This window comes from Hyperoodon ampullatus (genome assembly GCF_949752795.1).
Source record: "Hyperoodon ampullatus genome assembly, chromosome: 11".
In the NCBI taxonomy this organism is placed as follows: Eukaryota; Metazoa; Chordata; class Mammalia; order Artiodactyla; family Ziphiidae; genus Hyperoodon; species Hyperoodon ampullatus.
In genome coordinates, this window is record NC_136924.1 from 90,947,173 (window position 1) to 91,091,351 (window position 144,179).

At 37.9% G+C, this 144,179-nt stretch overlaps 1 protein-coding gene across 1 annotated transcript; it reads left to right on the plus strand.

Moving 5' to 3' along the window:
* Positions 1-324: 324 nt before the first annotated feature.
* On the plus strand, positions 325-105,786 carry RERG (RAS like estrogen regulated growth inhibitor). Its single transcript, XM_079714876.1, has 5 exons — positions 325-357; positions 4,063-4,226; positions 95,218-95,274; positions 103,678-103,751; positions 105,291-105,786. The coding sequence occupies exons 2-5, from the start codon at positions 4,166-4,168 to the stop codon at positions 105,696-105,698; spliced, it is 600 nt and encodes a 199-aa protein (XP_079571002.1). The 5' UTR covers positions 325-357; positions 4,063-4,165; the 3' UTR covers positions 105,699-105,786.
* Positions 105,787-144,179: the final 38,393 nt, after the last annotated feature.

The following is a 144,179-nucleotide window of genomic DNA, read 5'->3' on the forward strand; positions in this document are numbered from 1 at the left end:
TTTGGATGCTCGTACTCACCAGCCGGGGGCGGCCTCGCGGGAAAAGCCGGGCGCTGGCCCCGGTAGGGGGCGCCCGAGCGCCGCACTGCAGCATCCTGGCGGCCTCTCGGGCTGAGCTCGCGTCCTGCCGCAGTCCCTCGGCGGCTAGTCTGAGCGAGTGGCGGCGAGGAGATCCTGGCCGCTCCGCCAGCACTTGCCGCAGCTGCCGCCGCTCCCACCCGCGACCGCAGCCCAGCAGCTGGGAAACGGCCCCCCGCAGACTGGGCTGCGCAGCGTGGGAGGGTTAGCGGTCCCGGAGGACCGATTCCGAACTTGCAAGGGGACCGCGGCTCTCCCGGGCCTGGAGAGTATGAACAGGTGAGTGTCACGCACGTGCCCAGGTGGCTCTTTCGGGATTGCTTCCTGCAGACCCTTTCGAGCCCCCGAACGCTCGGCCTCTGGGGCGGTCCTCCTGGTCACTGGGTCCTCCCAGGCGGGGGTTGTGGGTCACCGAGAGGGAGATGTGAGCGCCGGCGCCCAGAGCGTGACAGCGCCCTCCGTCCGAGCTGAGACCGAGAATGCCCTTTTGACTTAGGCTGCATTTGCTCCCTAGGTCGAGAGCAAGTGACCTGCAGTCCACGATGCGCTTGTTTATCATTCCAGGATACCTGTTGCTTTCCGAGCAACGGTATAGCCAGGGGTCTCGTACAATCATCCTCATTCCTGTGCGTGCTGCGTTGTGATAAGATAAGGGAGAATTTCTGACAATGAGACCAGGAAAACTTGATTTCAGAGCTAGAGAAGGAGCGGCCCAAAGAGAATCTCATTCCCACGATCAGACTAGTTTCTTTGCTTCCCTAAACACCTGCACTTTATTTTGATGAGACCATAAATATAGAAGTTACAAAACTATTACCGTATAAAGATGCTTCCTTTTTTTTTTTTTCCAAAAGGAACTAGAAAGCATGGACCTTGATAAGTATAATAGTCTTGGGATTGATCTATTACGGATAAATCATTATTTTTAAATAAATATGAAAATCGGGTTATTAGTGAACTAGATGTCATAGGCCTATTGAATTGTAAGCTCCTTGAAGGTGGCCATTTAGCATAAATGTGGGATGAATCAATGCATGCATTAATGTGACACAGAATTTGGAGTCTTGCTTTTTTTCTTTTCTTCTTCTTTCTAAGCTTTCTTTTGGTACCTTTATGTTTAGGAAAAACCTTTAATCTCTTAAATACCTAAGTGTGATTTTAGCTTTAGGGGTGATTAGAACTGAGAAGTTTTTGTCCTAATAAAGCACTGTCCATGTAAAAAGTGAACGGCAGCTTCAAGACCCAGCCAGAATATTTCTGCACAACAACATGAAAAAAAATGTTTTGTTCGATCCGTGTTATGGAAGGTCTTGGATCATGAATTATTTTGAACATCAGAGACTTGACAACAGGTCCCTTATTAAAACAATTTACACATTTATCTTTGTTTTCTATTTTTATCAAATGTAACTTTTCACATTTTCATGGGAGAAAATGTTGAAGGATATATGTCAGTTTTGTGTCTTCCTTTAAGGGATTTTTCTAAACACAACCTAAGATTTACAATAACTAGCTGCATCTTTATTAGGTTATGTATGAAAATTTTAACCTACACAATTTTTCTTTCTTATGTGACATTCCTATGCCTCTGAGGCCATTTGGGAGTTACTGAAAATTTTAACTTAACAAATGTTTTGTTTTTTTCTTTTTAAACCACATTTGATGGCTACTTTCTTGAGGCATAAATCAGATAGTAAATTATTTGGATTTTTATGTGCATGGGAATGAACCGTTCTGTATGAAATAACAAATTGTTGTTTATACAAGCTCCAGACACATGCATGTTCTATATTTCAAAGAAATGCTTGCCATTCTTATTCGGAATTTATTTAGTTAATACATCTCGATACATTATGCTTCTGTGATGCTTCTGTGCTGAACCACTGAGCCTTAAGCACAGAGGCCTTTTCTTTTTTTTTTTTTTCTTTTTGATCTTCAAATTTTTTTAGATTGTATCTTTTTCTTTTTTTAACATCTTTATTGCACTGTAATTGCTGTACAATGGTGTGTTAGTTTCTGCTTTATAACAAAGTGAATCAGCTATACACATACATATATCTGCATATCTCCTCCCTCTTGCGTCTCCCTCCCACCCTCCCTATCCCACCCCTCTAGGTGGTCACAAAGCACTGAGCTGATCTCCCTGTGCTATGCAGCTGCTTCTCACTAGCTATCTATTTTACATTTGGTAGTGTATGTATGTCAATGCCACTCTCTCACTTCATCCCAGCTTACCCGAGGCCTTTTCGTAATGAATGCATATAAAATGACAAATAATGAAATTCTTTTTATCTTTACCCAAAAGTGTGGGACTGGACAAATTACAGATGTAAAAGCTTCTGGTTTTTGTACTATTAATGACCACTAGGGAGTTTGTTCATTATTGGGATGAAGTAAACAACAGCCAATGTTATTGTTGACCTTTCTGTCCTTCGGAGGAAGCTCTGGACTGTGGAAATCAGCAAATACAAAATTTGTGAGGTACAGGTCCATAGTTTAGATGTGTAATGAAGGAGACGATTACACGTTAACGTCTTTGCAGAAACACGTTTTCAGAAGGACTTTTACTTTTTTCTTTCTCTGGAAAAGCTCTTTTTGAAAATTTGTAGATGCCAAAACTCTGGCAGGAACAGTTCATGTGTTTAGATAACAGACTTGAAAGTGAAGTCTTGTATTTAGGTTGAAAACATCGATAGCAGAAGTTCAGAATAGGGGAGCCTGCAATTCACGTGAAAAATGGGAGCCTTAATATGAGTGTGCTGAAATATAACTACAGTGCCAGATGAAGAAGAGGAAGACTCGTATGAAACTTTTGCTGGGTCATTTGTCAGGTCATATCTCAAGGGGCGAATGCAGAGGATGCCACATTTTTAGAGTGATTAAAATGGCAAATACCAGAGAAGAAAGCTGCACATGGTGAGGAGGGAAGGTGAGGGTCAAAAAAACATAAACAAGAACAGATGTCCCATGAAGAACCAGGAAAGATGACTGGGTCTCATTTTCCTAGAAAGTAGACATCTAGAATGGGGCAAAGGTTCCTAATAGCTGCTTGGCTACTTGAAGGGCTCTCAGTGAAAGAAAAGAAAAAGTTGATATAATGCTTCTCTCCTCCCCCCATACCTGGAAGTGATAAATTAGACCCAGAATGGTTGTTAGATGGTTGTCTGATCATAAAGGAAGGCTGGATGGATTTTTCTGTTGACTCCAAGGCTATTTCCAATTTTACATTTTCATGGTACCAAGGACCTAAGTGTCTCTCCTAAAGCATCCAACTATATAAAATGTGCTTACATTGTATATCATGTCATTTCCCAAGTGTCAGGACAGTACCATAAACTAATTTACTTGAGGTTGTCATAGAAAAGGAATCAGAAGCCAGCACATGGCATTTATCCTTTGTGTACCAGGGCATTGTGCCCAGAAAAATATAAAAATATTATCTAGATGTTATATATCAATTTTGGATCATGGGTATCTGTCACATGACTCAACCATGTGATCTAGTGTGAACGGAGATAAAATTTAAACCTTGGAATGCAAATTCAATCATATTACAATGGGATACACTAATATGAATGTGTATTATTCAGCCCAAAGGGAAATAACAGTTCTAAATGTGACTCTCCCCATGTGTGTATGTATATTGGATGTTTACAGACATATGGTAAATACATGTATTCACAGGCAAGTATTTGTTATCAATTACTGACAAAAAACATTCTTTGAGAAAGTACTTTTGAAAATGCTATCTTGTGTAAAAATGCATTTTTTAGAACCAAACAGATCTATGAGCAAGTCCTGGATCTATCACTTTTTAGTTGAAGGGTTTACAGTATATTGTTAGAACCCTCTCGCAGGATTGTGGTGAAGATCAACAGGGAAGACGCTGATCGAGTGAATGGTGCTGGCACATAGGAGATGCTTTAATAAATATGAGTTTCTTTCTCCAGTCAGTTATGAATTCCCAAATCTCTTTTGTTGAAGGATTGCTGATTTACAATGATATGGTGAAACCAAGGGCTGGAACGAAAAAGATCTTCTCAGCTCTTTAGTTTGAACCACAGTGAATTGTCTACCAGCAGCCGGCATGGCTAAAAGTTCAGAGGTCAAACTGGCAATATTTGGGAGAGCAGGCGTGGGCAAGTCAGGTAAGATTTTTGTGGTGGCTGTTTGTGTGTGTGTTTGTGTGTGTGTGTGTGTCTCTCTCCTGTTCTCCTGTGTTGCTCTTTTAGATGAAGCCTCTTTCTCTTTATCTGAAATTTTCATTTTGCATAACCAGGTTTTAACGTCCTCTTTTGCTTCTTTATGGTAAAGAAGCTCCGCTGGTAATACACAAGGCAGTGGATACATCACAGGTCTTGGTATTCTGAGGAAGGATGTTCAACTTCCAAAGAAATCAGACTGTAGAAATTAAAAAATACATTGGCTCTTTTTTTCTCTATATGAGATCTTGAGGGGCCAATGTAATATCTCATCAGTCTTGATATTTTCAGCAACTGGCTCAGTGTCAAGCATGTGTTGGGTGCTGAATACACGCTTGCCGAGGGAATATATCTTTACAAGAAACAGAATTGTATTATCACCCAACACGTCTAAAATTGGGGAGGACTGGTGTAAGCTGGGGCGTGTGTGACCTCAAGTAAGATAGCTATTGCCGGAACCTCTGGGGTGAATTCAAATGATCCAGTTGTGGCCCACATTGGTAATCCAGAGGCTTTTGTATTTCACACCTCAGTAAAGGTTTGCAGACCTTTAAGATGAAGGGTGAAATGGTGGAAGTGAAAATGTATCTAATCCAATTTGAGAAATGGATCTCAGATTTTATAATTAAATGTTAAGTACATGTTGCTGAAATATCAGGGCAACGTGGTTTTTCAGATAACGTTGCTTTGATCTCTCACTGGAGGAAAGACTCATAATTGACTTTGCCCATTGAGCTCTTGGTTCTCAGGAAAGGACTCAAACAGACACCTAGTAGGTGTGTGTTTGTAGAGGGAAACCCATTCGGATCATCCAGTACAACAAGTCATCCACATAATCTTAAACAAACACGCATGAGCAGCTTTTAATTCTGTGACCAGCCTCTCTTTCCAAACCGGCTCTGTGGTATAATTTCAGCAGTAAATCTTCCCTATTCTAAGTTCTAAGTCTTCCTCTCTCTCTCTCTCTCTCTCTTTTTTCTTTTTATTTTCTCAAGAGGGCTCTTTTCTCAAGAGGGCTCTTTTCTGCAGACACCCTTTTCTCCTGCTTGCCACTTGCTCTGGCCTCTGGCAGAAACCAAGCAAAAAAAATAGATAGTTGACAAGGCTAAGAAACTGCCAGCCTTCAGGAGATCGAAGATGGTTAAACTCCTCCCTATTAATCTCCTCAGTGTTTCCTGATGGCGTGAGAACAAACAATTTCTGTAGCTGGTGGAAGGCTCTGGAGAATGAGGAAACTGTCCCAGTGAGTGGAGGATCAAGGCGATGCCTTGTGTGGGAAGACGTGTTCTGACAAGAGCTGGTCTAAATTTTTCATGACCGAGGGATCTAGACTTAGAGCTCAGTGTTTAACATTCATGCATGCAACATTTAACACAGGCAATAAGGGAAGGGGAATTTTTAACCTTATATCATTTACCAAAATAAACTCTGCCTCATTTGAAAAGTGAAACATAAAAATAAAAATCCAGTGGAGAGAACCACTTAACTCTATGTACCGTATACCCGCTCTTTTTCATCTGTATTATCTCAGAGCAAACTGGGTGTCTCTTCCTGTCAAGGCTGATCCATCAGTTAGACCTCAGTTTCCTTTGTCTTCCCCCAAGTTGTGTCAATTATTTCTTCAAGGATTCTTCTCATTCTCTACTGACCTTTTCCCCTTGAGCATTTCTTTGTCCACTACTCCATCTTTTTCTTTTCTCCAAGGTTATTGAACTTGGGCTCTGCCCTCAATGTCTTAACTTTTTGGGACTTCCCATTCATTGCTTAAGCATGGCAATCTTCCACTGTGATCATGCTGCTGAAACTGCTTTTGTGAGGGTCACCACAGCTCAATAACCGATCTAATGAATCTTTCTCAGTTCTGGTCTTCTTAGAACTCTTGTTACTGTTTAACATAACCACTTACGCTTTCCTAAAATTCCTTCCTTCCCAGGCTCCAATGACGTCACACTTCTTGGCTTTCCCGCCACCTCTCCATTGACCCTAAGCAGCCATCTTCATGCGCTGCTTTTTATTGGCCTACTTCTCTCAAAGATTGGGGCTCTCAGGTTCTACATATCATCCTCTTGTCCTCTCACTGCAGACCCTCTCCCTAGGGGAAAGCCCTCATGCCCAGAGCTGAAGATGACACCTGCACACAGAGTCCACATTCTGTTGACCTTGGTTTTAATTTATGGAAAGTGCAGAAGTTGAACTTGTTCATTTAGGTCCTTTCCAGCTCGAAAATGTGATGACTCTTGATTAATGACTCTTCTTTGGACTGGTTTTCCTGTCCACCTTATATACATTCTACCATGCGTGTTTATTTTCATTTAGGTGAAAATGACAGTGATAGACCACATGCCTTTAAACAATTGCCTTTTTGTCTGTCATCTATAAACAGACAGTGTTTTCCTATTTCAACATGAGACTGTTTTCCTGAGACCTTGTAACCACACCTCCCGTTTATAAAGTAGACTGGTTTGACTTATGCATGGGAGACAGTTCTGAGACCTTTTCCCATAATTCAGTGAAAACAACCATAGAGTACTTCATATCTTATCTCTCAATTTTGAAACCAAACTGTGAATTCACGTTTATACTAGTTCTTAATTAATATGGATACCTCTGCCTAATCATTGTATCCCACCTTCGCCTTCCTATTGTACAGATTCAATTTGTCTTATAAGTAATTTTTGTTTTTTTAAGTCTGCAAGAAATTATACCTGCTGGAATGTAACTACAGCTCCTCACTTACTCAAATGCCTCCCCCAAATGGTCATGATCCACCCGTGGGCTCAAACAATCCATTTCTCACCAAACATTCCTGAGAAGGGGCGGCAGCTTGTGATCTTGGAGTGGTAGAAACTGAGCACCTCTGATTTGAACCTGGGTCTGTGTGAATTGCTTCAGAGGCTTCAAGCCTTACCTGGCCCATCTGCTTTCCTGCACACTCAATACCAATTTGGAATTTGGGGTAAATAAGACCATATTGGCCATTTGCTAATGGAGTCAAGAACAGGAGTCCTGGAGTCACACTATTAGGTCTGGCTCCCAGTTCTACACTTTATTAGCTGTGTGAATTTAGCAACTTTAACAAGGTACTTAAATTTTCAATTTCTGCAATTATATGAAGGATGTAATAGTGCCTATTTCAAAGAGTTGTCGTTAGGACTGGCTGAGTTATTACATGCAAATCTCTTAGAACAGTACCTGGCACATATTAAGTGCTCAAGTATATTCGTTTATATTATTACAATTTTTCAAAGTATGCTCTTCTTCACTTGTAAGTTGTCTAGTGAAACCATACAATCAAAGATATATCTACATTCAAGTGGATATTTGGGTTTTCAGTAAAAGTCAGAAAGCCTATAAGAAAAAATTTTGTATTGCTGCTCAGCACACCCTAAACACACACACACACACACACACAGACACACACACTTTCTCAGTCTCTCTCTTTCTATTAAATCCAGAGTCTGGTTTATGTCAATTACAGCTTGACCGCTGCTGATCATAACAATACTTCTCCTGGCTAATATCTTGGAAATCTTGGAAAAGCAGCCAGAAGTATTATGGTGTCATCAATAAATTAACACCGTTAAATTTGCAAGTGCTTCTGGTATGTGGTAGATGGTTTCCTAAGCCCAGGTAACAGATAAGCCTTCCATGTTTAAAACAGAATTTAACGTTAACCAGAAGTCTTTGGTTGACAGGTTGACATTAAAAGCGTCAGCACAGGCGAAATTTAATAATGTGTTCATTACAAAACATGTCGGGTATGTGTACATGTGTATGTATATTGCAGTATTTACAGGGTCTTTTGTATCAGGAGGATTCTTCTTCCTTCTGTCTAGTTTTGGCAGTTCTTGCAGTTCTGTCTTCAAGTTAGCTTCCTGGCTTGGCGAGCTTGCTGGTTCAGCACGGGGAACACTGTGTGGAATCTTTAAAGTGGAGATCCAAGTTTTCCCAGCCCTTTGCTTCTTCTCTTGCCCCAGCAGGGTAAACGTTTCCCTTCTCTGGCTAAGGGTAAGGCAGCCAGTAATAACACGGCATGTAGGGCATAGATTTCCTTACTCGTGTGTGCCAGCCTGTAATGTGGCAGGCTCCAAGTAATGAAAGCAGAAAGACCTGCCATAAAACCTAGAATGCACACCATATTTATGTAAATGCTTCCTGGATTCACATTATTCGAATGTGTAGTAAGTAGGAGGAGTCGAGAGAAAAACAACTGAAATTTTCAGTTGCATTTCACAGTTGACATTCTCATTTTAGGACTGAAATATTGTGTGCCATAGCTAAATATATTTCTTGAAAGGGATAGTCTCAAAGTTAATGGAGTAATGCTATTCTCTGATTCAAAAGCCAATTGACGCACTCGTCCGTGAAGGCTTAAGTTCATAGACTCAGATGGCTGGGCTATGAATTGGGTGCCAAACACAAACAAGCATGTGATACAGTTTCCCTTGGCACAGAGAGATTTCGTTTTTCTTCCTTTTTCTTATTCTTGTTTGCTTTTCCCCCTCTCTCTCAATTATGAAAAGTTTTTAAAAGCCTTTTTCATTTTATTTTCAAGTGGGACAGGCAGGGACAATTCTGATTTTAAATGTGACTTTTCCAATGAGCACCAGATACTGCTTTAACATATATGTTTCTTTATGGCTGAGTTATGTTTATGAGATCTCATATATATTAAATAAAGACAATATCAATAGCAACTTAGGTAGGTCAATTTCCTTATGCTCTAGAGCTCAGCTTTGTGTTTTAGAACTTTTTCTTTACCCAAGTAGCTATACCAGTTCGTTCCCTTCATTTATACTTCATGGTGTAGTATGATGCTTCTTAAACATTGTCTTCAAAATACTTCTAAAAGAAGGAGGAGAAAGATCTAGGGGATTGGGTCATGCAAGCATCTCATTACAATCATGTAATTATTTTGCATGTTTTATTACTTATAGAAATATAGGCAAATTTTAATATTGATCCACAATATGTCTATGTTTGTTTGAACATAAAAACAATGTTATCCCCAAATCAGTGACTAAAATGGACTCTTCAGGAAGATATAGCGAATTGATCTGTGGCTTCAATAATGCCTGGGCTTTGGGTCCAGTTTCAGGACCACAAGCAGAGGAAATAGCCTCAGCTGTGTGCATCACATGAATGTGAGCACTGGCAATGGTCCTGTACCTCACTTTTTACCTACTTAATTTGCCAAGCAGCTCTTCAAGTTCTCGTTTATTCTTGTTCTAAGATTATACAGTATAATATTAATGGTAATTTTTCTTTAAATATTTGTTTAGGTAAAAAGAGGGGCAGGCTGTGTTTCAGGTGGGTACAGAAGTTCCACAGCTCCTGGAAACGTGTGTGTGTGTGTGTGTGTGTGTGTGTGTGTGTGTGTGTGTGTGAAGAAGGCTTTCCTAAGTGGTTGTTGAAATTTAAAGATTACCGGAAATCAGGTCCATTGGTTCCTGTGTAGATGGTGGTTAGAGAAGTAATTGTTTTTTAATAGACTGGGCCAAAGGGAGGAAGGTGGCATTGAGACAAGTTTGGATAATGCTGGAAAGATAGCTGTTCTCTTGTCATAAAATACGGTGATGTGGTTACCTGTGGCTTTCAAGCATTTATACCTTCCTTTACCTGCAAAGATAGAAAAGCAAAAAGAGACAAACAGCCGAAATGAGTTTATTTTCATTTGATTCTTCCACCCCAAGAGGAATAAAAGGGTCTTTTCAAAGTGCAGGTGTATACCTATGGATATGTACAAAAAGTCAGACTTCTGTGCTAGGTTTAAGTCATGCAGACTTTTCTTGCATGCCCAGGAATCTAAACAAAGATGAGGAATCGTGCTTATAAGTACTTAGAAAAAGAAAGGGAAAGGAAAGAAAGAAGAGGAAAGAAAAATTAAAAGAATCAAAATCAGTAGTTTATTGGTGGGTAAACATTTTTGTAGGCTGGCAGTGGCCAATTTTTAAGCTTTTCTCCCAAGAAAAATATAATTAGGAAAGAAACAATACTGGAAAACAAAACAAAATCAAGAGCTGTTTTTCAAAGTCAGAAGGACATATCTCTGTCTCTGCTTTTTTTCTGCTGGGATGTATTATCAAAATTCAATTGTCCTTAATTTTTATCTGATGGCTAATTTATTTATTGAAATATTTTGCTGTAGTTTAATTATCAGTTACCAATTGGTTCCATTTTGATCTTGACTTATTTTCTTGGCAACGGACAAAGACTAAATTTGAGGGAGGGAGTGAAGAAAATTGTAAATCATCCTTGTAATTCCCCTTTTTATTACTGGTATTTCTCCAACTCATGGGTTTGGGGAAATCAGCCAAATTTTCAAGGTGGTACTGGCCTTGAAGCCAAAATTCCAGTGCAAACGCATCCCTATTGCTCCAGCTGCCTTTAAAAATTGATGTGGTTTCAGAAAAACAGCCATAATTTCTTCCATCCCATTAAAAATGAAAGTAGTTATATTATGAAGACAAGGCAGCCTGAAATAGGTAATTTCAGCCTGGAATAAGCAAATAGGTAAGGCTCCTATACATACACATGAGAGAGATTCTTACCTAGATCACCCAACTTATTGGAGCCGCAGCCAAGTCTAGAATCCCAGTTTATGACTGTGCAAGGCTTTTGCAACTTTGCTACTAAGGGTTTTCATTTTGTATCACCCTGTTCCTTTCAAACACCTTTTATTGGGAAATGAAATAATCATTAGAATTTTGTAATATGAATTTTGTAACAAAAAAATCTAAAGAGTTTTATTTTTGTAAGAAATTTCCAGTAATCAGTGAATTACCAATGCATGGCAAAGCCCCCTGGGAGTATGGGGTAAGTTGCCAATCAATACAACCAAGATTCTCAGCAACCTGTATATGTAGGAAATTTCCCCTGTAATGCAGTATTCCATTTGTTATAGCTTTAGATCAAGAGTAAGAAGACTGATGAATCATCTTCTACTAAAGGGTACATTTTCCATTGTTATCAAAAAAGAATATGATGCGCCATGTTCTGTCAGTATGATCTAATGAAAAAAACAAGTACCCAACCGAACCGAGTGAAAGGATTGGGGTTTAAACTTCACCTTCATCCCATCCATGACTCTCTCTTTTTATTCATCCATCAAATGATACTTTTATTTGCTTTTTTTTTACAGTGATGCAGGTTGGATAGGCTGTGAAGGTACTTTGAAAAGTTACAAGTGTGATATAAATATTGTCCTAATACTATCATGCTTTTATTATTGAAATCCGTGCAGTTCTTCCCCTGCGTTCCTTAACATTCATGTTTGGAAAAGCAGTATGGTCGGTTTCCTGGCTGTCCGTCACTGGAGGCTGGATGAACACGCTCAGGTCAGTAGTTGGCTATGAGTGTTCCTCCACTGAGTGTATAACGTTACAGACTATCCAGAGGTTGTAGATTCTATGCTGAAGGAATTTGCACTTTCAAATGTGTGAAATGAATAGACATTAAGTCAGGGTGTTTTTTTAGGCTCCATATGTAAGGGGGTCAAAAAAGGAGAAGAGTTAAGGAAAATAATTTGGACTTATGCCTTACTGGAGAAGGAAATATGGCATGTTATAGAACTTTTTGATAATCAAATCTTATCCTTATTAAAAAATTAAAGCTTTAAAACATTTACATATTTTTGATAGAAACATTTCTCAAAAAATATATAGATATATGTATCTATATGTTTCCCTATAATCTTAAACTATGTTTTTATTCATTCATTCAATTATTCATTCAACAAGTATCTATTGAGTGCCAACTCTGTGTTCTAGTATAGCTTGCACATAGTACAGGATTCATGTACATTCTAAAAAAGCAGAGTAGTAACTATTTCTGCTCATTATTATATTCCCAGAGCAGATGAAGACTGGTTCCTCAATAAAGTGAATAAACTGAGTTAGAGTCTGTGGTCTATACATGCTATATAATTTCATCAAGAATCATATCTTCTAAATGGTCTCTTTATTGTTGCCAAAGTGGTTTCCTCTCCTGCACTTGAATATCTCTGGTAACAGGAACTCAGCATGAGAAGAAATAGACCTTTCTATCCTTGGGCAGCTGTATCAGTTACAGTCTTCCAGAGAAACAGAACCGGTAGGACACACACACACACACACACACACACACATTACGTCTTTCTATATTTATTTGGGCTGGCAAGACTGAAATCTGTAGAGAAAGGTGGCAGGCTGGAAAGTCAGGGAGGAGTGAATGCTGCAAGCTAAAGGAAGAATTTCTTTCGCTCTGGGAAAGCTCAATTTTTGCACTAAAGGCCTTCCAGTAATCAGATAAGGTCCACCCACATCATTCAGGCTAATCTCTTTTGCTTAAGGTCAACTGATTGTAGATGTTAACCATATCTACAAAATACCTCCACAGCAACTCCTACAGTAATATTTGATTGAATAACTGGGTCCTAGAGCCCAGACAAACTGGCACATAAAACTATCACAAGTCTTCCTGTCTGTTACTTTACCTTCTTTGCAACCAAAGGCTGTTCATCAGTTTCTACTCACTGACTTTAACCCCTTCAAGTTCCACAGAGCACTTTAAATTCTTCTGCCTTATGACAGCCCTTAACGTATTTGAAGATAAACCAGCATGCCTCCACCCATGCCTGAGTTTTCTTTTCCATTGTCTGGTTCCTCACAGTGATTTCATTTGCTCTGCAGAGATCACGGTTTCTGGTCACAGCATCATCCTTGCTGTTCCACTCCAGCTGTGCACTCCACGAAGTGTAGGGCTTGGAAATGAATGCAGGCATTTCAGGTGTGGGATGCCCAGACCAGATCAGAGCACAGCTGTGGTTTTGATACTAGATACTTTGCTTCTGCTAAGACATTCTAAGGTCACTGTTGCTTTCAGGGTGACAGTGGGTACAGTGTTGGCTCATGGGGTGTATACTGCAAATGAAGTCTTTTTCTTTAAATATATGCTGTTCCTGAGTCAAATCATCCCAAACTTGTACCTGAGTATGTGTATGTTTCATTCAGGTATAGAAGTTAATTTTTATCCTCTAAAATACTGTTTTGTTAAATTTAATTTATTCTTCTGGCTTGTCAGGAGCTTTTTGGATACAGCATGTGTATCATCCTTCTCTTCTTTCTGTCATCTAGAAATATGTTGGTTTTGGAACATTTTAGGCCCTGGATGCTCTTACTGAATCCTAGAATTTTCCACTTTGGTATTATTTAGCTCACTGAAACGATGAGGAATCCCAGTGAGTTTTTTGGATAATTTTCAGCTAGTAAAGAAAAACAAAGGTCGTTGACTCTTGGTGTGGGGACATTAACACCATATCACGTTACTTCCATGTTCATTAAATAAGTTCTGTTTAAATTTGCCATAAAATAGTTTGTCTGGGAGGAAGGCTTACACACATTCTTGTCTTACGATTCAAGGTATCTTGCTATATAAAGTGCATAACAGGGATCAACTTTTATTGGCCCACATATCTAGTCTTTACAGAAAGTCATTTTCCAGAGAATCATTCCAGGATATGTATGTTTCTGTGCTGAAATAGCTGAGTTTATGTGATGCAAATCAGAGCTAAATTTGGGAAAGAGTTTTCTTCCTTAGATTATACCGGTAGATATCAAACTTTAGCATGCCTCAGAATCACCTGGAGGACTTGTTAAAATATATATTTCAGGTCACCACCCCTGAGGTTCTGATTCAGCAGGTCTGTAGTAAGGCCAGAGAATTTGTATTTTTTAACAAATTCCCAGAGGATGCTGATGCTGCTAGTCTGAGGACCACATTTTGGAAACCACTGTTTAAGTTTTCTAAGTACTCAGTTTCCATTTGAAATAGGTGTTTTCGGCTTTGGAAAAGCATATAGCTTTTTGTGAGCTACATGTAATAAACACTGAGTGCCAGGCACTGTCATGGGTACCAATGATACAAGGGTAAATAAAACAGACAGGGTCTCTGCACTCATGAAATTAACATTCTAGCAGGAGTAGACTAGGCCAAAAATTACTCTACTGGGGCAGAGCAAATGTGAGCTTTTTCTGTGGTTCCTTAAGACTAGAATTTTTCATTCGCTTCATAGTAAGATAAGTTTTGTTTGAAAAAAATAAACTGTAAGCCTCAACAACTGTGACATGCTGAGCTTTGATTTTAAGATGATACTTTGAGCTATTTGGCAACAGTAGGGGTGTGTTGGGCTAAACTACAGTGTTAAGAGTCTGGGAGTTAAACATGGTCGAAGACCATGGTACCAAATATTCTACCGAGAGAAGTTAAGTAGACCACATAGGAATTGAACCTAATAAACTTGAGCTTATTAATACAATGCTCCATCAGTCAATTAAAGCCAATGTAGATTAGCTTTAATTAATATAAGATAGTTGTTCTTCCTCCAACATTTGGAAAAAAACAATTTTCAATTGCTTGCTGACAATGGCATTTATAAAACTTACACAATGGTTGTGTAGACAGAACTACAATATTGAGAAAAGTTCATAAGTTTCCACTGTTTTGGATAGAAAGATAACATCTTTTTCTCAGTGATGCATTTCCAGGTTTTTTTAAAAAATGTTTTTTAAAGTTCTCTTTTGCTTTATGCCGTTGGACAGTAACTTAAGTGGTGAAGCCAAAAATTAAAAAGTAAGAATAAAAATTGTGAATATTTGTCTGTCTGAAATGCATTTGACTTCTTTTTGCATTAAGGATCTTGTAAATTACAACTGAACCTAATAACTGAGCCAGCTTCCTAGTCATTTGGCAACATGTGTTGAGTTAGATGTTTTAAAGGAAGACTCAACCACACTTAGTAGTGTGAGTAATGGTTATCTGTTCCAATGCCTGGGACTATTTTTCCATTCACATATTTTATAATTGGAAACTATTTTTCTAGCAGTTTCCAAAAGAGGTGAAACCAAGAGCACAGTAACCATACATTTAAATCCTTGAGTCCCAAAATTTAACCCATGATTTCTTAATGTCTCCTACTTATCAATTTACAAATATTTATGAAATTCCTCCTATGTTCCCAATTCTTCCCCTCTCTTCATCCTCCCACCATATGCCTAATAACATGCCAATATTTGGGGGGAAGTCCAGAGAATTATATGATTATCCTTGTCTCAGGGACCTTAGTGTTTTGTTGAGCCTTATGACTTGCAACTAGAAATCAGCTGGTGATGGTTTCCAGCACAATGATTGATTTTGACAAATTTGCATCTTGAAATATTTTTAGAAAATTGTCAGAGTTGCAAAAACAAACAGAGAGCTCTTGTGTACCCTTCACCTAGCTTCCCCCAATGATTAACACCTCACATAACCACAATACATTATCAAAACCAGGAAACTGACATAGACCCTGTATCAATTGTATGACATGGTTACAACTAAGCTGTAAATATTAGAGTGATTGATTTTTGACTCAGTTCAGGCTCAGGACCCTTTTGAAAAGACAACAGCGATACAGAAGGAGAGACTTCAATTGTTTTAAAATTAGTCATTATTTATTTTACAGTCTGTTTGAAACAGGCTTTTAATAAAGACTATGGACTGTAATTTTGTTTGATATGTGTCTTACATATGGAATTTATGGAATTGATGAGGTTTAAGTTTCCTCCTCCATCAATTTTTGGGGGTATTATTTTTGTTAAGAAAAGTGCATCATTTGTTCCAAGCAGTGTCCCGCAAACTGGAATTTGCCATCTGGATCCCCAGAGTGTTCTGTAACACAGTCCTCTGTCCCCTGTATTTCCTGTAAATACAGGAAATTGGTGGTTAGACCCAGAGGCTTCATTTTATTCAGGTTTTTTAGTGTTGTTTTTTTGTTTTTTTGCAAGGTGTTATTGTGTACTTCTGTCACTCAATGTCTGGTAGCAATTGAAGCTCATTGTCTAGAGTAGACTTTCTAGAACAGCACTGTCCCACAGAAATTTCTGTGGTGATGGAAGTGTTCCATATCAGTCTTTACTTATTAGCGGGAATATTTTTATAAGGAGAAACTTCCTCTTAACAACTGTGTTGCTACTGTGAGGTTCAGTTTATATAGAAAAGACAGAAAAATTGTTTAATTCTTACTCTCTATTATCAGCTGTCAAAATAATAAGTTGGTTCCTTAGCATTCTCCAAAAGTGATGCACCCTCATCCTCATGTTTTTTGTTGTTGTACGTCGTCATAATTTACATTTTAATTTATTGTAGTTATTCTTGTTGAGACTCAAATTGGTCAATCCTTGGCCAGAGGGGGTTTATTCAAATGAATCTCATCATGGGTTTTCAAAAGGTGAAATTCAATAAGCTATTTACTATCAGAAATTTATTTTTTGAGATCTGTGCAAGTTAGTATCTTAAACTGTACACAAGACACTGTTCTAGCAGTTGAGTTCAGGCCATAAATGCTATAAGAGTCAACAAGAGGGAGAGAAATCAGTGGGAAATACTTGGGGAAGCTTTGAGGGAGGCGGTGGGAGACTGAAATACCATACGTTCAGTGAGATTTTAATGGTTCCCTTTCATTTCTTATCTTTCAAAATTATGATGTTTTCTTCATACCAATGCACATATGTCATTAATATTGGAATTAGGAGGTGAAAAAGGACAACCAAGCAATAAATGAAAGGGATAGGAGCTAATTGATGCTTAGGGAGGGTGAAGAGCTTTGGGCATCCTGCTGATTCAGTTGCATGAAAAGCCCCTTTAAATCTCCCCAGAGCCAGCTTTTCAGTCCTCATTTCCCTTCAGTGGCAGGAACACAGGTTTGGAGCCTGACAGGCCATATATTAACTGTGTGTGTGGTCAGCTTACTTAACTTCAGTGCACCCCAGTTTCATCTTCAATAAAATGCAGAAGATAATAACCATCTTCTATGAGGGCTGTTGCATGCCAAACCCATATGAGATCTGATGATAACCAGCAATTGCAATAATTAACTAATGTTTATAGCATTGACTATAAGCCAACCGCTGTTATAAGACTTGACACATATGAACTTACATAATCATAACCACTCCTCTATGAATTGACCCTGTTATTATCCCTTCTTTACAGATGAGGAGCTTGAGGAGGGCGTAAATAACTTGCCCAGGGCCTTACAGGTAGAGACGGGACTCTAGCAGAATTAGGATTCAAACCCAGGCGGTTTGCCTCTGGTGTCTGTGCTTTTATCCACCGTACTCGGAAAATTTCCAACAAAATGCAGAGTTGTAGATGCTCAGCGATTGCCTTCTTCCCTTCTCCCTCTCTTGTCTTCTCTTCCTGTTACTTGGGAACATTCATTTCGGTTAATCAGTATCCATGAAAAGTACTTTACTTCACTAGAACCATTACTAGGGAAAAGGAGGAACCAGAACAGAGGAAACGGTGCTTAAACTACCAAGAGATCTTCTAGCTTTATATTACACTTTTCTTCAGCTCAGTTTTTAAAATAATATTTCTATTCCAAATTCTGCCTATGATTTCATGCTGAAACCACTTATTGGGCTTTCGAGGCACAGCTGTATGCGAAGGAGGTGTTACGGGAGAAAGGCGGAAGTTGTACAGAAAGATGGGCGAGCTTAGCACTGAATATGTGAAAAATGCGAAGCGTGTTAAACATCTTCAGTGGGAAGGGAGGACACATTAATAATTTGACCTGGAAGAGCCCCAAAACCAAAACTCAGAAGCTATTTAAAAATGTGAAAGTCCTAGGATGTCAACATTGAGGAAAATATATAGTCAAGTCAAAAATTTTAAATGATGGGGTGTGTTAAAAATATTGGATTGCAGAGAGTTGCTTCATTATTTATCACAATAAGAGGGTGTTTTTTTTCTCCACTGAAATGCAAGATGTTCTTGTGAACCAAATACCTGGAAGAATTGGGCTCCTACCCAGGGCAAAATGCCAGAAGGCTTCAAACATTTTATGAGGGCAGATTGGATCCCATCAGATAACTGGAAATCTTTTATCTGCTATGAATAATTCATGATTAATTATTGCTGGAGACTTCTAGGTCAATAAATATTATTGAAGAATACGATGCTTCTTATAAAGGCAAAGGACCACTGTCATCATTATTGATGATTGTTTTTGACTCCGTAATTCATTATGCAAAATGACATTATGGTGGTGCTATTTTGGGTGTATAATTGGTGTAAACAGCCTTGATGGCAAAGCAGAAACTCTACATATCGTTTTCTTAGGTCATTTTTTCAGAGTCAGTCAAAAGGAGATTCTGTTCAGTACAAATTAAGAAACTCCTCAAGCCAACCATCATGAGAAAACATGAGCTTTTGTAAATGTGTTTTATTTAAGGCATAATGGAAGAAGATTTTTTTGTATTATCTTTTATTTATTCAATGTAGCATTGCCATAGTTAGTAAGTGAACACTTTTATCTTATTTGGTCACCTTCAGGATATTCATTGTAATTCCCCAAATGCCTTTGTCTGTGTGCTCAGCCAAGACTATTGTTTAGTCCTGTGTACCTTGTGCCCAGTTCCAATAGCATTCACAATATCAATAGGTTTTATTTCTAACATGTTCTGGTTTGAATGGCTTAAAAATTACTGTAGAGTAATTTTATTACAGTGAAAGGGTTTCATTTTATTGAGGGACACATGTAAACAGAAAGAAAGAACTTGCCAAGAAATATCAAGTTCATTTTAATCTTGAAATGCTCTTTCTATAAAGATGTATCGATAAAGTTGGAAACAAAACTGAATTCTTCATGCTCCACATTTTGAAGATACTGGACTAGCCATTAGATCAAATTAGATAATTGAAAAATCTCCACTGTTATTTGATGAGTGTGTGTATGTGAGTGTGGTGTGTGTGTGTGTGTGTGTGTGTGTGTGTGTGTGTGTTGGCTAAGAGTGCTAGTCCAGAAAATCAGAACCTCAACCAATTATAAATGGCAGTGGTTTCTACATTTGAAACATGTGAAAAATTTTGAGATACGAATGGGCTTAATACTTAGTCTCTATTTAGTCTCATGTTTAGCTTTTTCCTCCATATGTGGCAAATCTAGAATATAGGAATATAAGAAAAACATATAGCTAGCTCTACCCTGGGAGTAGAGAGTTGCAATCAGAATGGGAAGATTGTAATGGCATACAGTAGACATAGTGGGACATGCAGGACAAAAAAAAAAAGAACACTCATGGTCTTTTCAATAAACGCCTCAGAATGCCATCAGGAGTGGAAACCTTTGACAAAATGTGTAAACTATAGAAATAAAAACAATTGAATTATTTCAAAACATTCACATTAGAAAAAGGCTACCTTATGTTGCCACCTAGAGCCTCAGCCATGCCTGGTTTATCTGAAGTAGATAATGAGATTTGGGACTTTTGAGCTGATGAGATTTTGATGAGGTTTTTGGTCTTTGAGTAGATGCTGTAATGGATTGAGAATATGGAGGACCTTAGGATGCCATGACTATATTTGCATGTGGAATTCCCTTGGGGGGTCAGAGAGAGGAGTGAGATGGACAGAATAATGACTACAAAGATGTCCATGTCCTAATCTCCAGAACCTGTGAATATGTTACCTTACAGGGCAAAAGGGACTTTACAGATGTGGTTGAAGTTGCGAACCTTGACATGGGGAGACTATCCTAGATTCTCCAGGTGAGTCCAGCTTAATCACATGATTCCCTGACATTGAAGAACCTTTCCAGGCTGAGGTCAAGGGGAAGTGTGACTAAGATGGGATGGTCACAGAGATGTAATGGTGCTGGTTTTGAGGATAGAAGAAGGGAACCTTTAGCCAAAGATTATGGATAGACTCTGGAAGGTGGAGGAGGAAGGGAAATGGATTCTCCCTAAGAGCCTCCAGAGAGGCACTGATGACCTGTGTCAGACTTCTAACCTACGGAAGTGTAAGATGGCAAATTTGTGTTTTTTTCAGGGCACTAAACTTGTGATCAGTTGGATTATTATTCATGAAAATGGAGCGTGGCTCCCAGAAGCTTTGATTTCATACACTAAGAGCCTGCTGAGAATCAATATGCATTTCACAGAATGAGGTCTCTGAGTCTGTGCGTACATTTGCCCCCTTACCCTGACGTTCAGAATCCTCTGTGGAAACTAAGGAATGGAGCTCAAATCAGCCCTGAGGCCGACCAAATGGATGGGGATGATCCATATCCTGAAGAATCATAACTGGTCAATTTCCAAGTTTAGAGAATTGCATTGAGCGATCACTTGAGTGGGCGTGACCCAAGGGGATTTCAGTCCTGCACCCCTCTTGGTAAAGAAGGAGGGTGCCTTTGAGAACTACACCCAAAGGAGGCTGCTAACAGGTCAGACTGTATGGACTGATCAATAGAAGCCTCCTCACTAAGAGAGAGGACAGGAAGATAGAGAGCAAAGGAAGTAGATCCAGGGGTTGTAAAGGAAAGAGAACTGAGGCGCCAGGGATGGAGCAGCCAGACCAAGAGACATCCCTGTGGACAAAGCGGTTTGTGACCTTTAGGCATCTCTGCTTTCCATGAGCCCTGGGTGACCTGGTCATATTGAGGACAGAGACCTAAAGCAACCAAAGCTGGTGACACAGGATAAAAGACACAGGCTCCTTGATACAGGGAGCTCTGTTCTGGTGCCCCTGGATAACACAGGATGCTGTGCCTTCTTTCTCTCCGCACTGCCTATAGCCGTGAACACACACACTGAAGACAGATGGGCTAGAGACCTCTTCTCTGCCTCAGTCCATGCAGTCAGGCATGTATACAGTGCAGGGCTGACATTACAAGGTGACTTCAATCAGCTTCTGATATTTTATTGTCTGGGTTAGCGGGTCCATAAGAAATAAGAAGAATAGTTTATTTTCTACAATGCCAGGCACTTTGCAAAGTATTTTATTTCTCTTATCTCATTTAATAGCTCACCACAACACAAAGAATGTAGGTCTTGTTATAATTTCTCTCTTCTAACAACTTGCCCCAAGCATCCGTGGAATATATAGCAGAGCCAGATCTTGAACCTGGGTCTGCTGAATCCAAACGCCAGCTTTTTTCAGTTTCAGGCCCCGCTCCTTCTATCCCCATCGAGAAGAGCAAACCAGCTACATCAGTCCCAGAAAGCACATCTCTCCCAGGTGTTTCACATTTAACTCTTTGTGATCTAAGAGATTCTCATTGGTCTCCAAAAGAGACTGCATTTTGTGACACCTACTAATAACTATGATGGTTTTACAGCCCAGTAACCAGACTTCTGAGATTCAAATCCTGGCTGCGCTAGGATGTAAGTTACAGAATGCAGGAATTTGTGTGTGTTTTGATCAGTGCAATAGCCCCAGCCCCCAGACTAGCGTTTGACACATGATAGGTGCTAAATAGATATTTGGAGAATAAAAGCCTGCTTCAGTTGTCACTGTAAGTATTAAGTGGAAGAATCCATGAACATACTTAGAACAGCACCTGACAACGAATAAGTGCTCAGCCAATGTGAGCGATTGTTATTGTACATGAGATTGACACCCTTGGTCTGTGGTCCAGTAGGCCTGTGATCCCTCAAGATGCCAGCCATGAGGAGGTTTGGTTATTTTACGATTAGAACCTTTCTCCCTCATTCCTGACCTTTCTTATTTCTCCTCTCCTTCTCACCTAGGACTGTTCTGTTTCAGCGGCAACAATTAAAGATTACACAGTATTTCTAAAATATAAACTGTGCTATGAATGCTGAAGAATAACCTCTCCTCTGCAGTATAGTTATGTACAAAATACCTCTCTCTGAATGAATTACTGACAGTACTTGGAGAGTTGCCATTTCTAACGGTCTTTAGAAACCATTTCTCAGCCCAGAGAAGTGGCATGGGTTTTGTTTTTAGTGTAAACCAAATGCTCACAAATCATCAAAAGCTTTCCCTTCAATGTGTTTACTTGAATTGATTCTTAGTATATTTTTGGTGCAAGGTCCACAGTCTTGGTAGCAGAGGAGACATGATTGACCTTTCCACCAGGGTTTTAAACTTGAGCAGTGTTGCTAATATGTCTCCACTAAAAGGAACCAGAATTCCTTTGAGAAGGGGTTCCAGGGCTGGGGTAGGCAAGTGAAAGATGAACGTGGAACATCTTGTGGCACCAGAAAGTAAGAAAGTGCTGGAAAACGTGAGAGGAGGGAAACATATCCAGCCCAAGTATTGATTATGTGGGGTTGCATCTGTTTGAGAAATACTTGCTCAGGGGAAAAGAATGATTAAGACAAGGTGTCATTTTCTAGCATGTTTGTGCCAACCTTGTAACAAGCTGACAATGTTAGCTATCTCCATCCAAGGAGCCAGGGTCAACTCTTCAGTCAGAAAAGCTCTGCCTGGGCAGAACGAAATGTTCTTTTTTTCCCCCAGAAATAAATGAAAGCTCTGCCTCTACACCATTTCACTGGGATGGGCTCTGTGCTCCTTCTTCTCCTGGGCTTCTTTCTCATTTGCCTTAAGATGAATCCTGTTCACCAAATCGTTAACTAGAGAGGTCTCACTTATGTAAACTTGTGGAGGAACAGCCCCCCTTTCTCGGATTTTAAGTGTCCTGAAAGGAGGCGGGAAGTGATGGGATTGTATTCCTCAAGTAGTCAGGGCTCACACACTCAGCTTTGGATGGGGCACGTTTACAGCCCGCTGAGCTTCATGGGTGGATGGCTGCATCCCTTCCATGTGCTTGTCCATTTAGCTTGTAATGTGGCTCACAATACACAAAACCCAAAACTATCCGACTGAGTGGCTCTTCGCCTTACGTTGTCCAATTTAAGCCATGATCTGGGGACAAGAACGTAGGATGGAACTGAAGCTGTGAACCTTCTGGGGAGGAGGATGGCGTATGAGCAGTGTATTCGTCATCAGTGATGCAACTTCTGGGTAGCTGCGTGCCTCAGTTTGGTGCCACGTGGCAGCCGACGCTGTTTCCTCCCACCTTCCTGAACTGATTTTCTTTTGACCTCAGTTCAATCTGAGACAAAAAAAATGCTGATAGATTTGGGTAATTAACTAAACCAACAGGAGAAAAAATGAATAAATAACCCACAGCCAACGTTGCTGTGCATTAACAAGGTAAGTGGAGATTTTCCCATGGGTGGCTACAGAACCAGGATATACAGTCATTCGTAGGGCAGGGTGAAAGCCACCTACTTAGCAGGAAAAAAAAATGAGTGGGCAAAAACTATTCAGAGATTACCAATGACCTCTGTCAATCCAACTCTTTGTTTCCTAATTAGGCACCCTTGGCATTCAGGGCATCGCCACTTAGGTTTGAGGTGGGAAGGGGAGGGGAGATGATCCTGCAGTGTTGGCACTTCATGCCTTTTCTGACACCTTAGGCTCATCCTCAGCCATCCTGGACCTTATCCAAAGCAACACACCTGAAGGCAGTGTGGGAATCTCCTCAATTCTGCCACCATCTCCAGGTGGCTAATTAGAATTTTTCCATTTCATCCCTTATTTGTTCATTAGCCAGGACGATAATGATGTGCAGAAGGGCTAGACCCATGTCACTTGGCAAGCATTCATTTGAGAGGCTCTCTAGCTTTCTGGGCCGTGCATTAAACTTTTCCACAAAGTGTATTCTGCAAGATAATATAGGTAGATGTTTCAAAGACCAAACCAAACCAAAAACTCTCTCCATTTCTGATGGATGTAAAGGGGTGACTCCTTGACATACGTTACCACATGCCATCTGGCAACCGGAAATTGGTCTTGCAGAGGTAGTGGATTTCGAGTTGGTGGCGAAATCATAACATCATCGGTACGATTTTCTCTGTGGATTTCATCAAGTTCTCAGTGGTCAGACAAGCAACCCAGGATCCTGCAGCAACCAGAGTGTGAAAAACGGACATAGCAAGAGATCCTGCTGTCAACAGAATTGCTTTAACAAATAAAGCGAAGTAGAACTTCCTTCTTGGCAACTGCCTAGAGAACATCATGTGAAGCATTCCTGGAAAAGATGGGCTCCAGGCTTTTAAACGACACCAAGACTGTATATACTGTGCATGAATCTGAGCTAGTGAAATACTAGTAAAAGAGTAAAGCATTCTTCATACAGATTTCACTTGAACACCATTTTTTTTTCAGGAGATCAGAAAACTTTTTTTTTCTCTCTTATTAAAAACACTCAGTCTAATAAAACCTATTTTCAAAAGTATACGTTCTGAGGGGAGAATGTATAGATTTGGGGAAATGAGGAGCAGCAGACCATATGTGAGGGGGGTAGGAAAAAAGGTGTTTCAAGAGATCTGTTTCTAGTGACTTCGAAAGGATCATTTACAATCCTGCTGAAATGTCTTCTGCCTTTCCTTCCTTCACAGCAGGCCTGGAATGTGCCATTGAAGGAAGTCAGGGTTTGTTGTTTAGAGCCCAGCCTGGATCCTGTAAGTGTGTGTCAGGCAAGCTGTGGAAGTCCAGCTGCACTCTCTCTTTTTCACCCTTCAGCGTATAATTTAGCATAATCCTCTGAAGCTTTTCAAAACAGGGAAATAATCTTAAATCCTTGAACCGAGTTTGTGAGTCATTGTTTTGATTGTTCTTGTAAAGGTACGTACCTTTCTTCCTGTTGGCAAAGCAAAAATCTCAGATTCAAATTATCTTGGAGGAGGGGTGGGAAAGTTGAGAATAAAAAGAAGCAAGCCTCTGTTCCCCGATTCATGCCTTTTTATAGAATAATAACCTGAGCCGTTTGCCTACCTCTGAAATTCAGGAACAGGAGAATGAATGCAGGGGAAATAATAGCCAAGTGTTCGTAGGCAGATTTCTCTCGCTTGCAAAGGTATTTATAGTTTCCCGTACTTACAGTACTTTTCTCTCCAAACCAGACCCAGAGTCAAAATGCCAGATGATCAGAAACATCTCCCAGCTCTAGGTTCAGCGCTCTTTCTGCTACACTGTATTGCTGTGTCTCCATTATTATGTCCTGGACCCACAGAGTTTCTAAAACTGTCATTTTAAGTGTGTCTTTCTTTGAGGGAAATAAAAGAGGGGACTTCAGTGTGGGGAGCATGAGAATGAGTGCACAGATAAGACTGTCACGGTGGCAGAGAGGCAGGTATAATTCTCCACTAAAAGGAACCAGAATTCCTTGGAGAAGGGGTTCCATGGCTGGGGTAGGCAAGTGAAAGATGAACGTGGAACATCTTGTGGCACCAGAAAGTAATCAAGTGCTGGAAAACGAGAGAGGAGGGAAACATATCCACCAACCTGAAAGGGCTCCCAATGGCCAGAGTTGGAATAATTTGAGCAAAGTAAATAACAACATAAATCCAATAATAGTATTGATTATAATCCAATGGATAACATGGCTCTCCTTGAGCCCACACTGATATAAACAAACAACCAGCTAAACAAAGAGGAAGAAATAACAAGTCTTCTTTACAAAACAATTCCAGTTAATAAATATAGAATGAATGAGAGGAATAGAACATTATAACATCACAGAAGTAATTTATGCAGGCAACCATGGATGGATTTCGTGGGTGAAAGTTTTAAGCAGAAATGGGACACTTGCATAGTTTCAAAAGATCTCCCCTAAAATAAACATTTACTAATTGCAAAGGAAAAAATAGTAACATTACAATGAAGCAACCTGGCAGGCACCACCTTAACCAAGTACTAAAGGGGAAATTAAATAAGAAAACAACTAAATAAAATAATAATCACTAGGTACATATCGACATAGTATGATTCACTGAGAAGGGTACCTCATATCTGTGGCATTCTTTCCAATAATGTATAACCTCAATCTAACTGTGGATTAACACCAGACAAACCCAAATTGAAGGGCATTTTGCAAAGAGCTGGCCAGTACTCTTTAAAAAAGTGTCAAGGCTGTGAAAAGGAAAGTCTGAAGAACTGTCACAAAGTGTAGGGAGACTAAAGAGACATGATAACCGAATGCAATGTGACATTCTAGATTGTATCCTGGAAGAGAAAAAAAAGGACATTATTGCAAAAACTGGCGAAATACAAATAAAATCTGTAGTTTGGTTAATAGTATGGTATCAATGTTAATTTCTTAGTTTTGATAATTGCACCATGGTTACATGAGATAGTATCATTACATGAATGTGGGTGAAGGGTGTATGGAACTCTCTATTTTTATAACTCTCCTGTAAGTCCAAATGTATCTCAAAATGAAAAGTTATTGCATCGGTGATATTTAGTTATCTCTCTATATTTTTCAACACTGGAAAATAAATGAGTGTAAGGCATCCGGGACAGTGGCAAGAGAGCTGCTTATAAGAAAACTTGGCATTTGTTCATTCAACAGTTATTCAGAAGCCACTAGGTTGAATCACTGTGTTAGTCTCAGGGATTTAGCAGCTAACAGGCAAGACAGTTCCTGACAAATCAGTAAGTGCCAACATAAAAAGTATATGGTTCTATGTGAAAACACAGAAGCAACACTTAACTTAGCCTTGGGGGATCAGAGATCACAGAGCTGAAGATGAGTACAAACAAGCCAAACTGGTTGGGTAAAGATGGAGTGTAGGGTTGGGGGAAAGTAACAGGCAGTAGAAACAGTGTGTCAAGAGTAGAAGCAAGAGAAAATGTGAAACTTTGGAAAAACAAAGAAAGGGTGAACTTGGCTGGATCCTGAAGCTCAAGGGGAGTTAGAAAGGTAAGAATACACCTGCCAATGCAGGGGACCCAGGTTCGAGCCCTAGTCCGGGAAGATCCAACATGCCATGGAGCAACTCAGCCCATGCATCACAACTACTGAGCCTGCACTCTAGAGCCCGTGAGCCACAACTACTGAAACCCGTGCACCTAGAGCCTGTGCTCCGCAACAAGAGAAGCCACCACAGTGAGAAGCCTGTGCACCACAACGAAAAGTAGCCCCCGCTTGCCGCAACTAGAAGAAGCCCACGCACAGCAACAAAGACCCAACACAACCAAAAATAAATAAAATAAATTTATTTTTTTAAAAAAAGGTAAGCAGAAACCAGATGATGTTAAGAAGCTTGTAACTTAACCAAAATGTGAAGGGCAATGAGTAAAGAGCTCTAATCAGGGAGTGATGTTATCAAATTTATATTTTAGAAAAAGTACTCTGTCTTCCTTGTGAGGACCAGATTATACAGGGAGGTGGGGCAGAGGTGGAGGGGTAGGGACACCAACCAGGAGGCTACTACAACAGTCCCAGCAAGGGATGGTGACAGCCTTGACACCACAGTGAGGGCTTTAAAGAGAAAGTGGACAGATTTAAGAGGTTTCAGGAAGGCATAATCAACAGAGGTTAATGCTTGATTGTATGAGGGTGGTGAGGGAGAGGGAAGATTTACTGTGGAGAATGTTCAGTTCCACATCTAGACTCCATACGTCATTTCTTAGGCTACACATAGATTGATGCTATCATGTGTGGCAGTGGCCTGTGACTCAAATATGATTATCTGGAGATCTATGACGATGCTTGTGTGAGTGTGACAGACACACCTTAAGATGACCCCTAATGAGTCATGTCCCTTCCCCTTGAATTCAGGTAGAACCTGTGACTTGCTTCTAAACAATAGAAAATGGCAAAGGTGATGGGGTGTCACTTCTGTGATTAAGTTACATTACATAAGACTCTGTCTTAGCAGACTGGAGTGAGAGAGACACCCTCCCCTTGCTGGCTTTGAATAAGTAAGATACCTTGTTGTGAGACAGCTGTGTGGCAAGAAACTATGGTTAACTCCTAGGTGCTCAGAGTCCTCTAACACATACCCTCCTCCCACCAACAGTCAGCAAAAAAATAAATCTTAGTCCCCAACCATGAGGAATTGAATTGTGCCAACAACCCGAGGAGGCTTGAAAATGGATCTTTCCCAAGTCAAGCCTCTGATGAGACCACAGTCCCCAGCTGACCCCTTGGTGGCACCCCGGTGAGCCCCTGAGCAGTGAGGTGGGACAAGAAGCTATGAGATACTAAAGGGTGTTTGAGCCACTACGGTTGTGGCAATTTGTTATGCAGTCACAGAAAATGAAAACACTTGCTCCAGATGCCTTTATTCCCTCTTTTGTATTTCCTATCTTTAGCTCTGTCCATTATCAGGGTCTTCAACCAGGGATCTTGGTCTTGTTTTTACCTATCCTTATATTTTTCAGCTATTTAACCTGGATGTTCCGAATATCAAAAACTCTCTTTGGCTCTAGTACCAGAACCTGGTTTAACTTAAAAATTAAGGAACATCTTACCACCTTTGGACAACCCTGGACTATGATGTGTACATAACCCATGACCAGTGACATTTGCTTTCAGGTTTTGGAGCAACCTAAAGCTCTTCCCACTGTTTAACCTCTGAGGACCCATTGTAGACCCAAGTTGCCTTTTCGTGCTCTCCTATGTACCTTACCGTAGGCCCTGTGGATCAAAGGTCTTTCAGGCTTTACTTAAGGTGTCAACAGCTGCTTTAATTCTTGCAGTTCTTTGAACCCCCTAATCTAATCCCTAAACCAGACTCTATATAATGCACCTCCAGCTCCTCCCTGTCTTTCTATTACTAAGAATAGTAACATTTAAAGTTAATATTAAGAAGTAGATAGATGATTATGAAAAGAGCATATGTGGAGATGTATGGAGTCTAAGAAATCATATGGATTTTTTAATGTCAAGATCTCTGGTCTGTATCCTTGATGAAATAGGTGATAACTAGGAAACTGTGGCTTTCTGCCTTATAAATTTTTGAGGATGGAATTTACTGAACTCTTCACTTCATAACCCTCACTTATTGTGAAGGTTGTGTAAATTCCTCTCCCAGAAGCCCTTTCTTCCTAACAGTCTAGCTGTAGAATCATTTACTCAATCAATATTTATATACTAGTCACTGTCTGAGGCTCTGGGAATATGGCAATAAACAAAATAGTTAAGAACAATAGAATTTGCATTATAAAGGGTCAGAGATATGATAAGAAAGTGAATATTTGCAAAGTACATTATGTCAGAGTATGATAGCTGTGATGGGAAAAAATAAAGATGGGAATAGAAACAGAGTGTTGAGGATTGCAATTCTAAATAGACGGATCAGAGAAGATGTCAGGAAGAAGACTGTTTAAACAAAGATCTGAAGGAAGTGAGTCATATGGTCATCTGAATAAAGAACATTCCTGGCAAAGGGAAGAGCAAGTGCAAAGATCTGGTGTCTGAAAAGACACCAAAAAGGAAGCCCAGTTTAGCTGGAGAGAGAGGAGTGGAGGAAGAGAAATAGGTCAAGGAGATTCTTGAGTATGGTGAAACCACATAGGGTCTTAGGTCACTGTAAAGACTTTAACTCTTACTGGCATGACATAAAAAACCATTGGAATTTTTTAAGCAGAGGAATGACATGATATGGCTTATGTTTTAATAACACTACTCTAATTTCTACACTAAGAATACAATACAATGTGCACTGGGGGAGAGAGATTGAAAACAAACGTAGGAACAGAGACCCCAGTTAGGAGACTATTTCAGTAATCCTGGTAGCACAGTGCAAATACAGAACATCTCCATCAACAAAGAAAGTTCTGTTTGACTTATCGGGAAGAGGGACAGTGTGGGATACCCTGGCTTCTTCTGGTGACTGATGTCAAGAGATCCCTTGATCTCTTTACTCTGAAAGGACGTGTGGGGTTGGGGTGTTCTCTTAACTCCTGCCAGTGGAGAGCGGAGAGCTATGGAAGGGATAATAGATTCCTCCTTCTCTCAAGTAGAACATTTAGTTCTCTCTAAGAACTGTAATTGGGGCTGGAAAAGCCCTTTGAAGGAAAAGCAAATAACATCTTACTATTGATCACCCATTACATGCTAAATACAATTTTAATATGACATTGGTATAAGCACACATTATGTGTACCCATTCTGTGCTAAATACAGTTTAAATGGTATCTCATTTTTATCTCTACACTAAGTGTGTAAAGGATATCTTCATTTCTTGGTAAAGCTGCAGTTCAGAAAAAAATTAATGACACGTTCAGAGTAGGAGCTATAGTGCTGGAGCAAGACTTGATCCCAAAGACCGTTCCCTTTTCAGTGATGTACTTGTACTGCCTCCTTTCTGAGCATCTCTTCATGCATGATGATCAAAGAAGAATGGTAATAGATTCAAAACCTTTGTCTACGTGTTTGTGTAACTTCCTCAATATATCTCTAGAGACACTGTGACCTTCTCCAAGTAGCAGTGGTTACCCAACCTTGGATATTTGAGCAGAATATGCTTTCTTATCCTTTGTCAAAAGCCTATTCTGTTAGAGTGTGATAGATAGATATCTCTTCAGAGAAGGCATTAACTCTGGCCATGTGAGAAAAAGAAAACACTGGTGGAAGTACATGAACGTTGGATTGGGTGAAGGAGGGGCAGAAGTTGTGGTCTTGACTTTGCTGCTAATTAGCCTTGTGACCTTGAGCAAGTAAGTTACCAGCTCTTTGGATATCTAGTTCTCATCCTTATAATAATACTACTGCGTGTCCAAGAACCCATTCTAGCTCTGTGACTCTAGAACCCAGCTTGGTGTTCTTTATCCTTATTTACTCTGGTGGGAAGAAAGTTTCTAGGTTCCTGTATCTTTGGCATTTATCTCCTGATAACGCAGAGGAAAACAATATGCAGTCTTATAAAATTATGATAAAATCTTACTTCAATGTAGTTCCCCTAGTACAATGCAAAACAAGGTCTCGGGGCTTCCCTGGTGGCGCAGTGGTTGAGAGTCCGCCTGCCGATGCAGGGGACGTGGGTTCGTGCCCCGGTCCGGGAAGATCCCACACGCTGTGGAGCGGCTGGGCCCATGAGCCATGGCCGCTGAGCCTGCGCATCCGGAGCCTGTGCTCCACAATGGGAGAGGCCACAGCAGTGAGAGGCCCGCGTACCACAAAAAAAAAAAAAAAAAAAAAAAGCAGAAAAAAAACAAGATCTCAGAGTATTTCATTTTGCTGCTAAAAATAGCCAAAAGACCAAGAAAAAGCAGTATATGTGTATGACCTTAATTCCCATCTGTACCTAACATTGTCAAACTTAAGAGCTAACAGTGTTATGGCTGGTCATATATGCTAATATATGCTAATATATTCATATTTAGCATTTGGTTGTGCTAAATACTACATTTACTCTCAGGTTCGTTGTAAGCTTTGCTCTCCAAAAAGAGTAGTGCGTTTTACTTAGGATTCATCATGGTGCCTTAATCCTACTTGTTGACTGGAATGCGGGTTCTATCACCTCTTGAAATCCGAATTTTCATAAAGTCTATTGTTACTTCTTTCCCACCTTCTCAAAAATTATCCTGGTCATAACTCCCAATTTAGCCTGGGGTAGTGGGAACGTTTTACCTATAGTTAAGAGACTTGAAGAGTGAGAGAGGAGATAGGCAGTCTAATGATCTCTGTAGGAATCTTAATTGAAACCAAATTGTCCCCGTGTTAATGTTTTTTAATAGGAAGAAAAAGAAGAAAGCAAAAGCAAGCACCCAAGTCCTCCTCCATTTTCTGCTTCATAGCGAAGTTAACAAGAGGCTTTTCCTGGGTATTATTCCTTGACTGGCATCATTTTGGCTGTCCCCAGGGCCATCGACTCTTCCCAGCTGCTCCATTAATCTCTGGGAAATCCCCAGAGCTGCAACTGTCACTGTAAAATTAAATGCTTTGTTATTTTCTGCACGGTCCTGTATGTCGGCAGCTTATTTTCATTAATCGCAGGGGCTGTTCTTTGTCACTTATCCCTTGTGGCTGTGACAAAGTCGCCTCTGATCTTTCCTCTTTTCTGCTTCTTCCTCTTCTCCTTCTGAATCGAGCAGTTTCCCCCTGTTCTTTCTCCCCCCACCCTTCGTCCTCCTCCATCCCCTCCCCTCCTTCTTCTCCATCTCTCCCCCCTCCCCCTTCCCTCCCCCTTCCCCCTCCCTCCCTTCCTCCTCCTCTTCTCCTCCTCTCCACCCTCTTCTCTTCTCCCTCATCTCTTTGACTCCAAGACAGATTCTCTAAATAATATAACAGATTGATATCACGATTTTTAATTTTCCTTCTAACCTTTTCCTCCTCAGACGAAGATTTAAAACTTTAGAATTTAATGTGCATTGCTTTTTTATGTTTCCCGCACAGGGGTTAATCTTTGGCTTGAGTGCACAGCTCAGCAGACATCCAGACACTATGGATGGCTGTCAAAGCTGAACAGGAAAAAAATCAATCACTTCACTTCTCGATGTTGTCATCATGCTGGTAATTTCTTAATTGTGGTAACAGAGACCACACTTTGATAATAATACAGGAAGATCTTTTAAAATCATTATTTTCCCCAGAGAGTCCAACCTCAGGATTTTCCCCTAAGGTACCTTATTATTGCTCAAAAGTGATGCCATCGCTTTCATACACACTTAAGAGGTTTCCTGACACTAAATGAAGTGTCTTCCCCCAGCGGAAGGTAGTGGCATCTGAGGAGATCTAGGGGAATGAGGGGTTCCCAGGGTGGATGGTCACTGAATTGAATTGAAAGCTCCTTAAGGAACTTCCCTGCCCATTTTCATGTCCTCTGTCAATTGATTCTCAGCCTTTGGGTGCACATTAGAATTAGGCAGGGGAGCTTTACAGATCTTGATGTCTAGGTCACAGCCAAGACCAATGTGAGAGGGGATTGTTAAGGGGAGAGATTATTAGTTTCTTAACTCCAAAGGAGAAATTGATGAGAAATGACTAAGAGCTCTCACTGGAGGCCAAGTATTACACAGTTATAAATTGGGTACCTGCCTAGCCGTCTCACTTTCTCCTTACGTGGAGCAGGTGATGCTTAGGCTCTGGAGTAAGACCTGGATAAGAACTAGCACTGATGCCTGAAACCTGGAGCAATGCTCTTGACCTTTCTGGGCCTCAGTTCTTTCATCTGTAAATGAGAATAATTATACCTAGTGTATATATGTCTCATGAAATTTCAATAAGAATGTACTTTAAAAGTGCACACACATAATGTGTGACACTTCCCAAGAACCTAATAAATAATTAAGGCCTTGTTTAGCATGATGACGCTGGTCGACACCTTGCTTCTGTTCCATGTGCCCTCTGTTCTCACAAACTCACAGCAGATGATCCAGTCTTCACAATTCTTGTTCATGCCTCTATAATTTTATTTACATGTTTCATTCTAACCACAAGAAGATATCCTCTTTGACTGTTTACTTGGCAAAGTAATATGTATCCTTCCAGGCTTAGCTTGGTGTCTACCTGTGAAACATTCTTCAACTTCCATAATCAGACTTAAGTTCTCCTTTGGTAACTTTCCTCCTGCACTTTGTACCTACCTTGAAAAGGGTAAAAAGTCTGCTGATGGTTGAAAGGCCCATCTGTCTTCCCACTAGATTCTAGTTATTAAGGCCAGAACTAACTGGTTTTGTTTTATATTGTTTTATATCCTGGTGCCAAGCACAATTCCCAGAACAGAGTAGCTGTTCAATAATTTTTTTTTTTTTTTTTGCAGTATGCGGGCCTCTCACTGTTGTGGCCTCTCGCGTTGCGGAGCACAGGCTCCGGACGCGCAGGCTCAGCGGTCATGGCTCATGGGCCCAGCCGTTCCGCGGCATGTGGGATCTTCCCAGACTGGAGCACGAACCCGTGTCCCCTGCATCAGCAGGCGGACTCTCAACCACTGCACTACCAGGGAAGCCCAATAAATATTTTTTGAATGAATGGGAACAAATGAGTTCTTTTAATGCATTTTTCACAAAAAAAATGTTGGAGTTGCTTCTGACAGAATGCTGTCAGAAGTCAGAAAGGAGAGGAAGACATGGAGAGCTAGGCCTCCGAAGGTGGAGATTACCTGGTAGTCAGAGAAAAGAAACTTGGAAGATGAAAAGAGGGTGTCAAATGCCTTTAGCCTCTCAAGGAAAAGTGTTGTGTTTTTAGTTTTGGTTTTTTTTGCCACGTGGCATGTGGGATCTTAGTTCGCAACCAGGGATCAAACCCATACGCCCTACAGTGGAAGCACAAGTCCTAACCACTGGACCACCAGGGAAGTCCAAGGAAAAGTGTTTTGATTGTTTATTGAGGGTTCAAATTTTAATTCATTAAATTGAATTGAATTGCAAGCTTCCTGGGGAGCTTCATACTCACTTTTCTCTCCTTTCCCACTGACTCTCAAGCTGTCAGTGCATATTGAAATTACGTGGGAGCTTTAAAAAAAATCTTCGGGACTTCCCTGGTGGCACAGTGGTTGAGAGTCCGCCTGCCGATGCAGGGGACACGGGTTCATGCCCCGGTCCGGGAAGATCCCACATACCGCGGAGCGGCTGGGCCCGTGAGCCATGGCCACTGAGCCTGCGCATCCGGAGCCTGTGCTCCGCAACGGGAGAGGCCACAACAGTGAGAGGCCTGCGTACCGCAAAAAAAAAAAATGTTCGGCCACATCCTAGACCCAGGCATCAGCATTTTTTAAAGTTCCCCTTCCTACTTCGGTGAGAAGCCAATGTTGAGGGCCATCGCCCAGCACAGAACCCAGCTCAGTTCGTTGCCCACAGTGAAGGTTCTAAGTCTGTTTTCCAATTGCATCACTGAACCTCTCACTCATTACGTAACTCCCTCCTAGCTTATCATAGCTGAGAATGAGAGCACATAGCAGTGTTTTCCAAATACTGAATTAATCAGACCTACACGTCTTCAAAACAGACAGGAGCAACTAATTTGTAGCTTCAGGGAATGAATGCTTGTTTTTACTACTTTTTCATGTGTGCTCATCTTTGCTGTCAAATTAATATATGATGCTCTTAGAGTAGTAAGACAACTCTAAAACTATTGTGGCAGGAAATGGTGATTCAGGGAGGGAAATAGCGTGAAGCGGGCCTCTGTTTCTGACAATTGATCGTTCAGGAATGTTGTCACCCTTATCGAAGCAAACAGAAGATTCTCCCATGACGACACTGGCCGTTCAGCACATAAAGGCCTGTAGGCATTCCCCAAAACTGCTGCACTGGACTTAATTGCTAGTGTCAATGTAGAATTTCACAGCATCATATGGTAAAGGGAAGAATCCACGAGGATCAAGGTGACAATCACTCCCAGAAGTGAGAGCACATTTATTGCACATTTGAAGACAGGAAGTGAAGGAAGAGAGATTAAGAAGGGGTACCACTTTTAACTCTGAGTTACCTTACCATCTTGGAAATCAAGGAATTCTGACTTCCAAACCAAACCTCAGAGCCTATGGATTCGTGTTGAAACACGCAATGCCAATATGCTGCTGATGGCTTCTGCAACTCTTGCATGCCATAGAGAGAAACTTTTAAAAGCTCATGTTTCATCAGCATTCCTTGAGGGGGTGGATGGGATGTGCCTTACAGATTGGTACAGATGAATATCATTAAGGAGACTGACTTTGCTTCCTTCAGAAGTGCATTACCATAGAAGAAGCCGTTTAACTCTTTAAACTTCACAGGGGTTTAATGTAGTACCTTGTGTGCCTGAGGCCCCATGTATTGTGAAGACAGATGATATTTGTACTAGTTTTCTATTGCTGTATAACCAATTTCTGCACGTTTAGTGACTTCACACAATACCTACTTATGATCTCAGTTTTCATGGGTCAGGAGTCTGGGATCATCTTAGATGGGTTCTCTGCTAAGGGTCTCAATCAAAGAGTATGCTGGCATGCATTCTCATCGAGAGGCTTGACTAGGGATAAAATCTGCTTCGAAGCTCATTTAGGATTTTCATGGAATGTACTTCTTTGTAGCTATGTATGTCTGAGATCCCAGTTTCCTTGCTGTCAGCCAGGGTCCTCTTTCAGCTCTAGAGGTGCCCACACTTCCTCACCACATGGCCTTCTCACAACATGGCAGCTTACTTCTTCAAATCAAGCAAGGAACTCTCTCATCCCGATCTTTTTTTTTTTTTAATATGTTATGTATGTATGTATGTATTTATTTATTTTGGCTGCACCAGGTCTTCGTTGCAGCACGTGGGGACTTCCTTGCGACATGTGGGGTCTTCCTTGCGACATGCGGGGTCTTTTGTTGTGGCATGCTGAGTCTTAGTTGTGGCATGCATGCGGGATCTAGTCCCCGACCAGGGGTTGAACTGGGCCCCCTGCATTGGGAGTGCAGAGTCTTACCCACTGGACCACCAGGGAAGTCCCTCTCATCCCAGTCTTATATAACATCATAATTATGGGACAGACGTCCCATCACCTTTGCCATATTCCATTGGTTCAAAGCCAGTCACAGTTTCTACATTCAAGAAGATGTGTGGGGCAGGGGTTTACACAGGTTGGGACTCATTGCTGTGACTATATTGTGTTTATTGACCACAGTATTCTGAACAGGCATTTTACTGAAGTTGTTGATTTATTAGAACCAACTCAGTAAAGGTGGCATAGTGTGAAGTAGAAGAGAGAGCCCTGGGATTAATGTGCTTTGCAATCATGTAGCTCCATGACCTTAGACTAGTTACTTAAACTCTGAGACTCAGTTTTATCTCCAGTAAGATGGGAACAACTAACATCTACTCTATAGAACTGTAAATATAATATTACATGTGTATTTGAAAGTTCCTGTATGTTGTTCAATCAGTCTTAGTTTCCATTAAAAAGAGTGATCGGCAGAGATTATTTTAGTATGTCTGAGTCCTTTAAACCCAAGATCAAGTCACCAAGATTAAATTCTTTTTCATTTAACTCAATTTCTGGAATTTCAGCAACCTATCTGGAAACAATACAACTTCTTTTCTCTAGTACGTATGAACTCCTCTAATAAGCATGCAGGGGAAACCTCCAGTTGAATCCTCCAGGGCCAGATTATATAGACGGAAAAATAATCAGACAAACTGAGGTAATTTAATTACTCAAGACTTTTCCCCTCCCTATGAAAAGGAAGAAAGAGGCACAGTTTTTAACATGGAGATTATAATGAAGGTCTTAGAATATCAAGCTATAGCTCACAGAATTCTCTCTCGGTTCATACTATTCCTTTTTAAGGAATGCATTTGAGGTTTAGGTTGTTAACGGACACTATTTTAGGAATATAGAACATACCCCTGGACCAAAGAAATTAAATATTTTGTGTTCTATATTCTACTTGTTGAAACATTGCATGATTTGGATTCAATTTGTGTGTAGTCTAGCAATTGTGGCAATCAACATAAGATCTAAATGTTTTGGGGGAAATGAATATTATATAAACATAGCCACCAGGAAAAAAAATATCAGGGGTGTGCACCCTTCCCTAAGACTTTGCCTGCTTAAGAATAAAGTAAGTGTTGGGGGAATTATATGGAGGCTCTTTGTGCAGTGTTTGGTCTGTGTTTGACAAATTACTGGAGCTGCTTTTCTGTCACTTTCCATCAGAGTGTTATATTAGGTTATGAGAAAATAAAATTACATCTAAAGCAGAATATCATTTTATGCCTGCCTCCATTCTTCCTTGTGGTATTTCAAATCATGTCTCAAGGGAGACATTTTAAGTACCTCGGTTCATATTCTGAAAGAACTCCTGAGGGTGGCCCCACTTCAGAAGTAAGAAGTACAGTCACCCCCAAACTGACTTGGTAATATGCATTTTTCATAATTCGCCTCTGACTGCTTTTGTGACACACCCTCTGTCATTATGATTTGCTGTCATTGGATGCTATTAAATTCATCAGTTCAAACACACTCTCTTCCAGGTTTACAGCTTGTAATAATGATCTGGATCTCTGTGCATTCCTGATAAATTTAGGCCCGTATGATCACGTAGCACGCGTAGGTAAAGTTTACTGGATTAAAAAGTTTCAGACATTCTGGCTTATTGTATCTTCTCTAGGAAAATAGTGTCGCAGGTCATACTTCTTTTTTGAAGAAGAAGCAAGCCACTAGTTTAGAAAGGCAAACAACTTCCGTTTGAGGATAAATAACACCTGCTTTCCTGCAAAACTAGTCTTATATACAAAGGAACATCTTTCCCTTTTATTTGGACTGGGCCCGTTTGGTTTAACCACCTGTCACTATGGTACTGATATATTGTTTGCCTTATAAAAAAATATAAAATGTAGACATTTATAAAAGATGAGATTAAAATGAATAGAAACAGAAGTTTGAATATTTTCTCCCTGCATCCCTTTGGAGACTATTGGTGTGGGTGAGGAAATGGGATAAAAGGTGTCATGATTCACTCCTTTCTTCCCTTCACTGATTTGTGCTCAGCATCATATTCTGACTGCTAAGTGTCACTGGGTTTGATTTGAGTGTCTTGGTTACAGGAGTTGGGGGGTGACAGCGGTATAGAGTGGATTTCCATAAATTCACATCACACATTTTACTTTTGGAAAAGTTACTTGGCTTCCTACAAAAATCTGATAGGAGGACAGAGATATTAAGTGTTTGCTTACAGGCTCCTCATTAGGCTCTGCAGAGTAGATGAAGAGATACATAGTTGAAATAAAACTGGGCATTATTCCCAGCTGGGTTCATGGCAGGCTAATCCTGAAATGTGTGAGTTTAAGGGTTAATCAGGATGAGCTTTTTCTTTCTACGCTATTCATGGGCCTGTGTAAGAACTGTGCTTTTTATGGATTTAGGATAGACTGTAATAAAATAATTTTTCTAAAATGATATATGCAGGTCAGTTATTTAAAGAAAAGAAAACATCTTAATAGCTTTCTAATTTTTTGAAATCTCAGAATGACAGATTGTAAAATAAACAAGCTGTAAGGCATAAAACTTTACATAACATCAGGGAAAATATTCTTCCTAGGTTAGAAATTGTACACCTGAACCAGAAATTTGGATCGAATACCATATTTCATGCCTTCATTGGCTTTCTTTCACTAACAATTGAGATAGATGCTTATACTTTTTTGGCTGCTAAAAAGAAAGGCTTTTCTTTATCAGCATATATTTCAGGAAGAGGACACAAATTTTTGAGTTGCAAACGAAGTGGGGAATGAGTATACAACTACACGTTTAAATTTATAAACAAAATTATTTTTATTTAGCATTTACTTTTTAAAATTCTAAACTAAGTTGATTAGTCAATTTGAATGCTCTAGTGCTTTCTTGATCACAGATTATTATGTTCTCCCACTTGTCTCACAGGTTTCTGTTAAAATTTAAATGACATCATGACTGAAAAGGCATTTTTTAAACCATTAAAGATGATATGATATGTTATTATTACATTATATATTATTACATGTTATTATATTATTATATTTCAAGTTATTATTATTACATTCATTGAAATTTATGTCTTCCAACACACATAGCTTCCATCCCACTTTTTCATAATGTTTGGACACAAATCTCCCTTTATTACTTTCTTAATGAGATAATGTCTGTAAAATATTTTGAGGTCATCAGGAAGTGAAAGATCATTATTGTTAAGTCAGAAAGTCAAGACGAACAGTTTATATCACTCAACATTGATGTTGTTCTGGAATCAACGTGTATATGTAGAAAGTACGTGTTTTGCAATTTAGCAATTGACTCACTTTTCCTGGAATTATATATCATTTAATGGCTCTAGATGAGGAGAGAAGAACTAAGCCATGTACCTTATGATGTGATCGTACATCTTGGAGTCAGTATTTGATTAATTTTTACCTCTGAAATTCTTACTACGCAACAGCTATTCTTTGATTTCATTATGGTTAACCCTTGGGACTTTGTGTGGATGGATAGTTCTTTTAGCAAGAAGCCAGAACTTTTTCAAGATTAATCTGCCTGTTGTTTTCTTCTTCTGAGATAAAATTATCTCATGAACTGAAATTTAATTCTTCCGAGTATAAAAGAGAAAATGATTGAATTTCCTGGTGGCCATAAAGACATTCTTCCGGAATTGACTGTGTGAATAGCAGAGCCATTTGGCCGCACCTTTGCAACGACCTCCCAAGGGCATTTTCCACCTGGCTGTACGTGTGACCTCACTTCTCCCCTTCTTTTTTCCATTCTCTACTCTCTCCTCATTGAAGTAAGCTTAGAGGGCGACCCCAGCAGGCTTGTATCATTTCCTTTCTTCCTATGTGGGATGAAGAGTAGGCTCACCCAGACATAATAATAAAATCTAACATTTATTGAGCTCTTCTGATGTTCCAGGAATTGTTCTAAACATTTTATGTTTATTAATTAAGTCCATAACAACCCTATGAAATAGTTAACAGTATCCCTGCTTCTATATGGGGAAACTGAGGACAGAAGGTTAAGTAAGTGGCACAACCAGGATTCGAGACCTAGCAGCCCTGGCTCCCAACACCCTACACTGTGTCCCTACAATTACTTAGTGCTCTGTCTTTAAGTCTGCAAAGCCCAGCTATTAGCCATCTCGATAAATGGCATACCTGTGGACACGAGCAAGGAAACAAACCCCATGCCCGCTTTTGAATCGGATGTGACATTTCATAAAAGGGTTCTAGCTTAATATTTCACATATTGTTCAGATCATTAAGATTCTTCAGGATGTAGAAGACTCCCTTACTGGAGGGTGGGTTCCTGAGTTAAATTCTCATGACTCAGTCCTTATGGGAATCGCTCTGGGCCTCCACTGCCTTGCGAGCATTGAAGGCTTTCTTTGGCCTGCTCTGTATGTGCTGGTTCTAAATGAAACCAGAGTCTTAGATGCAGAAGGTGAACCAAAAACAAATTTTCAAAGCTATTGATATCTGTGTTTGGTTTCTTCCCAAGGGAAAAAGAATAAGTGGAAAAAATGAATGCCTGGATGCAGTAGAATTGTCACTCTTAGTCATTTTGTACATGTTAGAAGAATTGAGGCTGGGAATTTATGAAATATCCTTATAATCCATGGTCTGCCTAACGACGAGGAGCAACCTGGCTGTGTGGTCTTAGTCCCCAGTTTTGGTAAAGAATACTGACAAATTCTGCCTTCCACTTGGAAAGCTAGGGGCCTCCACTTCCGTCCCTTACCACATCCGAGGGGGAAGATATGTCCCCATAGAGGATTTTTTTTTTTTTTTGCGGTACGCGGGACTCTCACTGCTGTGGCCTCTCCCGTTGAGGATCACAGGCTCCGGACGCGCAGGCTCAGTGGCCATGGCTCACGGGCCCAGCCGCTCCGCGGCATGCGGGATCTTCCCGGACCGGGGCACGAACCCGTGTCCCCTGCATCGGCAGGCGGACTCCCAACCACTGCGCCACCAGGGAAGCCCCCCCCCCATGGAGTCTTGAGTGAGGCTTTTACCTATGAGTGAGGCAGACAGCCACCTCGGATATTTATGAGTAGTGCAAGGAACGGCTGGCGGTTCAGTCACCTAGTTCTTAGAAGACAGGAGGGCTCCACCTACTTCCTATCACCTTCAGCCAGTGTGACTTCAGTCTCAAAGCCTGTGCCTCCAGTTACAGGGTGTTGGGGATGATCTACTGGATTTGCCTTAAGGGCGTGTAGTTTTTCATTTGAACATTCTTGGCCACAGTCTGTGGAGCTACTACTTACAGGAAGCTGGGCTGTCAGGACTGTGCAGAGAGGCAGGTTTCCTCTTCCTGCCAGAGTCCCAGCCAGGGACTCAGGCCTCCCCACTCAGGGCCCCAGCTCTCCCACCTCTCACTCCAGGACAGGAAGGAGTCATTTGAAGAAGGCTCCTGAGGGACCGAATGGCTCAAGGCAGGGGCTCTCAGGATCCACAGTGGATATGCCTTGTGGATTCATTTCACACTGAAAATAGGGCTGCACCTTTATCTTTTTTTCTGTTTTTTTTTTTTTTTTTTGGAAGTATATTTGATTTACAGTGCTGTGTTAGTTCCAGGTGAACAGCATGGTGATTCAGTTATACATGTATAGGTATATATAGCTCTTCTTTTTCCGATTCTTTTCCCTTATAGGTTATTACAGCATACTGAGTATAGTTCCCTGTGCTATACAGTAGGTGCTTGTTGTTTATGTATTTTATATATAGCAGTGTGTTTATGTTAATCCCAAACTCCTAATTTATCACTCCTAATCCATCTTTATTTATAATTCTATAATTCAGACCTTTGTTCACTTCCTATATCAGCCCTTTGCAGTAAAATTCCAAGGTTTCATGTGGAATGACATTCCTCTCTGTTGGAAAGGACAGTATTCCATGATATTTTTTGACTTTGCAGTTTAGAAAAAGTTAAACCCTAGCTAAGAAATACTGTTATTTTTTCTTTAATTTTCTTGCACTGGAAATCTCCCCAGATAGGTTCATATGGGTGAATTTCATGTCACTTCTTTCTTCTTCCCCAAACTACTAAACTCAACCCATCTGCTTTGCATTACATTACAACTTTGGCCTGGCCACTGACCCTCAAGATCTGTGGCCAAGCTTGTGAAGTGCTGTTCTAGGCGCTTCATGCAAAGTCCAGAAACGATCTTTTGAAGCTCCCGCTGTGCAGTGGAGAAGCTGTGATAAAGTGTGACTATAACTGGAACTGCCCACCTTGGATCCCTCAGTGCCTCATTTTGCTTTCTCTGTTCATTGGTACTTTTCTTCACAAAAAGCCATGAATCACTCTGTTGTGGCTTTCAGAGATGGCAATTGGAATAAGAAAACCCGTAGGCATTTTCTCACACTTCCCTTAATACCTTGATATTTTTGGATGTTACGTGGCAGCAAGCAAATGTTTCCTAACAATTTTTTGGAGAACGAAGCAAACCTAAATATGGAAGATAATGCATTCAGTGGAATAAGCCAGACACTTCAGAATTTTTTTGATGGAAATTCAGAAAATCTCTACATTTAACTGTAGCATGGTGGGCAGAAGATTGCATTTGAGCAGGTACAGAGCTCTCATCCTGGACTTGAACAGAGATTGATGGCAGAGTCCTTAATGTAGTTCAATTTAGTTAGGTAAAAGCAGTGCCAAGCCCTAGCTTTTAGCCCTTCTGAACTACATTGGTTTTGGAGATCCTTTTCTTCCAAACTGCCTTTGAGATTGCAAAATGTTATGGCCGAGCGGTAAGGAGAAAATTGCTGTTGTCTTTAGAAGCAGTTGTATTTAATTAATATAATACAAATTTAACTAGGACAGTGGTGGGGTTTACCTTGGTCCCAGGATAGCTAAGTAGTAGCCACCATCAGCAGCCACCGGCCAACACACATACACACTCATTCCTACCGCCCGCTCTTCCTCACCACCTCCCCCAACATAATCACACATTCTCTCTTGCTCTCTGCCTTCCCTTCTCTTCTTTCTTTCTCTCCATTTTTAATTAATTAATTAATTAATTAATTAATTAATTTACTTTTTGGCTGCACCGCGTGGCTTGCAGGATCTTATTTCCCTGACTGGGGATTGAACCCGGGCCCCAGCAGTGAAAGCCCAGAGTCCTAACCACTGGGCTGCCAGGGAATTCCCTTCCCTTCTGTCTTTTCCTTTCACATTTCTGGTGTCCAAAATCTTCATTTAACAAGGGCATGGGGAAATAATTGTGTTTTAGGCAACACACTAACTAGAGAAAGCAGAGTTATAATTTCAACACAAACTTTTAGTAATTAATTAAGAAACTTTTACTGTAGGCATTCACCTCTTCTGAGATAAAAGAGTTGACCTGATTTTTAACACAACTGTAATTCCAGAAAAGAAAACAGTTATTTACCAATAAATAACTTTTCTTCAGGAAAGCATAGTTTTTTCACATCTCTAATAGGTTGGTCCCTTTACCAAATCTCCATGTAAATTGAGGAACTTGGAGAATGTTGCTATGCACATGTCCTAGATGAATGCCTTGGAGGTTTGCAGGAGTCAAATTTTCGTTTCAATGCAGTCATTTAATTTATGTTTATGATTTGGCCCTCACATCAGGTTTCATTATACATATTTTACAGATGAGAAAATTGAGGCTCAAATATAATATGTAACTTGCATAAGATCACACAGTAAGAGATGAACTTGGAACTCAAGTCCAGGACTTCATGAATCCAAAGCATATTCTGTCCCCAAATAAAACAACAGTTTATAAAATTAATGAGAAAAAAAAGAAAAGAAATAGATGGATATTGTCTTGTGTACCTTCCTTGATATTGTATTGGTCATTTCTCGTACTTTAACTTTGCAGAGTATAGATCAAGTCTATTCATTACTGCCAAGCTCCCAGTCTTCATATTTTTACTACAGTCTCCCCAAATACATAACAGTAAATATTGCAGAAAACCCAATGGTGTGATTTTAAGTGGAGTGGGAAAATACAATGTTTCAGTCAGAAGAATGGTTGAAATGAATAAGAAGAGTGTAGTTAGTGAGCATCTAAAGAGCTTAAAGCTACTCTTGAACTTATTTCATTATAGAATCAAGTTCTTAACACACAGTCAAAATGAGAGAATTGCAGTGTATCCCTCCATTATACAATTTAGCTTTCCCCTTTCCTGCTCCAATATAGCAGTAAAAGTGTGAAATCTGTTCCCTCAGTCATCCAGGGAAGGGTTTCAAACTATTTGGGAAAAAAAGCTGAAAAGGGCAGATCTGGGGATGATAGCATGTAAATGTCTAAATATATGCTTCCAGCTCCCTTTGTTCTGTGTGCTCTGGGTTTCTGGTTAATACAGCAAAACAGTAAAGTGTAATATCATGCTTTTAAGCAGTAAAAATAATAGATGATACAAGTAGAAAAGAAAGAGATGGAATCAAGAGAGATCACAATTTTAGTCTCTCATTTTGTCTCTTGATTCTTTATTCCTCATGTCCTTTATAGGTTCTGTCTTTCAATATATATATTGTGTATATATATATATATATATATGTATATGTATATATTTGGTCTCTACTCTAGATTTTCAGCTGTAGCCAATGTGTTTATAGGCTAGGAGACTGATAACAAATGTTCCTTTAAGCTGACAGCTTAGGTGTCTTTAATTTTAAAATACTGTGATTATTTTTGCTGCCTTTCATGATCAAACATGGAGCCATTGGACTTATCAGAAAGAAATACAATGTGAGGTGCTCTATTAAGCAGTGGTATGAATTTCAGAAGAAATTCATAAACAAGTCAGCTAAATTACAGAGGGAGAATTTTTCTGTATGAGTTTAAAAATTTTTAAGAAATTAGAACTTATCATGCCAAAATATATTCTTAAATTTACTTGAAAGTAAACAAAAGGATTATGCACACCTGTATATCATTTAGATGTAAAAAACTTAAGTGATGACGTTTTCAAAAAAATCAATCATTTTCACACATTATGGTAACATTTTAATAAGATATCAGAAAGGTGTAGCCACCCTCAAATAAATGTGTTTACAAATAAATGTGTTTACCCTTTTTGTTTGTATTATTGGTACTTAAGGGGTGTGAGGGGTAGTTAGTTAATGGGAGTGTATTCTTTTATTGAAAGATCAATTATTAGAAAAGTTCTCTAAGGCAATTCATTACCCAGAAGAAGAAACTAGATTAATGTAGGTTTTTTTTAATTAAAATATCTTTAAAGAATACAAAAGAAAGTACCAAGTAAAATTTTGTGTGTGCTGGTATTTTAAGTTATATCCTTATAATCATGAAAGATGAGTGGACTCCTTTTCTTTCCATTATTTCCTAAAGTATTTATTCATCATGGTAGGCAGTTTGAAAGATGTCAGCTGACTAACCTTCTGACTATTTTCAAATTGCAGTATACCTAAGTACCTGACCTCCAACAGAGAAAAACTAACTTTTTCAGCATCTATTTTACAATTTTCATTGTTCAGTGTCCTATTTCAAGCTGATATGGATCTGTGCATGTTCACATACTCAAGCAAGTGTGTACACTGAAAAACAACTGCAATATAAGCATAATACCTATTATGGGGAGATGGAAAAGACCTCCTATGTTCTGCAAATGTCTGATAGCATAGGAATATTGTGTTCTGTTCTGGGTACCAATGATAAGAAACACAATCAAAATAAGGGGAAAGAAAGGAGGATCACCTAGGAGATTTAATATTATTTAAAATATGAGGAACTATGTGATATAAAGAAGGGACTGGAAAAAAGTAGGAAAATTTAGGTTTCTACCACATGTCATAAATTCATGAACTTTGAACTAAAATGTGTAATCACCTAAATAAATTAGATGAAAACAAAGATCAAGAATCACTTATAATGTATGAAAAGTTTCAATCAAATTACATTTCTCTTTAAGAATAAATAATGGTAGGAGACTTCTGGAACGGCTGAATGAGGATCTCTGTAAATTCACCCTCCCATAAAAGCAATGAAAACATTAGCAAAGCCATCAAAATCAACTTTTTAGACCACAGGAAATTAACTGAAGTCTTGTAACAATCTGATAATAGTTTATTTGGGAAAAACTGCTGAACCTCATTAAGAACTACAGGGTTTGTGACATTTTTACTTGATCTGCTATTGTTACTCTCTTCCCAACTCTGCACAGTAACCTTGAAAACCAGCCTCACCGCCACGTAACTGTGAAAAATGGCAGCCTTGGAGTCAATGGAGGGGCAGTCAGGTTGGGTTTGGACCTCCACAAAAAGTTCTACCTATGGAGCTTTGTCACCATTTGATTTATCTCACAGCCTGGGGAAAAGCCCATTCAGGGTGTTGTTGTTATTTGATCTGACTCAGAACACCTGCTGGAGGTAAAACCCTATCCCCAGGGAATTTGTCAAAAAAAATCAGTAGTGATTGTTTAATATTACAGACAAGCAACTAGAGACTTAAAAGGAAGATAAGGGAAATGTGACGTCCATAGGGGGTTTTGAAAAGCTCTAACATGTTCCTGGGGATCTAGAAGGTTGTATTCATGTACAAAGCTATATGCATGCCCACAAAAGATGTGAGAGGGCCTCAATCTCTCATGTCTATCCAATCTTGAAGCTCTGTGCAAGTAGAAAATGAAGTCTAAGGCAGAGTTATAAACTGACTGCCTGGGCATTGAAATCATGTCCCAACACACAGGGAAAGTCTGACAAAAAAGGTTGGAAGACTTATTTTTTCAAGACTTTTAAAGAAGTCTCGGACCAATCACTAGCTGATTAGTAAGTTAACTGAACAGATACTTCAGCTGTTATATGCTATGGAGAATACAACTTTACAAGATTAGTCTGGGAAACTTATAAAACAAACAAACAGCAGCAACAGCAATGACACAAAAATAATAACAACAATGACAACAAAAATACTCTTTTGGGAAGGAGTGATCTAACTTCAGAGTTTCCACATTATATTATTTTAAAAGTCTAGTTTTCAACAAAAAATTATGAGACACACAAAGGAATAAGACAGTATCATCCAGACACAGGAAAAAGCAGTCAATAGAAACTGTCCCTGAGTGTTCCCAGATCATGGGTTTAATAGACCAAGACTTTAAATCAGCTTTTACAAATATGTTCAAATAACTAAAGGAAATATGTCAAAAGAATTAAAGGAAAGTATGAAAATGATATCTCACCAAATAGAGAACATCAATAAAGAGAGAGACATTACAAATAAAGAGCCAAATAGAAATTCTGGTTTTAAAGTTATAAGAACTAAAATGAGAAAAAATCACTAGCAGGACTCAACAGCAGATTTTAGCTGGCAGAAGAAACAATCAGTGAACTTGAATATAGGTCAGTTGAGATTATCCAGTGTAAGGAACAGGAAGGAAAAAGAAAGAAGAAATATAAATAGAGTCTCAGGGACCTGTGGGACACAGTTAAGAATACTAACATACATATAATGGGAATCCCAGAGTAGAAGAGAGAAAGAAGCAGAAATATTATTTAAAGAAATAATGACCCCCAAACCCCACAAATTTGATTAAAAAAAAATTAGTCTCCACATCCAGGTAGGATACAAACTCCAAGCAGGATAAACTCAAGGAGATCCACTCCTATACATATCACAGTCAACATTTCAAAAGGCAAAGACAAAGAGAGAATTCTGAAAGAAGCAAGAGAAAAATTATCCATTGTATATAATGAATCCTCAATAAGAGTAATAACTAACTTTTACTCCAAAGCTGTGGAGGCCAAAAGGCAGTGGAAAGACAACCAAAGTGCTGAAAGAAAAAGGCTGTCAATGGAGAAGTCAATATCCAGCAAAACTATGCTTCATAGAGATTAAGACACTTCCCCAAAAAAAAGAAGCTGAGGGAGAATTTGTCTCTAATATATCTGCCTTACAAAACATACTAAAGGAAATCCCTCAGGAAGAATTGAAAAGACACAAGGGAGTACTTGATACCACGTGAAGAAACAAAGAGCATCAGTAGAGGTAACTGCATAGATAAATATAAAAGGCAACTTACAGGTATTTTTTAGTAAAAGGATCCAGATTAGAAAGGAAGAAATAAAACAATATCTGTTTGCATATGGCATGATCCTGTATACAGAAAATCCTAAGGAATTCACACACACACAAAAATCTACTAGAAGTATTAAATGAGTATATTAAGATCTCAGAATACAAAATCAAGTTACAAAAATGTTATATTTCTATACACTGACAATTAACAGTTCAAAAATGAGATAAAGAAAACAATTCTATTTAAAATAGCATAAAATGAATAAAACACCTAGGTATAACTTTCACAAAATAAGTGCCATACTTGTACACTGAAAACTATAAAATATTGCTGAAAGAAATTAAAGAATACTGAAGTGGAAAGATAACCCATGTTTGTATATTGAGAGAATTTCTATTGCTAAGATGGCAAGATGGCAGTACCCCCCCAAACTGTTCTCCAGACTCACTGCAGTCCCTATTGAAATTTCATCTGACATTTTTGCTGAAATTCATAAGTTGATCCTAAAATTCACATGGAATTTCAATGGATCCAGAATAGCTAAACGATCTTGGTAAAGAAGAACAAAATTGGAGATGCACATTCCCTAACTACAAAGCTACAGTAATCAAGAAATTGTGCTACTGGCATAAGGATAGAAATATAGATCAATGGAACAGAATTGACAGCACAGAAATAAACTCATATTTATGACCAATTGATTTTTGACAGAAGTATCAAGAACAATTTAATGGAGAAAGGATAGTCTTTCCAGCAAATGGCTTTGAGACAACTGAACATCCACATGTAGAAGAATGAATTTGGACATGTACCACACCATATAAAATTTCTAACTCAAAATGGATCATAAATCTAAATATAAGAGCTAAAAACATAAAGTTTTAGAAGAAAAAAGAAAAATGGAGTATTTGTGACTTGAGGTTAAGGAGTAGTTTGTTAGATATTACATGTAAATGCAAGCTACAAAAGGAAAAATAGATACATTTGACATCACCAAAATTAAAAACGTTTCATGCATCAAAGGATGTTATCAAGAAAGTGATAAAAATGACTCAGAGCATGAGAAAGTACATTCAAATAAGTTATCTGATAAGGGGCTTATATCTAGAATTTTATAAAGAAACTTTACACTAAATGATAAAAAAGATGAATAACCCACTTTAAAAATGGACAGAGGGTTTGAATAGACATTTCTCCCTGGAAGACATACAATAATCAATAAGCACATGAAGAGATGTTCAACATCCTTAGCCATTAAGGAAATGCAAATCAAAAGCATAATAAGATATCACTTTGCACCCATTAGCATGACTATAATGAAAAACACAGATAGTGATAAATATTGGCAAGGATGTAAAAAAAAATGGGACTCTCAAACAATGCTGATAGGTATGTAAAATGGTGTAGCCCTTTGGAAAAACAATAGCAGTTCCTCAAAATGTTAAACATAGAGTTACTATATGACCAAGCAATTCTTCTAGCTGTATACCCACCCAATAGAAAGAAAACATATGTCTATGTAGAATCGTGTACATGGATGTTTACAGCAGTATTATTCATAGTAACCCCAAAATGAAAACAACCCAAATATCCTTAAACTGATGAGTGAATAAACAAAATGGTATATCTACATAATGGAATAGTTTCCGCAATAAAAAGTAATGGGTACTAATACATGTTATAACATGGATAAGCCTTGAAAGCATTATGTTAAGTGAAAGAAGCCAGGCACAAATGATCACATATTGTATGATATCATTTATATGAAATTTTCACAATAGGCAAATCTGTAGATACAGAATGATTAATGGTTGCATAGGGCTGGGGGCGGGTGAGGTGGGGTGGAGAGTGACTGCTAATGGGCATGGGTTTTCTTTTCTGGTGATTAAAATATTCTAAAATTAGACTGTGTTGATGGTTGTACAACTCTGTGAATACACTAAAATACATTGAATTGTACACTTTAGACTGGTGAATTTTGTGGTGTGATAATTATAATCTTCTAATAAAGCTATTTTTAAAAAGCTATTATGACAATCTCTAGGTTCATCCATGTCACTGCAAATGACATTATTTTGTTCTTTTTTATGGTTGAGTAATATTCCACTATATATATGTACCACATCTTCTTTATCCATTCCTCTGTTGATGGACATTTAAGTCCTGGCTATATATATAAAATAGATAATAATAAGAATCTACTGTATAGCACAGGGAACTCTACTCAATACTCTGTAATGACCTATATGGGAATAGAATCTAAAAACGAGTGGATATAAGCATATGTATAACTGATTCACTTTGCTGTACAGCAGAAACTAACACAACATTGTAAATCAACTATACTCCAATAAAAATTAATTTTAAAATGTTATTATATAGCTTAAAAAAGTAAACCAAAAGCGTTAGGTCTTATACATGTTAAAATACTTCATGAAAACTACAGTGCTACAAATCATTATTTTATTAATTACTAACATAATTTTTATCGTTAGGATGCTTAACCAATAGCTCCCATTATTTTAGGTAGGTTGCACTCTTCAAATGTGTTAATATTATTTCCTGTGGAAATATATCACTTACAAAATACTCATTTGTATGAGCTCAAGGAAACAGAATAATTTACAATAATTTTATTGAAATTTCAAGATCTTTTCAGGTTAACCTAAAATGCATTTCAAAATAATTTAGTAACAATATAAAATTAAATGAGAGAACAATTGCTTTGTAGGTGTGTCTATTAGATGTTTACTTTGACTCATCGTCACTCCTAACCACATTCTTACTAAAGTGTGCTTTCCTGTTTTCATTGTGTTCCTGCCCCACTGAGAACGCTTTATCGATTCCCCTTCTCCCCTAGGCTTCTCTGCTGGCCACGCAGGATTTCCCACAGTCTAACTCCAATCCAGAGGCCAGCCTTATCTGCTGTTCTTACATAAACCCTGTAAATCATTCAAATTATCTGGTCTCTGAACTCACCTGGCATTTATTCATCATTTATTTCATTAGTCTTTCAATGAAAATATTTGTTCAATGTCTACCATGTATCATAAGTACTATGATCTCAAGGTCTTGTTATGTGGGGAGAAATCAGAAGCCCACAAGGCAGAGTAAAAAATAACAGTATTAATCAATTCATACAAATGCAGCAAGAAGGCCAAACTTCAGCTCCAATCACCAGCTCTGATTACAGCTTCCCAAACAGAGGGATACACACATCCCAAAGCAAGACAGTGGCATCACAATGCAGTGATCCTCATAAGCCAGAGACCTGCAAATCTTCATTCATGTTATGCAGTGATAAAACAATAAATACATCAATTAAAGCCTCTGTGTTGGTAAATCAAAGAGAATAATAACCTATGCATATAGTTGAGATTTTCTAAATCTCCCTTAAGTTGTCTGCAGAGCTTTAGGCTCACAGTCAGTCAGATAGGGTTCTACTTCCCCTGGTTGTGAGGAAAGTGATTTCGATTTTTAAAAAGTGATTGTTTAGAGTCATTTTCTCTTTGGGGAGCTAAAGTAGTCAGTAGGCAGAGCATATGGGAAAGCTGTACCTTCAGTGAGAGCTGGAAATGTCATTTTGACCCAGAGTGCCTTAATACTGCAGAGTTCTGCAGGCTTCCTTAAAATGTGGCTGCCCATCGTATGCTCTACAAAACACATTCATCCAGAACAAAGGTCTGTGACCAAAAGTCCAACTAGAGTCTAGCCTTCAGATCAACATATTTCACTCAGAGACTGGAATCACTGGCCCCTGCATGTTCGTGAAATGCCCTTAATAGCAGGGATCCTAAAGGCTACAACTCCAGAAAGTGTGACCTGAAAAAGTTATGAATGTTTCTTTTTAAAAATAGACTACGTTTTAGAGCAGTTTTACATTCACAGCTAAATTGAATGGAAAGTACAGGGCGTTCCCATATAAACTCCCAAACCTCCCCCCACTCTCTGCCTTCCCCAGCTTCAACATCCCACACCAGAGGGGTGCATTTGTAACAATCAGTGAACATACAATGATATATCATTGTCACCCACGTTTACATTAGGGTTCACTCTTTTAATATTTATTTTTAAATGATTTAGAACATTAATTTTATTTAAATAAAGTTGTATTTTTATGTTAAAGTGGTCCTAAGTCTTATTATCATTAAAGTAGTTGAATTCAGTTATGATTGCCATTTCTGTATATGTAGGTCTCACTTTATATTCGATGGGGTTTACAGCAATTAAAAATACAAAACACTTTGCAAGCTGGGTCTTAATATCTGGTCCCCTCAGAATTCCTGCGCTGAGATCTCTGATACACACACACACACACACACACACACACATACTTTTAAGTGGAGGATGTGTTGGTGTGTGCCCTCCTTGTTTCATTGCTTATGTGGTGTCTGGCTTCTGTTAATGTTCCCACCTCCTGCTCTCTATAAGAAGTGTAGATTAATCATTAAAAGAGGAAGTTTAGTACAGGCCAGGAATTGCTGTCACATGAATGACTGACTAGAAACTCATAAAAATAAAAATCTGTACACATTTAAGGGGGAGCCCTTTATAGCTAGAAGGAACGCTATAGATCTGTCTTTATAGGTTGGCGCTTATTGAACCTGTCATGAGCTGAAACCATTTAAACCTCATCACCACAAGCCTTACAGATTACAGTCTGGGCTTATGGTTCATTTCACTGGCAAACCAGAGGTAATTCCCATTCTCTTGTTTAATTTCCCTGCCTTGGTATCCCTTTGATTTGTAAACTAAATCAAACCGTTTCTTCCCAAAAGTCATTAAAATAATGTTCTTCTCAAACAAAGGAGGAAACTTTAGTGTATCAACAGAACACACCCTTTGGTGGGCCATCTGTCTACTTGTCTGTCTGTCCATCCATTATCTATCTATCTATCTATCTATCTATGTATCATCTATCTGCCTATCACCTGTCTATTATCTACCTACCTGTTCATTTAGTTATTTAAATTTGGTTTCCCAGAAGAAAAGCAGCTAAGTGATGGACAGACCATGGATTTTTGAGAGGGCTGGGTTCTGTCCCTTACTTTGTACTTGGGAAGACAATAAGAATCTGCACCTTTGTTTACTCATCTGTAAATTGGGGGAACTAATATTAACTGTACAGGGTTTAAGGGTTAAGAGGGATCACGTATTTGCAAGTGACTTTATTACCCGTACCGCAGCAGTGAAATGTTAGCACTGCCGCGGTGGTTGAGTGGGTGTGGAGCTGTCATCCTCTCTCATCAGTCTCCAAGAATACATTTGAGAAACCACTCACTTGGAGCAGGAACGCAGCCTGTGAACAGGGACCAGGGCGAACTAACAATCCATCACTGCAAATACAGGGCACCCATAACATGACACCAAGAAGATGGAAACCTTGCTGTTTTTTAAGGCAAGTTTCCAAAGTGCACTCACTCATGTTATCTCATTCTTATTTTGATCATCAAAACAACCCAATGAAGTAGTCCAGGCACTGATTATTGGCTCCAGTTTACAATGGAAAAAGTCTGGTGAGTCAAGGGCTCCGTCGAGGTTCTGGAACCGATGAGCATTAAAGCTGGATGGAGGCTGAGTCTTTAGACTCCGAACAGGACACGCTCACTGCTGGGTTGCTTGCTTGCTAAGTAGGCAAGCAGACTGAGTGAGGCAGAGGCTGGACTGAGCTTATACTTCATTCTGGCTTGTGGTGGATGATTGAAGCTAGAAGGGACACATCCACGTCATTAATATTGAACATGAAAACAGCACGTAAATCTCAGGAAATGTAGCCTTTTTAGGAGATCAGGGAATTGTACACATTTTGTTTTGGTGCAGTGTACTATTGAAGTGGAGGCTTGGAGCTCTGTGTGTGACAACAAAAAAGGCTAAGAGCTTAACTGGTTAATTAGATGAGAAACAATCATAAACCAAATTTGCAAGTATAATGAAGGGGGAAAATGCGGTCTAAAATTGACCTTACCTTCTCTCAGGGCATAATTTCTAATTCTTATTCAGCTTTCAAAGGACAAATTGTAAATTTGTGTTGCCAGTCTGAAAGCCTTTGTCCTCGATTTGGGTAAAGAACCAATTAAAACATTATTCACTTTTATAGCCCGAGGGGTGTAAAAAGATTAAACAAACAAACAAAAGATACCAGGTGATTTTGTGTCTTTATAAAAATATTAAAAAGTGAAGTCTACATGAAAAAAATAATATTGTTTGGATGTAATTTCTATAACAATATCATCTATCTTAAAAGTTTATATCCATTATCCACCTTTTTAAAAGCACCTTTTTCTATTCCAGCTGCCATCAGAATCAACTCAAGAGGCTGCTTGTTTCTGAGGCACATTTAAAGGGTTATTTTAGATACCAGCATATTCGCTGACGCCTCCAGAATGTGATTCTCAGCGTGTGGTCCACAGAACACCAGCATCAGCATCATGTTGCACATGCAAGTTCTCAGGCCCCACCCTAGACCTACCAAATCAGAAACTTTGAAGTTGGGGTCCCTGAATCTCTATGCTACAAGCCCTCCAGGTGATTCTGGTGATTCTGAACTTTGAAAACAGCTGCTCCAGAAGAGTCAGGCTTTGTCTTGGGGGTGGGTTAGGGTTCTTCCAAGGCAGAAAAGGTTAATAACAATACAAATGTCTTTGGAATTATTGCCCAAATTACAAATGATGGGTTTTCATGGATCTAAGTCCTTCTCCACCCTGTGCATACAGAAATGAGTGCTCTGAATTATCTCCAGTGCTGTTAATGACTGTACATCACCATATCCTCTCCCAGTTCCCCTGTAATTAGTGACCTACACTAGGAGATGGTCAGAGGAGCTTATTATAGTCATGGAGCAGACCATGATCAAAGCACCTCCTTCTATCTCTAAAGATTGACAGGGAGAGATGGAGAGGATATGGTTCTAAGATTAGCAAATTGCAGAGTAATCCTGGGATGTTGGAGAGAGGGCGTTAGCTGATCCCTGAAAGCAAAGTTAATTTTCAGGGAATCTAAAAATGTACCAAGTTGGGAGTGTTATGGTTATTGTTATTTTTTAACCTTCTTGGGTCTCCCTGGTACTAACTTCAGGGCACCATGACCCCCGTTTAAAAGGAAAATATTCTGCTTGTGAAAGCTTGCATAGCAAATCTGGGTAGGGCTGTTATTTAAAGCCTCTCTGGTCACTGCATGCTGCACATGAAGGCACCTTCTGCATGGTAACTCTTAGCCCCACCCATGACAGCAAAACCATTTGCCTAAGGGCAGGCAGTGCATGGAAGGAGGGAGCCCAGAATCCCCCATCATCCATCCTGCGAGGACCCTTAGGGAGACACAGAGTGTATATTTTCTGGAAGTACAGTTTATTATGTTGTTTGAAAATGTTACTCTGAGCAACAGATGTTATTTTTGGAGGCCGAGCAACTTTATTTTAGTGAAAAAAGGTCTTGGCAGAAGTTAAAGATTGTTGGCTAGAAAAAGGGGTTGGTCTATGGGCTTCCAATCTAGTCTCTTGAGTGGTACTGGGACAGTTTGCATGCAGAGGCACAGGGCTGTAATTTGCAGTCTTCAAGTGGCTGCTGCCCTGCCATGACTAATGCCACCAGGGCTCAGCAGGGAAGCAAGGAGCCTTCCTCTCATCTTCAGCTCTCAAGTGCCAAAGGGAGAAGAAAAGTGGTTGAGGAGCTGATTGTGTCCTCAGATCCACTGGGGGTTTCGGGCCACTTCATTCCCTCTCTTTATTTAGCTCAGAGTCTGCTCTGGTGGAGCAGATTGAGACCTTGATCCCCTAGTGCCAAGAAGATTATTTGCTCTTATATTTAAATTTTCAACATGGCACCCTGGCTTTATGAAGAGAGCACTTCAATGGAAAATTTCAGTCACACCCTTTTCGATTCTCTCCAGGGACAAAAGGTCATGTTTCCCAAGGAAATTTAGTTTTATTTCTATCTTATTCTCATACACCTTTGACTATTTTGTGCTAATTAACCTCTCTCATGGATGGCAAATTACTGAAGGACAGACAGAGAAGGAAAATTCAATTTGACTGCTTAGTGGACCAGGGGTGATCCAAGTGCAGAGAACTGAACTGAGGCTATATTGCCCCCAAGCCTTTGGATGAAGGCATGGTGCTGCTAGGGAAATTCTGTTATTGACCATATCAAAGAGACCCAACCTGGTGGGTGGGGACACAGAGCCTAGGGACACACTGGTGGTGATCAAGAACATCTCATAGGTGGCTGCACCAAGACACCAGATGATCTGTTCATTTTGGATCAATATCTTCATCCAAATTTAAGGGTTTAGGCCTTACTCACATCCCTTAGAAGAGGGAGTTCATAAGAGCTGCTTATTAACAGGCTTTCAGAGTCTCAGAAAAATGCTTCAGGATCAGAGTAGACTCTTGTGGTGAGCTGGAGGTTGACTTTATAATAGACCAAACCCTTTGGTTGTTTAGGGAAACTCTAAAGTTTGGCAAATAGACAATGAGTTTGGAGCTTACTTCAAAAGCACTAAAGAGGAGGATGGACAAATCCAGACCCCATGGCAACAGAGGTCCTAATGGAAAACTTGCTTCACTTAGGATTGGCTCAGAGATCAATGGAACGGGATCTGCTAGAGTCAGACTTCATTAACTCTGCTATGTGTTCTGGTCAACAAACTGAGTAATTTCAGATTCATTTCTGCCCTTTTTCTGCTCTTCTCTGTTTCAAAAGGAACTACATTTCCTAGGCTCCCATGTCCTTTGCCTCCCGGGTATGTTTGGCCAGTATGAGGCAATGACAGAAGATTGAAGGGCGGGAAGGAGGGAAAACCACCATATGTCTCCCTCTTTCTCTCTCTGCTCCTTGCTGTGTTTCCTTTAGGATCAACATTTCCTCTTGAGCTTTCATTACTTCAAAAAAGCCCCTCCCTCCATGAGCCCATCTCCCACAAGGCAGTCTCCACTGACTCCAGCCCCTTCTGGAAGTCTTCAAATGCTAGGCCCTCTGCTTCCTCCTGCTGTCCTATCACCTCTAGTTGTGGTTAAAGCTTTCTGCTGTTGCCTCCCCGTCTCCTGACCGGCTTCTCGGTTCTTCCACTGTTTTGGGTAACAATTTCCCTCTATTAAATGCCTTCTGTTTGAAAGATCTATGGTGGTTTCTGTATTCCTGGCAGGACCCTAGGGTACACTTCTATGGAGCAGATGTGGAATTGCATCAGAGACCATCTGACTATTAAATTACTTTCTTTCCCCTGTTTCAGATTTATGTCCTATCCTCTAGTGGAAACATTTCCCCTTTCTAGCCTTATTGTTCACATCCATGTTGAATTTTAGTTCCTTGGGGGTCATTGTGTCCTTTTCATCTTAAATCTATATATTCCTCTTAAAATTAGCTGGCATTGTTTGAAATACAATCTAGGAAAAATGGCTCAATGTGTCACAAAATAAAATTATAAATGTAAATTCCCATCCCTTCTTCCCTACAGCCTGAGTCATCCACTTTTCCTACTATGTTATTCCTTTCTGCTATCTGAATATCAAGGCAAGGGTAATGTCTGTTTGAGTTTGTGCAGCGCTTCTGGCATTGTTGGCTCACAGCAAAAAGAAAGCACTCATCTCCACTTACATCTGTCATATTTCAACAAAGGGCAGAACTGCCATGTCACCATGAAGCTAGGGATCCTCATTAACACAGCCAGGGGCTCAAGAGAAAACAATAACTTGTATTGTTTCAGCAATGTTTGTCAAAATTCTTAGCACAAATTTAGGCTTACCATGAATATTATTCTGTGAAGCTACTGCTAATGGTAAAATTTAAATTTTTCACAATACAGATGTGTATTATAGGACTCCAAGGTCTGGTACTACATTATAAGGAGTCTTGGGTTCCATTATGCATGGTGCCAGTAATTAGCTGTGTGACCAGAAGCAAGATTTTCATTTCTGGGTTCATTTTCACATTAGTGAAATAAGGTAATTGGACTAGATAATCTCCAAGAGCCCAGAAATATAAAGTTGTAACTGTATAGTAAATTTGTTTTTTTTTTTTTCCACTGTTCATGCTTTATTTTCCCTCCTTGAGAACAAGAGATTGTCATGAGCAAAGAAAGAAAAACTTTTCTCTGCTGGCTTTTCCCACTTCAATACTCCCATCCATGTTACCCCTTTTTCCTTTAATGTGTCATGCATGCTTAATATTATCCTTTTGCCCTAGAAGCAGTGCTAAGTGTGAGAGAAAAGACCAATGGGCTTTTGGTTCTGCATGTTTGGTTTGTGTAGTTAGTATTCATAAACCCAAGCTGTCCCACTCTTCTTAGCTTGGAATATCTTAGCTTTGGTATGCTGGAAGACTTGATCCCCTGATTTTTTTCCTTTATTCTGATTGACCCACCCATGTTTTATCCTGGTGGCAATGCCTTATCAGGGTTATGTATGGGCCTTGGTCCATTTTGTGCATAACCAGAGTAGTTAAACATTTCAACTATGAGATTTGGTTCTTTTGCCCTCAAATCTTCCTCTTCCCATTCCCCTGCCATTGTCCTGTGTGAGGACCCCTAAAGCTTCATGAGGTTCATTTTGATTAGGATAGTATCTCATCTTTCAAATCTCAGTTTATTCAACACTTCCTCAGGAAAGCTTTTCATTTCTACCCCTAACAGGGGTTAGAGTAAGCTTCTATGATGCCCTCTACTCTCTTTACCAAGGAGGACAGCTACTGGAGACAGACTGGTTTTAAATTCTGCCTCTGCCAGGTAATAACTGTATGAAAGTTACTTAAGCTTCACAAGACTTAATTTTTAAGATTTTGAAATGAGAATAATAACTGCATATACGTCCATGTTTGGGGGAAGGATTTTTTATGTAAAACACTTAGAACAGTGCCTGGCAATTGGTAAGTGCTCATCAATATGGTTTGCTGTTATTATTATGACTGTTATTGACATTATTGATTGTTTATTTCTCTCCATCACCAAACTGTAACTACACGAGTGCAGAGATTGTATGTTTCTTCTGCATGGTCAGAGTCCAAACTCCTAACACCGAATAGGTGCTTGATAAATATCTATTGAATGAATGAATGAATCCCTAAAATCTCTTCTAAAATGCATGTATTTCTAGAAGAATTAATTGAGTACATCAGCCATTCACACTGAGTGAAGGGAATCTGGCTAGTTCCTGAAGAGGCAAAATATAAATGGGAAGAAGGCAGAAAGAAGGTTCAGAGCATATGGAGAGCAGGTCTGTGCACTGTACAAGGGGCTTTCAGTAACTAGCTTACCCCTGAGATAGGAGAGTGCTTCATGGGGAGATAGAGGGGCTCCAAAGAATATACTTTCATTGACTATGAGGTTTTCCTTACAATTGCCCATATATGAAGGTTTTGCTGTGTGATGCAATGGCATACTTTATACCAGATAGACTGGAACATTCAGTGATGCTTCTACTTGTAAGAAGCATTATTCCTTTAGGCTTTAATGCTTACTGAGCATCCCAAGATGTATTTTTCCAACTCAGTTCTTAAATTTTCATCTCCACTGTGCTACCATCCATGTGATGGGGGCAAATGGATTCTTAATTTCCAACACTCAATATAATGTCCTCAAATGTCCTTGAATGAAGTGTGATCATAATTAATATGACTCTTTGTCCATGCCAAGTATTTTATTGTACAGATTTTATTTTACTGTAATAACCTGTGGGATAGGTAAGGTAAGTATTATTATCATACCTGTTTCAGAGATGATGAAATTGTGATTAAAAGGTTAAAAGACATTTCTGAGGTCACACTCCAAATTCTGCATACCTTCTACTGTATGGTTCTTTTATGTTTTCTTTATGGATGGAGGCTTTACAAAATTTTCCAAATATGTGGGCTTTAAAGAGCCATATTTCAGTGGTATCTGCACATCTCTTGCATCTCTTCAATCCTCATGTGCTGCATTCTAGCTCATGAAGTGGTCTGGGACCAACAAGGTTACTGTGCTCCCCAACAAGAATCACAGTGCTGCAGACTGAGAATTAGTGAAATCCACACAATCTAACACTATTTCTTTCAGTACAGTATCAAGGAAAGGATTTAAAACAAAAATGACATAAATGTGCTACTATATATATAGAACTCCACAAAAAAACTGCCCAACTACAGAGAGTATATCCACCATTATAATGAAACATATTTGCAGATTTATACAAAGAAAAATAGCTATGAGCTTTTCTCTCCGTTCGTTTTCCAACATTTAAGGTAATCTCTACTGCTCTCTTCCTTCTTATGTGAACAGTGGAATATCACAATTTTCCTTCGTTGTCTAAGGCCTCGGCTAAGTCTCTAAGCCACCACGTCTCTCTTTTTCCATTCTCAGGAAGATAAACTGGGTTAGAATTTTTTGTTGTTTGTTTTGGCTTTGGCCTGATTTATTCTTGCATCCATAAATATAAAGAAGTGCCTGAAATCAATAACTGACATAAAGAAACCACAAATCCTGAAAAGCCAAATACATACTTTAAAAAATACATATATATAGTTAAATCAATCATTAATCATTATTCTCCTTCCTGTAAAAGTAAAATGAATCATCCTTATGTAAGAACCAAAGATTTATTTCTGTATGGCAAGGCAGCAAATTTTTCAAAAGAATGAAATACTATTATTGTTGTTCTCAACAAATAAATGATGGGGGCCTGTCAAAAGGACACAGGAGCCAGCTTGAAAGGGCACTTGCTGGACAATTCTGGGACAAAATATTGATAGTAATGGATTACAACCTTGAAGAAAATAAGAATATATGAGTCTATGTTGATAAAAACAATAACTTACGGTAGAATACCAACTAATAAGTGTAGAAAGAATGACAGATTTAGAAAACTACCACTTGGGAACCATTGTAGTACTAATTGATTAGGGTAAGAGTCATCCATGGATGCTGAAACTAATGGGTGAAAGTTTGTTGAGGATCAGGATATTTACATAGTCTTAGAGGATCTCTCACAAATTATTTATTAATTGCAAACAGAAAAATAAAAACTTTACTCTAGAGAACCCTGAAAAATGCCACCTAAATCAAGTGATTAAAGTTAACTTCATCAATGATGTGACAAATCAACAACCTGTGTCTTCTGATATGATTCACAGAGAAGAACACACTGTCACTTCTGCTGCATTTCTGCCCCCAAATGCATAAGCTGAATCTAGTCACAAGGAAATAGTAGACAAATCCAGTTGAGGGACATTTTAGTTTGTCCATATTCAAAAACTGTATACTCTTCAAGATGCCTTGTACTCTTTGAAAATGTCAAAGGCTTGAAATATATGTTTTTAAAGACTAAAGAAATATTCCAATTTAAGAGCGAGTAGAGATGTATAATAACTAATTTTAATGTTTGCTCCTGGATTAGATACTGGACCAGGAAAAAAAAGTAAATATAAAGTGCATTATGGGGACAATTGAAGAAATTTGAATAAGGACTGTGGATTAGATAACATTATTGTGTCACTGTTAAATTTTCTGATATTGGTAATTATTTTGTTACATTATAAAATATCCTTATTAAGTATATATATTGAAATACTTAGAGGTAAGGATGCACAATATCTCCAATTTACTCTCTAATGGTAAAGAAAAATACAAATTATATATATTATATATTATATAAAGAGAAAGGGAGAATGATAGGACCAATGGAACAAATTGTAAACAGTGAGTGAATCTCAATAAAGAGTATATGAGAGTTATTTATTCTGTTTTTGTAGCTTTTTTCTAAGTTTGAAAATACATTCCAAAAAAGTGACCAAAAAAATTGGAAAGCAAAATTTCCCCATCAGCAGATGCCATCATTTGAATTTCACTGTGATAAGAAAGAAAAGCCCAGCTTCCAGAAATAAGCAGCCTAAGTTCTCATTTCCTAGTCACCAGTTATCTTTGTGTGTTTTGGAGTTAGAGCTCTTTTTTGTGGTTTTGTTTTTACTTTTTGCATCCTTAAGTATAAGGTGGGAACAAAAAGAGTAAAAATGGGACACTCCTGGTAAGTTTAGAGCTACCACTTTAGGGACAGGAAGCAGTTGATCAGTTTTAGTACCATATTTTCATGAAACAGGAAAAAGGTTGTTTCCCAAGAATGGCCATAAATTATATCCTTCAGGTCAGCCCCGGCTAGTGGGAATTCGTATGAAAAATTACTTGCTAGTTCTCAAGCTTCTTGCATGTCCCTGCTGACATTTTGGCAAAGCAAAACTGGGGGTGGCTGGATTGTAAACTATTTCCCCGAATTACAAAATATTTTAGAGCTGATACCAGACCTACACTCTTATCTGCTGACTGCAAATATTTTTAAGCTATTCTGATATGTCCTGCGCATCTTCCTCAAATGCAATAAGTGGCCTCTTTTCTTTTTCCTGCCTTCTTGAACCGAAGAGATCCAGAGGTCAGAATGAAAAACAGAGCCCATCCGCTAAAGGGAAGACCCTAGAGCAGGTCCGAGAAAAGAAGCTGAAAGGGAAGACAGGGTGAGAGATGTTTATTAATCTGTAGCTGGTCCTTCTTTTCTCATTTCACCACAGGCGAGGGATACTTTACGGCAGGCACTGGTTTAATACATTACCGTGCATTATCTCATGTAATCCCTTAATATTTCTGAGACGGGCACTACTTTTATCTCCATTTGGCAGCTCAGATAACTGAAGTTTAGAGAGTTAAAATCAGTTGCCAAATATGAGCGGTGGGGTTGAGATTTGAATGAAATGCTGCCTGACTTCAGAATCTCATTAGGCTTTAATTATCCTGTTTTATTAACTGTAATGAATACCCTGCTCTACTATTCCCCCCCCCCCCGAGGACACATGGTGCAATGATAATGTCATCCACTCCTGCAGAATTTGTTGCATATCTTGGTTTAGACAGAAAATAGCAAAACTATTATCTGTTTTCTGAACCCAGTGATTTCATTAACATTCCTCCACCCTACAAGCCAATAGTATTTGATCCTCACACTGTCACCTCTCGGTCATACTGTAAGATTTTGAAGTGACTTCTTTTTTTTTTTTTTTTTTTTTTGTGGTACACGGAAGTGACTTCTTAATCACCAGAAAGATAGAGATTAAGTTAACACTTTTTTGAAGTAGGTAATCATAATACAACTGCTCGAAAACTGATGTGGCATTTGTGGTAAACTTCTGTATCAGGATGGGTAAACCTCTATAGCAATGTTTCTAACCTGAGGTCCAGACCCACCAAGCAGTCTTCAGAGGGTCTGTCAACTTGTATGGGAATACATTTCATCTTCATTTTCACTAACCTTTAAATTTCATTTAAGTGAACTTTAGCCTTGCCTTCCATCACAAATGTTGATACAAAGCACAGTGTTGTTAGCAATACTGGTAACTGTCACCAATAGATACCACAGATATTTTCAGTCATACATATCAGTTGCTGCTGATATTTTAAAATGTCATCTATACTCATAATTTACTTGAAATTATGTTAATTCTTAGATAATTATTAATTAAACTCGTGACTAGATCTTATTTAAAATGTTAACAAAGAAACATGTAATTGTTATATCAAAAAATTTTTTTTAATATTTTTAAAACAGTACATCAATATTTTAAAATATTTTAATAGTAGTATTTCAACCTAGGTTTTATTTGTAATTACACTTTTTATGTTATATATATTATAAAATATTATTCTGAGAATTGATTTACAGGCTACGCCAAAATGGTCCATGGCATGAAAATGGTTAGGAATTCTGCTCTGTAGCATGAACCCCTTCATAGCCTGAGTGGGGAATACCCTGGCTTAACAACTGGCTGCTTTCAGAGTCCCCCGGAAAATTGCAGTGACCCCAGGAATGGAGAAAAGTTCTAAATGCTAGAACAAGATGATCATTAGGTTCTACCAAGCGTGTCCTACCCAGTGCTTCAGGAACCTTCTCCTCCTTTTAGCCCTCACCCCTTCCAGGTCCCAGAAGCCTGGGCAGTTATTATTCTGCCCAGCCCCACTGCCTGTACTCCTTCCTACTCAATTTTAATGAAAGCAGCTCTTCTGGCGGCTGCTCCAGTGCGACCCCAGTGCTCTGGGGAGCTGGGCCTGTGTCAGTAGGCCACGGAGGTAGATCAGAGCCAAGACTTTTGTGATCCTCTCCACCCTCATTTTCCTGTGAAACCACAGCCCAGGAGGACTTTGCTGGAGGGTTGATCAACTTAGCCATATATTTACTTTGCTGGAAACTTAAGTTGTCCTTTTATGTGTCATTTTCTCTAATTTCATGTTTTTTCATCCTTTATTTTCCAACAGGCAGATTCTGGTCACACCTACAGAAGTGGCCCCAGGTGTGTGCATATTTTTCTGATAGTTACAATGCATCATAGACCCTTTTCTGAAAATGAAGGACAAAAAAACTTAGTGGTGTTTATATATTCTAAATACAATGCCTGCTTTCTTTCCTTTTTGTTTGTTTTTTGTTTGTTTTTTTGTTGTTGTTTTTTGCTTTATATTTTCTTCATTTAGGTTTCCTTATTTGGCCTCTTTATTTAATTTTATTATTTATTTATTTATGCAGTCTGAATAGGTCTTAGCTGAGTTTCTCATCATAACCGATCATTTTATACATATACTATTCAGTTTCTTTCCCAAGTCTCTATAGAGCAAGGATCAAGACAGTATGACATCAGTGTCTAAATGCCTAAGCATGTGTAACTTATATTTCAAAAATGGAAAATGTGTGATACTATCATCACATTTAAATTAGCTTCTCCAAGGCTCCTTCATCAAATATTAGGGCAGATCCATTCTGAAGTTTAATATATCTTAAAAACTGTAATGTAAAAATTCTGTTTGCATGCAAGTTTTTAAGTCTTCATCTGACCCAAACAATATCAGAGGTAATGTTCATAAACGTGATTTCTGAGTGTGACTGAGGCAAGTTTTAATCTACATTATTACCCTGTTGGGCAGGGGACCAATGAACTGCCACATTATGGTAGCACCAGAAGACTTCTGGCCATCAGTGGATGTCTATGGTAGCTTCTTGTAGTTTCAGTGGTTTTTTTTTTATAAGTTTATTTATTTATGTATTTATTTTTGGCTGTGTTGGGTCTTCGTTGCTTTGCACGGGGTTTCTCTAGTTGTGGCGAGTAGGGGGTACTCTTTGTTGCGGTGCCTGGGCTTCTCACTGCGGTGGCTTCTCTTGTTGTGGAGCACGTGCTCTAGGTGCGTGGGCTTCAGTAGTTGTAGCTCGCGGGCTCTAGAGGGCAGGCTCAGTAGTTGTGGTGCACAGGCTTAGTTGCTCTGCGGCATGTGGGTCCTTCCTGGACCAGGGCTTGAACCCGTGTCCCCTGCATTAGCAGGTGGATTCTTAACCACTGTGCCACCAGGGAAGACCAGTTCCAGTGTTTTTTACATTCTGCAAAATTTTCACGAATCAGACTACTCTAGCTATTTGGCCAAATTTTCCTTGAAGAAAATGAAATACAATCAACCCCTGATTCTTTTCTAATTATTGGGGGCCACTTCTTCCTTCATGAGGAATAATAATAAAAATAGAATTTGTTTGGCTTCATAATGCAATATGTGAGTTTTTACAACAGACTCGCCCTCCTGATTGCTTTGCTCTGGCCAGTTCTAAAAGGAACTTGCCTTAGCTGAATGGCAGTGTGACATGGTCCAGAACTGGATCAGGTGGTTGAATCTAAGGGCAATCTGGACACAACTTCTGTGCTCTGTTGATGGCCAGGGAGACTCAGTGGTAAATGACAAGCCAAAAGACAGGGCTCAGGAATATATATCTGGATTTGTTTCCGGGGGCTGCCATAACAAAGGACCACAAACTAGGTGGCTCAAACAACAGAACTGTGTTATCTTATAGTTCTGGAGGCGAGAAGTCAAATCAGGGTGTCAGCAGCACAGCTGGTTCCTTCTGAGAGCTGTAGGGGAGAATCTATTCCTGCCTCTCTCCTAGCTTCTGGTAGCTTCAGACATTCCTTGGCTTGCAGACGGTGTTCTCCCTGGGTCTTCACACTGTCTTCCCTCTGTATGTGTCTGTCTCTGTGTCCAGATTTCTCCTTTTTATAAGAATGTAGTCACATTGGATGAGGGCCCACCCTAATGATGTCATCTCAACTTGATCATCTGCAAAGACCCTATTTCCAAATAAGGTCATATTCAAGGGCACTGGGGGTTAGGGCTTCAATATCAATATCAATTCAACCCATAACAATATCTATCTTGAAAAATCACCAGAGATGATAATTTGTAACTATTAGTAAAATTTATGTGAATCCTATAATTTGCCTTCAGTGAATTTAATTATTCTAGACATCTTAGTTAGATGATAGGATGCCAAAAGTAATGCACCATGAATGTTCTTTTTCTGTAAATTATCAATGCTATTCAATTATTCCTACTATTATTAATTATTAATTATTATTAATTAATTATAATATAATTAATATTAATTATTAATTATAATATAATTAATAATTAATATTAATAATTAATTATTCCTACTAAGACTATTCCATAGTCTTCCAGGGACTATGGTTCCCTATTATTTTCTCATAGACCTTGTTAGCATTTTTCTGAATTTCATCACTCCCCCTTCAATTTATAAACACTAGACTCTCCCTCTTTTATGCTGGATAAGCAAATGTTTAAAGAGTGAGTAAAGGATCTCTTCTGTAAGTGAAGTACATGTCTGGGGCCCTGCTATTTGGGAAATTTAATTCAGTTTCATTCATTTGTAATATTCAAAGTCTGTACCACTGCTTCATATTTTTCAGAATAGTAACCGTCACATTAGATGGTTAGATACGGTTAGATATGTTCTCTTAAAGTAGCATACGATTGTAATTAAATTTAAAATTAAGCATCCATCACAACTCCCCCCTTTCTTCCTTTCAAGAAAACATAAAGAAACCTGGGCTAAACATAGGGCTCTGTGGACTTGCTGGAAAAACACTAACCCAGAAAATAAATGTGTAACAAGTCAAATTTTTTCCATTACTTAAGGGAAATTGTGGTGTTAATTTTTTTCTTAATCTCTGGGCTAAGTATAAATCTGTGACTCACCCAAACTACCTCATTCTTAGACCATAAATATTAGGAGTGATGACTTATAAGGAGGTCATGTTGACGTGTGGTGAGTAAATGCTTGTCCACACATATTAATTTAACAAGAAAATAGCACTTTCCCAAGTAGCATAACATAAACAGTAGAGAATTTAACATAAGTGAAAAGCAGTGTTATTTCTGAAGAGTTACTATGACAAAAGTATCCTTTTTTCTCCTCCAAATAGTAATACAATTGTATTAGGGTTTAGTATCTAAGAATATGTGTGTAAATCTGGTTCCAATCAAAAAAAGTTCTATTAAATTTCCAATACTATGGGAAAATTAAATTTTAAAAACTATATTTGTTCATTGCAAATTTCTATTCCTAGTACATGGGAAACCACAGGGAGGTGTTCCAGCTGGGTTGGTTTTCTCAATTCAGGTTGTCAGTGTTAAACTTCACCCCTCGGGGGCTTCCCTGGTGGCGCAGTGGTTGAGAGTCTGCCTGCCGATGCAGGTGACACGGGTTCGTGACCTGGTCAGGGAAGATCCCACATGCCGTGGAGCAGCTGGGCCCGTGAGCCATGGCCGCTGAGCCTGTGCGTCCGGAGCCTGTGCTCTGCAGCGGGAGAGGCCACAACAGTGAGAGGCCCGTGTACCACAAAAAAAAAAAAAAACTTTACCCCTAGGGCACTGCTACATGACTTGAATTTCAGTGGCACAAATGGGATGATGTCATGTGTTCTTTGTTCTTGGCGCAAACCCCTACTTTGTCCAGGATCAGGCAGGACACAGTGAGGACCTCAGTCTCTAAGAGGTGGCTTGCTTCAGAGTCTACTCTGTTAGGGAAAATAAAACACTATAGATAACAGCTTCAGAAAACATGAAAAGCCCACTTATTACAGTAGGTGGGACAGATATATCACTTGGTCTCTAAAGTAGGTGAATTGGTGCATTTAGAAGTTTTCTAAATCAATGTAGACAGCCAGAAATATTAAATGAAAGGCATTCGTTTCCATTAGTAATGAAATTCCTACTTCTGTGACTTTGCTAATGCTGGTTTCTGCTTTCCTTTCTGCCTATTCTAGTAGTACATCCTTCTCTGTGTTCCTCAGATAGCTTTCCAAAATGACCGTGGCTCATTTTCCCATCACTCAACAACAGTAATTAGCAATGCAAAACAAAATAACACCAACCTTCTAATATGTTTTAGTTCCTGGGTTATTTCATGTACCTCTTGGTTATCTCAGAAGCTATTTATCTCCAACCTGCAGGCAAGAGGGTGCTCTTGTAGTTAATTTATTATCGTCATGGTGACAAGCTCAGGACTTAGCCCATGGGAAACACTCGACATTTATTGTAAAATGACATGTTTACAATCAAATGATGACGGCAATTTGAGTCATAAGAGTAAAGGTAACCCATAGTCCATCGATCCCTTCACAGGGAGGAAAGACCTCGCCTGATTTATGCAGAATGAGCAAGCAGAATGAAAGTGGAATTAGGTTGACCTAATCCCATCAGCTTTCTCTGCTTAGAATTGGGGGGTGAGGGAGTTCCCTGGCATCCAGTGGTTAGGACTCCTCCCTTTCACTGCTGGGGGCCCTGAGGGCATGGGTTCAATCCCTGGTTGGGGAACTAAGATCCTGCAAGCCACGCCGTGTGGCCAAAATAAATAAATAAATAAACTTCATACATCTTTATTAAAAAAAAAAAAAAACAATTGGGGGGTGGGAGGGATGGACACTTTTCCTGAGAAATTATTGTCTTTACTGGTAGTGCCCTCTGGTGGATTAACGATCCTCTTGCCTCACTCAATTCCTGGACACTCTATTTTACCTTTAGCTACCACTTAGCACTCCCCCACCTCAGCATTAATAGGCTTTTCTTTCAAAGTGACTTGGGATGTTACAGTCTACTACAAATATTGCTGGCGTGTGGTTTGTAAGAGACACCTAAGGTGAATTCAACTGAAGTGAATACCAGTTTTTACCCTTCCAAGTCTATCAGATGCCAGTGTGGGTACAATTTAACTGTTGCATGCAAACCCTTGGCTTGAGTGTGTTTATGTAAACTGTTCAAAGCTGTGGACTGTGTGTCTGGCAAGTTGCTTCCAAGACACAAAGGAGAAATCGGCATGTTTTCCATTTACAAGACATGTGGTTCTTATTGCCTTACAGAGATTGGTCTTTGTTTGTACTTCATTTTATTTTTAAAGTGAGTTTTCCTCAGTGAAATAAAGTGTGTTCATTACAGAAAATGTTGAAAAGACAGAGGCAAAAAAAATTATTTGGAATTCCACAAAAGCCAAGACGGATTTTAGATGTAGCCTGACAAGGTATCCTGCTTCCCTGGAGTGTATAACCTCAGGGAACAGGCATTAATGGACTGAGGATGAGCATGTCATTAACCTTCTTCTGATAATATGGCATTTGTAAACAAAGTAAACTTTCATTTTCTGTCTCAAATTAGGTCTGCTAATTGCATAACAATAATAGCAGCTATTTATTTAGTTAACACAGAATTTCAAAGCCTAACCCGAGAGTCACCATTTGCCTCATGGAGTACGGCAATTTAGCCCAAAGTCAATTTTTCCCTATAACCTCCCATATCTCTGCCAGGATTTGTTCTTGTAATTGTAATAACTACCATTTATTAGGTTCTTATTACACAAGATAATACAGTGGTTAAGTATGTAGCCCAATTGAATTTTAATTCTGGCTTTTCCCCCTAATAGCTGTGTGATCTTGGATGAGTCTAAAGTCTGTTCTACAATTTCCTCCTTTGTCAAGTAAAGGCCCTGCCCCACAGGGTTTTTAGGAGAAAATTAAGTCCCTAGAACAGACCTGGGTACCTGGGAAGCACTCTGTAAGTATTAGATGTCATTATTACTATATCGTGATGATATATTAGACATTATTACTACGTTCTTTTTTATTCATTATGCCATTGGACGCTCTGTACCTGGGAAGCACTCTGTAATTGTTATGTAATTGTTATGTAACCATAACAATCCTATGATTGTTATAGGCTCAGTCCTACTAAGCCTGCGCTCTAGAGTCCGCCAGCCACAACTACTGAAGCCCGCATGCCTAGAGCCCATGCTTGGAAAGTCTTGAATTGTTATGTGATTGTTATGTAACCATAACAATCCTTTGAGTTAGATATTCTTTGCCCTGTTTCAGATAACGAACGTGAGACAGAGAACCTCAGTGACTTGTCCAAATCACATGGCAAGTTACCCCTAGACCTAAATCCTAGCCTAGATCTGACTATCTATAAAGCCTGAGCTTGCCATCTTATTTTTGATGTGGTTGGATGTGGTGGGTTAACTATTACTTTGTTTCTTTAATTTTTATTGAAGTATAAGCTATATATAGAAAAATGCACAAATCATAAGTTTAAAGCTGTGCGAATTTTCACCAATGAAATCAGCTGGGAAGTCAGCAACGTAACTTTGCCAGACCTTGGAAAGTGCCCTCGTGCCTGCATCCAGTCACTAATGCCTCCAACAGTCACTGCTAAGTTCATTTCCAGCATATAGATTGGTTGGCCTGTTTTTAAACATTACATCCGTGGAAGTATACAGGACAACCCATTTTATGTCTGACTTCATTCACTTAGTTTTATGTTTGCAAGATTTATCCACATTACTATATAGAGTTATAGCCATTGACACATCACAATGTACCCATTCTACTCTTGGACATTCGGAAGATTTCCATTTTGGGACTAATATGATGAATATTGCTACCAAAATAATGCTTGTACATGACTTTTGGATTGGAAAGGATTAATCCTTTCCATTGGATTAATACCTAGGAGTGGAATTGTTGGGTCATAGCATAAGCATATATATATATATTTTTACAACTTTATTGGAGTATAATTGCTTCACAATGGTGTGTTAGTTTCTGCTTTATAACAAAGTGAATCAGTTATACATATACATCTGTTCCCATATCCCTTCCTTCTTGCGTCTCCCTCCCTCCCACCCTCCCTATCCCACCCCTCCAGGTGGTCACAAAGCACCGATCTGATCTCCCTGTGCTATGCGGCTGCTTCCCACTAGCTATCTACATTACGATTGGTAGTGTATATATGTCCATGCCACTCTCTCGCTTTGTCACAGCTTACCCTTCCCCCTCTTCATATCCTCAAGTCCATTCTCGAGTAGGTCTGTGTCTTTATTCCTGTTTTACCCCTAGGTTCTTCATGACATTTTTTTTTCTTAAATTCCATATATATATATGTTAACATACGGTATTTGTCTTTCTCTTTCTGACTTACTTCACTCTGTATGACAGACTCTAGGTCTATCCACCTCATTACAAATAGCTCAATTTCATTTCTTTTTGTGGCTGAGTAATATTCCATTGTATATATGTGCCACGTCTTCTTTATCCATTCATCCGATGATGGACACTTAGCATATTTTTAGCTTTAGTATTTATTGCCATATTCTTTTCCAAAATAATTGTAGCAAGTTACACTCTTTAGAGAGTTAACTTTTAACCTATATAAGAGAATTAGAGGCCACTTTTTATCTTTAAAGCCATTAGAACAAAAGATAGTTTGATCTAAATAATTTTTGGATTTAAAAAATAAAATCAGTTAATAATTAGTTGCTCCTGCAAAGCACACGAGTTTTTTTGTTTTTGTTTTTGTTTTATAAATTTATTTTTATTTATTTATTTTCGGCTGTGTTGAGTCTTTGTTGCTGTTCAGGCTTTCTCTAGTTGTGGTGAGCAGGGGCTACGCTTAATTGCGGTGCGCAGGCTTCTCACTGTGCTGGCTTCTCTTTCTTGCTGAGCATGGGCTCTAGGCGTGCAGGCCTCAGTATTTGCAGCACGTGGGCTCAGTAGTTGTGGCTCGTGGGCTCTAGAGCACCGGCTCAGTAGTTGTGGCACACGGGCTTAGTTGCTCTGCAGCATGAAAGTGCACAAGTTTAAATTTACTTACACAATAAAAATAACTCACTTTTGACATAGTTAAATACCATAATGTGAATGAAATATCAAGAAATTTAAAAGAATAAAAAGAGTAAGCATAGTTGTGGTATTTACAGCAAAGTATCTCACGGATGGAATAGATAGTTCGCTTGTTGGTGTGCTTGGAAGCATGTTATATGGTCATCCGTAAACTGTGTTTTCCACACAGAACCAGCTGTTTAATATCAGGGATCTTGTCTTTATCAATTAGGAAGATTGTAGAAAGACAGAAAGGGACCACATTGGAAAGTCTTAATATTTTTCAAATTCTTATTAACAAATCCATTGCTCCAAAGAAATTTTATTTTGAAGTGCAAAATGTTAACCAGAGGAGCTGCTGTGGCAGAAGCAAAAGTGAGAAACCTCAGATCTCCACCTGCACTGCCTTCCCTTCATTGCTCCCGAGGACGACAGCAGATCCGAGGAGCATGGCACAAGAATGTGCCTATATCCTGGATGATAAAATGCACTCATCTTGCATTGCCTCAGTCAATTGGTAGCAACTCTCAGGATCAGTATGTCAAGAAGGAAGGATCATAGGCCATGGTGAGAGCACTAGCAAAGTATGCCATGATCAGTTAGTAATGTCTGTCACAGGCACAGAAGGAGATAGTAAGGGTCTGTAGGCTGGCCCTAGATATCATTTATACACATATACATAAGTATGTATACACACTGTCTTTTAAATATTTTATTTCCTATTAACTCCAAATTCTGTAAAGATGGCTAATATTCAGTACAGATAGGCTAAATACTGACATAGGAATCATCTAGGTACGTATATCTTTCTGTATTTGTCAAAAACATCTTTGGGGATAAATTACTAAAACTGGAATTTCTTCCATTAGCGTTAAATCTCCCATGCTCTTCTACAGAGGCGAACTCTGCCCCGCCAATGCGTAACACAGGTCACATTTTGCCCTGTATTATTGTTACCAGTGAGCATCCACCAACCCGTCAGAACTTCAAAACCCTGGGTGTAAGTTCTGTTTTGTGTCTATATTTCATTCCCCTCCGCCACTCACAGTGCCTAACATGGTGTTTCCTTTTTCTATAATAGATGCGGATACATATTTTTTTGCTTTAAATAATAATGATACATTTTAATATTCTAATGAAATGCTAAGAATTAAGTGTCAGAATTCAGCTTACATAAGGAAAGCCTGAGATGAATTAATAAAAAAATAGGAGAAATTTTTCTAGATTTTAATATAGAGCAAATAAACAAACACTGCCTTGTTTTTCTCAGTTACTTTTAGGGACAATAATAAGAGTTAAAGACCACTAATGAGTTTCATGGAACCATTGTCCAGAGCATTGATGTTCACTGTAGAGACCAACATTTCAGAGCTAAATAGACACAATATTGGAGCAGGAATATATGAGTTTTAAAAAATCTCTAAATACCTATGGAATTGGTAGTTTTAATAAAAGTGACCTTCTTTAATTCACTTCATGTCCCCTCAGTGCCTCTGCCCTTGGCATCAATGGCTGATTTATCAAGTCACCTCACATAAAGCTTTTTCTTTAAATTGTTAATACACTAAGATTAGTCTTTATGAAGCTTCTTGTGCTGACATCACTGGCATTCCCCATCATTTGCTGGTTTTGTGTTTTGGTTTTTTTAGGACATTTTTGGTTTGGGTCTCTACATTCTTTATTCACCTCTTCTTGTTTTATTCCAGTTAGCATTTCTGGTGGTCCTTTTGGAAACCCCCAATGTCCCCATGATGGCCAGTCTGCCTAGCCTTCTGTGTCCTTTGACTTTATTGCCTACAATTCACTTGCAATTTGTTTTGAATGTACCTGTAGCCTTGTCTTCTGGAAAACTTCTCCCTCTGGCTTTTTCCTCTCAGTTCAATTATCTAAGAAGATACTGCACTCACAAAACTTTGGCAGTGTTTTCCTGGATCTACCTAACCTCTCTCTCTTTGAGAGATCTCATATCCCGACATACCTCCACGTTATTTTGAGGGGATCTGATGTACTTTACATACATGTTTGACATGTTTCATGTACACAGACAACAATTATCCATCAAGACTCCAAGACATGCTGTCTGGTTCCAGAGACACATTTGTATAGAAAAGGTAGAAGACTCAGCCCCAATTTTATGAACGTACATTTTTCCAAGTAAAAAACAATTCAGTGGTTTCTCTTGTTCAGCATTTTAATACATGAATTTCTCACAGTCTACCATCTAATGTATTCAGATCTTTTCTTCAGTTAATTATTCTGGAGCAATACTTTGTTTGCTGTTGACTGTTGCTAAATAGTTCATCACATTTTGATAGAGGTATTCTGGGTCAGTGGGCATACTTTCAGATACAGGTTCTACATTTACATGTATTTTTTTGTCAAAGTTTCAGTTTCCCCCGTCTTGTGTCTGTATAAGAGGATGCTAATTTATGCACTCACCATTCTGAAAAATAAATATATCTGCACAATTACAGTTATAAAATGATTCCACTTTTCCTCCATCTTTATTCAGATTATTTCAGTTTGAATTAACTAAAGACCATTCCTCCAAATATTCATTTCATTTGGCTTGTAAAGACAGTTTTAGTTAAAGAATGTTGCAAAATGTTTTTTTCTTTGAGCAAATTTTACACTATGAATTCTGTTCATTTTCAGGCCCAGATTTTCATCTTTTTGATTTATAATATTAACTTAAGGTCAAATAATTCTGTAAACCAGAGCCAGAGAGTCTTTCTGGTCACCAGTATAATTATAACTTTCAACCAATGTTTACCAGAGGATGGTGAATTCATTTTGTTAAAATGAGATCTGGCATAACCTTACTCCAGGCTTAACTGAAGTAAACATAACCTATTTTTTTTTTTTTTGAGGTTTCACTAAATTAGATTTACAAACTGGACACAATTAAAAGCTTTAGAATACCAAGGAAAAGGCAGATTTGAGGGAGATAGAGATTTTCTTTTAAGAATGTTTGACTAAAATAAAAAAGAAAACTGAAGAGAGGGGTTGTTAATGTAACATTTCTAAGTTGATTTGCTTAAAGCTAATCTGCATGTTTTTGTACTGTTTGCCAATCTAGTGCAAAGGCCAAATCCCTAAAGGTAAACAGGATTTGGGAAGCTGCCTGCTCAGGAATTCAAGGATTAGCCTTCACTCTGCTTTTGACTTGCTGCTTCAGTCTAAGTGGGTTCCAACCTCTGTGCCTCAAAGAAATTGCTTCTGTTTACATACACATAGCTCTTAGGTAAATCAAAAGAGTAACACTGTACCTTACATGAGGGCACAGTAGATAGAACAACAGCCTGACCTTTCAAGCTGGTGGGCTTAGATTTGATTTTCCATAGAGTAGCATAACCAGCTGTGAGAGCATAGAAAAACTGCTCAAGCCATTTAAACTTTAGGTACCTCACCTATGAAAAGAAAATAAAAATACCTACTTTACCTTGCAAGGATATGGAAAGTATATACAGGGTGACCATGTTAGTTATCATCTAAACCAAAAATACTTTTGAGTGTAAAAGTCGCATTTTTAAAAATTATGCCAAGGCAATAGCAGTAAAATAAGGCTCTCCCAGACAAGCCAGAAATATAATGTAATATAAACTAATATAATATAATAGCTACATATAATTGTTACATATAATATGTTAAATACAACACAAAATACATATAATATTTACCAGTACAAGGAGCCTGGTACATTGCAGAATCTGGTGTCACTTTGTTTACCCTTTATTTTGGAACATTTATACTTTTTAAAACACTTTTGTATGTAATGTGGCATTTTATAATCAGAGCAGTCTTGTAGGATATATTTACTTGTTCTCCTTTTACAAATAAGAGCACTAGAGCTCAGAGAGCATAATTACCTTGCTTGAAATTCTTTGGAAAGTTACAGAGGTGGGACTCAAATCTAATTCTTACCATTTCAAGTAGAGTGTATTGTATTTCCCTATACCACAATTTCTCCCAAAGAGCTTGTAAACACACTTTCTGTGTAATTGTGGGCTCGGGTGGTTGGTATGCATTTTTCTAAAACTACCTAATTTCAATCTCCAATCATATTCTGTGTTCTGAATGAACTTAAAATAGTCAATTTTTATGAGTTTATGCTGAAACTTCAGATTTTTTGTAGTGGACTTATGGTCCACTGTGGGGTTTTGCTGCTGCCTATTTATTCCCTTGTGTGAAGTGGAAGTTACAGGGGCTTCCATCAAGCATTGGAAGCTCTTCACTGTTTGTCCCTGAAGGTGTCTGCTGGCTTTGGTATTCAGGCAGGGCCATCCCTCTGTGCTGATGATCTTGAGCACATCTGCTGTTGAAATCCCCTCATCAGACTATAGGATGTGCTCAGGTCCACTGGCTCTTGAGGACACACCCATGGCACTTTCCGAGCCATGGAGCAAGCTTTTGTATGTGCTCTGGGTCCTACTTGGACAGTGGCTCTGCGACCCTGTTTGAGATGCATCTGCCCACTCATCCCATGAGCTACTGCTACTGTTCCTCCTTAGTCACGAGAGATTTGGAGAGGGCTCTTGGACCAAGACAGGTTGCAGAGGAGAGGTTTCCCTTTGTTCTAAACCTCCTAAAGCTAACTAGGAATTCCGTGCCTCTTCTGCAACATCTCTGGCTCAGCCAAAGAGGAAAGGGATATAGTTCCACATCAGAATTTCTTTCACTTACTTTTCTCTCTGACCTCTCTCTTCCTAGACTAGAAAGAGTGTTTATCTCAGGGATCTAAGGATGGGGGTGTTTGGAGGGCAAAGGGATAGACAAGGGGTTCTGTCTAGAATCTAATTGTTACTGTCAAAATCTTGGTCACTGGAATGCTAAAATCCAGGAGTAACTGTCTGGTTTCTCTTTGTATTATATTTGTGCTCTGGCTTACCTTCCCTTGTGGGAGTGAAGGTCAAGGTCTAATTTAAAGGGGAAAAAAGAATGGGAAAAAATCCAAGAAGTCTTCTTAAAAAAAAACCACTTGAGTAAATGCTTCACAACATCGTCCCCCTCTTTCATTTTACAACTTTCTTTCATTTTGTTCTACTCTTCTTTCTGTGGCATTCCACATTTAAACTACTAAATAGTAAATGAACATCTTATATTTCTGTGATTAAAAATGGTATCGTCAGGGCTTCCCTGGTGGCGCAGTGTTTGAAACTCTGCCTGCTGATGTGGGGGACACGGGTTCATGCCCCGGCCTGGGAAGATCCCACGTGCTGTGGAGCGGCTGGGCCCGTGAGCCATGGCCGCTGGGCCTGTGCGTCCGGAGCCTGTGCTCCGCAACGGGAGAGACCACAGCAGTGAGAGGCCCGCGTACTGCAAAAAAAAAAAAAAAAAAAAAAAAAAATGGTATCATCAAACAAAATGATGACTTATAAATGTTTGAAATGGGTCCATCTCTGTGATTTTTATGTGATTCAGAACGTTTTCATAATAGCTTAAAAGCCTGCATTTACTTCTCCATTTCCTCTCCTCTGTATTCTCTTGAGCCCACTCCAATCAAGCTGCCATCCATACCACTCCATCATCCGTGATTTCACACAGCCAAATCCAATTCTCAGTCCTCCTCTTACTTACTGGCAACCTTGAAACAGTTGATCAATCTCTTCTTCATGAAAGGCTTTCTTTGCATAGCTTCCATGATTCTAAACCCTTTACGATTTCCTCCAACTTCACCTTCCCAGTCACCTTCACTGCTTTTACCTCATCAACCCAACTGCTAAAAGTTAGAGGTGCCCCAGAGTTCAGGGTGCTCCTATATCTATACGGTCTTCAGGTGATGTCATCCAGTCTCGTGTCTTTAAATACCATCTTTATACTGACATATTTGCAAATTTACATCTCTAGCCTGGACCTCTGCCCTCAACTCCAGATTCCTATATCCTCTACCTCTTCACATCTCCACTGCATGTCCTAAAGATATCACAAACTTATCTTGTTCAAAGCTGACTCCTGATCTTCCTCTAAAATCTTCTCTACTCATAGTTTTTCCCCATGTAAGGAAAGGGCACTTCATCTTTCTAGTTTCTTAGGTCATAAACCTTGGAGTCACCCTCCAACCTTCTTTCCTTCTCATACTCTGTAGCCAGTCCCAAAGCAAATCTGATTATTTCCCACCACCTCCATGGCTCCTCCCTGGTCCAAGCTGCCATGATCTCAGATATCACAAAACCTCCAAATTGTTCTCCCTGCTTCTTCCCTTGCCCTACTCCCGCTAGGCTATTATCTGCAGAGCACTCAGATCATATCACTTCTTTTCTGATGCGTCTCTGCCTCCAATCAATGTCCTTACACGCCAGCGAATTTTTTAGTAGTTTAATTTTATCTAACAAGAGAGACTCGTATTACATTTTTTAATTTCTTCTCTCCCCACTCTCCCTCTCTTCTCTCCTCCTTTAGACCCCAAATATTATTATTATTATCCAGAGAAGATGTTAGAAAAATTAAAATAGAAAAAGAGACTAGTTGATAATTCACCACCAAATAATCCATAGTTGACACTCAAATTACACCACATGAGTGTTATCAGCCATACACACATATTAGGATCATGTATATAATAAATAAATGAACATGACAATCGTTTGGTGAGCTTTTAATATTAATTTATTTCAGAACGAAGGTAATTATAAAGTGAAATCTTCTTATAAAATACTCTAGTGAGCAACATAGAAACATTGTTCTGTGTTCATTAATTTCTAGATATTAGATATTGGTCTTGTCTCACAATTTACTGTTAGAGAAATTGCTAGCAAGAGAATATCCTTGTGTCATTTGCGTTGAAAAGAAAATAAGACTAGCAAAGTGAATCTGAAGTATAACTTGCTCATTTGAAGAAAACAATGACTCTGGGATTATTAAGACTAAAAGATAACCCATGTAGGTTTATGAGTATATGAAAAAATTTAACACATTTCTTAGTAGAGGATAATTAAGAGTATGTAACCATATGTATGTGTATATGTCTAAAGTTAGGTGAATATGAGTAACTTGAAAGAGTTAGAAAAAACTAAATAAAACTAATGGTGAAATATTAAATACTTGTTAATTGAACTCTGTTTCTAAGTCCTATGATGCCAATGTAGGTCAGTGAAATCCATTTTGCATTGCACACATGAAAAATACTAGAATATATATCACATATGGCTGAGCTGAAAGAAGAGTGAGAGAATACTGAAAAGGCAGAAATAACAGTGAGATAAAGAAGCTCTGAAACCTACTTATACTGTAAAATATCTAAACAACCTTCCAATTTCAGCCCTGAAATGTAAAGAGCTTCTAAATCATCACTCTTATCCTTACAACAGCAACAAAAACGCTGAACAAAACAAAATCCATTACTTTTTTTGGTCCAATCAAAAAAATTGAAGTTGCTGAGCAATATACCATATCCTGAAACCTAGAGAGAGACAGGTGAATACAGAAAATTATAGCCAAGGTTAGCTTACCTAGATATAAGCTAATGGAACTATCACATGAACAGACAAGAGAAAAAAAATCACATGATCACAATAATAGGTGCAGAAAAAGCACTTGACAAAATTCAACACTCATTCATGATGAAAACTCTCAGCAACCTAGGAATAGAGAGGAATAACTTAATAAAGACTATCTACCAAAAAAACACCCCAACAGCTAACATTATAATTAATGGTGTGACACGACGTTTTCTTGCTAAGATCAGAAACAAGGAAAGGATGACCTTTTCACCACTCCTTTTCAACATTGTATTGGATATTCTAGCTAATGCAATAAGACGAGGAAAGAAAATAAAAGGTATACAGATTGGAAAGAAGGAAATAATTCCATCACATATATGTAGGAAGTCCAAAAGAAGAGACAAAAAGAAAGAAACCTCCTGTATATAATAAATGATTATAGCAAGGTTGCAGCATGAGATTAAAACACAGAAGTGAATTGTCTTCCCAGAAATAGAGACACAGATGTAGAGAACAAACGTATGGACACAAAGGAGTGGAAAATGGGTGGGTGGGGGAATGAATTGGGAAATTGGGATTGACATGTATACACTAATATATATATAAAATAGATAATAGGAACCTGCTGCATAAAAATAAATAAATAAAATTAAATTTAAAAAAAAGTCAATTGTCTTCCTTTATACCAGCAATGAACAAGTGGAATTTGAAACTGAAAACATAATATCATTTTTTTAAATTTATTTATTTTTGGCTGAGTTGGATCTTTGTTGCTGTGCATGGGCTTTCTCTAATTGCAGTGAGCGGGGGCTACTCTTCATGGTGGTGTGAGGGCTTCTCATTGCGGTGGCTTCTCTTGTTGTGGAGCACGGGCTCTAGGAGTGCGGGCTTCAGTAGTTGTGGCTTGTGGGCTCTAGAGCGCAGGCTCAGTAGTTGTGGTGCACAGGCTTAGTTGCTCCATGGCATGTGGGATCTTCCAGGACTAGGGCTTGAACCCGTGTCCCCTGCATTGGCAGGCAGATTCTTAACTGCTTCACCACCAGGGAAGCCCATAATATCTTTTTTTTGGTGGTACGCAGGCCTCTCACTATTGTGGCCTCTCCCGTTGCGGAGCACAGGCTCCGGACGCGCAGGCTCAGCAGCCATGGCTCACGGGCCTAGCTGCTCTGGGCATGTGGGATCTTCCTGGACTGGGGCACGAACCCGTGTCCCCTGCATCGGCAGGCAGACTCTCAACCACTGTGCCACCAGGGAAGCCTCCATAATATCATTTTTATTAGCACCCCAAAAATGAAATGATTAGGTAGAAATTTAATAAAATATGTATAAGATGTATATGAGGAAAACTACCAAACTCTGATTTTAAAAATCCAAGAACTAAATAAATTCCATGTTTATATATAGGAAGACTCAATATTGTCAAGATGACAACATTCCCCAACTTGACCTAAAGATTCACTACAATCCCAATCAAAGTCCTTGCAAGTTATTTTGTGAACATAGACAAACTAATCCTAAAGTTTATATGGAGAGGGAAAGGACCCAGAATAGCCAACACAATATTGAAAGAGAAGAACAAAGTTGAGCTGATACTACCTGACTTCAAGATTTACTATAAGCTACAGTAATCAAGACAGTGTGGCATTGGTGAAGTGTAGACAAATAGATCAATGGAACACAATAAAGACCAGAAATAAACTCACACAAATAATGCCAACTATCTTTGACAAAGAAGCAAAGACAATACAATGGAGCAAAGATAGTCTTTCAACAAATGGTACTGAAACAACTGAATGTCCACATGAAAAAAAAAATCTATATACAGAGCTTATACTCTTCACAAAAATTAAGTCAAAATGGATCATAGACCTAAATATAAAATGCAAAACTATAAAACTCCTAGAATATATCATAGGAGAAAATCTAGGTGACCTTTGGTATAGCAATGACTTTTTAGATACAATACCAAAGGCGCAATCCATGAAAGAAATGATTGATGAAAATCATTAAAAACTTCTAAATTAAAAACTTCTGTTCTTTGAAGGACATTGTCAAGAGAATGAGAAGACAAGGCACAGCCTGAGCGAAAATATTTGCAAAGGATATTTTGATAAAGGACTGCTATCCAGAATATACAAAGAACTCTTAAAACTCAAAAATAAAAAAAACAATTAAAAAATAGTCAGAATATCTGAAGATACCTCACCAAAGACAAAACACAGAAGCCAAATAAGTATATAAAAAGATGTTACACATCATATGTCATTACAGATTTGAAAATGAAAACAACAATGATAAACCATTCACACCTATTAGAATGGCCAAAATCTCACAGAAAACACCAAATGCTGGCAATGATGTGGAGCAACAGGAACTCTCATACTATATGACATTCTGGGAAAAGGCAAAACTATGGAGACAATAAAAAGATTAGTGGTAACCAGGAGTTAGGAGAGAGGGAGGGATGGCAAGGCAGAACACCTAAAACTGCTCTAAAAAATAAAGTCTATTTTTTTTAAAGGAATAAAAGATCTGAACAGACACCTCACCAAAGAAGATATATGGATAGCAAACAGTTACATGAAAGATTATTTCCAACCTTATTTGTCATTAGAGAATTGTAAGAAAACAACAGTAAGATAACAATGCCCACTTAATAGGATGACAAAAAAAAAATCAAAACAAAATAGACAATACTAAATGCTGACAAGGATACAGAGCAACAGAAACTGTCGTTCATTTCTGATGGGAATGCAAAATGGTACAGCCACTTTGGAAAACAGTTTGGCAGTTTCTTATAAAGCTAAATGTAGTCTTACTGTAATCCAGCAATTGTGCTCCTAAATATTTACCCAAACTATCTGATAACTTATGTCTACATAAATACCTTCATGTGAATATTTATGGCCAAAACATAATTGCCCCAAATTGGAAGCATCCAAGATGTTCTTCAGCTGGTGACTGGATAAACTGTAGTATACCCACACAATGGAATATTCAGCAATAGATAGAAATAATAAGCTCTCAAGGCAGGACATGACATGGAAGAAATTAAGATGCATATTGCTAAGTGAAAGATGTCAAACTGAAAAGACTATATACTGTATAATTCCAATTATGACTTGACATATTTACTGGTGGATAGGAGTGAATTTTTCCTTCTATAGTACTGGAATAGCTCCTTAACTAGTCCTCCTGTCTCCAGCCTTACCTGGGCACTGAAATAGCAGTGGCCTTTATAAAACAAAAAGATGATCATGTCATCTTTGTGTTTATAATACCTTAATGGCTTCTCATCATCTTAAGCATAAGTAGAAATATCTTAGCTTGGCTTATAAGTTGTCCATAGTGTGGGCCCTTTTCCAACCCAATCTCTAACAATTCCTCTCACTTACAGTCTTATTTTGCCAAGCTCTAGTTCTCCATACAAACTCTAACTTTTTTAAGGCTCCATGTTTTGTTTTTATCTTATGAGGTTATGAAGATAGCAATAGGAGTGGTGATGGGGCTACAAATGGAGACACCCAGTTGCTAGAGGTAAGTCTTCAAGACCAGAGTCATAGACATAGCCTCTTAAATCCATTTGTGCCCATATAGGCAGGAAGCAAAATGAGTCTGGAGCAGAGGCCACGTGTGAGAGGAATAACTTATAAGATCCTTGGTTCTTTATAAAAGAAGGCATTCAGTGGGGATCATATGAGGTATTCCTCTGCTTGCCTGGGATATTTAGTCATTCTGAATCAGTTTTATGCTCCAACGAATTCCATATGTTTCCAGTTGCCAATTTCTTGTGCGTTATCGTAATATAAGCATAGGAAAAGAAAGTCAGACATTAACACCATACACGTTCCTCTTCCAGAAAAGAGTAAAAATTAAAAATTAGAATTTTATATCCAAATCTCTTGAAAAATTTAGAAAAATACTTAATACAAGACAGATAATTCTTCTTAAATATAATGGCTTGGTATAAAATATTATTTTAATGAAAATAATTATAAATTATTAAATTTAAAACTCTGGCTTAGGAAATTTGGTAATTTATTTCTTAAGGACCACTTATAATTAAATTATAATTAAATTGAATTATAATTAAAATGAATAATGATTAAAATGAATAATAATTTCCAACTTATATAAAAGTGGTTCAAATTCCTGGGCACAGAATCCATAGCTTTTGACTTATTAACCTTCAAAAACCAAATCCTTACCTTACCATTCCATACCAAAGTAAGTCAATTTTCAAGACTTGAAATGCACTGAAGCTAGACTCCAAGGCTAGGTTTTCAGATACAAAATAAATCATCTCCCTAATAATTCTTGGAGATTACACCATTTATCTTTAAAATTTTTCCTGCACAGAGAACTGACTTTAATTCTGTAACTCTTTCTCAGAGTGATATTTTTGTCAGAATGCAGGAGAAGTCAAAATGTTCAGGCTTAAATAAACAATAATTTAAAAGCAATCCTTAGACCCCCATCTGGAACTAATTTACATCTCATTTGAACTTCTGGTATTATAAAGCATCCACTTTTATACTGCATTAATTAAAAAATTTCCATTAAATTGCTCAATCTCCATGTTTTTATGGGGCTTGAATGTTTTTTATGTCAATTTATTTTGACCATCACAGGAAATAGAACAAGGAGTAGGGGATGGGGGATGGGACTGCTTCAGAAACTATGGCTATATGAACAAATTTTTGTCCCCTGACTAGATCTGTTAAATTTTTTAGTTCAGCTAGAAATTTTAGGAGTTGAGAAGGAAGAGAACATAAGAATCAAGAGAAGTCATCATGAGATGACATTGAAGATAGATAGCACTTCTGTGCTAAGTCCTCTTTTCTTTATCTACATTGAGCATCTTAACTATGCCCATTGCATTTGCCAATCACTAGAAAGTATCATTCTAGCAATGATCAACTCTCTCCAGCTTCATGCTATGATGTCAGCTGCCTGTGGGACAGTGCTTAGCAGTGACTGGGACATGACAGGCATTTAATAAATAAATGTTGAATGTATGATAGATGGGTAGATAAATAGAAGCATAGAAGATGGATGGATGGATGGATGGATGGATGGATGGATGGATGGATGAATGGATGGGTGGATGGATGGGTGGATGGATGGAGAGATGAGACTTCTCTACCTGGATGTTTTCATTAATGTCTCATGTTCAACGTGTTCAAATCCAACCTCACTTGCACTTAACTCATTTCTCCATTATATTCTGCCTCAGAGAATAACTCAGACTTTTATTCCATATAGACCAATCCCTCTCTCACACTTTGTACATCTAATCAGTGAATAATTTCCATAGGTAACCAGCTCAAATTGAGCCATCTCCCTACTCAGAACCTCTGTGTGCCCATAGACTTCACAGTAAAATCCAAGCTCGTCAATGTGACATATAAGCTCCTTCATAGTCTGGGCTGTGAAGAACCTCACAACCTACCCCCTACATAGCTCCATCCACACACCACTCAACCTACGCTGAACCGCTTGTGATTCCTAAATGAACCAGGGTCTCCCATGACTCATGGGAGGCCTTTGAACATGATGCTCTTTGCTTGCTGTACTCTGCCTAAGTTAGCAAGTTCAACTCATCCAAGACTTAGCTCACAATTTAGGTCTAATATGAAGTCATTTCAAAGATCTTGCTTAGGGAATCCTCTGTCTTGCTTTCTTTCATGTCTAGCACAGTGATAAATAAATATTTAATGATTAAATAAATGTGTGTAACTCTCATATATGTGGGGAGGAGAGAAAGACTTAATGAGAGAGCCATACAAGAAGCATTTGAAAATATTAAATTTAGATATCAGTAAATCTGAAATCTGATTTCTGTGCACACATCTTTGCTCTGAGCCCCTCTCCTTAAGATCTGACATTTCAGAGAATGAAAAAGAATATATATGTATAATTGAATCACTTTGCTGTGCAGCAAAAATTAGTCCATTGTAAATCAACTATACTTCAATAAAACTTTTAAAAATTAAAAATTAAAAAAAAAATCTGACATTTCAAGTCACACAATTTCTGGGTGCTTTTTTGTCATCTCATTTCCAGGGCAACCTATTTCCATCCCCTTTCAGTGAAGAAAGGGCTTTTAGTCTGCTTTGACTAGGGGTCCTGAGATTCCAAACTGCCACATTCTTGGTTTCAGCCATACTTGCAGCTGTTAAGCCCAAACTTCAAAGAGCTGTGCTGTCCCCCACAGGTCCTTCTAGATCAAGTCTTTGTGCTGAGATTTCTATAGTTCAGTCCTTGATTTGAGGCACAACGGCCCATGTTTCTTGGGGGAGGCTAGTGTAGTCAGAGAAAGAGAAGCCTGCTAAAAGGAAGAACATGAACTTGGGGCTTGGTGGTTGAAGAGAGACCCAGGAATAAAGTACAAAAGACCAGAAGTGTCAGATCCAGGGGGTGGGGAATAGGGAAATTTTATCTGGAGGCTTGATTTGACAGGAGGATGATTGAGGTCAGGGTGAGGGGAGGAAAAAGGTAAAACTGAACTTCCTCTTATATTTTAGCCAAACCCCATCCACCTCAAAGATGGAACAGAAGCAATCATAGGATTGACACTTTATACATATTACTCTGATTTTGTCTATTACACTTTCTCTTCTGGAAAACACAAGAAGGTTTTCTGGCTTTGAAGCACTTAAATCGGTTAGACTCACCTCACTCTGGCCTTCCTTCTTTTACCCAGGCATCATAACAGGACTTAGACAATATTCTAAATTACCCACATGTCTTTTGATTTTTCCTGGAACATGCAAAAGTGCAAATTCTCAGCTCCTCAAAAATAGGAACCGTGTCTTATTTTCTGTGCTGTCTTCTTCACTGCCTAAAATGTTTCCTGACATTCTATTCTGTGTTGTTGAAAGAAGGAACTTGTTAGTGACTGAGGAAACTAGTAAGAAAACAGTTGCTTATCATATACTACTTTATGTCTGTATCATTGCACACTTGTTTTTCTCTTTTGCTCCATCTTTTAAAAACCTTTTCAAGAGAAAAACAAAAATCTTATTTATATAAAATTTCTTTCTTGCATCTTGAAATTCATATTCTCTTTCTGTGTTGCCATGGTTTCTGGTCATGGATATTTCCTCCACTGAGGATGAAGAAATCTAGTCATGAACAAAAAATGCACTCTTCAAAGCATGCCTCTTTGTCAGATGTAAGCTCATAGGGAAAACAATTCCAACCATTCAGAATTAAATCATATCCATAGAAATAGTAAAATATAGTGGTAAATATTGGACATTAGAAAAAGCATGCATTTTAAAGTAAACAAACCTGGGTTCAATCAGTTCTGTCACTTGACTGCTCTGCAAAATAGACAAGTTTATTTACTTTTCAGTTCAGGTTTCTTATGTGTAAAATAGGAACATTAATTCCTACTTTTGAGAGTGTTTATGAGAAATAAATAAGCTTGTAGTCAATATTCAATACAAACTACCCTTTTGATAGTTAGCATTCCAGAAATTCCATTAGTGTCTTTATTTAAATCATAACTAAAATCTACTTAACGGTATTTTCTAAGAGTATATACACTTTAATCCAACAGCTCATATAGTTATTAAATAGGTACTTAGTTCTACAAAATTAATTTATTCAGCAATAAACTATCTCCACAGGTCTAAGGTAGAATTCTCTCTATTTCTGTAAGTAAGCTCATTTTTATTTCTCTGCTGCTTATGACCACTGAAGGTTTGGAGTTAAACTTAGGGCTGATAGTAGTATGAGGTCTGGGGCTGTGGTTTCCTCTGGCCTGAGAGAAGGGGCCTGTAGGTTGATGAATCAGGTTTTCAATAGACATCTGAAGTAGACATTGAACCTGAGAAGTGGTGCCATATATTCACTGGAAGTTCTGCTGCAAAGAAGATGTTTTCAGATAATAAAAACACACTAGAGTACCAACCTGAGTACAGTAGTAATACGGTGGCCAAATAATTTATCCAGATTTTAATTGTTTCCTCATTGGTTTCTTCAAATATTTATTAGCACATATCATGTATCAGGCAGTATGCCAGCCATGGGAGATAAAGGTGAACAAGGCTTTATCTCTGATCTCAGGTCACTCACAATTTGTAACACATAAGGTAGTATAAGTGAATAATTTCCAAGGCAGCTGTGCACGTTTCATAATAGAGAAGAAACAAGTGACGATTTCACATCACATAGGGAGTGATTAACGGCTTGGGAAGGCCAGGGAAGACTTGAAAGAGGAGGTGATCCTTCACTGGTTACCACAAGTAGAAATGCTCTGGTGAATAGTTACACTATCTATGAGTCTATTGCTTTCTAAATACATCTTTCTTTTTCCCTTTCATTGATTTAGTTCCATTCTGGGTTACCTACTTAATATGCTGACTAGTTTTTAGCTTCTTTGGACTTTCCAGGGTGCAAAGTTAAAAAAGATATCAGCCTGAAATTATTTACGGGACACTCAAAATGAGTAAGGATCTCTGCAATGTATTTAATATAATAATTATTAACCTTGAAAGCAACCTTGAAGAAACATACAGCCAACCACGTTCCGATGAAGCCAAATGATACCATAAGGATGATTGCATTTTCTCTCTCTGTGTTAGTACACCATGCACTACAAAATGAAAGGAGTAGGGTCAGTGCCCCACACAAAGGCAAGAAAAGAAGCCCAGGAATGTTCAGAAGCGTCTAGAAACTCACTTTTTTCTAGAGACATTTCAAGCCTTTATTTTCACCAGGGTTTTGATCCCTTTTTTGGTCACAAAAGCAGTTTTGGGTGACTAAACAATATATTTTCTTCAAAATAGACCCTGTTTCTAAAGTACATAGAACTTTCTCCCTGAAATTTTTCAAATTAAGAGTCTAGTAACAATAGAGGAGTGTACCAATAAGACTTGTCAGCTTTCTAGTGGCAAATTCCTCATCTGTAAAAAGAGGGGCTTCCACTAAATAAGAGAGGGTGACACACTGGTGTCAGACAAGAGTGGGCACATATTTCAGGAAGAAATGTAAATTATCTGAGCCTTCATTTCTTCCTTGAGGTACACACATACCTATAATATGTGTATCCATATACATAATCACATGCATATATTCCATGCTATGGGGCAATGAAGAGTAAACATATACATGTAAAGATATAGCACAGCACCTGACCTGATAGCACACACTCAATAAAGGAAGGTGGATAACAATACCGACAAAACTGCAGTATTGGGCTTCCCTGGTGGCGCAGTGGTTGAGAGTCCGCCTGCCGATGCAGGGGACACGGGTTCGTGCCCCGGGCCGGGAAGATCCCACATGCCGTGGAGCGGCTGGGCCCGTGAGCCATGGTCGCTGAGCCTGTGCGTCTGGAGCCTGTGCTCCACAACGGAAGAGGCCACAGCAGTGAGAGGCCCGCGTACCACAAAAAAAAAAAAACTGCAGTATTTTTTTCTTACTGTTTTCCCATTATAATTTTTATGAGATTGTTTAAATTGAGGTTGTGCTTAGTGAAGTGACGAAACCATTCCCAAGTGGTATTAAGCTCTTTCCTCTTTCTCTTTTTCATTATTTTTCAAATATTTTACTTATTGTGACATTTTCCCTATCACTCATAAAATTCAAACTGAAAGCAATTTAGTGTTGACTTTTGCCACCCATTTAAGCTTGGTAATGTATACCATTGTTTCGCATTTTTTGCTGGCCAAGTAGTTACACTGTAAGTAGTGTAATGAAGTAGAAATGGGAAGAAGAGGAAAAGAGAGATGTTCTATCTTCTATGCATCATAATTTTGAGAAGTTTCACGTTTGGGATACTGTGTAAGTTTATTATAATGTTTTTTCATGGTTTTTAAGCTTTAACATTTGTATTAAACATTGAGAAGTTTGGTTGTAAAAAATAGGAAAAATAATTCAGATAATGGGCAGTAAATATACTTACAACCCAGAATGGACACTGATTATGCTACTATTATCCATATCTGCTTTCTTTTCCTATAACAAAAGTTTTTGTTTGTTTTTCACAGAATAATTAAAACTCTTCATGAAATAATTGCTCTAAATTTAATAGACTCCTGTGGAAGGTCATTTAAAGTATTTAAAAGTTACCTGGTCTTACAATTTAAAAATAAATATATTTTGTATGAAAGTCTTGCAGGTTACAGAATAAAAACCATATACATCACTTAATACATATTCATAATAACTTTTCATTATGATATGAATGTAGGAGGTAATGAGCACCATCTTAGCACTATGTGAAATTAAGGGTTTTCACTGGGTGTGTTACCAGGATCAAAGGCAAGTTCAAAAGTTAGTCAAAATGGGCAGGTGAAAATTAATGTTCTTTGAAGTACTCTCAATTGAAGCAGAAATTCTTTTCCTATCCTAAAAATTCTGACCTAACTATTTTAAACACTTTTCAGCTGGATTTTTTCCCAAGATAATCAATTGACCACGATTCTATAAGCACATGATAATTTTCCCATAATAAATGCTTATTGTTGTATGCTACTGAGTTTGGGGTTGTATTTGTTACATGGCAATTGCTAACTGATACAGAAAGAAAGGAAAGGTTTCATAAAGGAGGTTATATTTGAACTAGATTTTGAAGGATGATTAGGATTTTATTAGTTAGATAAGGACTTTCAAGGCAGCAGTAGAAATGTGATTAGAGGCATTAAGAGATGAATATGCATGATGTTAGTAAGGAGTACAATCAGTCTGGTGGGGTGATGTAAGGAGTGCTATGGGAAATGATTGAAATTCATGTTGCAGAGGTATATGAGGATCCAGGAGAAGCAAAAGAATCAACTATGAGCTGCAAGGTGATATTGCTATCCATATATTATAGATGAGAAAGCCAGAGTTTGGAGAGGACAGGTAATTGGAAACTGCTTTAACTGAGAACACATTCAATATGCATCAGTAAAGAGATAAAAGTTCCTTTCAGACAAAAAGACTAGATTTTTAATAATAAGGATACATCTTTAAGAGACCTAGAGAAAAGACAATGATCACAAATATTTAGGGGGTCTCATATGCTTAAGTATCTTACAACACAGTTATATTATACAGATTGTTAATCAGGTTATTTCATGATTGTATAAGTGAAAAATAATGACATACATAACAGGATTTTTTTTAAGAATATGAGTCTAAAAAGTAACCTTTGAAAGTTCTGTCTGAATCTCTCTTGAGTATATCTCTTAAATTTTTTTAAAGTATAAGAATATCATGTGTGTTAGTTTTCATTTACCTTGAAAAGTTCATTTCTTCCTAAAAGTTGGTTTATTGCACAGATTACATCCAATCAATTTGCATTTTAAAATATCATTATAATCATTAAAGCTGGTACTTCAGATGTCTGCCTCATCGTGATAATGACATCAGCAATTATTTTGAAAAACTAGCCCAGTCTTGTTAACCTTTAGAAATAGTATGGCTATTTTAATATAGAAATTTTCCCTTCTAACTCTTTTTTTTTTTTTTTTTTTTTTTTGGCCCTGGGACCTGGGCGGGGGCCGAGGTTCCAGTTTTTTTTTTATTTTTATTTTATTTTATTTATTTATTTATTCATTTATTTATGGCTGTGTTGGCTCTTCATTTCTGTGTGAAGGCTTTCTCTAGTTGCGGCAAGTGGGGGCCACTCCTCATCGCGGTGCACGGGCCTCTCACTATCGCGGCCTCTTGTTGCGGAGCACAGGCTCCAGACGCGCAGGCTCAGTATTTGTGGCTCACGGGGCTAGTTGCTCCGCGGCATGTGGGATCTTCCCAGACCAGGGCTCGAACCCCTGTCCCCTGCATTGGCAGGCAGATTCTCAACCACTGCGCCACCAGGGAAGCCCCCCTTCTAACTCTTGCTTATAAACAGAATTTTATCCTATTTATTTATTATCTTGATGTCACTTTTAATAATATTTCTTTCAATTAAGTTCTATTTAGTGAATTTTCCGTTTTGTTGGAAACTAGCATACATTGATAATCATGACAGACAGAAAATAAACTAATCAACTACTATACTTATTATTGCTCATTCTGCTTTAGCCATACTGGTTTGCTTAATATTCCTTGAGCATATCAAGCACACATTCCTGCTGTAGGGCCTTTGCACTGGCTGTTCCCTCTTTCTGAAGCACTGTTCCCCCCACATATCTTCCCTCATCTCTTTCTTCTATCACCTTCTCATCAAGAATTACCCTGGTCACCCAATCTTAAATAACAACTCTCACACCTTCATCTCCCAATGCTGAATCCCCCTTACCTTGCTCTTCCTATTTTATCTGATAGCACTTAACACCTCTAACAGACTATTGTAATTTATTTATTATTTTTATTTTTTAAAAACTGTCTCCTCCTAGAAGAATATAAGCTTGGTAAGTTCAGAGATCTTTGTCTCAATTGTTTACTGGATTATTACAAACACCTAAAACAGAACCTGGCACAGAGAAGTCACTCGAAAAATACTTATTCAATGAGATGAGGTCAGCGAGCATTTGGGGAAAAAGATGTGAGAGATGGTTCAAGTTTTAACAGAATCATTGGCTGCTGTGTGGAGAGTAGTTTAAGGGAGTACTGGGGGGTGCAGTTAAAATAGGGACACCACTGAGAAAGCAATTGTATTATTGTTAAGAGGTAAAACCATGTGATGAGAGTAGTCGTGGTGGAGGAGGTGAGACTTGGTAAGATATATCCCATATGAAAATTATATTTCATAATAAAATTATAATAAAACTAGGGACGAAATAATACTGGTGAAGTTTTGTAATTGCATCAATAAATGGTGACTGTCACTTACACACCTCAGACAATTTAAATAACAATAGAGCCTTTAGCAGATATCATTTCCAAAGATGTAAAATTATTTTCATTCTTTCAACTAATAATTTTACATTATGATATTATTGAAAACTTAATAATATATAAAATGCTTTTGTGTTTTCCATGAATAATCTGTGAGAGATGAAAACATGTTTTCAAAAAATGAATATATGACATGTCCATTTTTCAACATGGCTTTTGATGATTTTTACTGCATTTGAAGTAGATTGAATTTTTTTTAAATGTATGATTCCTTTGTTAAAATAACCATGACATAAAGATGTAGATCCCTTTAAAAAGAATATAAAAATGTGTAGATTGATTTCATTGATTAAGCCGAGCAGCACTGCCCATTGCAAGGTGGCAATCTGAAACTAAGCCCCAAACCCAGGAGTCAGCAGGAATGACGTTATCAACAACAAAAGGATAACTCAAAGGTGCACCAGAATCATTTTTATATTCTTGGAACAAATTGTTTAAAACCAAATCCCAGAACTAACTTACTCCAATATTAGACAAAATTCTAACAAGCTTGTTAATATGGCTTATCCATCTTTGGAATAATAAAAGTAACAAAGTACATTTATAGATAGATTATTAGAGGTAGTCTCGGAAACCGTGGCAAAAAGAGAAAGCCATGGTATTTTAGGGAGGAAAAAGTTATATATGCGTGTATATGAAAAAATATATTTATATAACCAAAAATTAAAAATATGCAAAAGCAAGCCCTAGCACTTTAGAATTGTTTTGCCTCAAAGACTCTACAGCTTCTAAAAGTATCATCACATAACTACACAGGGCACTAATCAAGATTCTTAACTAAGATCCAGACGTTTAAGAGTGATTTAGTTCTACTCGGTATACTTGGTTTTGAAAGGCGAATGGCCTGTCTAAAACATTTTATAAAGATTTCTTTGAGAAATGATTAAATTTAAATGGTCTGGGAACTGGGGTACTTCAAACTTCAGTTATGTAAAAAATTTTATTAATTTTAATAGCTCATGCCTTGAAGATGTCAGATAAATGAATTTTTCTAGGTCACAACATTTTGAGTTAAAACTCCATGTTCTGATAAAATGTGAAACTCTTTGAATACTGCAAGCAGTTATGTATACTAACACTGACAATTGAAAAACAGAAGAATATCCGTCTAGGGCTTACAGTTTCTTACATAAAAAAAAAAAAGACAGTCTCAAGAGAGTGGACAGTGACAGACTCTGCAAGTTGAAGATCAAACCACAAGTACACTCACTGTGGGAAGTATTATAGGGTCAGTGGCCTTGCTACTTTAGGCACTGAAAATATTTTGGCTCAAATCTGGCCTCACACTCTGTAATTAGAAAGAACATTGCTGCTTTCAGTCTCCAGCCAAGGCACGTTTACTTGTAGTCTGTTTTATGAGGTTTTCATTGCAATTTGCACTGGGATCTCTCATATAAACCACTGCGGTAGAGGGGTATATACCCTGTTGATCTTAACAGAGGCAACAGACAAAGGAGAGACTGACAGTGACTTTCAACTAAATAGTCTTGTTTCTCCAAGGATTATCTTTATAGACTACTACATAAAGGGCATTTCAGTAAAACTACCACAATAGACATTTTTAAATGATAAAATACAGTAGACATTGATTCTTTAGTTAGGGTCAGTGGGATCCCAGGAAGACCATCAAGGGTATTCAAAGGGCTGGTGAGCCTGCTGAAATTATATACTAGACTGTGTGTATATACATTTTTCCAGGGAAAGGGTCCAAAGCTTACATTCTATTTTTAAACTGTTTGTGATACTCTCCTCCAAAAAAAGTTTTTTTAAAGATTAAAAACCATTGTTTTCAACTATAATACAAGAATAAAAAAATGTTCAGCATTGTGTCCCATCGGTTTTTTAAGGACAATAGAATCCACCTCTCTCAAGCATCGCTCTTTTTCTGACTCACCTTCTAGTTAAATATTAGCCAGATGGCCTTGGCCTTAAATTCAGTTTAGACAATGGAGAAATTACAGGCTTCGGAAACAGCCTCTTGAATTCACATCCTGACTCAGCCACTAACTAGCTAGGTGAGCTTAGTTAAATGAGTTAACCTCTCAGAGCCTCAGTTTCCTTATCTGAAAAATGTAGTCAATCCTAGTACCTGCCTCTCAGGGGTGAAGTGCTGGTCGAGGAGATCATGCAAGTGAAGTGAATAGCATAGTTCCAGATGCTGATCCTGACTGTAAGTACTTCATTGGCCTTACTTTTGAGAAGCTTTAATGATTCACTAATAAAATCTGTAATTTTGAATATTTTTTATAATACAAATATCTTTTCATTACAGTAAAAAGCATCACATTTTAACTGGTCTTTATCAATCATTATCAGTATTCAAACTTTAGACATCCATATTGTAATGCTTTATGGCTAAATTCATTGTTTGGCTAAAAACTATATGTGCGCATTTTCACATTGTGATGTTTTTAACTCTGTGACTAAAGGAACAAAGCTAAGATGTTCATTAATGCACAACAAACCATTAAAACATTACACCAATTTTTAGGCCACAATATGAAATTTTAAAAATATCTGAATAAACATAAATCGATATATCGGGTTTATATTGGGTTTATATGCCCAGGAAACATAAAACACATATAGTTGTATGCGCTATTTCTCTTTCCTGATGAGGGTAAGAACTATAAGAAAATTAATAAATTTGATTGAAATGTTGTTCTTTTTTCCCACAGCTCTTGTAGTGAGATTTCTGACCAAACGGTTCATCTGGGAATATGATCCCACCCTTGGTAGGTCAAATTTTGTTTCCTCCTTCTCTCCGATCAAAGTTTTGACCCAAAAGAGAGAATGACATTTTCTGTTGCAACATTTTTAAGCATCTTGCAGCTATTTGGGAAGTGCTTTATCAAATCATGCGAAGAAGCCCTGTAAGAAGACGGATGTGTGTTGCATGCCATCTGTGCTTAGAACCCTGTGGAATTTTAATGCATAGAATGAAATCAGGTCAAACCAGAGACAAGAAGGAAATGGGTACAACTTGATGCTCTTCCATCAGTAAACGTAGCATCATTCTAGTGGGAAAAAGAGGATGCAGTGGTCGTGGCTAACTGGGTGTGGGAGAGAATGGCATGGGAAGGGGAGGATAACAGTAATATAAAACTTGTGAACGCTCATTTTGGGAAAATGTATAAATAAACTATGTTTCTCCCCCTCTTCTCTCCAATGCATCTGATTTAAGCCTATTTTAAAAATAAAAAAAGAAGCAGCGAAAATTGATATCTGTAGATCTTGAAAGTAGCAGTAGTGTTAATGGATGAGGTATCCGTCACATGTATTTTTCATGGTCCAAAGCAGAGTACTTATTCGTAATCTATTTAGTTCTCATCTTCAAAATAACACTGAAAATCCATGGGTTCCAAATAAGCTACGGTTTGACTCTGAATTAAGCCTTTGAGTTTTTGTTTATTATGCTTCGGGACCTCAGTTGGTTTTGTAAAGGTCAACGTCTTTGAAATTCATATGAAGAGGGAGAGGCATACATCATTTCATTACCAGGCACAGTGTCCCAGACCGAGCTGGCCTTACTCAGAATGATGAAGTGGGGCAAGATGATTCCTGGTTTGTTTTTTGTTTTTGTGTTTATACTACAAGGTTACACACATTCCGTTTCAAAGGGGGCTTTCTTTCCCCTTGTGCCTCCTTTCATTGCTTTCACTCATTCACCTGACAAGTATGTATGAAATGCCTCCTATGTGTCAGATGATTCTAGGTGCTGAGGATAAATCAATAGGCAGAGGGAGAAAACATGGGCTTTGGTTGAACTTACAGTCTAATGAAGAGAGAAGAGTCAAAAAACAAATATATACATGTCAAATAGTGATAAGCATTACAAAGGGAAACTGAACAAGGAAGGGGATAGAGAGTGATCTTATATTTTATCTAATCTTTAACTTTTTAACCTATAGAATTTATTTTAGTGAGAAGTAAAAGGTGAAGACCCAACATCTTTTCCAAATAGTTGACCAACTGTCCTCCTATTATTTATGGAACAATCCCCACTTTTCCCCACTGCTTCCAATGCTGCCTTTGTTTCATACATGGGATCATGTATGTGAGGATGCAGTTCTAGATTTGCTTTTCACATCCATGCCAGTACCACACTCTTTTGATAATTGTATGTTCCTGAGAACATGTTGAAACCCAGTAGAGAAAGCCTTCCTCCTTTACTTTTTTACAGAATTATCTTGGCTACTATCTCTAGTTTATTCTTCCAGGTCAGTTTTTAAAACTCTATCATAACATGACATAATGTTTATTGGAATTGCATTAAAACTATAAATTACTTTGAGAAGATTCACAGCTTTAAGATATTTAATCTTTTAATGTAAGAGAACAGCATGTCTCTACATTCATTAATCATCTCTGTTTTTGCTTTTAAATAAAAAGTTTTTCAACATCAATAATTTTTGACATGTTTTAACATAGCCACAATCTAATCTTAAGATGATATATGTGGATCTAAAAATGTACTTGGTTTGAAAAAATCATTCATTATCTATTGTTTGCCCCACCTAAGTAAATGCTTACTCTCCTCTTATATTTTTATTACTTATCTAAGTTTTATAAAGATTATAATTCCTGAGAATCTTAATAATTTATGGGAGTTAATAAAAAATACTAATGTTATTTAGCTGTACCAGTACATCTCAACGAAAGATGAAGCTTCTAAAAAATGACCTCATAAAATTTTTGAGCTCTCTCTGAATATGTTCTAGTAACTAATGTTACTTTTTAATTAGTCTTGGGTGAACCATTTTCCCTTTGGTTTTATTCCTTCTGAAAGATGACAGCTATTAATAGAAATCTCCTGCATCAGTTATCTGTAACTCGGGCTTCCTTCACTAAGAATAATGAAATTTTATTGAGTGACCTTGTACCGCGCTGCTCCAAAAGGATTGCAGTTGCTAGGCAACAAGAGTGCTCATCTGACTTCAGGAGTATCAGATAGATGACTCACTCCCAGGTGAGGCTTTCATTCAGTCACCCTGGAAACTGGATGTGTGTGTGTGTGTGTGTGTGTGTACACTCATGTACTAGAAGTCACTAATGTTCTAGCCTACAGGAGTTTCCAATCCATCTGATTCAAGATGAACCAAGCATTTCCTGTATGTAACTTCATACTATTATTATAGAGTTTCAAAACCACCACCCAAAGGGAAAGCTACCTTAGAAAGTAAAATGGCATATTTGCAAAAAACAGTTTTGAATTCTGAATGCACAGCCTTCCTCAAAAACATGGGGCCTTTTTTCAACAGAATTATCACTCCATGAGAAGCTGAAGACTATGAACACTATTCAACATGTTAACAACACGGGAACATCTATTGCTCTGAGATAATTCTATAAAGAAAATGCTTGCTACAGATAATTCTTGCTTCAGATAATTCTATAAAGAAAATAGCAAGTGATTCCCAAAATTTAGATTTTTTTTTTTTTTAAGGAGAGGAACTATCACAGGAATTCCAATTAGGGATGCAGGCTCAGAGGGTGAGGGAGAATTAAACTCACATTCTGGTGGCACTTACATTTCATAAAAGAAGGAAATATTATTAGCCTCCAAGTGTTTTGAAGGATATACTCTAAGAAAAAATTCAATCCCTTACATTGGACAATTTTAGTTTTCCTTACATTTTTCTCATTTCGCCATGGACCAGTGAAATCTTTGTCAGAGGCCAGAGCTGGTCTTTGAATTGCATTCGAAAACCACCACTGAAGCCTATAGGATTTGGGACTTGGACCACCTAACCAGGAAAAACCCCTGATTGATGGAGGTGGCAGCAGTGTTCTGGGTGCAGGACAGCTTCTGTGTTCTGATTAGATTCCAAAAAAAGAACTGAATCTCTACCTCTGAGAGTCATATTACCTTCTGAAAATGCTGATCATGGTAGAGAACACAGACAAAGGCTTAGATCGTGTACAGTTGTGTGTGTACGTGTACTTCTGCTTGTTGGGGGCGGTTGGAGAGAGAGAGAGAGACTACTGCTACCTAGGAGGCACCCTACTCTGTGTTTGAATGGATTATGGTGTCTCTACTTGGTTAGTAAAGGCTCAGACAAGAGTGAGGGTAGGAAGTGGGAGACATATTGGACACACTGCCACTTTGATTTTGAGATTGGTTCTTCCTGCCTGTATTATAATTCCCTCTGCTTGGAAAGGCTCATTCTAACAGAGAGACACACCCAGAACAAATGCTCTCAACTGGATACTAAAACAGAGGTGCTCAGACAACTCACAGAACTATTTAATGTTGGCACAGCAAGGGACTTTGAGATCGTCATTTGGCAAATAAGGAAGCAAGTCCAAAGAAGTAAATTTATCCAAGATTACATGGCTAGTTTGTGGTTAGACCAGCAATAGAACTCCAGTTAGTACAATTCCCACTATAGTATAAATCAACATTACTAACCGTCATTGTTACTGTACTAGCCAAATGTCCATATTAATATGTTGAAATTTGCAGAAGAGCTAAATTAGTGAAAGGATTAATCACACAAAACATCCCTTTGAGCATCAGTTTCTTTTAGTATACAAAATATACTTGTTTATAAAATGGTAATGAATATAGGTTATAAATCATGTATCTCTCATATACAGTGAACTTCAGATATATGTTTAATATATATATATATTTAATATGCCTAATTCCATCTTGAAACTAATACTGACCTTACAGTATGCAATATTTGGTTCATTTCAAAGTATCTCTCAAACAATCATTCTCCCTACCATTCAAGAAAAAAGACTAAAAATTATCATTCTCTGTTAGTATGAAAAAAAGAAAAGTGTTTCCACCCTCCAAACACATACGCATTTATTCTTATGTTTTAGAATGAATAGTAGAGTTTCACTCCAAAGTACTTAGTACATTTTTTAGAGTTATCTTCGGATAATTCTAGCACACGGATGTACAACGTTTTGCCTCTGTAAGCAATGTTTCCACTGATTTACATGTAGACATGGGTTCCTAATGAGAGAGAGAAGGGGCTTAAAGAAAAAAAATGCTTCAAATGGCATGAAACCAGTGTTCAGCTTAGATGAAATCACTGCTGCCACCCGCTGCTCTGTCTGTGGCTAACATTCCCTCATTTCCTGCCTTTCAACGTTTCCGTTTCGGTTAACAAACAGCCAAAGAATCACACAACTTCATACCATTTTCATTATATTTTATTCCCCCCCCCTACTGTGACCTTCTCTGGTTGAAATACATATCCTATTTATCATGGGGGCAACTGAGAAAAATGTCCCTGTCTGTCAGACAACTTTTGGTGCAAAGAGATGGGCTAGAGCCCAGAACTCTGTTTTCCAGGCTCCAGGGCTAATGCCAGTCCTTTCAAAGGGAAGGCAGCGCAAAGGTCACCACTGCAGAACAGTGGAGAGAGAAACAAAAAGGGCATGGATCCTAGCTGTGTGCTGCCCTCTGGCCTCTCCTCTTCAGGCTGGAGCACTGAAGATGAAAAGGAAATAACTGAGAGAAAACTTCTAGATGAGTAGTTACTGTAAATAGTATTTTAGAGCATTCAATTAGACAAAACAATAATCTCCCATTTAACATAGAAGAGTAGGGGGATGGAATGATCTAGAATTGAGAATCATTGTACATACCACATAAGGATTATGTATTATAGGAAAATGACAGTAACATAAAATACACTTGTTAAAATCTATTGAACATAATCCCATTTTCATTTTTTAAAATGGAGGAATAGTGATTTACAATAGTATATTAGTTTCAGGTGTACAACATCGTGATTCAATTTTTTATAGATTACACACTATATATAGTTATTATAAACTATTGGCTATATTCCGTGAACTGTACATTTATTTACAATAGCCAAAATATAGAAGCACCCTAAATGTCTATTGCCAGGTTATCATTTATATGTGGAGTCTAAAAAAAACAAAACGAACAAAACTTCATTTTAAAATTTTATTTTTCAGAAAATACATTCACAATGGGCCATGCCTATGGCAATGATCATTACACACAACTGATGGCAGGTCGAAGGCTAGCTTGGCTAGCTTATGCTCCTTAGTTAAGTTTCCTTTCTGTGGTTTCTATTTTGAGTAGGAGATTTGATTTACAACAAAGTTACTTAAAAATGTGGTCAGAAAAGAACTGTAAAATAGTTGATGAGCTGAAGAAATGAAAGTCAGAAACATGAGACAGATAGGGAAGAAATGAAATAAAAACACTGGTTTACTGGCTACCCTGATGAGAAAGAAACTTCTAGGTTTTAGTTAGTTGCTTGGTTAGTGATTTGGGTACTTGAAGTGCAAATAATTGAGTTAATTGAGTTAATAGTTAAGTTAATCATGCTGCTGTTTTCCTGGCACCATGTCATGAGTATGTGAAGCCTTTATATTATTTCACTTTATTTTTCCTGCATCCCCTCTTCTGACATCATTGCCCTCCTCTTTCCCATAGGTACATAATCTAATATGGTTGCTACTTAGCACAGTGGTTCAAAGCCTAAATTCCTAAAGCCAGTCTTCTGGGTTCCAGTCTCAACTGTACCATTTACCACCTAACACCTGTGTGACCTTCAGCAACTTATTAAATGTTGTTGTGTCTCAGTTTCTTCACATAAAATGGATCTGATAGTAATACATACTGCATGAAATATTTGTAAGGAATAAATGAGTTAACATAAGTAAAGCATTTAGAACCATTCATGTTCAAATGATAATCAGTGTGTGCTAGCTATTACATATTTTTTGAAAAAAATATTTTTCTATATATGCATATACTTTAAGTTTATATACATTTTATCATGCTGTAGATCTACCTATAGAGGTAATCATGTGGGTTTTTGTCTTTAGTTCTTTAATGTGTTAATTGCAGTAATAGTTATAAACACTTTGCATTACTGAAATAAACTCTACTAGCTTATGATGTACTTTTCTTATTACACTGTTGGATTCAACTGGGTAATATTTTATTTAGAATTTTTGAATCTATGTTTAAGAATAAAATTAGCCTACAATTTTTTTCTCTTTTCTCTTCATATTACTTTTGCAATACTTCTTGTTGGAGTTCGTGTAATGGGTAGCTATTCTTTTTTTTTTTTTTCTAGAACAGCTTGTTTAATGTTTAATAGCAATCTCCTATAAAGCCAATTGAGTGTAGCTACTTCATTATGACAAAGAGAAATCTACAATCAGCATTTAAATTTCTTTACCCACTATTGATCTACTTGTGTTCTATTTCTCATTGCAACAATCTGTGTATTTTTTTCTCTCACAAAATTTATCAAGTGTTTGAAATTTGTTTGGTATACAGTTCATAATATTATTTTATTTTTATTACTATTTCACTGGAATGTGTAATTATTTCCCCTTTTTATGCTAAGTTTTGTTTGATCGCACCTTCTTTCTTAATTTACTAGTCAGTATTGCCAGATTTTTACCTTTCCTCCACCCACCTTTTTTTTTTTTTTTTTAATTTTTCAAGCACCATGCTTTGGTTTTGTTAACCTTATCTAATTTTTTCTACTGTTTTCTCTTTTACTTCTTTCCTCATATCTTCTTGGATTTTTTCTGTTTTCCTCTTCTAACAGTTGAGTTGAATAATTTGCTCACTTTTTTTAGTTCTTCCTTTTTGTCATGTCATCATTTGGAGTAAGACAAGTACATTAGCTCACTCAAATCTGCCTCTGGTCTCTTCCCCCTCCTCCAACCTGATATATTGTTGTTATCTAGACCTGTAATTCTGGATTGCTTTTGTTGTAGTTTCATTGTTTTGCATGACTCCATTAGGATCTTGAATTCAGTTTTGCTGATGAGAAGCCCAGGGTCAATCTGAATCACATGATTTTGTAGGTGATGTGCTTTTTTCCTTTAGATCCTTTAAAGTTTTCCTCTTTGTCATTGATATCCTTACATTTTGTTGTAACAGGTTAATACATGGGACTTGTGTGTCCTGTTAGTTCTTTTTTAAAATTTATTTTATTGAAGTATAGTTGGTTTACAATATGGTGTTAATTTCTGCTGTCCAGTGAAGTGATTCAGTTATACATATATACATCTTTTTCATATTCTTTTCCATTATGGTTTATCACAGGATATTGAATATAGTTCCCTGTGCTATACAGTAGGACCTTGTTGTTTATCCATTCTATACTGTCAGTCCTTTTGATATGAAGTTGTTCAATGTCTCTCATCCTGGGAAATTCTCAGTCACTACAGCCTCAAATATTTTCCATTCTTCTATGTATTTTATTCTCTCTTTGAGGCTCATTTTATAGTAGAAAATAGCAAGTCTATTTCTACTATCCATATCTCTTATATTTTACTTTCACATTTTCCTTCTTATCATTTACTAGTGCTTTCAGAGAGAGTTCTTCAACCTGAACTTCATCAACCTGATCATTTATTGAGTGCTTTATGACAGTTGTTCTAGTTTTCATATAGAGCAGCACCATTTTAACTTCTGGTTTCCATTTCATATTCAGGGGCACACTCAGACACCTAGTGCTCTTGCCCCTGCTAACTTCTCCTGACTCCAGCAGAGCTTGGGGACTACTCTGTTATTATCTTACCAGCCTCCAGCTGGTATTGAACTGCTGCCATTTTTCTACCTTGAAGAGGCAACATGAACTCTGCTTTGTTCCCTCTCCCCTCCATGCTGCCCAGCCCTCCTCCATGTTGGGTAACTGTCCTCACCAACCCCCAGTCACTGGGGTCCAACCACCTTCTACTGCCCCAAGGGTCCCTCATAGCTTTACACAGTCATTTTTTACATGGATAGCCATCCACTTCCCTCTAATGTTTATTACATTCCTAGGGTTGAGGTCTAGATAGAAATGAACAGCTTCTGTCTATATGCCATCTTGTCTGGAACAGGAATTAACATGATTACAGAAACTGGATTTTTAGGAGTATCAAGGTAGAATGCACTTGTGGGAATCACTTTCTCATTTTAGGATGTAGAGGCCTCATTCTAGAAGGAAGAGAGCATCAGCAAGCTGGCCTCATAGGAGAATAAAATAAGAGGCAAAGACTTCCTGGGATGCACATTCCGTTATGCTATAAAAACAGACATACTCCTGTGACTAATTTGTAATTCTAATCATCAAATTACATCATGCACTTATTTACCTTTTCACCTTCTTTTTTGCTCCTTTCCTCAGAATCAACCTACCGACACCAAGCAACCATTGATGATGAAGTTGTCACCATGGAGATACTAGATACTGCTGGCCAGGTGAATGAGGAATAAGCTAAAATATTTTCTGGATCAAATAAAAATGAGATGTGCATAATGTGAACAAAATTAAGATATTTTTTCTATAATTAAGTAATGATGCCTAAAGACTTTAATTATCTAGTTATTTTAAATACAATATTAACTTGTTTGCAACAGCATTAACTTATTTGCATATGCATCCTTATGTAAATTACCCAGTACTCCAAAGGGGTTTTGAAAATATCATAACATTCACATAATATCATCTAGAATAGAATTGCCCACCTATATTTTGGGGAGTTGGAGAGATCTCCCAAAACTCCCATTGGAATGCTGTGATAAAGTTAAACAGATATCATTACTGGAGAAGTTCTCAGAGCCTTAATATGTTTATGTATAAGGGGAATCTTTAAGAAATTTACTATATATTATATTCTAAACTTATATGACCTTAGAATCTTTTTTTAGAATACTTTAAGAATCCCTTCTGTAATATTCTTTTCAGACCTCACCACATCCGATTGAAAATTTGAGCCGCATCATTGAACAATAGTAACTTATTTTAAAATGAAACTAATATAAATTTGTTTTGTAGCCAGTTGTTCTGAAATTATAAACAAGTTCATAGGTAGGTTTGGTTCCCAAGATTAGGCATGACCACTAAGAATGAGAGTTAGGCAGCTGAAGGATTTCATGGTGCTTTTCAGTTACTTGGGATCCCAAGAAGACTTGAGTTAAAAGTATTTAATCCAAGAAATATACTTGCAGCTAATTATACAGTTTTCCTTCTCATCACTACCTGCTCCCTATATATGCTCTCACCTTCCAGCACTGATTCTAAAGACAGGCAGCAGGGAAATACTTTCCTGCAGAAGTCATTTGAGCCTATAAAGGTAATGCATTTTCAAATCACACATGCTACCTTCTTAGGAAGGAAGGATCACCCACTTTGAGAATCACTGCAAATGAGGTTCTGTCATTATTGGGACCGCATAATATTTGGAGGGTGTTGAGATACAAAAAGAAGCCAAAATCTCCTGGCTTTGAGTTTGACTCTCTATACAATTTTTCACTGTTTTTCTGTCCTGGGGGCTAATTGTCTCTAATCTGAAGAGAGAAAAAAAATTTAAAAAAAAAATCAAAACCACTTCACTATGCCGTGCCTCTAATTCTGATCTCAAAGGATGGGATAAGGTCTACTTGTCTGTTACCTATTGGTCAATTCTTTATTTGTGATGAAAAGTCTCAGAGGCAATATGCTCAACTAAGAGTATAATTTCTTTATAGTTCTTGGGATTACACACTTAATGATGTGGCAAGAAACAATTAGAAGCCAAAAGTTAGGTTCTATGCAGTTAGAAAATGTCTAGTTCCCTAAGTAATGCTTTTAACTCCAAACTGATTGAGAAGGTCAGCTTGTGCAGGCAGACTACCGAGAAATTTTAATGACACTGAATATAAGGAATAGTCATTAAGGTATCACCGTTAGCATTTGCAGCATCTATCCATGGCAATTACTGCCAGGTCTCCCGACTGCCGTATTTTCCTTGCCAACAGGAAGACACCATTCAGAGGGAAGGACACATGCGATGGGGGGAAGGCTTTGTGCTGGTCTATGATGTTACTGACCGAGGAAGTTTTGAGGAAGTGTTGCCACTTAAGAACATCCTGGATGAGATCAAAAAGCCCAAGAATGTGACTCTCATCTTGGTTGGAAACAAAGCTGACTTGGACCACTCCAGACAGGTTAGTACAGAAGAAGGGGAGAAGCTGGCCACGGAATTGGCATGTGCTTTTTATGAGTGTTCTGCCTGTACCGGGGAAGGGAACATCACCGAGATATTCTACGAGCTGTGTAGAGAGGTACGTCGCCGGAGGATGGTCCAGGGCAAGACAAGGCGACGCAGCTCCACCACGCACGTCAAGCAAGCCATTAACAAGATGCTCACCAAAATCAGCAGTTAGGCAGCTCTGTTCTTGTGAAGGCCCTGTTCAGGTGGGTTGGGTAGTTGGAAACACTTTCTTGCCCTTTTTCCCTTTTTCTCCCCCGAAATAAAAGAAAATACTCCATTCTTTGTTCTGACTCTGGGAAACATCTGGGCTTCCCACTGGTCCCAGCCTCCCATATGTTGGGAAGTTATAGAGTGTTTTAATGCAATTTCAGTGCTGACAATCTCTCTTTTGCCTGCTTGAATAAAATAAGCTCTACTGCAGTTTGAACATGTAATCACCAGATTCTGAAATGGCTGTGTTCATATTAAGCTATTTTTAGGCATCTTCACCTTGCTTCAATAGGTGGAAGTCTTTTCAAAAACACTTTTAAATTCCATTACTTGTCAAAGTCTACAAATGATCACCCTAAAAGTCTAAGATAATAGAAAATACAGTGAATACACAGGAACAGTACCTAAGATGTTGGACCAGGGAATAGAGCCTTAGTTTCTATTTGAAATGAGGATTTTTCGGAATTATCTTAAACCATCTAGTTTTTCTTTAACCCTTGTTTTGTTCTTAAATTCAAACATGCTCTCACAAAGTCTTCCATTGTCATAGAGAGTTTCATTTCAATTTGAGTTGGTTCTCTCCTTGATCTATTGATCATTGCACCCTAATTCTTCTTCTGTGGCTCCAACAAGATTTAATTATAACAAAGGCAGCAGGATCCCTCAATTCAAATACTCCTGGACCATTTCTCACCAAGCCCAGGGTGATGTAAAGACAAAAGGAATCTTTTCACCAAGCCCTGACTTTATTGAATGCTAATAGAGGATTTGGAATTAGAGGTGTCTGGTTCATTTCTCTCTCTGCTTATCATCTTAGAAGAAAGACAACATTCAAAACAACAGGAAAATTAAGAATGAGGCTTAACTACCCTTCCGTTGGGGAGCCCAGGCTTTGTGGCAGGCACAGTAAGAAGAACCAGCCTCCGATTCATTAAGTTGGCTATGTGGCTTCTAATATTTCAGATAAATTAGTTCACTTAGGAGAATTCAGAAAAGAATGAGTGATTAGAGTTCACTATACCCGAATAAATGCGTATAAAACAGATTCTTATATTGAGAAAGTACAGTATATAAATGATAAAGATTTATGATTCTTTTTTCCCTATTATGCCCCCATATATCAAGATTTGGGCACTTTATTTTAGAAGAAAATATATATCTTTTACATATGTGTGTATTTATAAATGCATAGATATATGTATAAAAATTTGTAAGAGCTGGAGGCTTTAATTCACCAATGCATTTAGACAGCTCAGTGTAACTGACTATTTTATGTGAACATAATAAAAAGCATAATTTTCACATTCTGTCACATTCAGGCAGTCTTTCTTGTGATAATATAAAAAGCTTGTAGTTTTAGGAGAGACTTCAAGAGATTGTTGGATTGCAGAGCTGACGAATCACTGAATGTGATATAGAAAAGAAGCACCTGAACAGCTCTGTTCTTGTGAAGGTCCTGTGGAGGTGGGTCAGGTAATTGGAATCACTTGAATATAATAATAGCTACATTTTTAGAGTGCTTAGGTGCTATTTTAGGCACCTTATGTATTATCTCATCATATTCTCACAGTACCCCATGCAAGAGATAGTATTATGATCACAGTTGTAAGGGTGAAGATACTGAGCCACAAGGGAAAATAAGTTTGCACAGCTATTTAGTGGGCAGAGCCGGGATTTGAACCCAGAGAGGCAAAGTCAGACAGTAGAGCCCATACTATGATCCACTATGGTATATTAGTAGGCTGAGATATGGGTCTTGTTCTTGAGCTGTGGGATGAAGACACAGGAAGGAGAAAATGTAGGGAAGACTTGTTTCATTTATGCTTTCATTCATTCATGAACAAATATTTACAGATAAACTGGGCATGTAACTTGACATGTTAGTCCATTTGATGGTTTCTGAGCTGAACCTTGAAGAATACAGTTGACCCTTGAACAATGGGGGGGATTAGGGGCACCGACTCTCCACGCAGTTGAAAATCTGTGTGGAATTTTTGACTCCTTCCAACACTTAACTACTAATAGCCTACTGTTGACCAGAAGCCTTACCAATAAAATAAACAGTCGACTGACACATATTTTGTATGTTATATGCATTATATACTGTATTCTTACATAAATTAAGCTAGAGAAAAGAAAATGTTATTAAGAAAATCATAAGGAAGAGAAAATACTTTTACAGTACTGTACTGTAGTTATCAATACCATAAGTTTACATCATCAGTTTACAAGATGAATCATCTGTCAGTACCTACAGCAATATTGTCTTATATGATACAAAACTCTGTAGATGTTATACGTATTACTAACAGTAAATGTCAAAAATGGAAAGACCATGTGAAAAAGAAATTCATATTTATTTCATGCATTGATAACGAGGAAGCTGCAATAAGAATACTTTATGGTAGCCTAGTGTAATCAAAATGATTACTTCACAATAGCCTAGCCTATACACTAATGAATGAATGGTTATAATAGTATGGCATACAGTATTACAGTCATATTCATAATACAGTATTGGAAACATTTACATTTTTTAAAAAAACACTTACCCATGACGATAGGCTGACAGGTAGTTTCTTCAATTAGGAGAGAGCAGCATACTGTACTGTAATGTAATTTTTTGAAAACAATGTTATAAAATGGTAAGAAAACTAACACATTATTAATTTTATATTAAATATCACTCACCTTATGCCTATGTAAGGATAGACTAGTATCTACATGTTTTATGCATTCATGACATATCTTTTTCTTACTTATTTCGATATTTCTAGGCTATGAGTTTTGTCGGCAGGTTTTTCATATTATCACAAATCTCCAAAAATCTTTCCAATATGTTTGTTGAAAAGAAAATCCACATAGAAGTGACCCATGCTGTTCAAATCTATGTTGTGCAAGGGCCAACTGTATGTACAAGTTATCCAGGAAAGAAAGATGGTGAAAATACCTAGGCAAAAAGAATAGCACAGAACCAAAAGATGAGACATGAAAGGAGATGGTAAGTATAGTAATTAAAAGAGTTTGGAGAGCCACGTGTATCATTCTTCAGGAAGAAAAGGGAAGGGAAACAGAGAGAAGGGATTAAGAGAAAGAAAAAGGATAAAGGATTTGGAAGTAAGAAAAAATATCAAAAATTCATAAAACTACAAGTTTAGGTAATTACATCTTAAAGGACCAAGTAGGTAACTTAGCTGTAATTCATTTTCAGTCCATTTAGACAAGGGTAGGGAAAATGAAAGCAGAGTAAAATTGTTTTTAAAATGTCCTCTTCTAGAAACATAGTCTCTTTCATTCTCTCATACTATACTTGGAGATGAAGCTCAGCCAGTGCCCATTAACAGCACGCTCCTAAGGAGGTCTAGTGTGATACCTGGATGCTACCTTAGGTCAAACACTAAGGAAGTGAAATTCAGTCACCAACACCAGCATCTTCCTTAGACACATGCATACAAATCCAGACCTGTTAAAACACAGAACCATTGGCAAAAGTACCAAGTGGTAATTACAGAAGAACATGAGATGGCACAAATATAAATTAGTTATTCCTCTCATGCCTTAGGTTTATCCACAAATGAAGATTATAAACAAGTCGGTTTTTTTCACACAGTCTTTTAATGATGGAAATGTGTGTTCTTGAACAATAATGATGAGTTGTTATCATCACACTACCACTACCAATGTTTGCTTTTTGGTAATTGCTTTTCTTTCAAGAGTCAAAAGACTTTTTTCTATATATTGTGTTTGTACTCATATGCCTCACAGCACTGAAAGAAGAGACCCATTAGGACCTTTCTTTTAAATAATATGTGTAATAGTAAATATACAAAGATAAACACAACATCTTGCATTCTAAGTATGGTACCAACCAAGCTTTCTTATTAAAACAGCCTATGCTCACTTTGAGGATAAGAAACTAGTCAGTTCACTTGGCCAAATTTAATCAGAGTAAAGTTGAATTCAGAGTAAAGTTGTCCTGAGCTAATAACTTATTGGGACAGTCTGAGAAAAAATAAAGACAAATATTTTTTTCTCCATAGGTTTGACATGCTACATTTAGCAAATTCTGTATTCCCACATGTATGGGTCAATTTTGAGACTGTTTGTTCTGTTTCATTGGTCTGTTTGTTTGTTCATGCTCTAGAACCATGGTATTTTAAATTTTGAGCCTGGTAATATAATTACTCCTGTTATAACATGTTGTTGGTGTTTTTTTGTCAGAGAGCATTTGCTCTTTATTTTCATGTAAATTTTATGTTCACCCTGCATTACCATGTAGTAAGGATGGTAAACTTGCTTCTTTGTGACTGGAATAATGATACTCCCAGGGGTGATCAAAATTAAGAATAAATTTTTTGGTTTGGACATTACTGTACTCTGGGACTACATAACTGTTGGGTCTAAAAATAGAATCAGAAGGAAGATTTTCTGTTAGTGCTTAGAACCCAGTGTCTATTTTTTCCCCAGCCTTATTGAGATACAATGGACAAAACACTGTGCACATTTAAGGTGTACAACATGATATTTGATACATGTGTGTATTGCCAAATGATTACCACAATAAGGTCTGTTAACATGTTCATCACCTCACATAATTACCTTTTCTTTTCTGTGGTGAGACTACTTAAGGTTTACTGTCTTAGCAACTTTCAAATATATAAAACAAGTGGTGTCAGCACCCAACAAAACAAAAATTGCAATGTCTGGCATCTAGTCAAAAATTACCATGAATGCTGGAAATAGGAAAATATGACCCATAAATAGGAGAAAAATCAATCAATAGAAACATACCAAGAAATGCTAGATGATAGCATAACAAACAAGGAACTTAAGACACTTATTATAAATATGCTACATATGCCTAAGAAGGTAGAAAGAGACATGAACATTATGAGGACAGAAATGAAAGCTATACACAAGTCCTAATTATAACTTCTAGAGATGGAAAATACAGTATCTGAAATAATAAAACACTGAGTAGGATTAACATCAGATGAGGTCTTAAAAAATATTACCAGTGAACTTAATGACACAGTACTTGAAACAATCCAAAATGAAGCAAAGAGAGGGAAAAAGACAATAATAAACAAAGAATCAGTGACATCTGAAACAAAATCAAGCAATCTAACACACATATAATTAGATTCCAGAAATAAAGGAAAGGGATGGTGGGATAGAAGAAAGTATTTGAACAAATAACAGTGAAAACTTTCTCAAATTATAAGCTCACAGCTCCAAGAAACTCAGTAGACACCAAGTAAAAAAAGCAGAGGAAACACACCAAGGAACATCAAAATCAAATTCCTGAAAAATAATGAAAAAGAGAACATTTTAAAAGCAGCCAAGGGTAGGGGGTAGTGGATGGAAACACATATGTACAGTGGAACAAAGACTGATAAAATGTAATTAGATTATTTGAAGGTAGGCAGTGATAAGTGGAATGAGTATATTATAAATCTTAGAATGACCATTAAAAACAAAAACAAAAACATAGAGAGATGTAGCTAATAGGTCAATAGTGTTTATAGAATGGAATCATAAGAAATACACAAATCAAAAGAAGGCAGAACAAAAGAGGAACTAAAGGAACAAATAACAGATGGGATAAATAGAAAATAAGAGCTAGATGGTAGCTTTAAGCGTAATCATATTTTTAACTACATTAATTGTAACAAGTGGGAATAGACCACAGATGGTCTCAAGGGAACATTTCTAGGATGACAGAACTATCCTATATTATGATTGCTGTGGTAGTTATATGACTACATACATTTTCTAAAGCTCATCGATTTGTAAACTTAAAATTAGCTTCTTTATTGTATGTGAATTTATATCTCAAAAATGTTAAGCAGAAAAAGAAATATATCTTTCAGTTGGGAATTCAGCAAGGAGGGCACATCAAAGAAAGCCATCCTGAAAACTATTTAAAACAAATGTTCAGGGGAGACCAAGATGTCAGAGGACTAACGTGGAAATCACCTTCCTCCCCACAAACACATCAGAAATACATCTACATGTGGAACAACTCCTACAAAACACCTACTGAACGCTGCAAGAAGACCTCAGACTTCCCAAAGGGCAAGAAACTCCCCATGTACCTGGGTAGGGCAAAAGAAAAAAGGAAAAACAGAGACCAAAGAATAGGGATGGGACCTGCACCAGTGGGAGGGAGCTGTGAAGGAGGAAAGGTTTCCACACACTAGGAAGCCCCTTTGCGCAGGCAGAGACTGTGGTGGTGGAGGGGGGAGCTTTGGAGCCACGGAGGAGAGCACAGCAACAGGGGTGCAGAGGGCAAAGCGGAGAGATTCCCGCACAGAGGATCGGTGCTGATCGGCACTCACCAGCCGAGAGGCTTGTCTGCTCACCCGCCGGGGCGGGCGGGGCTGGGAGCTGAGGCTCGGGCTTCGGTCGGATCGCAGGGAGAGGACTGGGGTTGGCTGCGTGAACACAGCCTGAAGGGGCTAGTGCACCACAACTGGCCGGGAGGGAGTCCGGGAAAGTCTGGAGCTGCCGAAGAGGCAAAAGACTTTTTCTTCCCTCTTTGTTTCCTGGTGCGCGAGGAGAGGGGATTCAGAGCGCCACTTAAAGGAGCTCCAGAGATGGGCGCGAGCCGCGGCTAACAGCGCGGACCCCAGAGACGGGCCTGAGACGCTAAGGCTGCTGCTGCCACCACCAAGAAGCCTGTGTGCAAGCACAGGTCACTCTCCACACCTCCCTTCCCGGGAGCCTCTGCAGCCCGCCACTGCCAGGGTCCCGTGATCCAGGGACAACTTCCCCCGGAGAACGCACGGCGCGCCTCAGGCTGGTGCAATGTCACGCCGGCCTCTGACGTCGCAGGCTCGCCCCGCACTCTGTGCTCCTCCCTCCCCCCGGCCTGAGTGAGCCAGAGTCCCCGAAACAGCTGCTTCTTTAACCCCGTCCTATCTGAGCGAAGAACAGACGCCCTCAGGCGACCTACACGCAGAGGCGGGGCCAAATCCAAAGCTGAGCCCCGGGAGCTGTGCGAACAAAGAAGAGAAAGGGAAATCTCTCCCAGCAGCCTCAGGAGCAGCGGATTAAATCTCCACAATCAACTTGATGTACCTGCATCTGTGGAATACCTGAATAGACAACGAATCATCCCAAATTGAGGAGGTGAGCTTTGGGAGCAACAATATATACATTTTTTTTTTCCTTTTTCTCTTTTTGTGAGTGTATATGTGTATGCTTCTTTGGGTGATTTGGTCTGTATAGTTCTGCTTTTACCATTCATCATAGTGTTGTCTTTTTTTTTTTCTTTTTTTATTACTTTTTAATGTTTTTTATTTTTAATTTTAATAACTTTATTTTATTCTATTTTCTTTCTTTCTCTTTCTTTCTTCCTTTCTTTCTTTCTCTTTCTTTCTTTCTTTCTTTCTTTTACTCCCTTTTCTTCTGAGCCATGTGGCTCACAGAGGCTTGGTGCTCTGGCCGGGTGTCAGGCCTGAGCCTCTGAGTTGGGAGAGCCGAATTCAGGACACTGGTCCCCCAGAGACCTTCCAGCTGCACGTAATATCAAATGGCAAAAGCTCTCCCAGAGATCTCCACCTCAACGCAAAGACCCAGCTCCACTCAACTACCAGCAAGCTACAGTGCTGGACACCCTATGCCAAACAACTGGCAAGAGAGAAAAACAACCCCACCCATTAGCACAGAGGCTGCCTAAAATCATAATAAGGTCACAGACACCCCAAAGCACACCACCGGATGCAGTCCTGCCCACCAGAAAGACAAGATCCAGCCTCATCCACCAGAACATGGGCACCAGTCCCCTCCACCAGGAAGCCTACACGACCCACTGAACCAACCTTAACCACTGGGGATAGACACCAAAAACAACGGGAACAACGAACCTGCAGCCTGCAAAAAGAAGAACCCAAACACAGTAAGTTAAGCAAAATGAGAAGACAGAGAAGCACACAGCAGATGAAGGAACAAGATAAAAACCCACCAGACCTAACAAATGAAGAGGAAATAGGCAGTCTATCTGAAAAAGAATTCAGAATAATGATAGTAAAGATGATCCAAAATCTTGGAACTAGAATAGAGAAAATACAAGAAACGTTTAAAAAGGACCTAGAAGAACTAAAGAGCAAACAAACAATGATGAACAACACAATAAATGAAACTGAAAATTCTCTAGAAGGAATCAATAGCAGAATAACTGAGGCAGAAGAACAGATAAGTGACCTGGAAGATAAAATAGTGAAAATAACTACTGCAGAGCAAAATAAAGAAAAAAGAATGAAAAGAATTGAGGACAGTCTCAGAGACCTCTGGGACATTAAACGCAAAAACATTTGAAGTGTAGGGGTCCCAGAAGAAGAAGAGAAAAAGAAAGGGACTGAGAAAATATTTGAAGACATTATAGTTGAAAACTTCCCTAATATGGGAAAGGAAATAGGTAATCAAGTCCAGGAAGCACAGAGAGTAGCATACAGGATAAATCCAAGGAGAAACACACAAAGACATATTAATCAAACTATCAAAAATTAAATACAAAGAAAAAATACTAAAAGCAGCAAGGGGAAAACAACAAATAACGTCCAAGGGAATCCCCTAAGGTTAACAGCTGATCTTTCAACAGAAAATCTGCAAGCCAGAAGGGAGTTGAAGGACATATTTAAAGTGGTGAAAGGGAAAAACTTACAACCAAGATTACTCTATACAGCAAGGATCTCATTCAGATTTGATGGAGAAATTAAAACCTTTACAGGCACGCAAAAGCTAAGAGAATTCAGCACCACCAAACCAGCTTTACAACAAATGCTAAAGGATCTTCTCTAGTCAGGAAACACAAGAGAAGGAAAAGACCTACAATAACAAACCCAAAACAATTAAGAAAATGGTAATAGGAACATACATATCAATAATTACTTTAAACATGAATGGATTAAGTGATCCAACCAAAAGACACAGGCTTGCTGAATGGATACAAAAATAAGACCCATATGTATGCAGTCTACAAGAGACCCACTTCAGACCTAGGGACACATACAGATTGAAAGTGAGGGGATGAAAAAAGATATTCCATGCAAATGGAAATCAAAGAAAGCTGGAGTAGCAATTCTCATAACACACAAAACAGACTTTAAAATAAAGACTATTACAAGAGACAAAGAAGGATACTACATAATGATCAAGGGATCAATCCAAGAAGATATAACAATTGTAAACGTTTACACACCCAACATAGGAGTACCTCAATACATAAGGCAAATGCTAACAGCAATAAAAGGGGAAATTGACAGTAACACAATAAAAGTAGGGGACTTTAACACCCCACTCTCACCAATGGACAGATCATCCAAAATGAAAATAAAAAAAGAAACACAAGCTTTAAATGATACATTAAACAAGAAGGAGTTAATTGATATTTAGAGGACATTGCATCCAAAAACAACAGAATACCCTCTCTTCTCAAGTGCTCATGGAACATTCTCCAGGACAGATGATATCTTGGGTCACAAATCTAGCCTTGGTAAATTTAAGAAAATTGAAATCGCTACACGTATCTGTTCCAAGCACAGTGCTATGAGACTACATATCAATTACAGGAAAAAATCTGTAAAAGATACAAACACATGGAGGCTAAACAATACACTACTTAATAACAAAGGCATCACTTAAGAAAGCAAAGAGGAAATCAAAAAATACCTAGAAACTGATCACAATGAAAACACGATGACCCAAAACCTAGGGGATGCAACAAAAGCAGTTCTAAGAGGGAAGTTTATAGCAATCCAATCCTACCTCAAGAAACAAGAAGCATCTTAAATAAACAACCTAACCTTACACCTAAAGCAATTAGAGAAAGAAAAGCAAAAACCCCCAAAGTTAGCAGAAGGAAAGAAATCATAAAGATCAGGTCAGAAATAAATGAAAAAGAAATGAAGGAAATGATAGCAAAGATCAATAAAACTAAAAGCTTGTTCTTTGAGAACATAACAAAATTGATAAACCATTAGCCAGACTCATCAAGAAAAAAGGTAGAAGACTCTACTCAACAGAATAAGAAATGAAAACGGAGAAGTAACAATGGACGCTGAAGAAATACAAAGGATCATGAGAGATTACTACAAGCAACTCTATGTATGCCAATAAAATGGACAACCTGGAAGAAATGCACAAATTCCTAGAAAAGCACCACCTTCCGAGACTGAACCAGGAAGAAATAGAAAATATAAACAGACCAATCAAAAGCACTGAAGTTGAAACTGTGATTAAAAATCTTCCAACAAACAAAAGCCCAGGACCAGATGGCTTCACAGACGAATCCTATCAAACATTTAGAGAAGAACTAACACCCACGCTTCTCAAACTCTTCCAAAATATAGTACAGGGAGGAACACTCCCAAACTCATTCTACGAGGCCACCATCATCCTGTTACCAAAACCAGACAAAGATATCACAAAGAAAGAAGACTACAGGCCAATATCACTGATGAACATAGATGCAAAAATCCTCAACAAAATACTAGCAAACAGAATCCAACAGCACATTAAAAGGATCATACACCATGATCAAGTGGGGTTCATCTCAGGAATGCAAGGATTCTTCAATATATGCAAATTAATCAATGTGATACACCATATTAACAAATTGAAGGAGAAAAATCATATGATCATCTCAATAGATGAAGGAAAAACTTTCGACCAAATTCAACACCTATTTATGATAAAAACCCTCCAAAAAGTAGGCATAGAGGGAACTAACCTCAGCATAATGAAGGCCAGATACGACATACCCACAGCCAACATTATTCTCAATGGTGAAAAACTGAAACCATTTCCACTAAGATCAGGAACAAGACAAGGTTGCCCATTCTCACCAACATAGTTTTGGAATTTTTAGCCAGAGCAATCAGAGAAGAAAAGAAATAAAAGGAATCCAAATCAGAAAAGAAGAAGTAAAGCTGTCACTGTTTGCAGATGACATGATACTGTACATAGAGAATCCTAAAGACTCTACCAGAAAACTATTAGAGCTAATCAATGAATTTGGTAAAGTAGCAGGATGCAAAATTAATGCACAGAAATCTCTGGCATTCCTATACACTAATGATGAAAAATCTGAAAGAGAAATTAAGGAAACACTCTCACTTACCATTGCAACAATAAGAATAAAATACCTAGGAATAAACCTACCTAGGGAGACAAAAGACCTGTATACAGAAAAATATAAGACACTGATGAAAGAAATTAAAGATGATACAAACAGTTAGAGAGATATACCATGTTCTTGGACTGGAAGAATCAACATTGTGAAAATGACTCTACTACCCAAAGCAATCTACAGATTCAGTGCAATCCCTATCAAACTACCACTGGCATTTTTCACATAACCAGAACAAAAAATTTCACAATTTGTATGGAAACACAAAAGACCCCGAATAGCCAAAGCAAACTTAAGAGAGAAACACAGAGCTGGAGGAATCACACTCCTGGACCTCAGACTATACTACAAAGCTACAGTAATCAAGACAGTATGGTACCAGCACAAAAACAGAAATATAGAGCAATGGAACAGGATAGAAAGCCCAGAGCTAAACCCACGCACATATGGTCACCTTATTTTTGATAAAGGAGGCAAGAATATACAATGGAGAAAAGACAGCCTCTTCAATAAGTGGTGCTGGGAAAATTGGGCAGCTACATATAAAAGATGAAATTAGAACACTCCCTAACACCATATGCAAAAATAAACTCAAAATGGATTAAAGACCTAAATGTAAGTCCAGACATTATAAAATTCTTAGAGGAAAACCTAGGCAGAACACTCTATGACATAAATCACAGCAAGATCTTTTTTGACCCACCTCCTAGAGAAATGGAAATAAAAACAAATGGGACCTAATGAAACTTAAAAGCTTTTGCACAGCAAAGAAAACCATAAACAAGACAAAAAGACAGCCCTCAGAATGGGGGAAAATATTTGCAAATGAACCAACTGACAAAGGATTAATCTCCAAAATTTACAAGCAGCTCATGCAGCTCAATATCAAAAAAACAAACAACAGAATCCAAAAATGGGCAGAAGACCTAAATAGACATTTCTCCAAAGAAGATATACAGATTGCCAACAAACACATGAAAGAATGCTCAACATCATTAATCATTAGAGAAATGCAAATCAAAACCACAATGAGATATCATCTCACACCAGTCAGAATGGCCATCATCAAAAAATCTAGAAACAATGCTGGAGAGGGTGTGGAGAAAAGGGAACACTCTTGCACTGTTGGTGGGAATGTAAATTGATAGAGCCACTATGGAGAATGGTATGGAGGTTCCTTAAAAAACTAAAAATAGAAGTACCATACGACCCAGCAATCCCACTAATGGGCATATACCCTGAGAAAACCATAATTCAAAAAGAGTCATGTACCATAATGTTCATTGCAGCTCTATTCACAATAGCCCGGAGATGGAAACAACCTAAGTGTCCATCATCGGATGAATGGATAAAGAAGATGTGGCACATATATACAATGGAATATTACTCAGCCATAAAAGGAAACAAAATTGAGTTATTTGTCATGAGGTGGACGGACCTAGAGTCTGTCATACAGAGTGAAGTAAGTCAGAAAGAGAAAAACAAATGCCGTATGCTAACACATATGTATGGAATCCAAAAAAAAATAAAATAAAAAAATAAAACAAATGTTCAACATCTCAGAAGATGTTTTTATTTTGCATCTATTCCATTCTTAATAAAGTATCAATATTTTATTTTAAAATAATAGTTTCATTTAAATTCTCCATGCTCCTATATCATTTCAGGCTCCCTGGCCTCAAGTACCTTTAGTCACTAGAGACCCATTTCAAGGGAATGCCATTCTGTTCTCTTGTGAATCCAAAGACCCTTTTATTTTTCCTTAGGAAATACAGATGAGTGCTTGGCCTTATGGAGTGTGGGAGTGTGTGTATGTACATGTTTCTGTCTAATCTTTACCTGTTTTCTGAGAGAAGAAAATAATTTGGTTTATTCTATGAAGGAGTATTTTTAAGAATAAAACCTCACTGTTTAGTAATCTAAGGAAGTGCTTGTTGATGCCTTCTTGATGCTTTTATGATTTATGAGATCCTATAAACATTGCCATAAAAACTTTTATTTTGTCATCCTCTTCATCTTCTCACTGTTAGGAGAAGCAAAGAGCTTATTGAGAGAAACAAGGTAGGACCTTGAAATAAAGACAGGATATTGATTCCTTCTCTTCCCTGAGCTTCTGAGTCAATCTATATACTGGAAGTGTCCAACTACAATTTATGTTCCTAACATTTGCTTGTAAGTTGGCTTTTTGATATGCTAAATGCAATTTCCCTGGCAAACAAAGTTATAAACCACATTTAGGTTCCCCAGCTTGTCCATGGCAGCCTATTAATCGATAACATAGCACTTTTCTTCGTGAGAAATACATTAAAAATAACATTTCAAAAACAGATAAATATCTTTTCTGCATCCTCTCATCTTTCCCACACATTTTGGTGTCCTCCTGCCCCTTGAACACTTCACTATATATACTTTCTTTGGGGAGTGGGGCAAATCGGGAAATTTTTTAGAGGATGATTCATTACACAAACATATCCAACTGGTGATATTTCAAATAGCCTAGAAAAGTGAAAGGAAATATTTTATGCAAAATAGGGGAAGGATTTTGTAGAAAAGAAGCATGCATACAGTTTATATAAACATAAGGGAGACAAAAGGAACTTGGTGATCAGCTAATGCAACAGCATTTCCCACAATAACGACTTTCTTGAGTCTGTAGACGGCTACTAGTCATCATTTAAAAAAAAAAGAGAATTATGTTTCAAATGATTGGAACACAGTATGTTAATATAAGAAATGCATTCATCCATTCAAGTATTGATATTTTGCTAATGAATGTTGTAAATCAATAAGTGTTGCCTAAACTCACTTGGCTATGGGGATGCACCTTACAGGACTAATGTTCTGTGAACTATACTTTAGGAAATAATGTTTTCATCCCATCTTCAAAGAATGTCTTCTACATCATCAAGGCTTTCCATCAATAATGGAGAGTTCTCTGCTCTTCAGGAGTGTCCCTTTGTAGGATGTTCTGTCCCTTTAAAGGAGTCCAGTACAATGAAAATAACATGAGAGCCATATATGGAAGTTACAATTTTCTATTTTAAATTTATTAGATTCTTATTAATTGCCTAAATTTAAATTATTTAAGTTAAAAAGGCTTACATTTAAAGTAAAAAAGAAACACATGAAATTAATTTTAATATATTTTATTTAACTCAATATATCCTTATATATGATCATTGCAACATACAATCAATATGAAATTATTAATTCGAGATATTGCACAATTTTTTGTGCTAAGTTTTTGAAATCCACTGTGTATTTTACACTTACAGCACATCTCAATTTGGACCGATCATATTTTAAGAGTTCAATAGCAACACATGGCTAGTGGCTACCCTATTGGATGGTACAGCTTTAAAATAGTTTAACATCTATTGAGTCTTAATCCTTCTTTATTTTGAACAAATCCAGTCACTAAAAAATTGAAATCAGAATCCTAAATTTTAGACATGAATGTGTTCTTAGAAATCATTTAATGCAATCCTCTCAATTCTGCAGCAAAGTAATGAAAGAGTGATGGGATTGGAATGCAAGTTACATTCTCCTGGCCCCTGATATACTATACTATTTTAACATGGAAACATTATGGTTTGAATTTATAAAAAGAATTGCTGGCTTTACTTTAAAAAATCACTACAGAATCCCCCTTAAAAATTGTCCACCTCCAGAAAATTTAATAAGTGATTCTTTAAAATAAAAATTTAATTTGCAAACACATTTTCCAGACTTCATCTACTGCATAAAGTGATGCCACCTGCTCATTTTTAGTGCCAAACTAAAAACAGGGAATCTTTTTTAGATTAAAAAGCAACTCTTGTCTGTTGCTACATTTTATTGTATGAGGTACTTAAGTCAGCAGTACAAACATATAATAAACACAGCAACCACAGCCAAGTTAGCAATATGCTGGTCCTTCTCCATCTCTCTCAGGAGAAGGGGCATCCAGCTTTCATTCATCTGCTCAGCCTCTGTCCTTAAGCCAAACGATATCACTTAAAATTTGAATTTTAAAACTCATTTTGCTAGTTTCTCTAGCCAACTCATTCTACTGGTCTTGGGGAAAAAATAGAAATAGGAAAACATTAAGACATGTAATAGGCAAACTGAGATTTAATTATCTATGCAATCTTTATCAAACTATTCTTAATGGAAAATTGGGACATTCCATATTCATATTGACTTTCTGCAATAAGTGGGTTTCTAGTTTTGCTCTTTTAGTATTATTAACCTAATCTATAGTTAATAGTCAATATGAAGCACCCAAGTGCACCAAATGAAAGCTTTTATGGGAAAAAAAGAATATAATCCAAGGATATGTGAGAACAAAGCAGGCAAAGAACTACCCATCCAGATATCTCATGGATAATGACAAAAAAAACGAACGAGAGATGTGCTGCTGTGATTATCTTTCCAGTTGAAATTAATAGTGAATCAACATGCTGTCTCCAGCTACCACCTTGGCTAGAAACAATCCATTAAAATCACAGCTCAAAGTGGGGAACAGAAATTATGCTGGACAAATAATGATGCTGATAAATGATCGGATCATGACCATAAAACACCATGAGCAATTAAAGCAGATTGGAACTCTTCTCACCAACTCTAATTACTGGGCACCTGTCCACAAACCATACTGCTGTATCTGAATTCTGCAAAGACTAAACCTAAACTACATTCTGGACTGCAAACCCACCAACTTTATAATAATACTTGTTTAATTAAAATGGTATAAAGAACAAGGCCACCATCAAACACCTGAATAATAAAGTCTATCTATTCATCTTTTTCTTTTGTATCCAGAACAGACATTGTCTCAAAATAGCCTCGGCATCAACTTATTAGGTTCCTTTAATGGGCAGTTCTTACTTAAACTGGGCAGAAATGCATCCAAGTTATCAGGGAAGGAGATGGATACATTAATTTCTGATTCTTCCAGGGCAGTATCCCAAGAGGTCAGTGTCTCCCAGCAGTCTGTAGATATTTAAACTGTTAAACACCCTGGGACATCAGAACAAGGACCTCTGCACATTACCTCTGCACATTACCCTGCAGAGAGAAAAAAAATGCACTCCAGAGATTGCGAGGAGGTGCCAACGCCGAATCATACCTGGAAAGAATGGTGATTTGTGCTATAGCTTAAAGAAAAAAGGGAAAATTGTTTAACCCAGGTACTGGGAGAGTCATGGAGAAATAATTACAAATGTTATCTGAAGCTCTTTGCATCTCAAACATCCAGATTATTCTGCATAACAGGAAGGATCTTGTATCTAGGCACCAACAACTCAAAGTTATAAAATCTAGAAAGTATTGACCATTTGGAAGGAGGCTTAGACTTCATACTTCTTAGTATGCAATAAAGCAAAACAAATTTACAACTACTTCATTGGAAGTGTAAAGGAGAGATAAACCTAAAAATGTCTAGCAAGCAAATAATAATATATAGAAATTCATTGATATCCATTATACAAAAACTTACTGTAAAAATCAATATTATGTCCACTCAGTGTTAAATTTGATTTTTTTTAACTTAATAGGTACTTGTAAGTGTGTTTGACCATCTAGTCTTATTTTTGTTACACAAAGTCCTTGAACTTTTCCAGGGCAAGTTCTTCTATCATAGGGATTTTCAGGAACTTTAACATAATGGCTCAAAAGGGAGTACAATATATTTTACTTTCTTCCTTCACAGAGTCTTCCAAATATATATGCCTCGTCTTTAACAAACTCATTTCTGTGGCACGTAAGAAATACACAGCTTGTATTATTACATTTTCAGTCATAGCTGACAGAAACTATGCAATCTAGCTTAAGCATGATTGGAAGTGTCAGGGATAAGGGCTTCAGACATTGATGAATCCAGGGAATTATCTCGCTTCATTTTCTATTCACAAGACAGAAAAAAAAAGTTACTGGTCAGCCCAGGGGAAAGAGAGTATTTGGTGATATTTTCTGCTGGGAAAAAAATTTCAGAGACCTTGATTATCCTGATGTGTGTATTAGACCCATCTTTAAACCATTCACTGTGTTCGATAGGTTGCGTACTCTAATTACTCACAATCATGTTTACTGCCAACTCCTCTGGCTGCAGAAAAGATCAGCTGCACCCAGATAACATGCACTGGTTTCCCTAGAAGAAAGAGAGGTTCTAGTTCTAGGTGAATGGGGATCTAGCACTGGGTATTTTTGTTTGTTTGTTTCTAAACCATTGAAGCAAACAAAATGGAGCTCCTTGTGAAACTGCTAGTGTGCTGGTGGAGGTGTTTCTCTTTGCTGCTGTCACCCAGTGGTGAAAAGGGACTATTTCTGGCTAAAGAACATAGCCTGGCCTAGTGTTTTCCTCTGGCCATCGCCAGCTGGTAGGCAAGGACTCTCAACTCTCCATCCTTTGTGGATGGGTTGGGGCACACTGGTGTTTCCTGACCTGGTAAAAATATCCCTGGTAGATTTGCACTGGTCTCCTGTCACTCAGCAGCCAAGCTCAGCTCCCTATAAAAGCACTCCAGAAATTCCTCCTAGGTTCTTCCTGTGATCCCTCTGTTCTAACCAAAAGAAATGGCATCCAGGGTCCATGCCTAGGTTGTTTCAGTCCACATCTCCTCTTCTAGTCCCACCATTTCATCCCTAGAAACATAAGATCTTCTTTAGATTCTCTGTGTGAATTTTGTTTGGCCGGTGCCTCACTGTGAGCAATTCTTCTCATGATTTTTGAATCAGAGCCTCTGGATACTGTGTGTTTAGCTCTCTGGAGTTCCTCTATTACCAAGTCATGTAACTAGTAGATTCCCTCATCTTAAAATCACTTTTTACTTATGATTTCCAACCCTCTGCCCACCCAGACCAGCTGTAAATTTCCTTTCTCCCATTCGGAGACATCTTATCTCTGTTACTATATTCAGGGAACACAAGGCTGTTTATAATTTAAAACATGTCTGCAGACTTCTGCTCTGTTTCTGTTTTCATATATTCACATGTTAACATAGGACTTATGTGGAAAATCATTTCTACATTTCACAGTCATCTTTCTAGATGAAGTTTATATTTCCACAGTCATTTTCAAACCAGGGAAATAGCCTGCCGGTGATTATGCTGCTTCCTGTACCTAGAATACTATTTCTGTCTCTGCCCTTTTATACCTCCAAGTGTTTACACTCAAGAGTCTACTTCTAGAAAACTATTTTAAAGAAAAAAAAATGCAGCAAAGACTTAATACCAAAGGTATTAAGGTAATTGCACTGTCTCATAACAACAACAACAAAAAAGAGGAAGTCACTTATATATCCAGTAATGAGATTTATTTAAAATTATAGTATAGGCAAATACATTTTATATAGACATTGAATATTATTGACAAAGTTTTAAAAAATACAAGAAAGTGCTTACGACATTTTTTAAAAGATAAGTGGGATATAAATAATTCAGATAAATCTCAACCATGTTAAAACTATGCATAAAAAGAAAAATACTGAAATAAAGTGCTAATGTGGTTATTTTTTACTGGATTATGGAGGACTGACTAGTTTGGGTGTTTGTCAAGTAACCTGCATATGCGTAACTTTTAGGATAAGAAAAATAACCTATAGACAGTATTAAAAATACATACAACCTAATCTTAAGGATTCAGCTTAAATATCATCTTTTCAATGAAACTTTCACTGATCTTTCTCCTTTTTCTTCTTTGTATTAACAGATTACTTGGTTTACAATGATCCTTTTTTGACTTGTGTTGTGATTTATGTTTTTGTCAGTCTCGTGGACCAGATCACCATTCATTTAATTGTAGGAGCTGTGCCTTGTTTGAATTTGGTTTTCATAGCCCTGAGGACAGGGTCTTCTAAAACCTTAGCACTCATTTGCAGTATGTTGTATTAAATTGAAAGCGTAAGAATTGTAGTTCCCTCGGTTTTTAGTTACTACGGCTTCTACCTTCTATATTAATGAGCTTCTGAAGATGCGGCGAGGGACATTAAAAAAAATCAAACCAGCATCTGATCACAAACAAGAGACATCAGATATCAGCTACCTGAATACAAGATCAGTCTCTGGATGAAAATTGCCATTGTTCCCAGAAAAGAGTGAAAGTAAAGGGACAAAATACCAGAAGTAGAATTATAGCCCAATGACAAAACCAAAATTTAAACCTCGGGATCATATAATCCGTGATATCTCTCCAAGATGAAAATGTCACTTTTTATTTGACATGTCTGCATCCACTCAGTCACGATCAAGGCTTGGTTCTGACCCTTGATTCTAGCCATGACTACAGAGCCAAAACCACCAGCTTAAACATGCTCAGTTAGTAAAGGCAGTCATTTCTTTCCATGGGACCCAAAATAAACCAGTTGTTAAGATTTTTTAAAATCTGAGGTTAGTAAATTGATCTGTGGTCTTGCCTTACTCACACTGCAGGGTTGGACCGACCTCAGTCAGAATCTGGAAATAAGCAGTTTGCTTTGTCTCCTTCACTTTCCCTATTCGTACCCACTCTTTCTTTCAGTCTGTTTCTTTTCCTTTCTCTCTTTCTCTCTCAATATCTGCTGTTTTGTGACCCTAGCTTATCATCATTTGCTGTATTGCAAATCAATGTTTTTAACTAAAACAATTTCAAAATAATGTCTTAATTATATTTCTTAACATCTTGACGTGAATATATAATCCACAATAATGCGTTCTAAAATCCTCTTTCTTCTTTTTACTCCTCGTATAGTCTGGCACATTTCTACTCAAATCCTAAAAAAAAAAAAAGCTAAAAACTCCTCCCTTTCTTTCTCCTCCCATTTGCGCATTTCTCCAGATTCTGCATTATAGAAGCTCAAAGGACAAACCTAAAATTCACAGGATTTTCTTTTGGTAGACAATAAAGAGGAAGAAACTGACAAAGAAAAGCTGAAACCATTTAGGATGGCGAGGGAGAGAGGAGATACCTGTAAACGGTTTATGTATTCTTAATTTACTCACCATGTCTGCTTCCTATAAATGTCTTTGGGTCTTCACATAGGAAAGAAAACTCATTTTCACTTATTATTATCAATCTAAATTATTCCCCTGTCCTATTTTCTTCATATCAGCCATTTGGAAAGCTGAAAACAAAATAAAATAACAATATTAAATATTGAGTTCTTCCTGTGTGCTAGACACTGTGATAAATATATTTCATGCATTATTTAATCCTCAAATCAAACCTGTAAGTTAGAATAGTACCACCATTTAACAGGTGAGGACATGAAGGTTTATATAAGGTGGTACTTTACCAAAGCCATTCAGCTAGTAAATAATATTTAGCAGATCAAGGGTTAAACCCCTATATCTTTGAGCATAAAAATCCAAATTCTGAAGTACTGTTTTATATTGTATGAATATAACAGATTAAAGTATAATACATATTGGTTATATCTTATTTCTCATTCATTGAACAGGACTGGACTCTACATGCCCATTGGAAAAGAGTAACATACCAAGAAAAATATTCATGTGTATGTCCAAAATATATTTAGTTTATTTTAGTACTACCTCAATAAATTGTGGCTTTCAGGAATCTTAAAATATGGCATTAATCTAAGTATCAAGTTTAGTATCTAATATATAAAAAACATTTCCAAGTTTTAAAAAAAATGTTTTGTGTAGAACAGTTGGAAAATGAGGTTTTTTAATTAATTAAAAGATATGGTAGCTATTGTGGTCCACTTCCAAAGTAATAACTGGAACTTTAACTTGGTATATAAGAGAGTTCTATCACTAAAGCACTAAAGTAAAAGGGAATCAGTGAGGTAAAATGTGGAAGGGAAAAAAAAAAGTAAGAATTTTATCAGAGTGTAAGGAGAATTGATAGGACTTTTGTTTATGATTCCAATAATCAGTTTTTGTTTTCCATATGGCTATAGAATAAAGATAAGAAATCTTATTCATTGTAGTATTGTTATTCTCAAATAGAAAATCATGTATTAAATGTTTGCAAACCTCTCAAAGTAAGAGCCATGACCATAATATGTCCATCTTACTCTAAAAGAATTGGCTCAGAGAGAAAGGATAGTTAGGGAGTTTGGGATTGACATATATACACTGCTATATTTAAAAAGGATAACCAACAAGAACCTACTGTATAACACAAGGAACTCTGCTCAATGTTATGTGGCAGCCTGGATGGGAGAGGAGTCTGCAGGAGAATGGATACATGTATATGTATGGCTGAGTCACTTTGCTGTGCACCTGAAACTATCACAACATTGTTAATCAGCTATACTCCAATATAAAATAAAAAGTTAAAAAAAAAGAATTGGCTCAGAGAAAAATGTGTTCAAGGACGCCATGGTAGGCAGAATAATGGCCCTCATTATTGTGACCTAGTGAATATGTCATCTTACTCTGCAAAGGGGACTTGGCAGGTGTCAATTAGTAGAGGACCTTGAGATGGGGAAAGTAACCTGGATTGTCCAGGTGGGTCTAATCTAATTGCATGGGTCCTTAAAAGCAGAGAACCTTCTTTGGCTAGAGTCAGAGAAAGAGATGGGACAATGACAGAAGCAGGGTCAGAGAGATGTGGACTCGACCCACCATTGTTGGCTTTGAGGATGGAGGCAGGGAGCCATGAGCCAAGAAATGCAGGCAGCCCCTAGAAGCTGCAAAGGACAAGGAAATGTATTCTCCCCTACGGCCCCCAGAAAGGAGCACAGCCCTGCTAGCTCCTTCATTTTAGCCCAGTGTCAGACTTCTGACCTCCAGAATTGTTAGATAATACATTAACGTTATTTTAAGCTACTAAGTTTGTGGTAATTTGTTCAATAGAAAATAAATACACATACACAGTTAATACATGGCAGAGGGAGAACTATCCTGTATTTACTAATATTTGAGTACTGCTATCTGTCAGTCACTATATTCTCACTTCAAATATTATAGTTGGTCTATAAAATAACCTATGAGATAGATCTTCCCATTTTTCCCAAATAAGGAAAGTAATGGTTAATTACTCATCTATGTTCATATAACTACCAGTCAAAGAGCTGTCTTTGCCATTGACAAATCCTGTAGGTTTCTACCTTCCCATAGTTTTTTGCAGCTCAGGGCCTTTGACTTCTAATAGAGGCTGCCTTCATGACTCAGCCTCTTATTAGCAAAATGAAGAATTACATGAAGTTTGTTCCAAATATTCCCAGGTGTGCAGTACCTTTAAGTAGCTCAGAGACCCTCTCAAGTAGGACCTCTAATCCATGTATGCTGTTCTGAGCTGAATTATGCTGTTCCCTGCCCCCCCCCCAAATTCATAGGTAGGACTCTTAACCTGAGTACCTTAGATTTGTGACTATGTTTGGAAGTGGAGCCTTTAAAGAGGTAGTTAAGGTAAAATGAGGTCATTAAAATGAGCTCTCATCCAATATGACCAGTGTCCTTATAAGAGATTAGGACACAGACAACACAGATAGAAGAATGACCATGTTAGGACACAGCAAAGAGGCCACTTTCAGGCAAGGTGAGAGGTCTCAGAAGAACATGAAGCCGAACGCACCTTGATCTTGAAATTCTAACCTCCAGAACTATAAGAAAATAAATTTTTGTTGTTTGTCATGCAGCCAGTGGTACAAACTGGCTGAGTGACAGTTACGGCTGTTATGGCAGCCATAACAAACGAATATATATGCCCTCCCAGGAATAAGGTCTTATTCCCATTTGCCAGAGATGGATTTAATTGGTCTGAGTGAGGCTTATGTACCAGGTTTTTGTCTGTTTCAATTTAGATCAATTCTGTTTGTTGAGAATTCAAAGCTGGTCCTTTATAGATAAATAACATCTTTAATAGATGGAGAAAAATGATATCCAATAATTTAGATGTATTTACAAAATGTTTATTTGAATATTCTATAAGGTAGTATTAGCTTTTGAAACAGTGGGAAATTAGCTTTACCTAGTTTCTGTGCAAGTATTTCTACAGAGAAATTTTGTGCATCTGAGCTATGGAAGGTACTCCCTAAAGGGAAGTTTGTTAGATTAAATGTTGAGAGAATAGTTTGTTCTGACTTTGCTCCCCTCTGGGTGAGCTTTAGTCAACTTAACTTTCCAAGATCTACATTTCCTTCAATGTTATACCCTCCCCTTTTCTTGAGAGTACAGACAAAAATGATGTAACAGACTTCAATGGCTGTTCTAAAATCATTGAATATCAACTCAAAAACAACAGAATACACTTTCTTTTCAAGTGCTTGTGGAACATTCTCCAGGATAGATCATATCTTGGGTCACAAATCAAGCCTTGGTAACTTTAAGAAAATTGAAGTCATATCAAGTATCTTTTCCGACCACAATGCTATGAGACTAGATATGAATTACAGCAAAAAAACTGTAAAAAATAAAAATATATGGAGGCTAAACAATACACTACTAAATAACAAAGAGATCACTGAAGAAATCAAACAGGAAATCAAAAAATACCTAAAAACAAAGGACAATGAAAACATGACGAACCAAAACCTATGGGATGCAGCAAACGCAGTTCGAAGAGGGAAGTTTATAGCAATACAATCCTACCTCAAGAAACAAGAAACATCTCAAATAAACAACTTTATCTTACACCTAAAGCAATTAGCAAAATGAGAACAAAAAAACCCCAAAGTTAGCAGAAGGAAAGGAATCATAAAAATCAGATCAGAAATAAATGAAAAAGAAATGAAGGAAACAATAGCAAAGATCAATAAAACTAAATGCTGGTTCTTTGAGAGGATGAACAAAATTGATAAACCATTAGCTAGATTCATCAAGAAAAAAAGGGAGAACACTCAAATCAACAGATTTAGAAATGAAAAAGCAGAAGTAACAACTGACACTGCAGAAATACAAAAGGATCATGAGAGATTACTACAAGCAATTACATGCCAATAAAATGGACAACCTGGAAGAAATGGACAAATCCATAGAAAAGCACAACTTTCCAAGACTGAACCAGGAAGAAACAGAAAATATAAACAGACTAATCACAAGCAGTGAAATTGAAACTGTGATTAAAAATCTTCCAACAAACAAAAGCCCAGGACCAGATGGCTTCACAGGCAAACTCTGTCAAATATTTAGAGAATAGCTAACACCCATCCTTCTCAAACTCTTCTAAATAAGCAGAGTGAGGAACACTCCCAAGCTCGTTCCACAAGGCCACCATCACCCTGATACCAAAACCAGACAAGGATGTCACAAAAAGATAAAACTTCAAACCAATATCACTGATGAACATAGATGCAAAAATCCTCAACAAAATACTAGCAAACAGAATCCAGCAGCACATTAAAAGGATCATACACCATGATCAAGTGGAGTTTATGCCAGAAATGCAAGGATTCTTCAATATATGCAAATTAATCAATGTGATACACCATATTAACAAGTTGAAGGATAAAAACCATATGATAATCTCAATAGATGCAGAAAAAGCTTTTGACAAAACTCAACACTCATTTATGATAAAAACTCTCCTGAATGTAGGCATAGAGGGAACTTACCTCAATATAATAAAGGCTATATATGACAAACCCACAGCCAACATCACTCTCAACGGTGAAAAGCTGAAACCATTTCCGCTAAGATCGGGAACAAGACAAGGTTGCCCACTCTCACCACTATTAAATCCACATAGTTTTGGAAGTTTTAGCCACAGCAATCAGAGAAGAAAAAGAAATAAAGGAATCAAAATTGGAAAAGAAGAAGTAAAACTGTCACTGTTTGCAGATGACATGATACTGTATGTAGAGAATCCTAAAGATGCTACCAGAAAACTACTAGAGCTAATCAATGAATTTGGTAAAGTAGCAGGATGCAAAATTAATGCACAGAAATCTCTTGCATTACTATACACTAATGGTGAAAAATCTGAAAGAGAAATTAAGGAAACACTTCCACTTACCATTGCAACAATAAGAAGAAAATACCTAGGAATGAACCTACCTAGGGAGACAAAAGACCTGTATGCAGAAAAATATAAGACACTGATGAAAGAAATTAAAGATGATACAAACAGATGAGATATATACCATGTTCTTGGACTGGAAGAATCAACATTGTGAAAATGACTGTACTACCAAAAGCAATCTACAGGTTCAATGCAATCCCTATCAAACTACCAATGGCATTTTTCACATAACTAGAACAAAAAATTTCACAATTTGTATGGAAACACAAAAGACCCTGAATAGCCAAAGCAATCTTAAGAAAGAAAAATGGAGCTGGAGCAATCAGGCTCCCTGACTTCAGACTATACTACAAAGTTACAGTAATCAAGATAGTATGGTACTGGCATAAAAACAGAAATATAGATAAATGGAACAGGATAGAAAGCCCAGAGCTAAACCCACGCACATATGGTCATCTTATTTTTGATAAAGGAGGCAAGGATATACAATGGAGAAAAGACAGCCTCTTTAATAAGTGGTGCTGGGGAAACTGGACACCTATATGTAAAAGAATGAAATTAGAACAGTCCCTAGCACCATACACAAAAATAAATTCAAAATGGATTAAAGACCTAAATGTAAGGTCAGACACTCTAAAACTCTTAGAGGAAAACATAGGCAGAACACTCTATGATGTAAATCACAGCAAGATCCTTTTTGATCCACCTCCTAGAGTAATGGAAATAAAAACAAAAATAAACAAATGGGACCTAATGAAACTTAAAAGCTTTTGCACAGCAAAGGAAACCATAAACAAGACAAAAAGACAACCCTCAGAATGGGAGAAAATATTTGCAAATGAAGCAACTGACAAAGGATTAATTTCCAAAATATACAAGAAGCTCATGCAGCTCAATATCAAAAAAACAAACAACACAATCCAAAAATGGGCAGAAGACCTAATTAGACATTTCTCCAAAGAAGATACACAGATTGTCAACAAACACATGAAAGGATGCTCAACACCACTAATCATTAGAGAAATGCAAATCAAAACTACAATGAGGTATCACCTCACACTGGTCAGAATGGCCATTATCAAAAAATCTACAAACAGTAAATGCTGGAGAGGGTGTGGAGAAAACGGAACCCTTTTGCACTGTTGGTGAGAATGTAAATTGATACAGCCACTATGGAAAACGGTATGGAGGTTCCTTAAAAAACTAAAAATAGAAGTACCATATGACCCAGCAATCCCACTACTGGGCATATACCCTGAGAAAACCATAATTCAAAAAGAGTCATGTACCATAATGTTCATTGCAGCATTATTTACAGTAGCCAGGATATGGAAGCAACGTAAGTGTCCATCGACAAATGCATGGATAAAGATGTGGCACATATATACAATGGAATATTACTCAGCCATAAAAAGAAACAAAACGGAGTAATTTGTAGTGAGGTGGATGGACATAGAGTCTTTCCATACAGAGTGAAGTAAGTCAGAAAGAGAAAAACAAATACCGTATGCTAACACATATATATGGAATATATATATTTTTTAAAATGGTTCTGAAGAATGTAGGGGCAGGACAGGAATAAAGACACAGAGTTAGAGAATGGACTTGAGAACACGGGGAGGGGAAGGGTAAGCTGGGATGAAGTGAGAGAGTGGCATGGACATATATACACTACCAAATGTAAAATAGATAGCTAGTGGGAAGCAGCTGCATGGCACAGGGAGATCAGCTCCATGCTTTGTGACCACCTAGAGGGATGGGATAGGGAGGGTGGGAGGGAGACGCAAGAGGGTGAGCATATGGGGATATACGTATATGTATAGCTGATTCACTTTGCTGTACAGCAGAAACTAACACACCATTGTAAAGCAATTATACTCCAATAAAGATGTTTAAAAAATAAAGGAAAAAGAAAAATAAATAAAAGAACAAACAAAAGCTTGCTTCCTCCAATAGGACCTTTTCTAGTTCCCCTTCTTGCCTGAAATGCTACAAATAGCAACCCTTTTTTTTTTCAGCAAGTATCTACTGAATGCTTTAAGAAAAATCATTATTTTAATAGCTATTTATGACAATTGCATCAATGAAAAGTTCTACTTACTACTCTGGTGTGGGTAAATGAAAAGAGGAAAATGAGTACTTCTAGGAAGAGAGGATAAGGAGCCTAGTGGCTGCCACTCAGCTGACGCCAAGTTCTTTGCCTGGTCAAGGTCAGCTACCTTCATCCTGCTAGGAACATGGAAGGCAAAAATAGCAATAGTTCCAAGCTCCTTTCTGTTTTAGTATCTTCCTGAGGGGAAAGGGGGTTTTAATAAATTCCCAGCATATACTCACTTGCTCTCCAATTGAATCTGTAGCTTTAAGAAAGACAGTTCTAACAGTGGTAGTTATTTGGACTTTTCAAAATGGTGTTATTTAATGCCAGTCATATCAATCCAATTTCTTCTAATTTTCTCAGAGCATTAATTACTTCAATCTCTTCTTCCTTCTCTGTTTCTGTGCTCGGAATTTCCAGAGAGCAGCTTTGTTCCATGAAGAGCAAAATGGCCCCTAAGTCTGAGTAACTGACTTATACATAAAAAGGAGGTTCTTTATTGCACCATTTGTTTCACTGGACTGCAAATTCGGCAGCACTTTGTTCAAGTGCTCAGTGTGAGTGCTGGTAAAGCGTTGATATTTGACACATAAGCTCCAAGCACAGGTATTCTGTGCATCATTCAAAGGTCCAAATAGCAGTCAGACTCTAGTTGCCTCCTCTTAAATGCCTTTAAAATGTTTACAAGTCATACATTCTGCCACATAATCTTATGTCCTGTTTATTGTGAATCTACATCTGTATAATTGTCTCATGCTTCTTTACTGAACTTTAAATTATGTCTTTATATACTCTTGAACCTAAGACAGTACTGAGAACAAAGTTGGTGCCACATGTTTCATTTACTTGAAACCAGAAAAGCGCTTGTCAGAATATAATTTTTATGACAAACTTATGATGTTTATTAGTATTGAGAAATAGTAACTATGACTTAAATAGATAATGAACATAAGTAGATAATGATAAACACAAATGGATAATGAACAGCAGGGGGAAAACCCCTTTCACTTGAAATCTTTCTGCCCTTCCTACAAAATGGACCTGCTTACCTATAAATATAACCCATAACACTTTCTTTTTCCTGAATAATTCAAAATTACTTGCTAGAATTTATTTGTACTGAAGACAGCAAAAATTACAATCCAAAATGTATTCAGTATGATGTCAAGTCATTTCTTCCAGATATAGAAACAACCGGTAATAAATTTCCAGTCATCACTGATGAAAGGACTGGTGTCACCCAGATGCCACATCTTGTGTTTTGGGACCATTATACCTTCAGTGTGTCTATGGGGGACCCTCTTGGAATCAGAGGCTAATTATTTCCTGAAGTAAACGCCTGTTGTTGTCCCAATGTTTTAGAGACTATAAGCCTACAAGTAATCAGGGAATGTTTCCAACTTACTTTTTAAAAACACACCAAAAAGTATTCTTTTGAGTATGGTTTGCACTTGTTAATAAAGTTAGCAAGTATAAGTTTGATTACCATCCAAACTGAAGCACTTTGGAGCAAAGGAGAGGATAATTAATAAGTTTACCAAGAAAATAGGCATAAACTAAGACTGTCCCAGGCAAAATGGCTTCTATGTTCATCCTACTCATAAATACACTTTTGCCACAATATCAAGAAAAGGTAATTTGTGACTAAAAGTATATTATTGTTCTAAGAGTACCATGATTTTCATCAAAACTTTTCAGTATTTTACTGTCTGCATCGTTTTCTCCTGACTGCTGTAATCCAAATGTCAGTCAAATATATAGAACTCACAAAGATGCACAACAGAAAACTCAAAATCTGAGCTGTCCAACATCGGATGTGACTTCCTGATACTGCCGGAGTCTGTCTTACAAGGCATGGAGAGAAAGGGTACCAAATGGGGAACTTGACCTCTTTCAATGCTCTATCTCTCCCACCCCAAACAATAGAGTGAGAAATAGAATCAATTGTTTTGTCTAGACAGTATCAATCAATGTCATCCATTAAAAAATGAACAAGCGTGGAAACTAATAGTGAGAAAGTGAACTTGAAGTGCTCACAATTATCTAATTGCACACATATCACCACATAGAGAAGCTCAAAATTAATGCTTAGTTCTTGCTAATGCCTTCAAAGTATGTGGCTTTTATAAATCCACAACCCCTGCATAGGCAGAGCCCCCAAAAGCCATTTTGATTCTAGAGTTTGAATCTTTTGGGAAAATAAATAGAGTAAAAATATTTTTATCCCACATAGTTGAATTTAAAACATGAATCTTGTTTTGTAATTGAAAAAAAGATATCGAGTTTGAAATGTTTTTGCTTCAAGACCTCAGGGAAATTATTTCATTCATTTTGGATGACTATTCTGTCCAAATCAATGTGCACAGGTCTCAAGAGCTAAGGTGTTCCTGAGGCACAGACAAAAGAAGGCAATGACTCCATTCCCCTGGGTAGCCTCGCCTCCTGTGATGTGGAAGGAGAGAGACTAGATCCCAAACTCAGTCAGGCACATTCAATATCTTTGTACTAGAGAAGGCATAAAAGACTGGTCAAGGTCAACTTCTGGTTTTAGTTACACTCAATATCAGTTGTTACTATTCCAGAGTCTGGCTGCTGATAGAATATTATAATAGCTTCAGGGGGAAAATATAACTGAATCACTATAGCTTAGTTAATGTTCTTCACAAAAGGCTTATATACTTTCAATTCTGTAGTCAGAGAATTTTCATTCTAGAAAAATTGGAAAGAGCTTGCAGAATAGGAGTGTTACCATGCACTCCTTTGTAAGAAGAAGCTTAAGTACAAATAGATTTCGTGGTTTACTTAAGGTCACCCTGTGTGTGTGGCAGAGCTAAGGATGTACAATACGGGTACCTTCTGTTTTGTTAGGCTACAGGGAAGTGAAGGATATTTTTCGGCATTTCAAGAACATTCCCGCAATGTTTTCAGTAAAGAGCACACTGTATGTTTTAATATATCACCCTGATCAGTGGTTCACAGAGTGTGGTCTCCAGACCAGCAGCATCAACATCTCTGGGGAACTTATTAGAAGTGCAAAGGTTTTGCTCCCCGCACCCCCCCAGATCTCTGTGTGGAGCCCCCAAGATCTGCTTTAATGAACATTCCAGCTCATTCTGAAGTATGCTAAAATCTGAGAACTACTGAACTAGTTCCCCAGTATCTATATGAATGGCAACATATTTAGGAGATTCCCTTCCCACCTCTAATTTAAAAAAAGAAACAGGGCTTCCCTGGTGGTGCAGTGGTTGAGAGTCCGCCTGCCGATGCAGGGGACACGGGTTCGTGCCCCGGTCCGGGAAGATCCCACATGACACGGAGCGGCTGGGCCCGTGAGCCATGGCCTCTGAGCCTGCGTGTCCGGAGCCTGTGCTCTGCAATGGGAGAGGCCACAACAGTGAGAGGCCCACGTACCGCAAGTCTGTGTTTGAAGCATGACCCTGAGAAAATGTTTAGGACCCTAAATTTAGACCATTTGCTTAGTGGTGATAGTTGAATCCACAGGAGTCTATTCAAATAGCTAGAGAGAATATAGAAAGAATGTGCTTTGAGGAAAGAAACCCTCTATCTACAGAGGATATGAAGTAAAGGAGCCAATGAAATATTATCAGAGGTACAAATTCAAAATAATACAAGGAGGATAATATTAAGAATAGCATGGTTGTTACTAATGATGAATGCTGCAGAGGTTAAGGAGACTGAAAATCCATATGAAATCTATTGTCTCAAATGAACTGAAAGTCATTGAATTTGTACAGAAGATACCATAGAGCAAAGAGTTTGAAAATCATATTGGCAGGGCTAATGGGTTGGAAATAAAAACCCCAAAACAGTAAGTTTACCCTATTCTGCCCACTCCCCACTTTAACATTCTTGGGAGATAAGGTAGGAATTTGATTGCCTAATAATATAAAGATAATGAATTTTCCATGAAAAAAGCCTTTTTGACAAAATTTTTTTGAAATAATTTATATTATCAAAAGCCAACCAGGACATACCATTGTCCATGGCAAACTTGGTGAGGCTTAACCAAGCCCTTTTCCTACCAAGCAAGAGGATAATGGAATCTCTATATCAATGTGGCTTTGATGACGCCATCAAGTTTTTACTTGAAGAAAGCTGGTTTGAAAGAATTCTTAAAACTTTATAATGCAAAACATATTTCAGAGAGTTCTTGATGGAGGTTTCTGATTAAATCCTTTTTAAAAAGTGAAAAGAAAAAAAAACCTGTCATCAATAGTTAAGAGTTAGACAAAAAACAAAACATATAAACAACTCTTTGCAGGCACTGAACAGCAACTGGAGCATAGCTCCAATCCTTGAGAGAAGGAGAGAAGAAGCTCTTCCTAGCTCTCCTGGAGGGCATCTTCCAAACCTCAGTGCAGGAAAATAGAGTCCAAACAAAGGACAGTGGTTCTTGCTGGCAAGAAGATGCAAGTCTTTGGGGTTTCCAGGGCAGGTAGGATTTGAAGAGAGTGTCCTCAAACAGTAGAGAACAATAGAGTAGGAACTCCAGATATCTGTGTTAACAATTACCTTCAGGTCCATGGCTGACCTCTAAGCTGCATACTCACAGGGCAAAATTCCAAAAGGCCCAGCAGAGAACACCACACAGGTCTGGGGAGATAGAGGTTGGAGTTTGGGCTAAACCAAGGTGCAGAGACCTTGGTGAACAATCTAGTCTTTGATTCCAAGCCCAGAAAGGTCACACCTTAGAAGAAGAGGCAAAACAAAACAGACTTGCTCCAACAAAGGCTAAAATCAGAGGGATCTGCCAATAATTTAACTGACTGTCAGAACAAGATTTATACCTCTTAAAAGGAAGACATGATAGTGTGGAGCCTGACAACGTATCATCCAAAATGTGATTAAGCAGGAAAAGGTGATAAAAGAGATTTAAAAAATTAATGAGATTCAGAGATGATTCATGTGTAGGAGTTAGTATGTAACATAATTAATGTGGTAAAGGAAACAATGTGATAAGGAAAATGTAGACAAATTAGATACAAAATGGAATATTTAAATACAGAATTTGAATCTAAAAAAATTAAATGGGAATTCTAGAACTGCAACTTGCAATAACTGAAAAATATCTAAAATGAAGAACTCATTGAATAAGTTGAACAGTAGACCAGCACAGAAGACAGGATTAGTGCATGCAAAGACAGTTTAATAGAAAGTGTCAAAACTGAAGCACAGAGAGAAAAAGAATGGAAAGAATAGATTATGTAGGACATTCTCTCAAAGTCTGACACCTTTCACTGGAGTTCCAAAAGGTGATATGAGAGGAGACGGAAGGAACATTTGAGAAATATTAGCAAAGAATTTTTCAAGTCAGCTGAGAGATATCAACCAACAAATTCGGGCTCACTGAACTCTACAACAGGACAAATACAAACAAAATCACACCAAAGCACGGCATAATCAATTGCTGAAAATCAAAAAAAGAGAAAATCTTAAAAACAACCAGGAAGAGAGGCACAGTATTGAGTGCTTCCAAAGGAGCTGGAAGAAGACTGACTTTCCCCATCTTCTCCTATTTCCTCCCCCTGTGCTGGGCAGACCACAATCCCCACCCCTTTCACTAGCAAATAATTCTCTGATATCACTTGTCCTCATAGGCCCCACATTTTAAAGATTTTGTCGAAGACAGAAAAATGAGAAGACTAAAGAAATATTTCTGGACCAGAAAGCTTCAGTCCAGATGGCTGCAAGCTTCACAAGGTCACCTTTGTCCTGGGCCACTCACTTAGTGCCTAGGACAATATAGGCCACGGAGGGATGATTCCATCAAATTTTAAATTATGAAATGAATGATGAGTATTGAAATCTGAGTCTAATAGACTATGACCAAAAATTACGGAAGTAAACTCTACTATAAATCAGGAGTATATTATTAAACATTATTTAACATTAATCGTTTAAACATTATATAAATACTATAAAACAATATTTATAAGTGCTCTAAATCCATTCTGAAAGACTTGTATGAGAAAGAAATCAAGATTCCTAATAAGAGTCTACCTGATATGGAAATCTGTCTGACACTTGCAAATATAATAATAAATCTTTCTTTTTAATGTCAGTTTTTTATAATTTGTCTTTCTAGACAATCACATTTCAAGCAAGGAAATTGTTTTCTAGATATTTTGTCATGTACTTGAAATTGCTTTAAAATTGTCTTTCATTGTAAGGCAAATCACTTGGCAAGGCACATTCCTTAAAGTTAAAAAATGGCGGGGAAGGAGGGGTGGAATGGCAAAATAATTTTAAATTGAAGTTCCACCCATGGTATTACATGCTCTTTGATCTTGCCCTCAACCAGTAGAGACTGAGGAAGCATCACTAAGATTGATCTTAATCTTTAAAGAATATAGTTGAACATAAATGGCTTGAATATCAGAGAAAAGAAGACAGTTCACCATCTCATGCTAGTAGTATCTAATAGCAGTAATATGACTAAGAGTTGGAGGGTCTCTCCCAGAATAATCAGAGTAAATTTGGACGTGCTGAAAAAAGTACATTGGTTCAAACTTCTGAGTTTAGTTATAGCATAATATTTTTACTTTATATTGAAGTGTAGTTTACTTACAATATTATATTAGTTTCAGGTGTAAAAATATTGATTCACTATTTTTATAGATTATACTTAGCCCAAGATTCTTTTTAATTTAAAGCTAAGATGGCACACACATACACACAAATAATACAGGTAATTAGAGTTTTTAAAGTTGAAAACTTATATTACAATAACTCATTGTTAGCATTTAATTATATTGTTTCTTTGATAATCCTAGACAATTTATTTATACCATATGTTTCCATTTGAAGATACTTAAGTTACCTAGTACTACATCTATTATACATAGAGAAACCAGTGGTATGAACATTTGATGCTGGCCACAATTTCACCCCTCTGATACGCCCTCTGGGAAAAAGTGTTATTTCTGATATTTTTATTCATTTTGTTTGCAGACCTCTTATTATATGTTATGTTGGCCACAGTGCTATACAAGGTACAAAGATAAATGAGACAAATTTCTGCCCTCAGAGTCTACTGGAAGAGAAAGACAAATTATAATATTTGATATTATATAACGTTTTATTGATATTGATGTAATGCTGTGCTTTGAGAGAGGTAATTACAGACAGAGCACCTGATCCATCAGGATGGGTATGAGAGGACTCAGGACTCCATGGCACAGAATGAACACTGGAACTACATCTTGAAGCCTGAGCAAAAGCCAGCTCAGTATGAGAGCTGGTGGAGGGGCGCAGGGGTGGCATGTTGAAAGAAGGGTAACTGTTTCAAGAAGGATCATGCACAAAACATACAGAAGGAGACTGGTAGGCCATCTATTATAGTCTGCCAGCTAGGAGCAAAAAAATAGGTGCATATAGGCAAAGCTGGCTTGGCATAGAATTTTGCCACCGTTTAACATAAATATTCATGAAATGATATATAGATACACATGTCTATACTGGCTAACAAAACCGTAGTCTAGTATAATGTGACTATTATACAATATGTTTGCAATGAATAAAACTTTCAGATGCTCTAGAAATTTTCTCCAACCTACCTTCTTTTAAAACCCTGTGATATTTGTTTTTCTCTTTCTGACTTACTTCACTCTGTAAGACAGACTCTAGGTCCATCCATCTCACTACAAATAACTCAATTTTGTTTCCTTTTATGGCTGAGTAATATTCCATTGTATATATGTGCCACATCTTCTTTATCCATTCATCTGTTGATGGACACTTAGGTCACTTCCATGACCTGGCTACTGTAAATAGAGCTGCAATGAACATTGTGGTACATGACTCTTTTTGAATTATGGTTTTCTCAGGGTATATGCCCATTAGTGGGATTGCTGGGTCGTATGGTACTTCTATTTTTAGTTTTTTAAGGAACCTCCATACCATTCTCCATAGTGGCTCTATCAATTTACATTCCCACCAACAGTGCAAGAGTGTTCCCTTTTCTCCACACCCTCTCCAGCATTTATTGTTTCTAGATTTTTTGATGATGGCCATTCTGACTGGTGTGAGATGATATCTCATTGTAGTTTTGATTTGCATTTCTCTAATGACTAATGATGTTGAGCATTCTTTCATGTGTTTGTTGGCAATCTGTATGTCTTCTTTGGAGAAATGTCTATTTAGGTCTTCTGCCCATTTTTGGATTGTGTTGTTTGTTTTTTTGATATTGAGCTGCATGAGCTGCTTGTAAATTTTGGAGATTAATCTTTTGTCAGTTGCTTCATTTGCAGATATTTTCTCCCATTCTGAGGGTTGTCTTTATGCTAACACATATATGGAATCTAAGAAGAAAAAAAAAAGGTCCTGAAGAACCTAGGGGCAAGACGGGAATAAAGACACAGACCTACTAGAGAATGGACTTGAGGATATGGGGAGGGGGAAGGGTATGCTGGGACGAAGTAAGAGAGTGGCATGGACATATACACACTACCAGAGGTAAAATAAATAGCTAGGGGGAGGCAGCCGCATAGCACAGGGAGATCAGCTTGGTGCTTTGTGACCACCTAGAGGGGTGGGATAGGGAGGGTCGGAGGGAGGGAGATGCAAGAGGGAAGAGATATGGGAACATATGTATGTGTATGACTGATTCACTTTGTTGTGAAGCAGAAACTAACACACCATTGTGAAGCAATTATACTCCAATAAAGATGTTAAAAAAATAATAATAAATAAATAAATACTTCTTCCAAAAAAAAAAAAACCTTGTGATAGAGATTTTGTTATAAATCATGCTAAATACTCCACTCATCTAGTTATACACTGTAACTACCTTCTTTATAAGGTAAGAGGACTGCAAGGATCCTATTCAAGATAGTAAATTGTGATACAAATATTGAAGGTTATTCATGTGTGGAAGAAAGTACTTAGCACTATTACTTCTCCACAGTCATTAGGACTGAACCTCGTGGGAGCCAAGGAAACCTCAATTTCCTCTGTAGTTTTCCTGGGTAACCTAGATGTAGCTCCATTTGGGCTTTTGATTAATAACAGAAGACTACCCAGCTCCCGCAGCTTTTCCCTTGTCTCAAACCACCTTATTTTAGGGTCACAGATGTATGTTCGTATTTGATGGAAAGCTGTTTTATTCCTAAACATCGGGGAAAGGTAAACACTGCTTTTTTAAAAATAGTAAGAATAGGGCTTCCCTGGTGGCGCAGTAGTTGAGAGTCCGTCTGCCGATGCAGGGGATGCGGGTTCGTGCCCCGGTCCGGGAAGATCCCACATGCCGCAGAGCGGCTGGGCCCGTGAGCCATGGCCGCTGAGCCTGTGCATCCGGAGCCTGCGCTCCGCAACGGGAGAGGCCACAACAGTGAGAAGCCCGCGTACCGCAAAAAAAAAAAAAAAAAAATAGTAAGAATCAGTGCAACCTGCCAACCATTGTTATTCATAATGACTTAAACACAAGTCCCTTTACATTCCTATTTCAAACTCAATTTGCTTACAATTCAGGTAAAAGAGTTAAGATGCCAGAATAGATAAATGGTAGAGTGGCACTGGATAAAGGCAGCAGTGAGAGGCACTTTATACTTTCAGATGATCAAGCCCTTCTATTTAACGCTGGGGTTTACGTTTAGGATAGTTTGTGTTTCCTTTCTCTATAAATTCCACTACCATAATCACCAGCTCTAAGCAGAACTGGACTCTTAGTTACATTTTATTTGTATAATCAACTCCATCTAATAGGAAAATGGCAATCCTGCTTTCAGGATTGGTAAATGTTGCCATTCTGGCTTGAAAAGGGTTTTGTTGTTATTGTTATTTTTAACAAAATTAGGAAAGGAATAGGATAGATTTGAAGTCTAATGTATTTAGCATATTTATTCAAATATTCTTGAAATTTCTGAACCCAGTTGTCATGAAGAACTGTGTACCTTTAAATGATCACAGCTGTGACTGAAAGGATAGCAGACAGCTGATAAACACGAAATAGATTAAATACTAGAAAGAATCATAGATCATCTCCTTAAACATCCTTAGTTTATAAGTAAAGAAACAGACCAGAAAGGATATGTGATATTTCAAATGTCACAGTGGCTGAGTTAGAATGCTGGATGATTCCATAGCCTAACCTTTGAGCTAGTGTGCTTGGTATACACACATTAGACTAGCATTAGTTTACAAATATTGGTGGTTAGAAGTAATATGCAGCACTGAATTTATCCATTCATCATTTCCTTTTCAGTTCTTCAGAAGGGTCTAATGACATACAAAGGCATTTTGCAAAAGAAGAGATTAACATACACAGAAAATAAAAGCCTTAAATTGTATGAAGGCAATCACACCAAGTGTTCCTTACTTCTTGTGGTACCAATATCACCTAAATCGACTCTATTTCGATCATTATCATTCTTTCAGTGTTTATGAGAGTTATATTGTATTATAGTATGTCTTATTTTAGTGAATTAATTTTATATTTCCTTCCAGAGGCCCAAAAGATTCCAATACCTTTCTTTAAGTACCTCACAAGACTCCATACAGGAGAGTAGAAGTATTAAGTAATTGAAATGTCAACTGAAAAAAATGCACAACATAAAAGTTGAGAATTATGTTTTATCTGGCAGGCAAAACTGAGGATTTAAGCCTGGGACGCACCCTCTCAGGTAGTTTTGAGGGACTCCTCTGAAGAGGTATGGGACGAACCAGGATATACAGGAGTTTCTGCAACAAAGACCACGTAATCGGAACGTCAAAAGCTTACTGTTAATTAAAGAAAACCAGACGTCTCAAGTTAATGAATTTAGCCCTTTTCTGTGTATGGGAAAATACAGAAGTCTGGGTTCACTGAAATCATTCCTTTGATGTGCACCTCAGCTATCTGGGCCAGCGTCCTGTGTTTTCCCATCCTGAGTCTCCTCAGGGTCATTGGTGGCTGGGCTGCAGTGGCTGAGGGCTTGATGGCGGGCATCCTGTTTCTATCTTGAGTTCCCTCAGGGCTCACCGTTGAAGTGGCTGTAATATGATGGCTTGATGGCTATAACATCCTTTGTTTACTGATATGGCAGGCAACGTTTTTTCATTGACAGAAATAATGTGAAAATATTGCATGTCTCATTTCTAAAGGCATTGTTTTTAATGTAAAAATTTTTGGCCATCAGAGCAAAAATGAATAGCTACTACAATTCTACCTCAAACTTAATTGGGGTGGGTTTCTTTTAGCAATAAGTAGAATGTATCTGATCATTGCTAGATGATTGGATTGAATTCATTTCAAGCAATCCCATATGTGAGCGGTAGCAATGTCAGTATCAGACATTCAACGGCATGCTATAATTTTCAAAGAAAAGAA

Coding starts and splice junctions, on each gene's coding strand:
- RERG (XM_079714876.1), top strand. CDS start 4,166: ATGGCTAAAAGTTCAGAGGTCAAACTGGCAATATTTGGGAGAGCAGGC. Junction 4,227..95,217: donor AGCAGGCGTGGGCAAGTCAG/GTAAGATTTTTG, acceptor TTTTTCCCACAG/CTCTTGTAGTGAGATTTCTG. Junction 95,275..103,677: donor GGAATATGATCCCACCCTTG/GTAGGTCAAATT, acceptor TCCTTTCCTCAG/AATCAACCTACCGACACCAA.